The following is a 144179-nucleotide window of genomic DNA, read 5'->3' on the forward strand; positions in this document are numbered from 1 at the left end:
TTCGAGCGCGCACGGAGGCTTTCCGGCAGTCGTTCTTCCCGCGAACCATACGTGACTGGAACAGGAAAGGGAGGTAATGACAGTGGCACATAAAGTGTTCTCCGGCACACACCACTGGGTGGCTTGCGGAGTATAAATGTAGATGTAGACGTAGAATAAAAAATACTTGTATTACGATTTCGCTGGTGGTATCATAATACGCTGTGTGTGTGTGTGTGTGTGTGTGTGTGTGTGTGTGTGTGTGTGTGTGTGAGCGTGTGCTAGGGGGGGTGAGTGACAGAAAATCTTAAGTGCTCAACTCCGTCCTAAGCTTAAAAACATAGTTATATTGAGTGGAGTAACGAGTAAAATACTGGCGCAGCAAAAACTCGGGACTAGGTCGAGAGATTGCATCGTCATATGAGTGTAGTGTGGGTACAGTAATGCTGCAAAAGAAGACTGTATGCCAGTAACCGATGATACCATCCAATGGCCCAGTCTGTTATAAAAATAGTCGAAAATAGGTTGGCAGCAATTGCTGCCGGACAGGAGCAACAGCAGGATGGCAATGGGTAATGGCGGTATTGTTCAGTGTCTGTATAGTCCAACGCAATGTCCTCCAGACTTGCATCAGATATGCAAACACTGAATAATACCAACACTATCGTCCTGTATTTCAGGCCACAGTAAGGCAAAACAAAGAGAATAGAAATGTCTCTCCATGTGCGGAATCACGGGAATATGTACCAGCATGGAACGTGGACACTGTGACATATGGGACCTTGGGTAGGTCCTGGAGGCGTGTATGGACAGCCAAACTGAAGCACAGGCTCAGCATTGACAAACATCAGCCAGTGACGGCAGAGGCCGGCCGAAGTGACCGTGCGGTTAAAGGCGCTGCAGTCTGGAACCGCAAGGCCGCTACGGTCGCAGGTTCGAATCCTGTCACGGGCATGGATGTTTGTGATGTCCTTAGGTTAGTTAGGTTTAACTAGTTCTAAGTTCTAGGGGACTAATGACCTCAGCAGTTGAGTCCCATAGTGCTCAGAGCCATTTTTTTTGACGGCAGAGGATTAAGATATCTACCTACAACTAACATTTGCGGTGATGCAACCCATAAAGAGACTGTCTTCTCTTCCTAAGAACGTCTGGCACCGTTGCTGCTATGCTAATTAAGTTATTACACTGCAACGTACACGGATTGCTTTTTGAGAGGGGTGTGTATGCGAGATGACGGGGCATGCAAGTTATGCTGAACGTCCTTCAGAGGAGAATGTGCATGCAATAGCTCCATAAAATGTTCACTGGAATATTGATGAAATTACGGTCATTCTCTTCAAAGATGAGTATGGTTTCACGTACAGCGTAATAGCAGACGAGTTACGATATGTCGCAAAACGCTAACCCTTTATTAGCCATCAAACTACTGTGATAGGGTTACCTTCAAAAGAGTCAGTGCTTGTAAGAGAAATGATTTACCTTTAGATGTGTGCACAGATCCCAATGTCATATCATGTGAAACTAAACTGAGCCAGTCTACAACGAAGACATCCACGATTAACGTACGAGTGATATAGATGTCTATTTTATTCTACGAAAACAAACCATTCAGTCCTCAGAGAGGCCCATACGACTCTCCACCTTGTGTCCAACATAGCATGTCCAAGAATACTCTGCCAGTCTGTGTGGCCGAGCTTCAGTCCGGAACCGCGCGACCTTCTACGGTAGCAGGTTCGAATCCTGCCTCGGACATGGATGTGTGTGATGTCCTTAGGTTAGTTAGGGTTAAGTAGTTCTAGGGGATGGATGACCTCATATGTTAAGTCCCATAGTGCTCAGAGCCATTAGAACCAAGAATACTCTAGGGCGCTCTCGGATGTAGAGTACTATCTGCAAAGGAGGATAAAAGGTAATGCTTCATTCCCCATCGAAGACGAGATGATTAGAGACGGAATAAAAGCTCTGATTGTAGCAAGACGAAGACGGAAATCGTCTGTGCTCCTTTGAATGGATATTCCTGCACTCTCCTAAGGCGATTTAAGGAGATCTCAAACTGGAAGTATGAGAACAGGTTGTGGGTCATTTCTCATTAGCTCAGCCGATAGCGCATTTTCCCGCGAAAGGCGTAGATTCGGGGACATAAACCTGACCTAACATTGTGTCAATCTGTGATAAAGTTTCAAATAGCACACATCCAGCTACAGAGTAAAAATTCATTATGGAAGCATTCCCCGACTTTTGCTAACTAATTTTTCCCAATACCCTTGTTACTAAAGAGGTGGTCCCGCTACATGTGCACTACTTGTCTAAGGTATGGAGAGTAGTAAAGCAGCAGGTACTGTCTGTGGTGTATGTGACAGTGGTGGGTTGTGGGACGTTCGTGGACAGCTCAACCAATAAGAGCATTTCCCCATGAAAGTCAAAGGCTCCGAGCTGAAGTCGAAGTTCGGGGCAGTTTTAATCTAGCAATAAGTTTCAAACTGCGTTAAATTATAGTGACTGGAGGCGGATCTGAACGGTCGTCTTCCTGAACGCGAGACTAGTGCGCCAGCTCGTTCGGTTTGATGTTTGTAGTCATTCACTAAAAATCGTTGGGAAAAATTTAGGAAGAAGGGACGCATTCGTTGCTCATCAATAAGGTCAGTAGCAGTATCAAACATTCCTTTACACACTGCATTATTGCTCACAGTAATCGCACTCCTTATCAATACTGATATAAATGCCGTGTCGACAGCTTCCTTAACCGATGTATGGAATCAATGGAAAACTTAATTCTGAATGTGTGGATGAGGATTTTGACCTCGCTCCTCCACAGTGCAAATACTGCCTAGTAACAACTGCGCCACATCGCTCGGTTTATGCATTAAACTATGTTATTTTATCTATGTTGGATCTTGTGAACTCCGCTGCCGTTGATGACATTTGGTGAATGATGCAACCAACCTCAATTTCTTTTTAAATGTTTTACTTTTGTACCATAACTTCTTTCGGTTATCATGACCATCTTCAGGTGGCTAATATTTTTCGTTACATAAGTTTTTTGATCAACAGCATGTCATCTGCTCCACAGAGCACAAGAACGTTTGAGTATTTAATGCCACATTATCAGTTGTTTCATTAGTAAAAATACGCGAATATACACTCCTGGAAATGGAAAAAAGAACACATTGACACCGGTGTGTCAGACCCACCATACTTGCTCCGGACACTGCGAGAGGGCTGTACAAGCAATGATCACACGCACGGCACAGCTGACACACCAGGAACCGCGGTGTTGGCCGTCGAATGGCGCTAGCTGCGCAGCATTTGTGCACCGCCGCCGTCAGTGTCAGCCAGTTTGCCGTGGCATACGGAGCTCCATCGCAGTCTTTAACACTGGTAGCATGCCGCGACAGCGTGGACGTGAACCGTATGTGCAGTTGACGGACTTTGAGCGAGGGCGTATAGTGGGCATGCAGGAGGCCGGGTGGACGTACCGCCGAATTGCTCAACACGTGGGGCGTGAGGTCTCCACAGTACATCGATGTTGTCGCCAGTGGTCGTCGGAAGGTGCACGTGCCCGTCGACCTGGGACCGGACCGCAGCGACGCACGGATGCACGCCAAGACCGTAGGATCCTACGCAGTGCCGTAGGGGACCGCACCGCCACTTCCCAGCAAATTAGGGACACTGTTGCTCCTGGGGTATCGGCGAGGACCATTCGCAACCGTCTCCATGAAGCTGGGCTACGGTCCCGCACACCGTTAGGCCGTCTTCCGCTCACGCCCCAACATCGTGCAGCCCGCCTCCAGTGGTGTCGCGACAGGCGTGAATGGAGGGACGAATGGAGACGTGTCGTCTTCAGCAATGAGAGTCGCTTCTGCCTTGGTGCCAATGATGGTCGTATGCGTGTTTGGCGCCGTGCAGGTGAGCGCCACAATCAGGACTGCATACGACCGAGGCACACAGGGCCAACACCCGGCATCATGGTGTGGGGAGCGATCTCCTACACTGGCCGTACACCACTGGTGAGGGGACACTGAATAGTGCACGGTACATCCAAACCGTCATCGAATCCATCGTTCTACCATTCCTAGACCGGCAAGGGAACTTGCTGTTCCAACAGGACAATGCACGTCCGCATGTATCCCGTGCCACCCAACGTGCTCTAGAAGATGTAAGTCAACTACCCTGGCCAGCAAGATCTCCGGATCTGTCCCCCATTGAGCATGTTTGGGACTGGATGAAGCGTCGTCTCACGCGGTCTGCACGTCCAGCACGAACGCTGGTCCAACTGAGGCGCCAGGTGGAAATGGCATGGCAAGCCGTTCCACAGGACTACATCCAGCATCTCTACGATCGTCTCCATGGGAGAATAGCAGCCTGCATTGCTGCGAAAGGTGGATATACACTGTACTAGTGCCGACATTGTGCATGCTCTGTTGCCTGTGTCTATGTGCCTGTGGTTCTGTCAGTGTGATCATGTGATGTATCTGACCCCAGGAATGTGTCAATGAAGTTTCCCCTTCCTGGGACAATGAATTCACGGTGTTCTTATTTCAATTTCCAGGAGTGTATGATGCAATATGTTCCCTTAAATACGTTCCAGTACATTGCGATTTGTTTTGCTGTGGGCCATGTGGTTTTCTAGCTCTATGTATATGTTCTTGAATTCCACATAGCACACAAGTTGTAAATAAATTACTGTAGCAAACTTCATTATATTCTTAAAGTAAGTGTTTAGCATCGCATATCTGTTATACACTTGATGTTTTTGTTTACAATGCAAATTTTATCATTTACCAATGATACAAAGATACCATTCATTAAATATTTACAAAACATGTACACAAAATTAGGACTGTGTGTGGGAAGTGCAAAATGTAACATGTTAATAACAAAGAAATGTTTGCACTCTAAGTGTAAAGTTACTATTAAAAGACAGTACGGTACATTATTTTCAGTAAAATTCATTTTTATTGTGAGTGGAAATTATTGACGAAATACTTCAGAGCCAACCGACGGCATTTTATAGAGTAGAAATATGTGTACACTACTGTGTATATATATATATATATATATATATATATATATAACTGGAACTATTTTAATCAAATATATATATATATATATATATATATATATATATATATATATATATATATATATATATATATATATTTGATTAAAATAGTTCCAGTTGCTCATTTAGAACGCGCTGTGGTGTGCTGAGAGTGTGGATATATATTTCTAGTTGCTCTCAGAGATCCATTTTGTTGGCTTTGTTAAACATTTAAAGAGTATTTGTGGCTGGATGCGTCATTCACCAACTCTTAAGCTATGTAGTTCATTACAAATTTTCATCCTCACTGATGATGTTGATTTTTATATTTGTGCCTAGGTCGACTGAATGAGGTTCATCGTCATGAGTGATGGCATTTTATCTTGGTGATCTTCTTCTCCATTTTTGTACTAATCTCTTACACGTCATGTTTCTAACTACGTGCTAAGTTTTCCGTTGACCTCCACCAGCATGTGAGGCTTTTCAGGAGTGCATTCGGTCCAGAATTCATTTTTATGGGTGACAATGGGCGACCGTGTCGAACAGATCAGGTGAAGAGGTTCATGGAACGAGACAATATTCTGCGAATCAACTGCCTGTCTATTCCTCCGACTTAAATCCCGTCGAGCATGTCTGGGGTGCAATGGAGAAACACATTGCAGTCCGCCCACAAGCACCAACGTCCATACAGCAGTTGTTGGAGGAAATGAATGCCCTATCACAAGAACTCCTTACCAACCTTGCAGCCAGCGTGGGAGTTCGCGCGGAAAATTCACTGCTGTCCATGCTGATCACACAGCCTATTAAGGATTACGTCTGGCCTGTACTATTCAAAAGAACAATGTCGTATGTAATAAAAATAACAGAAGACAAAATGCAATTCATTACTCCAGATTAAGGCTGCCTTCAGCACAGAAAGGTGCACAATGCTGCCACCGGAATTTTGATCACTTACCCAATGATGATATAAAGTATCTGACACATGGAAATTCAAATTTGAAACAAACTGAAAAAGTCTCTCATTGACAGCTCTTTTTATTTCTTACAAGAATTAGTGCTTTTGTAATGTATAAAAGCTGATGGGTAGTTTTTACTAAGTCACAACTATATTAAAAACAAGGAAGAAAGAAAATTATTGTAAACGACGCACTGTTGCAATGTTTACACGTGTATGTGTACTTATAATTTAAAAAGACTCTTTCCACACCGTTGCGCTTAATCCTACAAATAATCCAAGAGACATTAAACTAACTAACAGACGAATGTACGGAAATGGTCGTCGCAAAGGAACTTAATGTTTGGCAGCAAATGAGAAGACGTCAACTTACGCAGATGAATGAACAGCAGGACTTGTGATGCAAGAGAATCGTCCTCATGTTTCTTGTAAGTCATCGTAGATAACAGCGTATGACATTCCTAGTGTATACGCCCATTTCCTTACGATTTCTTGTGTGATTTATTAACTGTGTAACTTCGGCGTTCAGTCGAACTGTAGTACATAAAACGGAAACAACACCTCGGCTGTACATCCAGAAGTATACTGTTATTATTACGCCTCTCCCATCGTATGAAGTAGTAATATGTAACCACTATACATCTTCCCTTGATTGACGTCTCACGATTTTATATTGTTGTTGTTGCTGAGGTCTTCAGTCCTGAGACTGATTTGATGCAGCTCTCCATGCTACTCTATCTTGTGCAAGCTTCTTCATCTCCCAGTACCTACTGCAGCCTACCTCCTTCTGAATCCACTTAGTGTATTCATCTCTTGGTCTCCCTCTTCGATTTTTACCCTCCACGCTGCCCTCCAATACTAAATTGGTGATCCCTCGATGACTCAGAACATGTCCTACCAATCGATCAATTCTTCTAGTCAAGTTGTGCCACTAGCTCCTCTTCTCCCCAATTCTACTCAATACCTCCTCATTAGTTACGTGATCTACCATGCTAATCTTCAGCATTCTTCTGTAGCTTCTGTAGCTTCGTCATCTGCAGAGCTAGTTGGCATATAAACTTGTGCTACTGTAGTAGGCGTGGGCTTCGTGTGTATCTTGGCCACAACAATGCGTTCACTATGCTGTTTGTAGTAGCTTACCCGTACTCCTAATTTATATTACAGGTCATGAACTATTACATAATAAAATTTTATCTGACCTGTAACATTATTTAAAGGACGAGATCAGCAATGTTTTTTACTCTGTCATTACGTTTTGCTGCATCTTTTTTACTAACACTACTCCTGCAGCTTCGAGCCTCAACTGTTTCTCTTATTTTATCATGCGGTCATTTTACCATAGATGTAATTATATTTCTTGTGTCTGAGTCAAACATTTTTATTCGTTTTTTATTATATTACAGTAGAATATTATTTTCATTCCAGCATTGTCGTTATTTGTTGTTTGTTTGTTAATTCATAACATGTTCCATTACACACTATTTTTAATACCACTTCTATGTATTTTGTGCATGTGTAGTGTAATGTTGTTGTTGTTGTATGACAGTGATGATGAGGAGAGAAGGGAGAGGGTAAAAGCCGGTGCCGGCATATAGCCCTCTTCTCGCGAAGCGTCAAGGGAGCCGCCAAGTTTCACGTCCAATCCAACGGAAGGACCACCATCAACAGTGTCACATACCCTCGCTTCATGAGGCTCTGCGATGAGATTTGGTATTTAAATCAGGACACTGGCGCAAAATTTGGAACTTTAAGCCACCACCTCTCCTCCCCTTGCGGGCAAATACAGTCAATGAAAATTCTTTTCATTACCAGGATTCAACCGACTCGCACCCAGGTCGAACGCCATCGCACAAGCGTGCGTTACCGGTCTCCTCGGCCACGCAGGTGGGTGGAATAGTCTCCTGTATTGCTCATTAGTATAATAATTTTTGTAAGCTTTGCTTTCGCATACTTTTTTTTAACTTTCCCTTATTATTTCCCACGTCCGCCGCGATCAGTGAGTGGTCAGCACGGCGGTCTGACACTCCAAGGGGCCCGGGTTCGATTCCCGGCTGGCTCGGAGATTTTCTCCGCCCAGGGACTGGTTGTTGTGTTGTCCTCAATAAAACAAAATAAAAGGGACAAAAACAAAACACGATCAACTGTGACCGGCCTCCACGTGGCGGGACACGGGCAACGGTGCGATCGGATGTGGGAACTAGTGTGGAGGTTCAGCCATATCAGCGCCCATATACAGATCGCAGCGGCTAAGTGGTCAATAAACACCCACCTTAAGCTATTAGGTGGTGGGTCGTAAAATCAGGGCGACAAGTGAAAAAAAAGTGTCTTCATTATCATCTCATCATCATCAGTGGAAGGATACGGGAAACCACCCCTGGAATCACTTTCCTAGACACTCATGCGGTGGACCTCTCTGACGAGGCTTCCCCCTTGACAAGTCCTGCCGTAAGGCAGAACACAAAGTTTTTTTTTATCATTTCCCATCTGGAAAAATAAAAAAAAAACAAATTAGCACACCAAACATTGGCTTCGAGTAATACAGGGTATTTTAAAATAAATATACAGCCTTTAAGGCTTTATAGCACATACTACATTTACCTTACAATTATAAAAAATACACCAAATGAAAGAGAAACACAAGTAGTTTTTCTTACAGTTATTCAGTGTGAACACGGATCAGACATCGAGTCAATAGGCGAGTTGTTCCGAAACCTTCATCAATGTGTCAGGAGTAACTGTCGCAATAACACTGTTTCTAAAGTCGGATAGAGCGGCTGGTACCAAAGGCACCATGACATGATCGCGTTAGATGTGTGTGAACGTGGAGGTCAAGCATAAAATGCTGTGTCAACCCGCCCCTTGCACCCGATCCACCGGTCGGATACAACGTCGTTTAACCAGTCGTGTACTGAGTTATGTCAGTGTTGTGGCGCACCATCTTGCTCCCAAATAAATATGTGTTGTTCAGCATCTTCCCATTGAGGCACTGGCCATAGCTGTAGCACATCAAGATAAGAAACATCAGTTACAATTGATTCACCGAGAAATAAACGTCCATAAACTTTCCGCGGCGGTATTTCTTGGGACTAATCGTGAAAAGCTTGCACTCGTTCAACACGTTTTTCAGTCACTCTTTGTCATTATATACTCTTCCCATTGCGCACAGGTAGACAAACTAAACTGTTTGAGTTGCTCTGTCATTTGATGTATTATTTACAACTCTAAGTTGAACATAATAAATGCCATAACGCCTTAAAACCAGTATGTTCATTTTGAAACACCCTGTACAACTGTTTACAAATATTACCTTCCTCATCGTTGCCTTTCAATTAGCTACACAAAAATTATTTTGCGTTTCAGGTAAATTTCACGTAAAATACAATGACACATTTTTCTGTCTTGTCTTTCTTGCATCTTCGGTTCTATCAAGTTTTGTAATGTTGTGTTTTGCTTTCTACATGTTGTAACATACATAGCCATGATTTTGTTAAGTTACTGTTTTTGTAAATGTTGTCTGAAGGTTTCTGTTCTTGATACATATTTTAGTCCTTGAACAAGATGTTTACTTACAAATGTTAGCTTTATATTTTGTCATTTCTTTGGTGGTTATAATAGTTAAAACTGCTATGTTTCGCAAACGACTGCAGTCCAATGAAAGACTATCTAAGTGTTCTAATGAAATTTTTGTTGTATTTTAAGCATTATTAACTGTATAATTGTGGCACGATATATCACGAAATTTCGGTTGCAGCTTAATCGACATACTTGGCCCTTTGCACTTTGTGGTCAATCTTTAACTGTTTTGTAATTTTGTAGTGATGATATAGATGCATTCATCATCTTAACATTGATTGAGATTTTGTGTCACTTATTTTGCCGTGCTGGTGTTTGGATCGCACAAAAGTCCGCGCACTAGTCGAAGATACCGTTTTTTTTTTTTTTTTTTTTTCCAGTGGCCACCTCCGTCCTCACACGATGGAAACATTTATTTAGTGTTCCCTGTAATGATACAGTAAAAGGCTTCTCTCATTAGATCGTTATGCTGTGTTTCATATTTTCTGTTTGCCACCCCCTGCATACTGATCTTCACATTACGTCCTAGGTGTTTAGTAGCGATTGTTTGTACCCAAGCAGATATCATTACAGGAATAATTCCAATGTGAAAGCTTACTCTGTGTTTAATTTTCCCCACAAAGGACAGCGTTTCCCCGGCTACAGCCAGTTCTCATCTGTTCTTGCAAGGGTGCAGTTGCCTTTCGGTTTTCACAGTTGTTTACACAGTTCCGAATCCTGTTCTACGGAGGCTGATTACTGAGATGTATGCAGTCAGAATTTTTGATTTCTTATTCCTCCTTTAGGTACGTTAATATCCTCTTGTAAGTGATTATCCAGTGTATATTAATCATTTGGTCATTCGATACACCGATACCTTTTTATTGTGTTTTAAAATTGGTGGACATTGTATCACCGGTTGCAGTGATATATATTTAATCCACTACAGATTTAGATGGGGACTTTCAAACATAAGGACATTTGTATAAGTACAGTAACGGGAATTTATTTTTGTACGCAGTATGGTAAGGTGAGTTTCTAATTTGATGATAACTTTATCGACAGCAGTTAAGTCCCATAGTGCTCAGAGCCATTTGAACCATTTGAACTATCACTTGATCAACAAGTAAGTAAGTTTCCTACATTTCGCCTTGCTAGTCTTGCTGACATATCATTTATACGTTTGCTAAGCAAATGCGTCATATACGAAGTGATATGATTCTAAATGCAAATGTGGCTGAACTAAGTTGTTTTAGGAGTTCCAAAATATGTCGGTTTCAAATTAAATTGACATCAATACGGACATTTCTGAATTTTGAGGTTTCCACCCTGTTTATTATTTGTTCACCATGTGCTACACTTATGACTAATGTAGTACCCCTAGATGTGCATAACCGAATATGTGTCGTTTTAAAATTGGGAGTGAGAGCTTTCACAGAAAACCAATGGTACACTCGAGAACATTGTTTACTATTTGTTACGTTTCTATATGTATGCTTTGACTGATTACAGTACTGGCTTAATCTGAAAAAAATAACCCATTTCGCTTGTTGTATATTACAGGGAAGATAGTTTACAAATATGAGGAATGATAGTGGACCTAAAACTGCGCCTTAGGGACTCCCATACGTGATTCATTTCCCAGTCAAAATTACGTCCCTGGACTACATGATTGAATTACTGAGTACAACTTCTTTCATTTTTGTTTCAAATAAAAAATTGATTTCCATCACATAAAAATAGTGCGCCTTAGAGAAATAACATCCGCTTTTCTGACTCTTTGATTGGAAGCAGATTGGAAGTTCTGGGATGTAGTCTTAGGGAAAGTAGTTTCAGTTAATCAATTTTAAACGTAAAAGAAAATAAACGATCTAGATTCTTTAGTAGGTGAAGGGTACAGCTTTCTAGTTTGTTTCTCTTATTGTTTAACTATATTATTTTTTCAATTGATTGCATGAACTGACTTTCAAAAGTCTGCAAGTAAACAACGTACTAAAAATAATGTCCGTGGCGAAATAATTGGACGCCGAAGATAACTGTTTCGGGCAGAAAGTATAAGCATCGAATTCGCGTTCGGGAGGAGTGGAGTTGGAATCTCGACACAACTGATATATTGAAGCTTTAATTCGATAAATCACTGAAAGGGAATTGCAGGATGATTTTTTTTCCGTCTGTAGCGGCGTCTTCCTCCAGGGGACGTTAACTCCAAATCATCGTTTCTTTCTCTTCCTCGTCTTATTTAAACAGTCAAAATATTCAGCAACAGCTTGTACTTTCCATAGCTTTTAGAGACAGAGATTTTTCTTTCGCGCAGTGCAGAAAACGACTGCGCAAACGCCCGCCCGAGGGCTGAACAGAAGGAGACAAAACGCAGCAATTCCGCGCGTAGCCGGGAAGCAATCTAAAGCCTTTCAGAGAAAGTCCAAGTGACAGAGGCATTTGTCGCAGCCGGCAGAGCGCAGCCGGCGAGAAGAAGACGTGGCCGGAGCGCCGCAATTAATAAATCTGCTCGCCGCTCTGCGCCGCTACGCGACGAGCGCGAGCTGCGGGTTGCAGGTCAGCCAGGGGAGGGCCCTGACAGCCGGCGCACCGTGCACTATTAATTACCGCCGCTGCCTGCCGGGGGCGGGCGGGCGGCTTGCGTAATGACGGCCCTAACTCATCCGCCGCGCGCTCTCACCGTCTCACTCGACGACGGCCGCATGCGTCCGCCTCAGGTCCGGCCACCTACAGCTGTTGCCGTATGTGGAGGGAAAAGAAAAGATTCAGATACTGACTGTATACGTGAATACAGCCTGTATCTCAGATACGGGGATATTCAGGGTGTCCTACAAACGAGTCTGAATTATAGAAACGAATAAAAATACCAAAAACTATTAGGGTCGTTCCGAAAGTAATGCCTCCTATTTTTATTCAAGGAAACTACAGGAGATACACTAATCACAAAAGCAAGCTAAATAGAGCAATATTTCAGCTACAGACTGTCATTTTTCCACATACTTACCACCATTCGTTATGAACTTTTCCCAACGGTGAACCAACGCCTGAATGCCGCGCTTGTAAAAATCGGAACTAGCTGAGGCTAACCACTTCCTTACAGCTTTGACAAAAGCATCCGAGTCTTGAAAATGTTCGCCACGTAGTCCATCTTTCAGAGGCCCCCAAAGAGTTGCAAGTCCGAAGGCGCTAAATCGAGTCTGTGCGGTGGATATGGTAAGACAATCCCGCCGAATTTTGTAATGAGTTGAGTGGTCGCAAAATCAATGTGAGGCCTGGCGTAATCATGTTGCAGGTGAAAGTTGGTTTTCCGCTCTGGCATTCTACTAGAAATTCGGACTTGCTGAGTTACTGACAGTTTCTCCAGACTCCAAAAGAAACACACTCAGGCTATCCCAAAAGACGGTGTACATCACTTTGCCTGCAGAAGCCTGCATCTTGAACTTCTTCTTTGGTGGATAATTTCCATGTTGCCATTCCGTGGACTGTCTTTTGCATTCGGGCTCGTAGTGATGATACCACGTCTCATCCCCGGGGACGAAGCTATTCAGAAAATTGGCACCTTCAGCTTCATATTACTCCAGCAAGCCCCGACAAATTTTCGTTCAATAAGTTTTTTGTTCTTCTGTAAGCATCTTCGGGACCCATATCGCACCGACTTTGCAATAATCAAGATGATCCAAACATTGTTCCCAAGAAATTACAGCCGACATTCAACTTTGCACACAGTTCTCTGGTTGTTATACGCTGATCAGTACAGATTGAAACGTCCCCTTTGACCAATTTATACACGACTGTGCTTAAACTGACATACAATATTATTTAGCGCAACGCAATCTGACTTTCAGAAATCCCTACAAAAGAATGGCCCTGACTAACATTAACCTATATCCACCACTGCTGGCGGCTCACCTCCAACTGCGCAACGCTACGCGCTGTTCACATCCAGCTGCCGCTGCCCAACACTACAATGGCAGACAACAATGCAAACTAGCCACAGACTGCACACAGCACAGCCAGTGATTTTCATACAGAGCGCTACGTAACGTTGCCAATAAGAAAACATAAACAGCCTACTTACATAAAGAAAACATAAACAGCCTACTTACAAGATGAGTTGATCAAGACGCTCTTTACTGCGAAGCATGAGAGCTGTGCCGTACCCATCGCCTCACATTCCTCACGTGTATTATATCGCCTCCTTACATCTTTATCAAGCGTCGATGGATTGTAATCGGCGCAATTTCTTCAGCCGTGAGGAACTCAGTCACAAATAGCTGTTTTGTATGAGCGTCCATATTAGACTCCATTTTGCAACACTCCTCTGCTGCCGTCAACTACCGCGAAACAACGGAACCACCTGCAAGTGAGAGAGGAAGGTTCAAGCATGAGCACTATATCAAAGACATCTAGTGCGGACATCCAAAGTTAGCACAAAAAAATAGGAGTCGTTGCTCTCGCCTCGTATGAGTTTTTACGCTTCATAAGTGGTCCCTGAGACGGGCCGCCAACAGTAGGTCGCATCACCCTATAGTATTCATCTTTGGTCATAGGGTGTCGCTGATGGCCCGACAGGCCACACTGGCAGCAGTTTCATTCTCCTGAAGTACAGCTGTGTACGGCGACATAATTTTGCCACCATACGTGAATAATTTGGGCAATGCATATTTCGTTTACCGAGTTTGGGATCCCATAATAAGATGAGGTTATCGAATTATGAACGATTTATTGGTTATAGTGGGTAGTTGCACAGTAACATTTCTGTAGAAGTGCATGTTGTGCGTTTAATTATGCGCTGGTCTCTAGAACAGTGTGTACGTGGGTCCTCTTAGTCTCCATGATTGACACGGGACAAGGGCTGCAGCGGGGGCAGTTTTATGACTCTGACAACCGCATGTTGGCCATATTTGGCCTAGGAGCAGTGTCCCATCATGAGGCCGGTGTAAAAGGGTTTTCTCGCGACGAAACTGCAGTCGCTGAGGAGGTGGGGGCGAGATTATGGTGAATGCATAAGATCGTTGAGGCAGTGTCTAATAAGCGTCGCCACCACTAGCACAGTGAAATACACGGGGAAATGCATGTCGCAGATAGGAGCTAACGGTCACAGCAGTTCTCCGACAGATACACTGGCGTATTCCCGCCAAATGTTACAGAAAGGTAAAAGGTTGGCTGAGTTTGCAGAGACAGGAAGGATCACCATTTGTTCTAGGAGTTTCTTCTGAACAGAGCAGAAGTTGAAAGCAGTTGACTTACAGCTTCATGACATCGGAGAGCGAGAGGTATTCTTCTCGAAATGAACACAGTGTTTGGCTGCAAGAAAAGTTTATGCTAAAGAGGTAATGTTTGCTCTAAATTGGGCGCTTGGAGTTAATGAGACTCTCTGGCAGGATGTCGAAAGGCACACACTGCCAGACTGCTGTTATAGGACTCTCTGGCGAAATATCGATAGGCACACTTGGCTATTTCAAACTGCTGGTTTCGTCACTGGACAGGCATCATTCATTTCACTGTGGGTCAAGCCTCTGTTAATGACTTAAGAGCAACCAGAATTCTTGATTCTCGTCCGACGTTCAACGGAAGTAGCTTCGACCCCAGGGAGTTTGCGGACGCTGTTTCATGTCCTCTGTGTAGTCAGAATTCTCAGCTACGCTACGTATGTCGTCTGCAGGACCGCAGGCAGCAGTGAGTGGATCACCGCTGCAGTACTACACTTCACAGCTTTCAGTTCGGTGATACATGCAACTGTTCGGCAGATAAGGAATTTTTAACAGTAAATGTGTGAAGTTCTACTTCTTTGCTCATACAGCCCTTTACTGTCAGTGCCAGTCAGGCTGGAGGCTTTATGAACTTCATTTCCAATCAGTGTCAATCACTTAGTGGTTCCGACAATTAAAGGGGACGCTATTCCGAATCGACCTTTTACCAATCTCAAATTTATCTTAATGAGTAGGAAATAAAGTCCTACGTCAGTAATTGTATAAGTTGCATTTTTTTCTTGAGAGTTGTTTTTATAATAAATATATTACTCAGTACATAGTTGTACATCTATCCTAGGGCTTGTCTCCAAGTACCGATCCTCATTAAGTTAGAGTGGTGTATTCTAACAGCTTCGGGAGTTAACGCACGCATTGCTTCCCGCTGCAAGCTGCCAGTGGTTAGGTTACATTGACAGATACATACTCAGATTGAGGGTCTAGCATCAGAGGAGGAATGTGCGGTTGGTCTATGAGAATAGCCAGGAGTGGGGTCGGAGTTTCACTCGGAGTTGACCCAAGTAATCTCATATTTTGGATCGGTGGTTCGTCGCTGCAATCCTTCCTGGAGTAGGCGAGGCGTGCTGTGCATGGCTACTTGGACGGATTACAGCTGCACGGACTAAGCCACCCGCTGTTCACCGCCGTAGCGGCGTTTTGTGGACGGTGGCTAGCAGAGCGGGAGTCCTACCAATGGATGAAGGCAACTCTCACACCGACAAAATCTGGCTTTTTCTAGCGAATTGACGAATTTTATTACGGGTGAGCAGTTTTGGAACTTTCCGAGAAGTTAACGTTATCGTGTGCCAGGTTGTGGTCTTGGTGCAAGAAAGTTTGCTGCGCGACAAATTCTTTCAGACTCCTGTGTAGTTTTCGCCGACATTGCCGTGTGTTCAGCTCCTCGTGTCACTGGTTGGTGTAGATCTTATTTTCTGTGGCCGTACAAGCATGTTTTACATAGTTAAATTGTGTACGGTGTAACTCAGCCTTCCATAGTGTTTCTGGTTTTTGTAATTATGTTTTTAAGGACTGTTCTCATTTGAATTATGTGGTTCATAAAACAGTTGCGATATATACCCCGCTTTGTTCCGTATGAATGGACTGTCTGGCGAGAGTAATTTATAAGAAAAATCTGTAAATTAATTCTGCTCCCTTTTGATCTGTTGATCAGAGCCGCATTTTGCTTGGCACATTAACTCGTGGTGCAGCAAGCCCTACAGTTTATACGGCGATGCGGCTTCGCGCGCAACGGATGTTGGCATTTACCTCACTTATTAAGGAACTTGATTTGTACTAAGCTATTAATTTTGATATTTCTTGAACAAATCAAGTTTAAGTACAATTTTTTCAATTGCTGTCGTGTTAAGCTTTCAGTTCTTGTATAAGAGCATGTGCGTTAGTAAAATCTTGGACGCATTGCTGTCAAAATTTGGAAAGTGTCCATTTGTACCACCTGATTTTGTTGGCAATTACTTTGACGTGCGCGTTTTGCACGTCATTTTGAACAACCCATGCGTCATTAGAAATTACTGCGAGTTGATTGCTTTCAATTTAAATTTAGCTGCTTTTAAGGAAAAGGTACCCTTGTCATTAATGATAGCATACAAAGCGTAAATCTGATCAGTTGTTATAACACACACTTCACTCCTTTTTACGCCTGTGGTTTAGTATGAGATGGTGTCTTAATTCTTTGACCAGTCTATCATGTGAAGCATCTGGACTACTCGTCATGCCGTCCCACCACACAGACACATGCTGAATTTAGGTCCATGGTTCACAGAGTACACTCCCTTGATTTAGAAGAAAACACCGTCAAGAATTAGATAGATACAATAAAGAGCATTTCCATAAGCAATGGCTACACAGCCAAAACAATTGACAGTGTAAGCAGACAAATACGCAAAAGTAAGACAACGAATGAACACACTGTGAAAGAAGAGAAAATATTCACCAGTATCCCATACCTGGGCCCGATATCATAAAAAATCGCTAACCTTTTCAGAAAAACAAATGTAACAGTTGCATTCTCAACTAATAATACGTTAGGAAATTTACTCATCCGTGACGTAAAATCAAATACACAAACATACAACAGCGGAGTGTACGAAGTATCATGAGGTATCATGCCCCAGTTGTCCTCCATACTTTGTAGGGAAAACAGGCAGAAACTTCAAGACCCGCTTTCGAGGACACTTAAATGCTTTCAGGCTCAACCATTTCGATAAATCAGTCTTTGCACAACACGTACTGGAAACGAAACATGTCATCAACTGTCTAGAAAACAATTTGGTAGCACTACATATCGAAGCCAATGGTAAGACCCTGAATCTGTTAGAACAACTGGAGGTATTCCTCAACAATATCAAAAAACCAGAATCAATGTTAAACGAACAAACATATTTCGCAAGCCATAGTGATTTCAGTAATTTTAAAGACTTATTCAAAATTATTTCCTACAAATGTCAATTGTTTAATAATTTTATCTTTAGCACTACAAAGAAATTTATCTTTGACAACACCATGTACAAAAACATCTGTGAAGTGTTTACAAACATGTGTGTGCAAATGTGCCTCTTGAATGATGTGACATGTACGAAAACAACGGAGAAAAGAATGTTTGCCAGTGCTAAAACGTTAAAACTGCTTTCTATAGATTATGTGGTTAGTTTACTCTGTTTATCTTTTCCACTATTTTGCACACATTTTCCTCATTCGACTTACGAAATTCATAACTTAACATGAAGCCTTTTCGTGACAGGAATATTCTTTTCACCTCATTCAAGAGAAGAAATGAAACATGTATTAAGACAAATTACACCTGATGATGGATCCACAGAGTCCGAAACGCATCGTGTATTTAATAAAACACGTAAAGTTGTGACTGAAGGAGTTTTTTGAATCCATCCCTCCGATGTATCAAATTTATTTGTTTCACAAATGGTGTCCCATCCCCAAGGCAGCCACGCGGCATCCCGAGCTTCAGTCACAACATTACTGATGATGTTTTGCTGCTGAGGATGCTCAAAATGTCCTCAATTGGCAGCGAAACAGCGCATACAACCCTGCAGAATGGATCGCCACACGTGTGTTATGCTCGCCACTGGGATGAATTCACAGGCAGCCATGCAGCGTACGTGACTTTGTGGTGTAGCTGGTGTCCTTGAGAGTTCCCCACAAAAACAAGTCTAACGCCGTTAGAGCGCGAGATCTCGGTGGAAACGCCAACCTCTCTCGTCGGCCTATCAACCTCCCAACAAATATTTTATCCAGGAATCGCTACAAGTCACGATGTTAACGTAACTATGCACCGTCTGGTTCAGAAAAACATGTTAATCTTGATACAGCTGACAAACAGCTGGTACAATTCGTTCCTGCAATATGAGTAAGATATGGTACACATGTATTGTGCCTTCAGAAAGGAACGTCCCTACAAGTCCTCTAACACATATACCACACCACTCTGATAACCAAGGAAGATAAACACCTCGTCCTTCAGCAACACCTGATCATTTATTGCCCAACACACACTTTTATGGCCATTAATGTTTCCATTTAACTGAAAACTCGCCTCATCAGACCAAACAGCTGCACCAGTAAACTTCGGAGTATCGCAAATCCATTTGTAAAATTCGAGGTGACTATGCGGAACATCTCCAATTGTCTCGTGAAACAACCTGTGAACGTAGGGTTTCCATTTATCTTGCATTTAAATGAGGTGAATTCTAAATTTTCTTACACCTGTTTTCACTCTTAGTTTGCCATGTGGACTTCTTTGGCGATCTTGTGAAAGCTTATACCGCTGCGTTCACGCCTCTTTCGTCCGCTACTGATTTTCACCTGCCACACCGCACTTCCCTCAGATCATACACACTTCCTTCCTTATTAAATTTGTCTCGTAATTTCGTTATTGTTACACATGACGGTGAGCAATATCAAACTTAGCCCGCCATCGTCTCCGCACTTCTTTCAAGTTTTCGCATGTAAAATAATCTCATAAAATCCACTCTTTGGTCCAAGGACGAGTTTCTAGCCTTCATGTTATTAACGTATGGTTACCGACAACTACGCACACTAATCACGAGAACACCATGTAATTACAATCGGATTAGGTTTCCTCCTCAGTTATTAAAGTGCACACCCCTTTGTAGAACACACTACATTTAAGGTCTTAATAACTCACCTAAAAGTGAGATGCTGAGTTCCAAAGCATTCTTGTTTCGATATTAAGACATAAAATTCGTTGGATGTAGATTTTAACGCTAGGCCATCCTCTTCAAGCCTTTTCATGTCTGAATAACTACATCCATTTGAATCTGCTTACTGGCTTCTCTCTTCAGTTTGTATCACCCAAACATCCCTCCATTACCAAAATAACGATGGCTTCGTGACCCAGGACTTGTCCGATTAGCTAATCCCTACTTCTTGTCAAACTGTACCAATAAATTTCTTTTTTCCTCAGTTGTACTCAATAGCTATTCAGTATTATTGGATCCATCCATCTTAAGCAGTTTTCTGTAACACCCGATTTTGCAAGCTCCTGTTTTCTTTTTGTCTGAACTGCTTATCGACCACGTTTCACTTCCGTGTAAGGCCACACTACATATACAGGGTGTTTCAAAAATGACTGGTATATTTGAAACGGTAACAAAAACTAAACGAGCAGCGATAGAAATACACCGTTTGTTGCAATATGCTTGGGACAACAGTACATTTTCAGGCAGACAAACTTTCGAAATTACAGTAGTTCCAATTGTTAACAACAGATGGTGCTGCGGTCTGGGAAACTCTATAGTACGATATTTTCCACATATCCACCATGCGTAGCAATAATATGGCGTAGTCTCTGAATGAAATTACCCGAAACCTTTGACAACGTGTCTGGCGGAATGGCTTCACATGCAGATGAGATGTACTGCTTCAGCTGTTCAATTGTTTCTGGTATCTGGCGGTACACCTGGTCTTTCAAGTGTCCCCACAGAAAGAAGTCACAGGGGTTCATGTCTGGCGACTAGGGAGGCCAATCCACGCCGCCTCCTGTATGTTTCGGATAGCCCAAAGCAATCACACGATCATCGAAATATTCATTCAGGAAATTAAAGACGTCGACCGTGCGATGTGACCGGACACCATCTTGCATAAACCACGAGGTGTTCGCAGTGTCGTCTAAGGCAGTTTGTACCGCCACAAATTCACGAAGAATGTCCAGATAGCGTGATGCAGTAATCGTTTCGGATCTGAAAAATGGGCCAATGATTCCTTTGGAAGAAATGGCGGCCCAGACCAGTACTTTTTGAGGATGCAGGGACGATGGGACTGCAACATGGGGCTTTTCGGTTCCCCATATGCGCCAGTTCTGTTTATTGACGAAGCCGTCCAGGTAAAAATAAGCTTCGTCAGTAAACCAAATGCTGCCCACATGCATATCGCCGTCATCAATCCTGTGCACTATATCGTTAGCGAATGTCTCTCGTACAGCAATGGTAGCGGCGCTGAGGGGTTGCCGCGTTTGAATTTTATATGGATAGAGGTGTAAACTCTGGCGCATGAGACGATACGTGGACGTTGGCGTCATTTGGACCGCAGCTGCAACACGGCGAACGGAAACCCAAGGCCGCTGTTGGATCACCTGCTGCACTAGCTGCGCATTGCCCTCTGTGGTTGCCATACGTGGTCGCCCTACCTTTCCAGCACGTTCATCCTTCACGTTCCCAGTCCGTTGAAATTTTTCAAACAGATCCTTTATTGTATCGCTTTTCGGTCCTTTGGTTACATTAAACCTCCGTTGAAAACTTCGTCTTGTTGCAACAACACTGTGTTCTAGGCGGTGGAATTCCAACACCAGAAAAATCCTCTGTTCTAAGGAATAAACCATGTGGTCCACAGCACACTTGCACGTTGTGAACAGCACACGCTTACAGCAGAAAGACGACGTACAGAATGGCGCACCCACAGACTGCGTTGTCTTCTATATCTTTCACATCACTTGCAGCGCCATCTGTTGTTGAAAATTGTAACTACTGTAATTTCGAAAGTTTGTTCGCCTGAAAATGTACTGTTGTCCCAAGCATATTGCAACAAACGGTGTATTTCTATCTCTGCTCGTTTAGTTTTTATTGCCGTTTCAAATATACTGGTCATTTTTGAAACACCCTGCAAATACCTTCAGAAAAGAGTTCTTAACATTTAAATTTATAACAATTGTTAACAGACTTCATTTTTTTAGAAATGCAAGTCTTGCTGTAGCCAGTCTGCATTTTATGTCATCTATGATTCAGTCATAATTTGTTACTCTGCGCCCCAAGTAGAAAAATTCATCTACTACTTAAAAGGTCTCATTTTCTAACCTGAATCGGTAGGCATCGTCTTATTTAATTCGACTGTTTTCCATCTGACCGCAACCACGGAAAAAGACTCTGATCAATAACGGAGAAGGTAGTTTTCCCCAGACAACTGATAAAAGTATGATAAAGTTTGTAGAAAAACACCAACAGAAGAATAAATACCAACAAAGGGGTGACAGTAGGAATGGAGATAAAGCGGGGAGTAAGGCAAGGCTTTAGTATGTCACCAACTATTCATCATCTACATCGACGACCTGATTAGCGAATGGATGATGGACAAAATCCCTCAAGGTATTTGAATTAGACCAGACAAATTTCAAAACACAATGCTTTTTACCGACTGCCAGGTGAGAACACAGGGCAGTGAAGACAATTTACAAATAACAGTATATATATTAAATAAAATGAGCCCAAATTACAACATAAAGAAATCAGCAACGAAAACAAAGACAATGGCGTTTGTAGGAAAGGAACCAATAAGGACTGAGATATACTGAAGCGCCAAAGAAACTGGTTTACGCAGGTTTATTCAAGTACAGAGATGTGTAAACAGGCAGGATACGGCAAAGTAGTAGACAATGCCTATATAAGAAAAAACATGCCTGGCGCAGTTCTTAAATCCGATACGGCTGTTACAATGGCAAGTTATCAAGATTTAAGTGAGTTTGAACGTGGTGTTATAGTCGGCGCACGAGCGATGGGTCACAGCATCTCCGAGGTAGCGATGCAGTGGGGAATTTCCCGTACGACCATTTCACGAGTATACCGTGACTATCAAGAATGCGGTAAAACATCATATCTCCGACATCGCTGCGGCCGGAGAAAGATCCTGCTTGAACTCGACCAACGATGGCTGAAGAGAATCTTTCAATGTTTTAAAAGCACGACACTACCGCAAATTGCTGCAGATTTCAATGCTAGGCCATCTACAAGTGTCATCATCGTACGATTCAATGAAACATCATCGATATGGGCTTCCGGAGCCGGAGGCCCGCTCGTTTACTGCACGGCATAAAGTTTTATGCCTCGTCTGGGCCAGTCAACGCCAACATCCGACGACTGGAAACATGTTGCCTGGTCGCACGCGTCTCGTATCAAATTGTATTGAGCTCATGGACGTGTACGGTTATGGAGACAATCTCATAAATCCATGTACCCTACATGCCAGAAGTGGACTGTTCAAGCTGCTGAAGGCTCTGTTATGGTGTGGGGCGTGTGCAGTTGTAGTGATATGGGACCCGTGACACGTCTAGATACGACTCTGACAGGTGCCACGTACCTCAGCATCTTGTCTAATCACTTGCATCCATTCATGTCCATTGTACAATCCGACGGACTCCGCACGTCCAAAATTGCTAGAGATTTGCTTCAGGAACACTCCTCTGAGTGAACAAACGTGCTGTAGCTGAGTTCCAGTTGATATGTCAAGAGAAGTTGAAAATACCAGGCAATATAGTACTTAATATTCGACTTCCATTGATTATAAATACAGTATATCACCAGTATAGGTAAATACTGGCTTCTACCCATTCGATAATATATGGAATTATTAGACTGGGAGCTACCATACCTTGATGTATACCGTAACGTAAACTTCTGCTAGTCTGTGACAAATACTGCATTATCCTATCAAAGAAAATTTAGTTCACGCTTTTTTCTGTTTTTACTTGTTCCACATTTGTGACGACCACTTCACAGACAGTACTCAGAACTACGATTAAATGCAAGAATATTGATTCTTTCATTCTACAATAGTCTGTTCTATTATTTTCCTGACATGTAAGTAACGTAATCCACATTTCTGATTCATCGAACAAACTACAAATCATATCAAACTTAAATGAATTTTGTTAGAACTATTTACAACTTACTTCTTCCTAGTATGACATTACATCTTTAATGCACTGAGTCAAGAGATAAAATGTATTTTCCTCACAAAGGATCATTCCGAAGTAGAAATAAAAGAGCTTGATAAAACTTGGCAGGCGGACCTCCTCACCCAGTAGGAAACTACTGCAATCAGCCACCTGAGTATTGCCACAGCACAACATTTATATGGTATGGAGGAAATGCCTGGGCCCCTATACAGTTCATAACCGTAGTTGTAACTCGGAGCTCGCTCCACACAAGGTTGAACACCTTTGACAGCCAACCATGGAAAGAAATATTTTAAGGAAAATTCCACCGCCTGGCAACATCCAGGAAAGACTGCATTCGGATACGGTGGGATGTCACTTAAAAGATAACTTTGATGAGTCGGAGCATCTGAAAATACCAAAGAATGACAGCAGACCAAAACTTAGACTCAAGAGAGGACAGATAAGTAACACAGCGACGCTCAATACAAATTCCCTTATTCATCCAGGTAAACTCAAAATTTTGGTCAGATGAAATGGTTCCACAGGAGATTCTGATAACCGGACGTCAAGAAATGAGAAACACTGATCAGGAACCCATGGAATCAAGAGGATATAGAATTTACAAGGGAATACCAGGGAAAATAGCAAAGAAGCAATGCCCACAATTCGGAACAGAATTCGTGGTTAACCTCAAAATGATAAAGTCCATAATAGAATTCAAATCACAATCTCCTAGACTGTCAACATTAACTATAAAAGCGGCAAATAGAACATACTCAATAATAAATGAACATGCCCCAACTAATGACATAAACAATAGAAAAGACCACGGAGAAAGAGAAAATGTAGATGGATTTTGGGAGCTTTTGGATCAGACAGCAACAAACATCAACAAATTCACACCAAAATTTTAATTGTAGACGATAATGCCCGATTAGGAAGAGAAAATAGATACAGAGATGTCATAGGGAAATGGTTAGCTCAAAGAAGAACAAACCAGAATGACATGAGATTGCTGGTATTCTGTAGAAACAATGACACAATCTCAAAATCAACATACTTCATGAGAAGACCAAATAAACGTAAAACCTTGAAACACCCAGACTGGACAAAAGGAGAATAGCAGTTGGATCATGACTGCATGGATAAGAACTACCACATGGAAATCTACAACGTGAAAGTCCTGAGAGGAACTGACATGGCATGAGATCATTACTTGATAAAAATAAAAATTATGTTCACCCCACTGAGACAGAAAAAATTGCATCTTGAGCGGAAGAGAACCTGTGACCCTCATAAATTGATAAATAACAAGAAATATGAAGAAAAAACTATAGAATGAGTATGGAAATAACAGATCAACTGAATGAAATAAATTCCCAATTGAAACAAATATATGAACAAGTAGCCCCAATAAATCCTGGGAAAAAACACCAGTGGTGGAATGACGAATGTGATATAACAGTGGAAGATGGACACCACGCTTTGTGAAGGTATGAGAGTCAAAGAAACAGAAGAACCTTACTTGGAACTCACAAAACAATTAAAGATGACTCAAAAAACAAGGAGGGTTAAACGTCAATATCAATAAGATATACTTTCTATGATAAAATAAATATTAAGAAAACAAACTCACGAATTACTACAAAACATTTAGCAGACAACTCCAAAGATATGATCCCCCAACACTAATGCTATAAGATAAAAACAATAAGATGGCCCATAGTGATTAAGAAATTCAGAAATTTTAGCAGAAATATTTAACAAATTACTAAGTTGCAAGGATCCTCTTAACATTCTTGAAATAAATACAGAAACTCCAATGAAAAGCCTCACCAGAAAATGTAAAACCCTCCGACAATTCACGAAGTCTCCTAAGCTTTGAGTGAGCTCAGGAATTGCAAAGCAAGTTGAGAATATCAAACATTTACAGAACTCTGGATAAACGCAGCAGAACCCGTGGAGATATCATTACATCATGCATAGTTAAAATCTAGATCGGAGAATAACTACCATAACAATGGACTACAACTACCATGCACCCAGTACACAAAATGGAGAAAAATCTAATCCAGAAAACTACAGAGCGATTTCCCTATTGGATTGCACTTATAAAATATTGTCAAGAGTTCTCTATAATAGCTGTAATGATCAGCTTGAAAAGGAGAATACCAAGGAGGATTTAGACCAAGGAGAAGCTGCCCAGAACAGATCATCATATGAAAATTAATAATGGATGCCTACAGAAAAAGACAGAAGTAACTAGTCATAACCTTTGTAGACTTAAAAAAGCTTATGATTGCATCAACAGATCTTCTATCTGGACATATTAAAAAATTTTGGACATCCCCCAAATTAATGAAAATGATAAAATTAACCCTTACAAACACCAAGTCCAAAGTAAGTTGGAGAGGAGAGCTATGTCAGCCATTTATGACTAAAACAGGGTTAAGACAAGTAGATGGTCTACCATCACTGCTCTTCAACTGTGCTCTTGAATACTTGATGAGAGAATGGTACAAAGAGAATCCTAAAAACATAACAATTGGAACCAAGAAAGATGATATGAGCTTAAATGATTTGGGTTTCGCAAATCACTTGGCATTACTAGCTAATAATGTACAAGAAACTAGAAATCAAATAATGCGCCAGCAAATATAGCGCAAAAGATAGGACAATAGATATCTTTTGAAAAGGCCGATATGATGGTAAAAGACCAGCTAGTAATAGACAACACATCAGTAGACATCAGAAAAATTAAAATAATGAAGCAATTTAAAGATCATGGAGAGACTATAACACATAACTTCGATGAAAAACCTGCCTGGCAAGAAAGAACCAATAAAATGATAAAAGCTCAAAAACTAACATGGTCTACATACTATAAGAAATGTCTATCAATTCAAACAAAATTGAGACACTGCAACACGGTGGTTCAACCAGAGGTAATATACGCAAGCAAGACTCTTTTTAAAGTCACTCAGAGAAACGGAGTCGACAAAATTTGAAAGGTAGAGGGAAGAATAGCTAGAACATGCATAAATAAAAAATACCAGAAGGAGGTCAATGGTGGATAGAGTTCAGGGAACTGGAGCTCAACACAGATACTATGTGTAAAAAGATAATTTCTTTCTTTGGCCACATAATGAGGACACCAGAAGCCACATTAGGTAGAAAAATTATGCAGAAACTGTGGAATCTGAATCAACACCTAGGATGGATCAAAGAAATTAAAGAGGATATGAGAGAACTAGATACAACCTTGGCTGATCTGCAAAATGAGACAGAAAATCTCAAGAACCTGAAAGGTAAGAAAATAAGATTTAATCCAAATGTAGACAAACGACACACAATGAAAAAGCTATTTACCGTTGAGGAAAGACAGGAAAGATCAGAACAAATGAAACGATACTGGGTAGTTAAGAAAGCATGAAACATGCGCTTACTGAAGAAGGTGACCAGGAAATTATTTACTAAAAAGGCCCAATGAGACCATAAAAGCAATTTTATATATATATATATATATATATATATATATACAGGGTGAGTCACCTAACGTTACCACTGGATATATTTCGTAAACCACATCAAATACTGACGAACCGATTCCACAGACCGAACGTGAGGAGAGGGGCTAGTGTAATTGTTTAATACAAACCATACAAAAACGCACGGAAGTATGTTTTTTAACACAAACGTTTGTTTTTTAAATGGAACCACGTTAGTTTTGTTAGCACATCTGAACATATAAACAAATACGTAATCAGTGCCGTTTGTTGCATTGTAAAATGTTAATTACATCCGGAGATATTGTAACCTAAAGTTGACGCTTGAAACCTCCGACGTTCATTTGCGTGTTGTAACAAACACGGGCCACGGTCGGCGAGCAGCATCTGCGGGGACATGTTTACGATGACGACCGTGTTTACGAGTGTGGCTGTAGTTCACTGTTGTGCTTTCGTCTAGCTGTTGCAGTGTCCGCATGTAGCGCTTGCTGTTATTGTTATTCTGCATTCGTGTCCGCACGCAGACCAACTGTAGTACACCGTGTTAACAGACGTCTGTGATAGTCTAGTGTTGTAGGAACTGTGACCATGGTGTATTCGAACTCTGAAAAGGCGGAGATGATACTCCATTACGGCAAGTGTCGCCGAAATGCAGCTGAAGCCTGCAGTGTGTATGCAGAACGGTACCCGGACAGAGAGCATCCAAAGTGTCGCACATCGCAAAAAATCTACCGCCAACTGCATGCAACAGGTATGGTCGTAGCACGCAAACGGGTCCGTAACAGGCCCGTCACAGGAGAAGGGGGTGCAGTTGGTGTGTTAGCTGCTGTTGCCATGAACCCACACATGAGTACACGGGACATTGCGAGAGCCGGTGGATTGAGTCAAAGTAGTGTCATGCGCACACTGCATCGTCACCGCTTTCACCCGTTTCATGTGTCGCTACATCAGCAATTATATGGTGATGACTTTAATCATCGAGTGCAATTCTGTCAATGGGCATTAACAGAGAATGCGTCGCAGTTCTACCTGTTTACCGATGAAGCGGGTTTCACAAACCACGGGGCAGTGAATCTACGGAACATGCATTACTGATCCGTGGACAATCCTCGCTGGCTCAGACAGATAGAGCAACAGCGACCGTGGACTGTAAATGTACGGTGTGGAATCATTGGCGACCACCTCACTGGTCGTCAGTTCATTGCAGGCGCCCAAACTGCTGCAACATACATCGCGTTTCTACAGAATGCTCTGCCAACGTTGCTCGAAAATGTCCCACTGGAAACGCGTCGACGTATGCGGTTTCAGCATGATGGTGCACCTGCACATTCCGCAATTAACACTAGGCTGACCCTTGACAGGATGTTCGACGGGCGTTTCATAGGACGTGGAGAACGCATAAATTGGCCAGCCCGTTCTCCTGATCTTACACCTCTGGACTTCTTTCTGTGTGGTACGTTAAAGGAGAATGTGTACCGTGATGTGGCTACAACCCCAGAGGATATGAAACAACGTATTGTGGCAGCCTGCGGCGACATTACACCAGATGTACTGCGGCGTGTACGACATTCATTACGCCAGAGATTGCAGTTGTGTGCAGCAAATGATGGCCACCACATTGAACATCTATTGGCCTGACATGTTGGGACACACTCTGTTCCACTCCGTAATTGAAAACGGAAACCACGTATGTACGTGTACCTCACCCCTCATGGTAATGTACATGTGCGTCAGTGAAAAAGACCAATAAAAAGGTGTTAGCATGTGGACGTAATGTGCTGTTCCAGTCTCTTCTGTACCTAAGGTCCATCACCGTTCCGTTTGGATCCGTACGTAATTCGGTGCCCTCCGATACACACGATCGAACAGCGGAGGAGTGGTACTCAAGCGTCAACTTTAGGTTACAATATCTCCGGATGTAATTAACATTTTACAATGCAACAAACGGCACCGATTACGTATTTGTTAATGTGTTCAGATGTGCTAACAAAACTAACGGGGTTCCATTTAAAAAACGTAGGTTTGTGTTAAAAAACATACTTCCGTGCATTTTTTTATGGTTTGTATTAACCAGTTACACTAGCCCCTCTCCTCACGTTTGGTCTGTAGAATCGATTCGTCAGTATTTGACGTGGTTTACGAAATATATCCAGCGGTAATGTTAAGTGACTCACCTTATATATATATATATATATATATATATGTGTGTGTGTGTGTGTGTGTGTGTGTGTGTGTGTGTGTATGTTTGTATGTACATTCTTTGTTTGCACTCCATTTCACCTTTAGAGGGCAAACCAAGCCCTAAAATATAATTTGGCATATTACATTTAGAGGTAATATCTTAGAAACTACGGCGTATAAAAAATGTTTCTCATATAGAAGTTAATATGTAAGTATCGTTCTTCAAAACTGTAGAATTGAATTTTGTAATAATTTGGAATTTTGCTTAATACTCCACCACCATTAATTAATTTCGAAAAATTAGAACTTTTGTTACAACATAAACTAAAGAACATTTCAAGCTACATACATCCATGTGTAATAAAGCTGTCTTCCGAAATATCATTTTTGGAAAATAAGTGGAGATTGGCGTCATAATTATTCAACAGAACTAGATCTGAAAGTATTGTCGCAGGATTCTTATAATATCGAAAGCAACTTGCTTACTAGGTGATCCCAAAGGGCTCGACAGTACAGGTATAGTCGTGAAATGTATGCAGCTTTCAATGCTGGAAGAAATTTATGGATAGATTTCCAGATCTACTTCAGTTGAATGGGTATGATGTCAATCTTCACTTGGCAAAGAATATAATCAAGTTGTAATCACTAGTACATAATCAGTTCTCTTCACGAAGACTTACCAATGTACTGAAATATGCCTGATGCAGATAACTTTATTTAGATAATCACCCACGACAGTTTGAGATCCTATTGAATTTTGTTTATGTTGTGTTCTCTGACGTGTATATTAGCTGAAGAAATGGAGTAAGAAAACGTTGTGTTTTAAGCATTTATTCAGAGATTATTGTTACCGTAATGAGTTTCAATAATTAACAAAATATAAGTAATTGAAAAGTTAAACGAAAACACAAAAGAATGGAAATGAACATAAAACGCAAAATAACAATTTAAAATGTAAAACGAATACAAGTAAAATCAGTAACTAGGCTAATAATGAATGTTTACTTATTTTAATTATGTATGTCGAAAGTACTGTGACAGCACATTATGCACAGTTTATTTTCCAAAAATGGTATTTCAGGAGCCAACTTTTTTACACAAGGATGTATGTAGCTTGAAAGCTTTTTTCATTTACGTTGTAACAAAAGTTTTCCAGTTTCAAAATTAGTTAATGATGATGTGGTATTTAGGAAAATTTCAAATTATTGCCAATTCCGATTATACAATTTCCAAGAACGTTAACTACTAATAAGTTTTATATAAGCAAAAATTTTAATGTATCATCATTTCGTAGGTATTTACTTCTAAACTAATATCCCACATTATCTTACTGCGTGCGTTTGACTCCTTAGAAGAGAAATCGGGCACAATAAAAAAAATATATATAGCTCCCTTTATACACCCGCCAAGTTTCATCAAAATCGTTCACTGACACTTGGGAATGTTCCCTTGTTAACGAGAGACGGCTCCGACGCAGTCAATGTGCGATGAGGTTCCTACATCTTTGTGTCAACTCAGCAGAGACGTCTCCACGCCGAGATACGTTAACATATTCCGCAGGGAGCTTCTCATTATAGAACAGACGCCTACAGCTCGCGTTTGCTTGGCGTGTTGAATGGCTGAAGTTACCTCGTAGTATGCTGAACGTCACGGAACAGCAACCTACCGCTATCAAAGGATCGTAGATAGAATTATTGCAATAACCAGTATAAGCCATGCGATCCATGACGCACCCATTAAAGCGTAATGATCCTTTACTGACGTCCTCGTAGAGAAACAGGTGTCGATAAGGTCGCTGCAGTATTCAGTAATTGATCTCACACTTTTAAATATCTTAATGGAGTCGCTGCAGAAAAGATCAAGGAAAGCAGCTGCTGTAAATGGCATCACGACTGTCTTAGACGACCAGTAATGATTCCATCAGAGTCTAGAATCAATTTGGAAGCAAACGGTAAAGCAGCTCTAGATGTAATACGTAGTGTTTCGAGAAAATCTCTAGAATCTCATATCAAAAGACTGCATAAATCTCTCTGAAAAGTAAACTGTCATACAGTGAACATCATGCAGAAAATAGTGGTGAATTCACAACTAGAAAAGGAGAGTGTAGATAGTTAGGCGTTGTGTTGGAACGAGAAACAGATTTCTTACAACCATGTAAATAAAAAGTGCTAGAAATTTACGAAATCATGAACAAAATGTAGGCTGTTGCCTACAGGACACATAAAGGGAAATTAATTACCGGTGCTGTGCGTCTTAAAGTCCGCACGTAGACACACAAGCTTAAGCTAATGAGATCTGGAATGACTCTTGGTCGTGTTTAAAGAAGGGAGAACTTCAGCTGACTACCAGTTTATTCCATGCTTCTCATACGTCTTGGGGTTCATATTAAATCAACGCTGTACTCGTTACAAAAACAGAATCAACGTTCGTGTAGGATATTACTAAAAACTCTGAATCATTAAAAGAGGAAAAGAAGAAACTGTGCTTGGAATCACTTAACGAAAGAATGGCGACATGCATATAAGGAGGATGTTCCTTAAGCTTCTGCAAAATGTCGAAGAAAGAGAAACCATGGCTTAAACAAATGGGCACAAGGTGTGATACACTGTCTGTGAGGAGAGCCGTAAAAAGAACAGAATTTACAGTGCGTGAATGCGAAGATATCTGAGCGGCAGAGAAATATGGTAATGCCGTCGGTGCACATCAGATAAGGCTGCGTTTTATAAGAAACCAAACTTTTTGGGAAATTTTAATGAAATACATGCTAAACATTTAAAAGTAGCAAGTAGGAGAACTTCACCGCCAGGAGACCTAAGAGCTTAGATGTCTAGTACAAATAATGACAAGACATCGAATAACACATATCGACAACAAGAAAAATACACGACACGATACCGCAGAACAAACGATATCAGCAGTAAGTTTCGGCATGTAGTCAACTCTATGTTGTAGTCTTGCGAGACGGAAGCCAACAACACTTGAAGACACAAACCACTTATACAAGAAATTACTTCATAAACCACACATCCTCCGCCTACAAACATGGGGTATGAGTGTATTTATATTTTTATTCCTAATTTTATTCACATATTTAATTTTTCGCTTTATTCTTCATTTACTCCCATTTTTATTGTTTTTTATGACAATGGAATCGTAACATTTTACAAGACGGAACATGAGGTGCTGGAGTCTAAATGTAGTAAGGAAGCAGGTGAATCAGGAAATGGAAATGCGAAGGCTAAATCTAGATTCAATAGGAAGCTGTGAAGTGAAGAAGAAAGAAGATGAGAATTTCTTATCTAAACGGGAATAAGATTCATCATCAATATGAAGCTAGAGCAAAAAGTGAGCTACAGTTGAATTACAGAATTATTTTCACCAAAATAAGCAGCAAATCGACAACAAAAAGCTCAGTTATACGCACCGACGTCACAAGAAGAAAATAATGAGCAACAGAAAGTCGATGAGGATACTGAACGTCTATGTCAGTTTGTAAAAGAGATGAAAATATAATAATCGTGGGTTAAGGTAACAAGTTCCTAGAGTCTGGAGACTTGGTAGTAGGAATGAGATAGGAGTAGGACTAAGTAAATTTTGGAATAAATTACTGCTAGTAAGAGCGAATGCAATGTTGAAAGATTTTAAAACACCTGGAGAGAGATGAAAAATACCAACAGGTTTACATTAAGATCAGATAGAGACTCCAAAACAGCTACTCGATTGCAATGCACACCACAGAGGCTGAGAGCACAATTTAGAAATCATGAAGAACAGGATAATGTGTAATGGAACTGTCAGGCAGAATCAATGTGTAAAGAAGTGAAATTTTGTAGTACTGTCGATTAATGAAGCCATATTTTTCGTGCCGATTCTCTTAAACAGAACTTCGCTCTCAGAAAATCTCATCATCGTATAGAAATTGGGCTACTGAAGTATTCAAGAAAGATGACGTGTGTTTAGATTTGTCTGAGGCTGTAGATACTGTGATACCAAATCAGGCAGTTCAGCTGAAGACACATGATCATTTCTAAACAGGACAAACACAGAATTTGGATGGGCAAATACAGGTACGTGCAGAAGGAGGACGAGGAGGAGGAGGAGATGAAAGAATAGAGAGGGGGTAGGAAATTGGCACAGAGGGAGGCGGGAGAAGGAGGAGTGTTATGATAGAGTTAAAGAACGAGAGGGGGGGGGGCGAATTGGCAGAGAGAGAGAAGTGGGGGTAGGGGAAGGAGTTACGATATCATTATATTCAAGTGCCACAAATAAACTGACGGAAAAAAATCGCACCAAATAATAATTAATGTAGGGTGATGAAATTTTGGGAATGTATTTTCGGATGTGATATACGTAAGTTATTAACATTTAAAGGTCACAGGTTAATTTAAGCGAAGACTAAGAATTGCAAATATGAAATGCTGGTGCATCAACAACCGGTGTAACTGCCAGAATGTTGAATGCAACCATGCAGACATGCATTTATTGTGATGTACAATTAAGGGGTATCGGTTTGTGGGATGAGGTTGCAAGCCTGTTGTACTTGGTCGATCTATACTGGGTAATGCTGTTTATGGATGACGCTGGAGTTGTCGGCCGATGGTTTCCCATATGTGTTATGTTGGAGAAAGATCTGGTGATGGAGCAGGCAAAGACAACATGTCGACATTGTAGAGCGTGTTGGATTACAACAGCAGAATAGGAGAGATCGTTATCCTGTTGGAAAACACGCTCTGGAATACTGTTCATGAATGGCAGATTTACCAGATTAACGTACAAATATTGCCTTTCAGGTTGTGTGAGAAAACTGTGATAGTGCTTCTGCTGTCATTCAAAATCGCACCCCAGAACATAACTTCTGCTGGTTCCAGGCCCTCAAACTTGCCTCCTCCTAACCAACAAACGACCATCATTGGCCGCGAGACAAAACCAGCTTCCATGACAAAACACAACAGACCTCCACCCTGACCTCCAAAGAGTCATTGCTTGACACCACTGAAGCAGCAAATGTCGCTGGTTTAGGTCAGTGGAATTCACGCTATAGGCATCTGGCTCGGAGCTGTCGTTGAGCTAACCTATTTGTAGCAGTGTGGTGCCAACTGCTGCTAAAATTTCTGCTGTACATGCAGTATGACGCGCCAGAGCCATACGCCGAAAGTAATAGCCTTCCATCTTTATAGCGCCACGTGGCCGTCTGGAGCCCGGTCTTCCCATGACCGTACGTTTTTGTGACCACCCCTATTTGAAGCAAACCTGACCTGCATCCTCACAGCGGCGCACCTAGCACCACTCTTATGCGACTAGCGTAAAAATGGCTCTGAGCACTATGCGACCTAACTTCTGAGATCATCAGTCGCCTAGAACTTAGAACTAATTAAACCTAACTAACCTAAGGACATCACACACATCCATGCCCGAGGCAGGATTCGAACCTGCGACCGTAGCGGTTGCCCGGCTCGAGATTGTTGCGCCTAGAACCGCACGGCCACTCCGGCCGGCGACTGGCGTAAAATCTGAATACACATCGCCTCTCAGATGTACAATTATGCCTGCCAACTTTCGTTTACATCATGCAACTCCTTCGTCTTTAGATTGTTTTCCGTTAGTGTATATAGCAATTGGAAGGACTGCTGTTAATATACCTTTATGTAGTCAAGCATTGTGAAATTAAATATATCTAAAACTTGTGCTTTATATTTTCTTTCTTTTCCTTTTAACCAGACTGAGACACAAGAACGCGTGGCCGGGTATAGATAGATGTTGCTGGGGTGTTCAGTCCAAAGACTGGTTTCATACAGGTCTCCATGCTACAGTCTATCCTGTACAAGCCTCTTCATCTGCGAGTAGCTATTGCCACGTACATCTTTCTGAATCTGCTTACTCTACTCATCTTTTGGTCACCGTCTACAATTTTTAATTTTCAACCCCCTCCCCCCCCCCCCCCCGCTCTTCTCCTGTATTAAATTGGTGAGTCCAACCAACCGATCTCGGATCACTTCTTCTAGTCAGTTTGTACCACAAATTTCTCTCCTCCCTAGTTCTATTCCGTGCCTCCTCATTAGTTACATGATCTACCCTCCAACCTTCAGCTGTCTTCTGTAGCGCCGCATTTGAAAAGCTTCTTATTCTCTTCTTGTCTGAACTGTTTACCGTCCATGTTTCACTTCCGTACATGGCTACACCCCATACCAATACTTTCAGAAAAGACTTCATTTAAATCTCTACTCGATGTTAGCAAATTTCTCTTCTTCAGGAAAGCTGTTCTTGTCATTGACATTGTACATTTTGTATCCTCCCTTCTTCGACCATGATCAGTTATTATTCTTCCCAAATTGCAAAATTCATCTACTATCTTAAGCGTCTCATTTCCTAATCTAATTCCCCCACCAACATCTGATTTTATTCGACTGCATTCCGCTATCCTCGTTTTGCTTCTGCTCATGTTCATCTTATATCCTCCTTTCAGGACCCTGTCCATGCCGTTCAACTGCTCTTCCAAGTCATTTTCTGTCCCTGACAGAATTACAGTGCCATCGGCAAACCTCTAGGTTTTTATTTCTTCTACTTGGCCTTTAATTCCTACTCCAAATTTTTCTTTTGTTTCCTTTACTGCTTGCTCAGTAACAGATTGAGTAACATCAGGGATAGGCTACAACCCTGCCTCACTCCCTTCTCAATCGCTGATTCCCTTTCGTACTCATCGACTTTCACAACTGCCATCTGGTTTCTGTACAAATTGTAAATAGCCTTTTGCTCCCTGTATTCGACCCCTGCCACCTTTAGAATTTGAAAGAGTGTATTCCAGTCAACATTGTCTAAAGCTTTGTTTGCCGTTCCATAACCTACCTTCCATGAGAATTCGTAGGGTCAGTACTGCCTCGCGTGTTCCTACATTTCTCCTGAGTCCAAACACATTCCCCGAGGTCGACTTCTACCAGTTTTTCCATTCTTCTTTAAAGGATTCGTGTTAGTATTTTGCAAACGTGACTTATTAAACTGACAGTTCGGTAATATTCATCCTGTTGGCACCTGCTTTCTTTGGAATTGGAGTTATTATATTCTTCTTGAAGTCTGAGGGTATTTCTTCTGCGCCATACAACTTGATCACAAAATAGAAGAGTTTTGTCATGGCTGGCTCTCCCAAGGCTATCAAAAATTCTAACGGAATGATGTCTACTCCCGGGGCCTTGTTTCGACTTAAGTCTTTCACTGCTGTGTCAAATCCTTCATGGAGTATCATGTCTCCTTTCTCATCTTCATCTACGTCCTCTTCCATGTCCATAATACGGCCCTCATTTACATCTCCCTTTTAGAGACCCTCTATATATTCCTTCCAACTTTCTACTTTCCCTTCTTTGCTTAAGACTGGTTTTGCATGTGACCTCTTGATATTCATACAGGTGGTTCTCTTTTCTCCAAAGGTGGTTATAAAATAAATAAAGACATACATTAACAAACAATAGGAGCGGTATTTATTATACATATAATTTGGTCCCCAACGTTTAAAGGCTACACAGGTTTCTTTGCTAAATGCACTGGGAATCTTTTATATTCGTTTTCCCCTCAAAATGAAAGGAATATAAGCTCCACACATCACTGAGTGTTGGCCGTGATGGGAGGAAATAAACTTCTCTAAAAGTACAGCAAGTGAGTGTAATTAACTAATGTTTATGTCCAAGTTTATGAAATCTACTTGTGGCAGTCAGCTGCAACGAGGCATCGCCGTGAGATGCAAACAATGCCGAACATGGAACATTTACGAACACGTACATAAGAAAACACATGCACGTACGCACACACACAGGCACGCTCGCGCAGACACCAGCACACGTACTATGACATAATCCCAGCTGACCACCGAGCGTTGGTGTTGTCCACCGCAGCCGGAAATCACGGACGTAAATAGACGAGGCGGATGCCAGGAGTCCGCCGGAGTGCTTAACCATAACGCAGCGGCCTCGCGTTGCCTCTGACCGCAGACGAGCTGCAGCGCACCGTTTCAGCCGTGCGCACGCTGCACGTCGTCAGGCAGATACCGACAATAGAGGGCGAGGATTACCACCAGCCGCAGGGGGCGAAATAACCACCTAACGTAGCGAGAGGACAGTGGGTCAGCAAACACTGCTGCTGCCTGTAGTCTTCATCCCGATATAGTGCAACACCGCATTGCTGCCGGTGCGTCTTTTTAGTTGGCGGGGTGGTCGCTGAGTTGAGGAGATGCACTATTAGAGTGGTCCGGGCCTTTCTATAGAACTTAGCAGGGATGTTCGTGGATAGTGAAAATCGGTAACAAAATCTTGTGACGGCCCACAGGTTGATTATCTGGGTGCATGAAGAACGCTTCATGTGAAGTGTTTCACTGTTTTCCTTCTGGCGTAAAGGGCTTTGTAGTATAACGTGAAGCAACGTTTCGGTGACTAATGCTAGCAACTTCCATATTTATTTACTTTATCTAGCTGTTGGTTTAGTCAACGTAGCAAGACTAAGTCCATCAGGTCGTTTCTTATATTCACTATCAAGAAATAATACTTTTTCTTGACTACCTAAACAGTCGGTAGTTTGATAGGTCGCTCTGTCAACCTATAACAGAGACTTTCCGTAGCTGTGAGTCTGTTATTGAAGAAAAACAGCTTACCTGTCCCTGAGTACCAAATTGTCTGAGATTCCATGAATACTGAGTGACTTCTAGCCCTAATTTATTCGTTTCTTTTCACTCTCTCCGTACTGTTTTGATGCAGCCCACCACGAATTTCTATATTCTGTTAGCCTTTTCATATCCGAGTACCACTTAAACCTACGTCCTCAATTATTTGCACGATATATTCCAATCTCTGCCTTCCTTTACAGTTTTTGCCCCTACAGCTCGCTCTAGTACCATGCAAGTCATCCCCTGATGTCTTAACAGATGTCCTATTATCCTGTCTCTTCTCCTTGCCAGTGTTTTCCACATATTCCTTTCATCGCCGATTCTGCGGAGAACAATCTCGTCTCTTACCTTACCAGTACATCTCATTTTCAATATTCTTCTGTACAGCACGTCTCAGATGCTTCGATCCTTTTCTGATACCTGATTTCCCACATTCCATGTTTCTAAATCTACATCTGCGTTTATACTCCGCAAGCCACACAACGGTGTGTGGCTGAGGGCACTTTATGTGCATCATTACCTACCTTTCCTGTTCCAATCGCGTATGGTTCGCGGGAAGGACGACTGCCGGAAAGCCTCCGCTCGCGCTCGAATCTCTCTTATTTTACATTCGTGATCTTCTCGAGAGGTATAAGTAGGGGGAAGCAATATATTCGATACCTCATCCAGAAACGCACCCTCTCGAAATCTGGACAGCAAGCTACACCGCGATGCAGAGCGCCTCTCTTACAGAGTCTGCCACCTGAGTTTTCTAAACATCTCCGTAACGCTATCACGCTTACCAAATAACCCTGTGACGAAACGCGCCGCTCTTCTTCGGATCTTCTCTATCTCCTCTGCCAACTCGATCCTGTACGGATCCCACACTGATGAGCAATACTCAGGTATAGGTCGAACGAGTGTTTGGTAAACCATCTCCTTTGTTGATGGACTACATTTTCTAAGGACTCTATAAATCTCAACCTGGCACCCGCCTTACCATCAATTAATTTTATATGATCATTCCACTTCAGCTCGTTCCGTACGCATACTCCCAGATGTTTTACAGAATTAACTGCCACCAGTGTTTGTTCCGCTATCATATAATCATACAATAAAGGATCCTTCTTTCTATGTATTCGCAATACATTGCATTTGTCTATATTAAGGGTCAGTTGCCACTCCCTGCACCAAGTGCCTATCCGCCGCAGATCTTCCTGCATTTCACTGCAATTTTCTAACGCTGCAACTTCTCTGTAAACTACAGCATCATCCGCGAAAAGCCGCATGGAACTTCCGACACTATCTACTAGGTCATTTATATGTATTGTGAAAAGCAATGGTCCCATAACACTCCACTGTGGCACGCCAGTGGTTACTCTAACTTCTGTTGACGTCGCTCCATTGAGTTTCATTAACCATCCAATGCTGTGGTAGAATCGTACATTCTGAGAAATTTTTTCGTCAGATTATGGCCTATGTTTGATATTAGTAGGCTTGTCTTTGGCAAGAATGCCCTTTCTTTCTTCCTCTGTTAACTACTGAACTTCAGGTCAACTGACCAGAGTTTTTCTCCTACAAGGTACGTGAGCTTACAGGTTACAGGAGAAGGTAAGGCGTAGTAGTATGTTCACTGTGGCGCAGTTTGACGAACTAAACAGCAGCACACGAACTTTTATTCGTGAAACAGCTATCTCCTGAATGCATTTAAGGGGAACACATACAAAACCCTAACAGTATGGTTCCTTACAAGCAAACTATAGTAATTTAACGATGCAGTACGTACAAAATATAAAAATACCCCCGATATACGTAGCAAACCATAATTCAAATTTGCGCTAAGTTGTTCAAAACATGACTCTGAGCACTATGGGACTTAACTGCTATGGTCATTAGTCCCCTAGAACTTAGAACTACTTAAACATAACTAACCTAAGGACATCACACACATCCATGCCCGAGGCAGGATTCGAACCTGCGACCCTAGCGGTCGCGCGGCTCCAGACTGTAGCACCTAGAACCGCTCGGCCACTCCGGCCGTCGCTAAATTGACTGCATAAAAATTTGAAATATTGTACCACACATTGTACTTTTGACAGATAACCTGAAGATGGAAATTACGCCGAAATTGGCACAGTGTAATAAATAGTGTAATCAAACATAGCAGCGTCTTTGGTTTCACAACATAACATGATAATGTCGTTGTATGATTCAAGAATAAGAACGGTACCATCTGAATCTAAGTAAAACTTGTGAAAATTCTGCACCAGTCCTCACTATAGAGATTAATTATTATAGAGAATCATAAGTCAAAACGGAAGTCGGCAACTCGTGGTACAGTGATTAGCGTTACTACCCTTGGAACTCAGGATCACGGTTTCGATTCCTGGCTTGATCGGGCGTTTTCTTCGCTCAGGAACTGAGTGTCTGTGTTGTACTCATCGCTTCATCATCATTCAGAATTAGCGAGATTGCAGAGTGCAAAGATTGGGAATTTGTACGGGCGCTGATCACCACGACGTTGAACGCCCCACAAACAAAAATCATCGTCATTAAAACTGGACTAACTCTAGTCCATTATCGCCATTCAAGTGTGCACAGCCGCAGTGCATCGTAATTACTTGACAAAGAAACAGCGACTAAGGCAAATCCATTCATCAGCGCCCCAATGACCTCTGTGTCTAAACACAATCTGCCTTGCCTCCAAGCAATGAGTTCGATTAAACTTGAAGGGTGTCCACTGACCAGTCACCAAGATGAATTCAGCAGCAAGCGTCTCCCCCAATCAAAGGACAAAGGAAACAGTGTCTTATTCCTTCGCCTCGAAATTTTCCATTCAGTTCAACGTCCAACATTTGAAATTCACAACGCTTGGGCAGACGACTGTCCTGACTGACCGGCGCCTCATGTCGGTTCGGAGATTACATCCAACCGCCTTTCTGAGGCTTCTGCTGCAAAGTTAAGCCAGGACTTCCACCTGCATTCACCCGCTCGCATGTGTTCTATTTACACCCACATTTATTCAGTCCAGCGATCATATGCGTTTAAGACAGGTGGCTAGTGTTACACAGTGTCCTGAATATCAAATTTCGTAAAAATGAGAATATAACACGCTTAGTCTCGGTTCTCAGTGTAATCTCCCACCTCGCACAAAAAATATAAGAAAACGCAGGCAGAGAACCATGAAATTATAAAACCAAAAATCGTATGACAGGTGAACTGATTTACACCTTTCAAACAGTTTATATTTGTTCATGAGAAAATTTACGGTGAGGTAAATTAAAACTATTAGTGCTAGCGGAAGCAGACATGAAAGACGGGGTCAAAGAAGGAAGAAGAAACGTATGTAACGAAGTACAATTACCTCCCCGCCCCCCCTCAATGCCAGAGGACGTGCTAATGTATTAGAGGTACCGGTGTGTACAGCACTCTCAGCACTCTGGACCACCACTTGTGAAGGTCTCACTGTATGGTGGTACGACATGCAATGTGTGGTTTTCATGAGCAATAAAAAGGGCGGAAATGATGTTTATTCTGATCTCTATTCCAATGTTCTGTACAGGCTCTGGAACTCTCGGAACCGACGTGATGCAAAACATTTTTGATATGTGTTTGTTAAGGATCTTACCGAGGGTGTGGAGGAAGTCTTCCTATGTATAGCGACAAAATTTCCTGGCCAGGTCAGGTCCTCAGGCGAAATTGTACTGAAGTAATTCACTGGTTTCTGACTACATGATGGAATGCGGTCGAGAAGTATAGCTGTTAGCGTAAATCGGAACTTATTGATTTCTGATAAGATAGTTGTGCTACTTGAGACGTCTTCCCATTTAGTTGCAGTCTCAGCTCTTGCATTCATCTTACTACTGAAGACAGATCATCATACATATGGACGATTACAGTAAAGACATTTTATGTCTTAGTAGCTAGGCATAGCTGGAGGTGGTCGGTATAAAGCGGTATTTGTAGGGAGACAGAACCCACAGATATTACTGTCATGTAAGAAAATTAATGGATCCATGACTGACGTGTTTGACATTTCCGAGAGGAAAACCTTGGTGAATGATTTTTCATTCACATGTTGCTCTGTTTCCGAAATACCTGTCGTTGCTTCAGTGTACTATCTGAAAATTTTCGCTGTGTACTATCTAAAAATTTTCGCTGTCGTGTATTTCTAAGAAAATAAAATTGGGGTTTAGTACCCAGTAGAGTGAGGTATTGAGGACGGGTTATATTAGGATGCTGAAGGAAATTGGCTGTGTGTTTTTGAGTCTAAGAACTCCATAATTTGCCTTAAGGTAAAACTGAAATGTCCGTGATATAACTTCAATATGGTACTTTTTTTTGTTGCAAGACGTTGAATATCTTATCACTTTAGTAAATCATTCAAAGCTTGGGCAGGATTTCTTTACAACCAGTCTCTTACCCATAACTCACCCACATGCATATAAGGCATATATATTTCACATATCTCCTCGTCCCTCTCTCTCCCCATCCATTTCTTCCACCTCCCTGCCCCCTTCCATATTTTCCTTCCTTAATTTCTGTATCTACTCCTTCACTCTATCTGTGTGCTTCTCACCAGCTTCCCCCTCTGCATCTGTCCATCCCCTACTGGCCCCCTCTGTGTCCATCCTTACCTCTCAACATACATTCAGCCGTGGCCATCTGTACATGTATCTCCTGCAAAACAGGTCGACAAGACAGACCAGTACTACTCCTACACAACACATGTGTCTTCCCCAACAGCCTATTTGCCAGGGCTTCAAAACTGTTTTTGCTCCTGACGTGCAGGCTGTAATGCAAAGCAGGTTGATAAGGTAGGCTGATACTATCTTCATACAACAGGTCTGTCATGAAGGGCTGATACTATTTCCACACAACATGCCTGACATGGAGGGCAGTCTATATAACAGATGTTAATAAAATAAAAAAACATGTTTCCCATTATCGTCCCTATAAGTTTATAAACGCCACAGTGCTGATACTTGTGAGCTCTGTTGTTTGTGTGCCGAATTTGATTGAAGCTGATCCATGTGTTTAGATGGAGACCCTGGACATTAATGCATAGCTAGATACATACATGCTGTTCTTACTTGGTTATACAGATATTGTCGGCGACATCAAACTTTTGTCATTACAATATGCGCCGAACAATGATGACAACTGGGGGTCCTGTCCTTCTCTAGCAGTTACACAGCAAGCTGTTGCCATGGATCAAGGAAGACTCAGCGATCGTTGCTTCACTTGAAAGCTTAGAATTAAAAATCAGTCTTATTTTTACATACAATGCGACAGTACATGAGGTAATTCTTTAAGCGTCTCAAAATTCTGAAATCAGAAATGTGACATTGATGAATGTTGCCTGATGACAAGGTAGACCATGGAGGATATGAAACTATGCCTATTGTAGATCATTACACTGGGAAATTGGGCCCTCGAGTAATATGGCATAAGAAATTACTCCTTGAAAAAATTCTGCTTCTCCTTAACTTAAATAGAATTGAAGATAAAAATTAGAGTCCTGAGAACCAAGCACTGGCCGAAGATAATATGATATAAATTCTGTGTTATAAAATGGTGTGTAATACATATTATAAAATAGTAAAGCACCTTCGTGAATCGAACACTTGTTGCCTCCAAAGCAGTTAGTCTCAGGAAATTGTAGAACGAAGACAGAAATTACTTAATTGGTCTATGAGAGAATTAAGCATCAGGGACGGTCGTTTGTTTTCCAGTCAACTTCTATTATTAAGCAGCTATTAGAAAAGTCATGTAGAAGCTTTTTTATCTATATCACAAAGCTTTGGCGATGTTTCTTCTGTCCATTCGTGTGTACATCAGAATGAAGTAACTGGAGTTCTTAGCGATATTAAATTTGTTTACAGTTCTCATAGTGTTGTGTCCGTGCTGATAAGGTGATCTGATATTAGCATAGCTGGATCATATAAGTTACATGAGCACATTGTGTGAATAATTACACAATGAAACGTTGTCATGAGACTGATTTAATAATCAGAAAAACCTTTTCCAGAGATTATGCGACCGCTACAATGGAAGCACCTGCTATAGATTTGTGGAACCCGGTGACTGGAAGGCAAGATGAGGCCATGCATACAATTTGCGTTACCCGAGAGGTGGTGCTACGCACTATCAGCCACGCAGTTCGCCACCACCTTAGTCGACAGAAGATACACAAAGGTTGTATCTCTTACCTCATGACGTGGCTCATTTCTGAACACTATACGAACTTATCTAGGACCATACGAAAACAGCCTAGAAGATGAATATTAACTACAATTTATATGCGTAAAGAGTAATAGATATCACGGTATCAAAAACAGTTGTGGATGCATACTGACAAAATGTCGAATGAACTAGCCATTTCTTGACTCCTTCCGTAACGTGGAGTTTACCTTACTACGTACGGGAGAAATGTTATTTTTGTTCATATGGGAAGCTGTCACATCGAAAGTCACTCATCTGCTACGTGTTACCCTTCACGCAGTATCGTGTCTCCCATTTCATCTTCATCTACATCCTCTTCCATTTCCAAAATATTGTCCTCAAGATCATCGCCCCTGTATAGACCCTCTATATACTCCTTCCACCTTTCTGCTTTCCCTTCCTTGCTTAGCACTGGGTTTCAATCTGAGCTCTTGATATTCATACAAGTGGTTGTCTTTTCTCCAAAGGTCTCTTTAATTTTCCTGTAGGCAGTATCTATGTTACGCCAAGTGAGATAAGCCTCTACATCCTTACATTTGTCCTCTATCCATCCCTGCTTAGCTATTTTGCACTGCCTGTCGATCTCATTTTTGAGACGTTTGTATTCCTTTTTGCCTGCTTCGTTAACTGAATTTTTATATTTTCTCCTTTCATCAATTAAATTCAGTATTTCTTCTGTTACATAAGGATTTCTACTAGCCCTCGTCTTTTTACGTACTTGATCCTCTGTTGCCTTCACTACTTCATCTCTCAAAGCTACCCATTCTTCTTTTACTGTATTTCTTTCCCCATTCCTGTCAATCGTTCCCTTACGCTCTCCCTGAACTCTGTACAACCTCTGGTTTAGTCAGTTTATCCAGGTCCCATCTCCTTGAATTCCCACCTTTTTGCAGTTTCTTCAGATTTAATCTACAGTTCATAACCAATAGATTGTGGTCAGAGTCCACATCTGCCCCGGGAAATGTCTTACAATTTAAAACCTGGTTCCTAAATCTCTGTCTTACCATTATATAATCTGATACTAAAATGTAAACTTTCACGGCCGGAAATATCATGTCAATTATAATTATCCGGGCTGTTATGCCGTGGTCGGTTGATGAATTCTGTGGTGATTCCCAACGTTTCGTCTCCGACTGCGGGAGACATCTTCAAGGGGGTCCGTAGCTTGATTGAAGGTCCAACACACACACTGGCTCGCTACTGTGTGTGTGTGTGTGTGTGTGTGTGTGTGTGTGTGTGTGTGTGTGTGTGTGTGTGAATTGTACATAAGAAGGTCAGTAGCGAGCCAGTGTGTGTGTTGGACCTTCCATCAAGCTACGGACCCCCTTGAAGATGTCTCCCGCAGTCGGAGACGAAACGTTGGGAATCACCACAGAATTCATCAACCGACCACGGCATAACAGCCCGGATAATTATAATGGACATGATTATATAATCTATCCGAAACCTGTCAGTATCTCCAGGCTTCTTCCATGTATACAACCTTCTTTTATCATTCTTGAACCAAGTGTTAGCTATGATTAAGTTGTGATCCATGCAAAATTCTACCAGGCTGCTTCCTCTTTCATTTTTTAGCCCCAATCCATATTCACCTACTACGTTTCCTTCTCTCCCTTTTCCTGCTACCGAATTCCAATCAACCATGACTATTAAATTATAATCTCCCTGCACTATCTGAATAATTGCTTTTATTTCATCATACATTTCTTCAATTTCTTCGTCATCTGCAGAGCTAGTTGGCGTATAAACTTGTACTACTGTAGTAGGCATGGTCTTCATGTCTATCTTGGCCTCAATAAGGCGTTCACTATGCTGTTTGTAGTAGCTTACCCGCATTTCTATTTTTTTATTCATTATTAAACCGACTCCTGCATTACCCCTTTGATTTTGTATTAATAATCCCGTATTCGCCTGACCAAAAGTCTTGTTCCTCCTCCCACCGAACTTCACTAATTCCTACTATATCTAACTTTAACCTATCCATTTCCATTTTTAAATTTTCTAACCTACCTGCTCGATTGAGGGATCTGAGATTCCACGCTCCGATCCGTAGAACGCCAGTTTTCTTTCTCCTTTTCTTTCTCCTGATAACGACGTCCTCCTTAGTAGTCCCCGCCCGGAGATCCGAATGGGGTACTATTTTAACTCCGGAATATTTTACCCAAGAGGACGCCATCATCCGTTAGCGAACTTAGTGTAAGCTCTTACTCATGTGTCATGGGATAAGAACTTGGCCATTCCTCCGCATACACTCATCGTGCTATTTGCTGTCAATGTTCATTCAGTGTACACTAGATAGTAAAGCGATTTGCTCATATATATATATATATATATATATATATATATATATATATATATATATATATGTGTGTGTGTGTGTGTGTGTGTGTGTGTGTGTGTGTGTGAATTGTACATAAGAATGTGCACAACACAGAAAGTTTCATCTTCAATAGGCTTGCAGCAGATTTGAAAAGCTGAGTGATAAACTCGAATTCGTGAAGTCTAAGGTCAAATATTCCCTTGTGGCACACTGTGAATTACGACAAAATGAATTTCATTTCTTTCTGCCAATGATCACAAAACTTTTGGTCCTTAGACAAACCGTTTCGGTCAGCAATGACGATCTACAGATCTCGGTGCTGAGTTGTTGCTTCACTCTACAGAGCCTCTTGACTCCGTCTTAAGCGATCCAGGGTCCTAGCAGCACAAGTTGCGGCATGATCGCAGACAGAAATGCCCCACAGTAGTTGACAACGATGACTTTTAATGTGTTATTTCTTCTATTACGCATCATATTTTTTCTTATTTACTAATGCTTTAAAAATGGTTCAAATGGCTGTGAGCACTATGCGACTTAACTTCTGAGGTCATCAGTCCCCTAGAACTTAGAACTACTTAAACCTAACTAACCAAAGGAAATCACACACAACCATGCCCAAGGCAGGATTCGAACCTGCGACTGTAGCGCCTAGAACCGCTCGGCCACACCATCTGGCTGCTGATGCTTTACGTTCTTTTGTTTGTAAATTTTATAATCTGTAGCTGTAAAGCCGTTCAATAACCAAGAAGTTCTGGCTCTCATGATCCTACGGAACCTGAAAAAGACACGAAAAATAAATACAAATAAATAAGAATGGATGCCATTATAAAATTTAACAAATCGGGAAGAAATTCGAAAGGATGTTGGACTTAACTAAAACCTTAATTGAATTGAAGTAAGAAGAGAAAGACTCAGCAACAAAACCGAATGTACTCATTGGTCATAGTACCAGAAGACTTGGGTTCACACTCCAGATCTGGTTCCTCAATTTTAATCAGTCAGGAAACTTCGTAACAGTAAGTATAGGTCATCGGAAATGTTACATTGTAAAACCTCTGCCACGTGGTTTGTCTTCTTCTGAAAGCTTTTTCTGGGGGGATGACGAGGTGAACATCTGAGGACGATAGGCTACTTCTGCTGGATGACAATAAGGTGATGCTTCTACAAGGATTTTGTTGTATGAGTAATGCAGAAGTAGTTTTGACAATGAAGACTTCGTCTCTATATAGAGGTTTAAGAAGGATGCGTAAAATTTGGATCTGATAAGGAATTCAAAATAAAACATCTTTCGTACAAGAAAGTATGATCTTGAAAGATGTACTGAACCAGAATGTCAGGAACGACAGGGTCAATCAATGTAGCTACAACTTAAGTTCAGTAAAATTATTGTACTGTATACTCAACAATAATAATCATCACAGAAGGTGTTCAAAATGACGATCATCACATTCAGTGCACATGTCTTGTCTTTTTCTTGTGACTTTGACCCGCTTCGACAGATGTTCGACATGGTTATTAACGGATGTGGCATGTTTACTTGAAGGGGTGGCCGGATACCCCATACCCTGCCTGTCGCAACCCCGTTATTCCCACCCCCCCTCCCCGAAGAGAATCTGTGCTATAGTGAAAAACGTTTCCTAGGAAATTCTACTTTCTGTCGACATTTTAATCTATTCTCTAAAAGGACGATCCTAAAACGTAACGCAGTACACAGTATTCTGATCCGTGGATTTCTTTCATGTGTCTAATTCTATCACAAAAATCAAAATCATATGGGCCTTACCGTTCCCCTAGGACTCCAAAAGAATATTCTGCACGGAAAAGCACGGAAAACTGTGTCTATTACTTAATAAAACTGTGGCTGGTGAAAAATTTGCTCGGACTTGTTTCTACAAAATGCAAACTCCGTAATGACATTCCTGTGTCGTGACGGTAAATGCGGAGTCAGCTTTCTGTTGCGATGGAAATAGTGTTTTCTTTAATGTCGCTGCTTTAAGTTGGAGAGTATTAAACCTGAATTATCACCACGATGCAAAGTATATGGTTTGGTGCGATGACCAAATATAGGGAACCACAATTTCTTAAGTGGACAGACCTAAAATAACAAGCTCTTTGATGTGTTATTTTAATATTGTGTGCTTCCAGACGTTGAGAGACAGTGAGTCACAGCCCAGACGGAAATGCTATGACGCAGATAGATCGAAAACATATTCGCAGCGCCAAGGATTGAACCGCAAGTCACCGATGTGGCGTCAACTAAAAAGGACATGCAATACGGCGGCCGAACTCCCCCGAATGGGGCCTCCCGGCCTACAATGCCATATGATCATTTAATTTTTTACTGGTCGCATAACCTATACCCTCCCCCTCCCTACCCGGATCTCTAAAACGTTCTGATCTCTTCTTTTTACATTTGTAAATTTAGATGTATAGTCAAGCACACTGTTTTATTCTAGAATAAATTGTAACTGTGTCAAAAAATATTGGGTCGTGTGCAAACTGGAATTTGAATAATAGTCCAGTCAAATAGTAGATATACCTTGCAAAAGGTGGGGTAGAAGAGTTTATTTTTTGACCTCGTTCATATGGTTGGAAAGATTAGAAAACTGAGTTTTGCCAACAAAATTTCGCTAGGGAAAACTTTCTGCAGTCAAAAAACTTCGAAAATTTCGGACTTTTTTCAGTTTTTTCAAAGTATCTCAGTTTCATTTGCTCCTATCGCTTTAACGTCTATTTTCTTTTTTAAAGAGAACAAAATTCTCTACAAATTTCATTCGTGCCATTTTTTTCTACTCCCAATATCTAAGGCGCTACAGCGCCTATAAAAATACCAGTTCTTCAAATTTTGAGGATAGTGGCAAGATACCTTATTTTTGAACACTATTTTTTCATTGTACATCATGATATAACCTGGAATTTACCACCTCACTTTCAGGTATTCAATTTCTCTGTACGCAACATGAGGATTGCTGGGCACCCAACTATTGTGATTCTTACATCACTACCTGAAGTTCACTATGGGCCGCCTCAGCCCTGGTATTTGTAAAACTATAAATATAAAAATACATCATTAAGAGACATAAACACACACACACACACACACACACACACACACACATACACACACACACATACATACACACGCACACAAAATAAATTGTCTCAAGAAACTGAACTATAGTTAGCAGCAATAGGCAACCTAATTAGGTAGGTAATTGTTCTTGTGTATAAAAGCCACACAGTTGGCATTAAAAATAAGTAGCTTTATTACAATTAAAATGCATTGTCAGTTACTAAAAAATGTTGACAGTTCTGGGTGTGTAATACTTGTAATATTGCACTTAAGCGCATTTGAGACAGATATGAGCGTCACTTCCAACGTTTTGATGGTCCAGTTTCCTCAGTGTCACCAGAAATACCTTGAGTTACGGATTCAGGGTCTGTACATAGAGTTGATCCGAGATTGACCTCTTCATTAAACAGCGAGTCAGCCTTAGCAAGTTCGTTGGTTTCGTCAGCGGTTTCCTCATCAACCTCCTTAACATCTTCTTCACTGTCTTCATATAAAAATTTTGGCACGTTTTCACAGTTGACCCCAATACATTTCTTGCAAATTGAAGAACATGTCAAACCCACTTTTCTGCAGGAGCACACTCCGCCACAGTTCAGCTTGCATGAGCATGAAACAATGTGAAGAAGTGCTTCAGGTGCTGGATCTTGGCTCATTATAACGGGTATTGGACCGTGGTCACTGTGATTCTAGCCCCATTTCTCAGGAGGTTCCCAGTTTCCCATCCAACTCTGGACTTGTTGGTAAGCCGCTAAAGGCGTGAGTGAACAGAATATATTCACCGTCAAACTTGTAAGATGCAGTGGAAAACCACTTGTCTTTTGCATTTTCTCTTCCTGGCTTGAAGAAAAATAAGTTTTCAATGCTTGCCCCAAACCAGTCATGAGCACAAGTATGTCAACATCTTCTCCTACAATGACAACACTTCCAAAATCTTTGGTTCTTGAAATGGCAGATGTTACAACTATAACGTCAGCATCTTCTTGTGCCATGGTGCACTTCAATGCTACACTCCAGAAATTCCATTTTAAGAAGTGTGATCAAACGCATCTTGTTTCGTTCGTTGTACAAGAACTTGTCCTGAGGGACTTGGTTCACCATCTCTGATTCAACCACAACGTCAACCGAAGAATGTTGTTTGGACCTACTAATCCTCTCAGCACTCTTTGTGCTACATTTGTCTCCCTCACATGGATACCCATCAAATACAATAGCAAACTGAGATCCAAAACGACGTTGCAGGTGAGAAACATAGCTTTGGGCTATTGACTTGAAGCAAACGTTTCATGACCAAGTCACTTTGTAGATAAGGTACCCTCCATCAATGACAAAAAATTTACTCGGTCCACCTGACTTTACATCTTCCACTGGAACGAAGATATTGTAAAATGAAGATTTTGTTCCTTTTCGCATGCCTTTTTCTGAGAATAGGGTCATTGGGTAAGGAGCAAGTTCATATTTCAGAAAGGCTTTTAACTCTTCTTCACTTTGTTTCATTAAAGAAATCCTTTGGAAAAGAGTTAAAGGATCAACAGGAGTAATTTTAGTGCTCCCAGCTTTTACAGAATTGAAGGCAGAAAGGGGAGTCACAACTTTATCTTTTCTACGGAACTTTACATCGTGGAAATTGTCACCATCTATTCTTTGCTCGAAATTTGAAAAAATTGGTATTTTTTGTCGCGCTGTAGCGCCTTAGATACTGGGAGTAGAAAAAATGGTAAGAATCAAATTTGTAGAGAATGTTGTGCTCTTTAAAAAAGAAAATAGACGTCAAAGCGATAGGAGCAAATAAAACTGAGATATTTTGAAAAAACTGAAAAAAGACCGAAATTTTCGAAGTTTTTTGACTGCAGAAAGTTTTCCGAAGAGAAATTTTGTTGGCAAAACTTGGTTTTCAAACCTTTCCAACAATATGAACGAGTTAAAAAAATAAAATCTTCTACCTCCCAGTTTCACTGGACTAAATATGCTTCTTACGTATCTGTAGCAAGAAAGACTTTATTTTGTAATGTGATATATTATGTACTGTCTGGAAAACTGATCACCTTGATCGTGGTCGCATAGGTGAAAAACGATCCAAGATCCGTTTCCTCATTCTAAAGAAAGTATACGAATAGCTAAACTTGAATACGTTTAGAAAAAGAATTAAGAACTACGCGATTCGTAGACCGACAATGTACCAGATATTCCACAACCAATAACAAAAACAATATAACGATAATGTGAAAAATTGTTGCCTTTCTGGAGAAGTGTTATTTTCCATCCTCTGATACACGTATAGGTATTCACAGTACACATCTTAGTCGAATAAACTTGCGTTTCTAAAACTTGCTGCATCGATCAATCGAAATGAATTCGGTAATTAAAAGTTGCAGCTGTTTCTTATCGAGCGTGCACAGTAGAGGCAGTCGTATGAGTCTTGTCACAAGGCATGAGTTTAGTACCAAACTGGTAGGAGAGTTGTTACATTATTCGCATACGGCCATCTGAAGATTCCCACAGGAAATACAGTCACGTGCGCTAGCCACATAGTGCGGTAACAAAAAGCGGACGGAATATATTCAGATCCGCAGAAGCGCTAATTCGGAAATTGGTGACTCCACATTTAAACACAGACAGCAGAGAACTCTGTATTTTTTGTGCGGACAATTTAGTAGTGCTCTGAAATGTACTGAGAGACTCGTTCCATATTTTTGCGCTCTCAGTGTAAAGTAAAAGCTCATTGCGAATAGCACAGTACAGGCTTTGGTATTCTAAATTTCCTATTTTTCTCTGGTTTTATGACGTGGGTTTTCACAAAAACAAGCCTCAAATTACGAGGGTTGGAACATTAATGGTGTCAACTATTTATTTACAGCTCGTACAAAATAAATAGGTGTCTCAAAGTTTTACTGACCTTCAAAGTAGACACCCGCATTGTGTGTAACAGGTTGCCAGAGATATGGAAGTCGTAGGATACTCTTAGTAGTGCCAGTTGTGTTGACAGTTCGAGCGCCGCGGTCTTATGTCCAACTCATTTGTAGCAGTTCCTTCAGTTTATAAATCGAGTTGAACTCACGAGGGATTAAGTCATGGGAGTTCAGTAGGTGGTATAGCACTTACCAGCCCCATCAGTCAAACAAATCAGTAACAGCTTGCACTGTACGTGCTTGAGCATTGTGCGGCAAAATGATAGTCAGTTCCTGCAGAAAGTGTCATCACTTCTGTCTCTAAGCTGGTAGTAGGTTGTGTTCCAAAAATGAACAGCTTAGAGACGGAAGTGATGACATTTTCTGCAGGACCTGACCATCATTTTGCAGGGCGATGCTCAAACACGTAAAGTGCAATTTGTTACTGATTTGTTTGCCTCATGGGGCTGGTAAGTGTTATATCACCTCCCCTGACTTAGCACTCCCCTGACTTAGCACTAGTAAGTTCAACTCGACTTCCAAACTGAAGGAAACACTTCACCGTATTCGTTTCATAACTGCTACAAATTCGTTGGGCAATAAACCGCGCCATTTGAACTGTCAACACAACTGGCACTGCTAAGAGTGTTCTACGACTTCCACATCGCTGGCAGCAAGTGTACACAATGCTCGCGTTTACTTTGAAGGCCAGTAAAACTTTGAAACACTTATCTATTTTGTACGAACTGTAAATAAGTAGTTGCCACTATTAATGTTCCAAACCTCGTAAGTTTACCACAAGTTTCCCAGAGGCTGCCATTATATTTTTCCCTATCTCGATTCTAAATATTCACAGCACCTTCAACCACAGAACTGGTACTTCGTCGAGATTGAAAGTGAGTTACCTGTACTGGGTAAGCAATGCATAGGTTCTACTAAGTATATTATTGATGCTTACACTACATTAATCGTTGCTCGAAATGGATGTTAGAGGAAACTTTATCTTAGCCTGTATTACCGCATTTTTCAATGTCCAATGTTTCGGGGTCTACTTCTTCACTGTCATCTTCCAATGCTTCACTTCAATTAAATTAAAACCAGTTGCATTTTCATGTCCGCTATCTTCTTCAAAGATCTGTGTATCGTGTTAGTTGTTGGTGTTATCGCTTATTACTCTTCCTTTCACTATTTTGTACACACGTCTCTGAAATTCGCTGATCTGTTTCAACCGTGGATTAGATTTGTCCATTAGCCCTTATCCTCGAAGATGCTGAAAATTTTCTTATAAAAGCCATGTACAAACTGTAAAAGTTCCGTTAATTGAGCCTAATTTGATATATTTCATATCCGTAGTTGAGGGAACCTGTGTTTGATTCTCGATATTGCCAGGGTTTTTCCTTTGTGGAAGGATTGGACATGGGTTCACTCGGACTCGTGATGGTAGTTGAAGAGCTTCTTGACCAAGTATTAGCTGCACCATGTTCAGTAACCCGACAACGGCCATCAGTGTGGTATGCTGACCCCACGCACTTCTGTAATGTATCTCGATGGCGCCATAGTCTGAGTATGGCACGGTGGTCGGTCGGACCCATTTGGCCTGTCCCGTGGCAGAACGACTGTGCTTCTCTTCCTTTCCTAACTTATTTCACCCACTGTCATTAATAAATGTCAGATAGCTTAATTTCATAGTAAAACTTCTTTTCCTCGTTTGGACTATGTGTTTTTATTTTTGTTTAATCTTTATTCCCTACTTTATAATGTGAGATATGGTCGATTATACAGTTTCAGTTCTTTTCAGTTGGAAGTTACATGAGCTGGTAGTAGTGGGGCCAAGTGTTCGTGTTGTCGATTGGGAATACATGGGAGGTGATTACCAGTTTCAGTTGTTGCCGTAATGGCAGAAGGATACTTCTCGAAAACCTACGTCGGAACTGACGGATTTGGGATATGACACAGTGTTTCCCCATCTCTTAAACAAAACCAAAGCAAAACTAAAAATCGGTTTGTTTGTGTGTGTGAGAGCGAGTGTGTGTGTGTGTGTGTGTGTGTGTGTGCGTGCGCGCTTGAGAGACGCTAATGGTTTTATGATTACAATAATTAAGAATAATGCCTGCTGAAGAGCTTTAGGCAACAGTGGGTTAACCACTAGGACAGCAATATTCAGTCATCAGATACAATAACCCAGAGCTAGCAACACAACAGATGGCTACAACTGAATCGCTATTAATAAGGAAGAGAATAACATATGCCTGGAAACTATCGATAAAAAAAACTCGAAACATGCAGCCCAGTGGAGGATTTCCTTCCTTGCCACCATCTGTAAGCAGTTTACTCACTGCTGTCAGGGCGAATGGAAATGATTTATCTGAACTGCAGAAAGATTGGTCAGCCTCTCCCAAATGGCAGCGTTGGTCATCTGTTCACCAGTCTCTGTTTTAGTGGTGTTTCAAGAGTGGACTAAATTCATCATTGTGATTAGGTGAATGAGAGGTTCCATTGATGTAGAAGTCATTAGAGTTGGCGTAAACCGCCTTCAAAGTCAGTAATTCTGTTGACACAGTAAATCTGTTGACACCAGATGTGTTCATGCATTATGACAGCGTGAAAGGAACTACTAACTTAAAACAAAGCTCGCCACAAGATAAAACAATGTCAGATGCATTAAAACACTTGAACTGCTGTTCAGACCTGAGTAATAATGGGTAGGGAATTCGAAATTTTTATTACAACTCATTAACGTTGCCACAGGCAAAATCAAGTCGTGCCAGAGACAGAGGTGGAAGCAGGAAAGAGCCAATATATTGCAAGTAGTTAAGGTCATCAACACATTACGACACCAAGTGAGAATACGCATTTAGCAGAGAGGAGACTGTAGCAGAAAACCAAAGGAAGCCAGACAAGCATACTCATTAGTTTGTGAGACATGATGCAAGAAACTATCTCTCTCACAAGATCCCATAGCAACGAACAGATACAGCAGTTAACAGCCTTTTATGTGAAAATGGCTGAATAAGGAGGGCACATATGATCATTATCAACTGTGACTCATGTCATAGCCTCAAGATAACTCTATATAAACAACCCCAGCACTCCAGCTCTCAGCATGAGTTTATCATTGTGACTGATGGCATTCATAGTGGCTGTGAATCTTTGTCCTAGGTTCTCCAGCATATTCTATGGGGTAGCAGATGATGTGCTTCAGATGATAATGAACTTTGTGCTGCTCACTGCCTACCGATAGAGATACTGTCTTCTGGCAACACCACATCACAGGGTGCTGCAGACACTGAACTTCAGTGCAGAAGCCGACAGTAGGGTGTCTTGGGCTCCACATTCCTTTACAATACTCAGACATCTCTTGTTGTGGACTGGCAAGACAGCCAATCCACTATGAAGGAAGCCGAAAGGCACGCGTTTAAGCTCAAGCAGTCTGGCGTGAGGTCTGGAACAGGACACGGAAATGAGACTAGTAAAAAACGTACGTATCTTCTGGAATACTTAACATTAATCCATAATTGGTGAACATCGCTCTTGACGGTACAATGTTTACAGCATTAATAGTGACTGGTAATGGCGCCTTGCTAGCTCGTAGCAAATGACGTAGCTGAAGGCTATGCTAACTATCGTCTCGGCAGATGAGAGCGTAATTTGCCAGTGAACCATCGCTAGCAAAGTCGACTGTACAACTAGGGCGGGTGCTAGGAAGACTCTAGACCTGCCGTGTGGCGGCGCTCTGTCGGTGAAGTCATACTCTGCTATAACTGCTTCGAATAATGCACACTGTTTTTGCGATACCCACATGATTACTCATGTATCCATAAACTACCTTGTCGCCCACTACTTCGCTCACGTAGATTATATGGTCTGAACGAATTTTTGTTTTCTTTGATCTAATTTTTATGTTGCTCACAAATTGCTACAGCTTCTAAAGTTTTCACGCTATTTAAGCCCATAGAAGCATGGTCTTTCCCGAATGTACCTCTGGCCAAAGAGCAATTTTGGTATCTGGAGTACAAGGTTTTGTTAATCATGCCTTTCACATTCCTGCGGTGATATTTCCAAAGACACTTTCATTCCTTAACACATTTTTGTTTATATCTCATTGGGAAGTGAAATATCTACTTTCCTAAACTTAGCTTCAAAAATTTTTAATGTAACGAAATATTTTCTTAAAAAGTTTCAACACCTGTTTCACCCCCTTAGAGATTGAAATTCCAAAAACACTGAAACACGTAATTTATTTATAACAGAAAAACCAAATACAAATTTTCAAAGATTTAGCTTTAAAATGCTTTAGTATTTCTTTAATAATGACTGATTTTCAAAAAACATTCACACCCAATTTTACCCCATTACTGGTTGAATTTCCAAAAGTGCTGCATCACAAATTTTTTTCACAAGCGACGGGGTTGACAATCGTACAGTGATCCGGAAAGTGTAGAACAAATTTCTTTATTTCCGTCTATCATCACAAAACACAAGGTTTATGGAGCATTCACAGCCGCGTAAAAGAACTGCTTTGGTACTGCATATTCAAGAAACTGATCATTCTATAGAAAACATAGAGAATGATATGCGTACTCTACACAGCTTGAAAGAAAGCTCTGCTCTCAACTTGTGAGAATAGCTTGAAATTTATAAAGCGAAAAAGCAATAGCCAGCAAAAGCGCTCAATCTGCATACTTATTTTGTAGCTAATGCCTACTTTCCTTTGTTTGACAGTGTTCTACTTTAATCAATCAATGCCTCCCTTAGGTACACGAGAAAACGTAAATCCCCTTTTATTTCGTTAACTGTTAAACATACCGAAACGTGGTTTTCGGAAAATTTAGAGCGTTGAACGGCAAGTATGTTTTTGTTTGGTTAATGGTTTTAGCGCTGATATCAACGGAGATACTGAAGCAAGTTAGGTTTTTTGAATGGAACGGTATACTGTTTACAACTGCATTTGATAGCTCTTGGGGAGACAGTTATAGTGATGTATGTTTGTTAATGCTGAAGTTGGAAACTGCTGTAAAATATTCTAAAATGTCCTAGAATCTGAGAGCACGATGACCGGGAACGGCATTTGCGGTGCAAACACTGCCAAGCAGGCGTCTTGGACCAGGCTGCGGAGCTGTAAAGGCCTACTGTAAGGTAGGTCTGCGCTAAAAAAATAAAGCTCTGTTTCCCTTGAATCAACTTACGACATAGACGCAGATTCACCTACGAATTCTGTATATAAAAATACGACATCGGCTAGAATCTAGCATACCACAAATAGCTTAGGAAAACTATTTCACATTTGGGCGTCTTCCCAGATGTACGTGAGCTGGGACAGAGAAACCAGCTGTTCATTGTTCAAAAATAAAAAGATCTTGTACTCTGCGAAATGCAACTCCTGTATTAAATATCTAAATTTTAGAAGATAGGTTTGAACTCCCTTTTCCTGCACCTGGCTGTGTGCTTCTTAGAGGTAAAATGCATGCTGTCGAACAGTTGTCTCTACGTACAAAATGGCTCTGAGCACTATGGGACTTAACATCTATGGTCATCAGTCCCCTAGAACTTAGAACTACTTAAACCTAACTAACCTAAGGTCATCAGTCCCCTAGAACTTAGAACTACTTAAACCTAACTAACCTAAGGACAGCACACAATACCCAGCCATCACGAGGCAGAGAAAATCCCTGACCCCGCCGGGAATCGAACCCGGGAACCCGGGCGTGAGAAGCGAGAACGCTACCGCACGACCACGAGATGCGGGCGTCTACGTACACTGCTCTAAATTATATCGTATGAGATACATTCATTGAAGTAAACATTTTATAAAAGTACTTTGGTGACCTCCTGTATGCTGTAAAATAAAAACTGTTCTTAACGAGAAGTCGTTCCTTGCTGAGCGTAAGAGTGCTATGAGAGGCAGGCCGCTGCGGTCGAGCGTTTCTAGGCGCTTCAATCCGGAACCGTGCTGATGCTACGGTCGCGGGTTCGAATCCTGCCTCGAGCATGGATGTGTGTGATGTCCTTAGGTAGTTAGGTTTACGTAGTTCTAAGTCTAGGGGACTGATGACCTCAGATGTTAAGTCCCATAGTGCTTAGAGCCATTTGAACCATTTTGCTATGAGCGTGTTACTGACTGCATGCAATACACGCTGTTGACTTATTTGACACTGCAGTGCAATTTGGTAGACAAGTAAATGAAATAAACAGTTTACTAACAACTAAATAAACTAGCACACATTTTGTCTTTCAAAAATATAACTTTGTCCTTTATTTAAGCTTGTGTTCAAACTGTTCCTATGGACTGAAAGACACATTTGCAGTCACCGTTCGAAAGAACGATGAACAGATGTAATTACAGTAAATGATAGGGTAGAATATACATTGGCGATTATACGACACATATCGTCTGGTGTAGTTGTGGCTTCGTCATAGATTGCGTTTTTGATTGCTCCCCAAGGAAAGAAATCAAGAGGAATCAAATCGGGGAACCTTTCATGCCACTTGAAAACTAAATTTCGTCCTCTCCAACGACCAGGGAAGTTCTCATTCAGTATTTGGTTTACAACACTGGACGATTGAGCTGGACAACCGTCATGTTGCAGCCACATAAAATGTCGAATACCAAGTGATACCTCTTCTACAAGAGCCGGGAGCGTCTTCCTCCGAAAGTGTGCGTACGAATGTCCATTTAGAACACCTGAGATGAAGTAAGCTCCAAAGTTTACGCTCCGCGGCCGTTGAAGTTGTACCTGACGAAGCCAGTGTGAGTATTCGGTTGCCCAGTAGCGTATGTTTATATTAGCGTGGTCGGTAAACGTTGCTTCATCGGTAAAGAGCACACTTTGGAAAAACGTAGGGTCGTCTATCAGTTTCTGAAGGCCAAACTGAAAAAATTCTGTAAGATGTTCAAAATCACGGTTATCGACTGCCTTATGTAGAGACAGATAAAAGGAATGCAAGTTCTGTCGATGCAGGATGCGAATGACACACGTCTGGCAGATTCCACATTCCCTGGAAATATATCTCGTACCGCTGTGCGCGTTCATTAGCGTCGTCGCCAGGACAGCTTCTTTGAGTTCACTGTTTGTTGCAGTCTTCTTTCTTGTCCTCTGTTTGGTGTTCAAGCAGCCCGTCCGCACTAGCGTCTTAATAATTCATGCAGCTGCCTCGTGCGTCGGACATTGGCGATCCGGAGATTGTTCTATCGTTTTTACGGCATGTCTTTTACATTGGCCATATAAATGTAGTACATCCAAATCCTCCCCAATGATGTACATGTCTGCATGCAACGAATTCTGAAGCAGAAATGAGTGGCCTACAGTGTAAACAACTATACAGACAAAGATGTTGACATCCCAACGCAGCGTATGATGAGGGCTCTGTTTAGCAGTGTTTGCACCACTAATACCGATTTCTGCCACTGTGATCTGAAATTCTAGGAAATTCCTCAAATTTTTTACGACAAGTTTCATGGTCAGCGTTAAGAAACACTATATCACTCTAATTGTCTTCTTAAGACCTATCGTTGCTTCAATATCCCAATTGATTCTAGCGCTAAAACCACAAACCACACAGACACGTCCATAAACGTTCTAAAATTTGCGGAAAACCATGTTTCGATATGTGCCACCATTCACAAAATAAAACTGGTATTGCGCCTTACGTGACACACCCTGTATATCTTGCTTTGGCTTCGTTTTTTCTTGTCTTTCCCTGTTCATACAATACACTTAATTAGTTAGATGATCTTGTTAATTGTCGGTCATGTGTTTTACCATTAGTTTCTTGGAACGTCGTGTCGCACGGTACGAGGGGCCCTCTGGCGGTTAAGTCCCTCCGACCACTTCTTGTCTATGCGGCTTTACGGCGGTTACGCCAACAGAGGGCTCGGTTTACTCACTACTTACTGCCTGTTGTCATTCATCTGACTTCTTTACGTATTTGTTTTATCATTTTTGTATTACCTGTGAACTCTGTAAGCTTGTCTGTGTGTATATCATTGTATATTTATCTAATTCGTCATAAGAGCGTCACTTAACTATCTCCTTTGTAAAAATCTATGCTTGGTTGCATTTTAATTCATCGCATTTTATTACCGTTATGACACCTATTACAGACTTTAATGATTGTATTTTCTTTTTATTCTTCATAGTACAACTATATGATCGAAAAATATGTGGACGCCCACAGTAGCAACACCCGGCAAGCTTGCTACACAAATATTTTGTGGCTATAGTACGACAGTTTGTTCTGAACAGTAGTTCCGGTAACAAAACGCCTCTAATATAGACGATATTTCACATAGGTCTAACGATGCTGAGCTGACTTTTTGTTTATCTTTTGACGATGCCATTACGGCTCCACTGTGTTAGGACATGTTATAAATCACGTATGCCTCGTTATAGTTAAATCACATAATTTTCACATGTATGTCAGCTATACTTTTCATTATAGCCATTTTATTGTTTTCAGCTGTAGACAATCCACTACTTGTATTAGTGTTTTTTCTCATGTTTTGCTGCAGATCTGAAGATGGTCATTGCTGACCGAAAGCGGTAACATGAGGACATAACATTTTGTGATCATAGACGGAAATACCGAAACTTATTCCACGACTTTTTAAAATTTTTTATTGGGGAACCAAATACCAATTTTCGTTGTTCCAACTTCAAAATGGTCTTAAAAGCGACAATTTTCAAAAACCCATTATCCACTATTTCAACCCTTAAGAGTGGAATTTAGAACAACCCCTTCTTAAATGATGTCCACAGTATAAGATCAACACCCTGTCCAAATTTCAAGTTTCTATCGGTGTTGGTTTGGAATGAGTGATGATGAGTCAGTCTTTCCCTCTTTCACCCCCTTAGAGGTTTACTTTCCAAAAACAGTGAAACACATATTTTTTCACTTCTAACCGGGAAGCCAAACACCAGTTTTAAAACATTTAACTTTAAAAATGCTATCACAGTCAATGTTTTCACACAACATGTAACCCCGTATTTTATCCCTTGTAGATGCTGAATTTCCAAAAAATCAGTAAATCATTTATTCTTCTATTTCTAAACCGAGAAGCCAAATTCAATTTTTTTAGGTATAACTTTAAAAATGCTTTTACAATGAAACAATTTCATAGAACTTTTAATCCCCTATTTCCCCCTTAGAAAATCTATTTCCGAGAACACTGGAACACATGCTTCTTTCTTTGTAATTGAGAAGTCAAATGCCAGTTTCCATAGATGTAACTTTAAAAATAGTTTAGTAGTTCTTTAATAATGATTTATTTCGAAAGAAACCCTTTACCACTGTTTCGCCTCAATACTGGTTAAATTTCCCAAAGTATTGTAACACATGTTTCTTTATTTTTAGATGAGGAACCTAACACCAATACTAGTAGGTCTAGCTCCAAAATTGCCTCAATAGCGAAATACTTTTTTAAGAATAGTGTCATTCCCGATTTCACCCACTTGTATGTGGAATTTCAGAAAATACCTTCTTAAATGACGCGTACAGTATATGATCAGCACCCTCTCCCAATTTCAAGTTCGTATCTTTAGTGGTTTGGGCAGGGCAATGATGAGTGAGCTGTCATCACTTGGGACATTGCCTTTTATATACACAGCTGATAACCCTCTTTTCATCACGATTCCTTTGTATACTTCTATTACACCCTGCCATGAATGTACAACATCATTGTTATTATTATTAATATTATTTGTTGCTATTGTTACTCTTGTTAATTTCCGAAAAAAATGATTCATTCCAGGGGTACATGTGTTCGTCGAATGGGTAGGAGGTTAGAGAAACGATGGAGACGTTCGAACGTAGTACGGATGAACTTCTGCCTGGTTGTGTCAACACCGCTGCACGACGCCTGATGCTCTCGCATGGAATTCAACAGGCTCTTACAACTCTGAATCTCAGTTTCTTGAACATCCTTAAAAAGAAAAACACTGGTTCAAATGGCTCTGAGCACTATGGGACTTAACTGCTGTGGTCATCAGTCCCCTAGAACTTAGAACTACTTAAACCTAACTAACCTAAGGAAGTCACAGTGCTTCTGTGGGAGTCATTAGTTTGTAATGGTCGACCTACTGCCGAAATGTCGGTACGTTCCACGTAACATTTTAGTGCGTAGCCGAGTATACAGACGTTGCCCAAGAGCGGAAATTTCCTGGTTTTAACATTATGGAAAATGTTACAGAGTGATGGGATATTTGTGGACAACGCTGTCGACCACGGCCAGTGGACTGAGTACCTGGCCACCAGCGGCGAATGACCGACGGCCGGTCGACGATGCCACTGAGGGTAACATTTCATAAGAATTACTGCAAACGTGACGTCATTTTGTTGTCACGTGCAATATCGACAACCGCAGGACCTACTATCGACTTTCGTTAGATTTCGATACGGGCCTCTCACAAGACATCATGCAGGCGTAACAGATTTATGAAAACACGTCGCTCTTGGTACGATTTATTAAAATTCTTGTTCAAATTAAACGTCAAATAATGATTTATTGGCGGTTTATGCGTTCATATAAGAATTCTCTCTCAGAAGTAAGTCGTTGCTGTGAACAAGTTACAGATTACGTATGAAACACTCTTATAACTTGTGACTTGCCTTTTCAGCGTAGCGGCGAATGGAAAATTATCACAAACATGTCACCATTATCATATAACTTCAGTTAATAATGCATAAAAGGTATAAGCCTTCAACAGACACCATGATAACCAAGAAAAAGGAAACTAAAATCACGCGACCAAGTGCTACTGTAAGGGATAATGTCGTGGTTCGTGGAGTAGGAGGGTGTAGTTTCGTGTCCCGCTATATGCAAGTTTTTATTTCACATTAGCGTTGTTAGCACATTCTGGGACTTTATTAGGAATGTAATGCAGATATGTTCTGTCACATTCGATATTATTTATATTTCCGTCTGATTAGGGAGCAAAGGATGAAATAACTATTCGGCGGTTTCAGAGTGTGTGGTTAGGCCAGCAAACTAAGAGGAAACTGTAATTGCTACGACTAAAATGAGCATCAATAAAATTCATATTCTTCGTTCTCATAAATATTTGGCTCTTTATTTCCGAATTTGTAGCAATTTCCAAGGGTATGTCTAGGCAGGAACCTAAGAGATCAGCTTAAATTCTTGATAATGAAAAGAGGAGCAGTAACATTCATTTTCTTCCTTGTCCCAAAGTCGATAGCACCTCCTGTGGTTGCCGATACTGCATGTGACTTCAAAATGACGTCACGTTTGCAGAAAGTCTTGTTTAATGTGTGTTACCCTGTCACTGACTCCAAAGAGAAATATGGTCGACGCCCGCAGCTAAAGTGATAATAAAACACCAAAAAGTGGATAGACCCGTTACGTCACATTAATGTAATGATCGAACAGTTTTCTTTAACTGAACTTTGATTGGTGTTAGTCAGTTTCAGAGTGAGCAGGGATATGACGGCGTGGCCTTCTTGGATGACATACATGAATATGTAACTACTGTATATTGTTATGAAGAGCCCTTGAACATGATTTAGTAGTTTAAACAGCACATCAGTACTGTTGACCAACAATGTGGGATGATGGATCCGCCTTGATTCAAACATTTTCGTCATTTATTTTATTCCCTACACCAGATTCAAAGAAAAATGTCGCGACCTCCAATGGGTTCTTTGTCGCTGAAACTAGATTGGGAAATAAAAAAATAAAAAAATAACAAAAGTGTTTTGGATCAAGGCAGACCCACAATCCCATACTGTTGTTTTTGGATGCAAACAGGGAGCAGTGGAAGAGTTTCAAGATAAAATTATTAATAGTACTGATGTGACTGGATGAGCTGCGTGATTTACTACGTTAGTGTTTTTCGGTGCGATTCTGATCTCACTCATGATAACCGAATTAGTGATTTGTTTACGAAATATATTTGACTTATTCTGCGAGGGTGAATTACTCCTTGAGTTTGTGAACTTTTCCTCACGAGTGGTTAAAAAAGTAAGATATTAAACTTGGCATCTTCTGATTAGTGAGTTGGTCAGGGCCTATTCACGACTAGCAAAAAATCCTTTATTTGCAGGGGATTCAATTTTACTAATTAATCCTTACCTTACGCGGAATACTCCTTGGACTGTAATCACGTCTAGAAGCCCGGAGGTTTCAAATAGTTCGGACGGTGGACGGTGGACAGAACAGATGATCGACAAGCAAATGTCAGACCGACTGATAAAACAACCGCCATATGTTCATGTAGGTCTTGCACCGTCTGATACTTGAATAGATGCATGACCGTGTATTTAGCTACTTGGATATGAATCGTGTACTGGTACTAAGTCGTCCTCAATTCGTTGTAACATAGCTTCCTTAAAAAGCACAGTTCGCGAACTGCGAGGTCTACCAGTTTCCCGTCAATCTGGCCTAAGGAATCCTGTTTCACGAAAATGGTCATCAAGTCTTTGAAATGTGACACAACTAGGTAACATTCTAGCTGGAAAATATTCGTCATACAGCTACATTGCTACCTGACTGTTGCATCGTGCATGATAGTTAACTCTGTTAGAGTGTAATCAGCCAGCATGTTTCCGTAAACATCACTAGCAACTTTCATATAAAAGCAACGTAACAATGAAAGTGTTTATGCACTGATGTGGATACGGCCAGAAGTAAAGAGACTTACTCTCCCCAGTAATAAGATGTAATTATGTTGGAAATTAGTTTCTAGCGCCAACGTGTTGCATACGAAGTAGTCACAACAACTGTGAACGTTGGCCTAAGGGATCTCTAGGGTCATACCATTAGAAACGAAAACGTAAACTTGTGAAAATTGAGTCACGTAACGAAAGTGTTTCTCTTTATCTCGAAAAATAAGATCAGAAATTTATTTCTTGTTGTTGCGGTCTCGAGTCCGAAGATTGGTTTGATGCAGCTCTGCACACTACTCTGAGCATCTTCATATTCGAATAAATACTGCAACCTACATCAATATGAACTTCCTCGCTGTATTCATTCCTAGGTCTCTCTCTCTACTTTTATCATCCACCCGCACCCTTACCCACGCACACATACTCACAGTTCCCTTCACAACCAAACTCGATTACCGGCGGGGTCAGGGATTTTCATCTGCCTCGAGATGACTGGGTGTTTGTCTTGTTCTCATCATTTCATCATCATTCCTGAAAGTGGCGAGGTTGAACTGAGCAAAGGTTGGGAATTTGTACGGGCGCTTTTAACCACGCAGTTGAGCACCCCACAAACCAAACATCATCATCATCATCATCATCATCGCAACAAAACTGACGATTTCTTGATGTCCCAGGATATGTCCTACCGACGAACTTGCGTAAGACGTTTATTTACACCCCACACATCAGCCTTTTGTACCTGTGCAGAGATGACTATTATGGTTATTTGTCTTTAACTATCGTACATTTCTGAGTTCTCTGTCTTTCTTCTCACGGTATTATAATGTGTGATCCAAAGGCCAGTTGTTAGTTGCATAGATTTTGGTTTCATTTCTAACGAGTTACACTTCGTTTAACACAACCGCCAGTTCTTTGTTGAAGACTGTGTTAATCACAGCTTGTATAGTAATACTTCATAACAGCATATAAAAGAACACGTACAATCACCTGGTAGTCTGATATGAAGTTATTGAGATCAGGACTTCGGAAGATGTAATAATACGAGCTCAGAATACATCATGCTTTCGCGTCGTCACTGCCGACTGCGAGAAAAATATTTACCTGGAATTCGGCTCTGCTCTCGTCTGAACATCTTGTTTACGATCTGCGACAGGAAGCGGTGAGCACTGCCTTCCGTTCACGGGAAGGCGACTTTTATAAGGCAGGGCAGCTCACTTGTGAACACAGTGGATGATAAATCAACGTTCGTCTCTCTTCGGCGGCTGTAATAAATGGCAAGAACCGGCATCACAGCAAACACGGAAAACTCGATTTATCTTTCGGATGCCGTCTTATCTGAAACGAAGGCACTCATATTTACTTTTGACAGGCCGATTCGACCTCCTAAAAACATCAAGACTAATTCTACTGTGTTTACGACCTAGCCTGCAGGCCCTAATAATGTATGCACATATTTAGTCATCTGCTCGTATAGTCTCCAATTGTAACAGTAACACTCTTTTCTAAAAATTTCTGAATAAAGGGTGATGCTGAGATCTTTTCGACAAGATAGTGACCAGGAAGTGACATAAAAATTTGTAAATTATTTTCACTGAATTATTATCGTCGTCGAATATTTTAGAAATTAATTCTTTGTCGATCATCTGTAGTCTCCGTTCTTTCAGACATGCATGTAATAATTATTTTAGTGACCTTCACGAAGTTACCTTAATCTTGTCTAATCCATGCCAAATAAATGTAAAATAATGTTGCAACTTGCGATGACCTTGCATCTCACTATGAGATTTAGTGGAAGGTAGAGTTAAGCATCATTTCGAAAACAGGAAAACTTAATCTGTTGCTTTATGTGCTTACGTTGATCTGTACATACTGTTGGGAAATTCGATATGAAGCCTACCGTCATACATAAACATTTAACACTGGAGTCTCTCTCTGACGCTATTTGCTCTACGGGGCATTGAAATTGCAGTAGCAGGAGGAACAGCAAATAATCAAAATTTCGTCACCGTCACTTGCTGAATGTATTTCAATTTCTGTCTACGCCTAGAGTTTTTACCTTGCAGCTCACTGCAGTACCACAGGAGCTACTACATGATACCTTTGTCAATGTTTTCACGTATCTCTTCAAAGAACCTTCTCATTTCTTTCTTAGTAGTCCATCTAATTTTCAACATCTTTTTATAGCGTCACATCTGCAGCGCTTCGATTCTCGTCTTTTCCCGTTTTCCTACTATCCATGAGTCACTACCATACAATTCTGTACTCCAAACGTATACTTTCAGGAATTTCTTCCTCAAATAAACGTCCGTAGTTGACGATAGTATACTTCCATCGCCAGGAATTCCTCCATGCCTGTGTTAGTCGGTTTTTATGTCCTCCTTGCTTTGTACACCACCGTTTACTTTGCTTCCAAGGTATCAGGCCTCCTTAACTCGATCAGCTCCAGGATCACGAGATTTGATTTTAATTTTATCGATAATCTCATTTCTGCGGGTTCTCATTCTTTTGAGTCATCAGTCTCCTGAATGGTTTGAAGCGGCCCGCCACGAATTACTCTCCTTTGACGACCTCTTCATCTCAGAGTAGCACTTGCAACCTACCTCCTTCATTACTTGCTGGATGTACTCCAGTGTCTGTTTTCCTTTACAGTTTTTACCCTCTACAGCTCCCTCATGTCTTAACACATGTCCTACCATCCTGTCCCTTCTTCTTGTCAGTGTTTTCTATATCATCTTTTCCTCGCCGATTCTCCGCAAAACCTCCTCATTCCTTAGCTTGTCATTCCACTTAATTTTCAATATTCTTCTGTAGCACCGCACCTAAAATGACTTGATTCTCTTCTACCCGGTTTTCCGTTGCACTACCATACAACGCTGCTCCTTCCCTCTGACATAAAGAAACTTTTTCTCATTTACTGATCTATTCTATTCTTAAATTTAACTGAGGCGTTAATACTACGAAAATCAAAGGCACCGTATATAAGCTAGTAAAGTGCTGAAACTTTCATTTCCCTCAGAAGACACAAAGTGTTCGCTGAAATCTCAAATCGTAATTCATATTACGTGAAACGTGCTTCACAGTGCAACGGAAAACTAAAAGGATGAGGAAGAGTGAAATGCAATGCTCTGTTTTAAAGAAGATATTGCAGAGAATAGTTACGAAAATACGTATACTTTATATTTTCACTACAAATATGATTCTATTTTCCTTTGATGTTAATGTGACTGTGTGTTTATTTTCTGATCGCCTCGATATATCTTTCTGCAATAAGACATGAGTAGATTATTATGTGAATGAGTGTAGCACTGACATATAATTGTATTCATGACTCAAGCTGTTTCTAAGTTTTACCGATGAAAGCAACATATATTTTTCCCTTCATAGCAACAATTGCAAGGTTCTCATCATTATTCAGCAACAAGTTTGGAAATGCTAATAATGTGATCTCGGGACACTGAAAGAAGAACATAAAAGACATGAGTGCTATGTGTCACTTTTGGTCAAAGTTTTATTGAGTCTTATTTCATTACGAGTTTCTAGCTCTTTCGATCTCTTCAGAAGTTAATGGAACGTGTGAGTCATACACACGGAATAACAAATCTCTTGTAGCGTCTGCCACAGCAGTTGGACGAGCCTCACCGTGATGCTTCTGAGCGTAACAGAGGCAGCTGCGACGAAACGCGTGGGTCTTCTGTAGGTCCGCTCCATTTCGTGTATAAATTCTATTTGATACATGCACCAGACTGACGAGTGATATTCAAGTAGTGATCGAACTAGCGTGTTGTAAGCCACCTCATCTGTGGGTGAACTACGCTTTCTGAAGACTATTCGCATCTCAGTCTGACATCTACGCTTCCTGCTATTAGGTTCATGTAAACATAAAATTTTAAATCACCCCTTTAGCATACTACTAGACATTTAATGTGTCACTACTTCCAGTGATTCTTCGACAACTATGTATAATAACAGGCTTTCGGCCGCCATCATCCGCACTCACACATGAGCGAAACATCCTATACAGTATGACAGCTGCGCGGGATTAGCCGAGCGGTATTAGGCACTGCAGTAATGGACTGTGCGGCTGGTTCCGGCGTAGGTTCAAGTCCTCCCTCGGGCATGGGTGTGTGTGTTTGTCCTTAGGATAATTTAGGTTAAGTTATGTGTAAGCTTAAGGACTGATGACCTTACCAGATAAGTACCGTAAGATTTTCACACACATTTAAACATTTTTGAACACTATGACGCAAAAAGTTCATGCAACCTCTTGGACTTCCATCGTACAGCCTCCATGAATTTTAATTGGCAGCATTAATTGTGCTTGTCGTTACTGGCATGATAGGTGTAGCACGTTTCTCAGCCAAAATTACGATGCTTAAAACACCACCATGTAGAATAAAGACGGTGAGGCTTCAGCGGTATGAATGTTTCCTACACTGTCCCCAACACAATGTTTTGCGTCACTGCATATACAGCCCTCTGTCTGTGCTTCATATATACACTTTTTGAAGTTCAAATGGCTCTGAGCACTATGGGACTTAACATCTATGGTCATCAGTCCCCTAGAACTTAGAACTACTTAAACCTAACTAACCTAAGGACAGCACACAACACCCAGCCCTCACGAGGCAGAGAAAATCACTGACCCCGCCGGGAATCGAACCCGGGAACCCGGGCGTGGGAAGCGGGGACGCTACCGCACGACCACGAGATGCGGGCTTTTTTCTATTTTTAAGTAATTTTGCACTTTAATTACAATTCCAGATTGGTTTTAATGCTCTAGTGGCCTGTCATTGATAGCACTAAGATGATGAAATGCTTTGTATCCCGTCGAGAGAGCGTCGTGTGTTCTTTCTGCTTGCGACATTCTCGGTTACTGGCCGTGTCAGAAACGGAGGCGCATCCAATCTCCCGCGAGATGCACATTTTATGGAGCTGCCGCCCCCCGCACATCGCACACAATGCGGAGAAGGAATAACTTCTGACGATAGTCTGACGTGTGCCAAGCGCACAGCGGTGGCAGTGAATAAAACTCAACAGGTGTCCCGTATAAAAGCGTCGCAGTGAAACGCGCGATGAACTCCGGATCTGCAGCAGTGTCATTTTATGCCAAAGTGTTCCAGCTGGTCGCCACAGCCGCATCACTAGCTGTACACTACAGTGCAAGAGCAAGATGCCCCACTTTGGATGTATAGCGGGGCGCAAGATTTCCGCTCTGCGGTAATGAACGTTGAGTGTTTCTTCCGAAAACGCCAGAGTGTATAGAATTTATTCCTACGGTTTGTAACCATTCTCGAAATATCATGAATTAGAGACTGATTCGGCACACAGACTAAGTCAACGTGCGTATGATACAAAATACTTGTCCTTTTTGCCGGCCGGGGTGGACGAGCGGTTCTAGGCGCTACAGTCTGGAACAGTCGAATCATGCCTTGGGCATGGATGTGTGTGAAGTCCTTAGGTTAGTTAGGTTTAAGTAGTTCTAAGTACTAGGGGAATGATGACCTTTCAAGTTAAGTCCCATAGTGCTCAGAGCCATTTGAACTTGTCCTTTTTATTAGTACGCAGTTACTAGTCCTTTACCTTAGTACGCAGCGGATTAACGTTCATTCAGACAAATAAATGTTTAATAGTTATAAATCAAATACTTAAATGAAGAAAACATAAATTCATTATGGAGCAAGTTCTTTCTTTCCAAACACTAAAATATTGTTGACAGGCTTACCTCAACTGTGCGTGACAACAAAAGAGTATGAGTCCTTGTTCAGCCATTCCTAATTTGGTTTTTTCGTGCATCCTTAACGTACCTCCTGCGAAGTGCGAGATCATAAAGGCCTTCGTTGCCACGCTTTGCCACTCTTAACAATCTGAATTATGGCTGCGTCCCCACTAACGTCGACGTATATGTGAAACTTGTAAACTCTTATAATGCTTCCTTCATTTCGTCATTATATCATAAAACCACTGATACATTACTTCGCAATTTATGAAAATGCTATCTTTATAAGTTAATGATAATATCAAAAGAGATAATAACAAATTTCAGTTTAAAATGAATACAAACTCCTCCGGCTCGTCTCTACCGTAGATGTATGCTCAGAATGGTTAATTAACTATCATAGCCCGAGCCCATAGCAATGGACCGTTATGATCTAACCTGTTTTTGGAAGGACTGGTATTGTATTCCAAAATAAAATAAAATTTACGATTTCAAAAGATTTCTTTGTGGTTAACTTTACTAATTTTTTTCACCGTCTTCGTAGTCGGTAACTGTTGTTCCTCATCCACCTTACAGTGAAGCTGCGTAGAGAAGAAATACTGAAGGGTTGAACTGGGTTCACTAAAAGCGATGGATTTTTGATAGTAAAAAGTAATGCAGAAATGTACGTTGTGCCACAAGTAATACCGAAAAGTAGCACAATTGAAAATGTGCTGTAATAGAAGTATAAACACTGAAGTTAATCTATTCCTGAAATTCAGTTTAACTTTAATGGATATAGATGTACTGCGTAAAACGACATATGAAAATTTGTGCCGAATCGGGATTCAAACCTGGATTTCCTACTAATCGTGAACGGTTGACGTACCACCAAGACTGTCCATGTAGGGTCCCTGGAGCGACCCATACTTCCTTATGTCACAGACCTATCTATTTCTTTCCATAGATTACTAATTCATTTATCCACACCCGCCAATCTCATGATTCCTATGCAGGTTTTTAGAAGCTACATCTACATACATTCTCCGCAAGCCATCGTACATTGCGTGATAGAGGATACCATGTACCACTTGTAACGGAACTGAAATGATGGTGGGCTGACAGTAATTTGGAGCCCGCGCGTCTGAAACGGGCGCGCTTGTGTGAGACTGCCAGGGAGTGCACCCTGATGCCATCTATTGGCGAAACTGGGAATTAGCGCTGTCAGACAATGCACTAAGCTCTCAGAGTCAAATGTATTCTTTTTCTTGGTAATTATAAGTTATTACTGTATAATTTAATGTTGTAAAACGCCAGTAGTAAATTATTATGACTGGTATGGACTCCAGGGTAGTATATATAAATATTCTTAAATACTAAATGATTTCGGTAAAAAGGTGGTAGGGGAACGCCCCCACTCTTGGTAATACGAGCGTAGCTAGGGGTAGCTAGAGAAACAGGGACTGAACAAGGAATGGCCTGGGAAGTGTTGACGTGATCGGACGTGCGTAACTGTGCTCACGCAAAAGTGATTGTGCAACAGCGAAGAGGCGAATATCGTCGCCGTTTGTGGAGTAGAACGCGACGAATGGTTGTCGAAGCCGCCTCTATGCCACTGGGGCTGATTGTAAGAGTTCCTGCGCCCAGAATTTATGGCGGACGTGCAGTAGCTTATACGAGTGCTACAGCTCGTAGTTCCAGCCGCTATTAAGGGCATGAGGCGTGAAGAGCTGCGTTAGTCACATGCATCTCACCACCAGCACCGACACGTCTACCCAAGGCAAGACTGCTTGCAATTGTTAAGTCGAACTTTGTATACATGTAAAAGGAGAATACCAGTTTTCTTTTATGCAAGTGCAGAGGACAGAATATAGTAATGAGTAAAATTACGATACATGTTGTTCATTGTAAAGTGTAGTAACCTCAAACATAGTATAGTGAAATCAGACTGAGGCCACCATCGCCTCTTTCATTTACAATTCTTTTGGTTGTAGAATACTTTAGCGTATAAGAATGTTGAAAAGAGCAATGGTCACACCAGAATGAGTCGCCTATTTACAGTTACTTAAATTTTTCTGAGCAACCTTTCAAGTAAAGTCACTTAACTAATTCTGTATCAATGGTCCAAAGAGTAATATCCAAAATCATTAAATAAGTTGAAGGATAGAATTTTGTTAACCGAAGTTGCATAACCTGTCTTGGTAGTAATTACCAAGCCAACTCACAGAAATTGAGAGAGTATTTGCTTTGTAGAATCATCTAGAATGATCAGAAATAGTAATATTCAGAATTAAGTTTAAATTCAACTCAAGTCGTTTCACTTTGAAACGAGCCAAAAATTGATTTATTCTTTTGCTCCTTCAGAGCTGGCGACCGTAGTTATAAGTATTTTCAGGAGGATTCGACGGTAAGTCTGCTGCTCTCGTCGTGCTGATAGGATTATCCACTGCTGCTAGCAGTGGTGATTGGATACACAAGCTCACTACCAAGTTAAGTGGGTCAGGTAGGCAGTGTTACCATGTGAACTGTAGGGCACTGTAGGCCGTGGATCGAACCCGTTCAATCATCACAGCTCTTAGGGAAATAGTCCGGTTAGGAGTGTACTAATCATTAGGTAAATACTGGCAAGTAACGGTCAAAAATGTATACGCAAGTGAATTTAGCAAGGTCCACGTAGCACCTAGTTAATGTGGTGCAATGGCGAGGGTAGGAGTGGAGTAAAAGTGAGCTGAGCTTGTGGTAGCTGTGCTGGATTCAAATATTAACTACGTGAATTCACTACTGCCTCTTACCATTGGGACTGAGCTATTTACAGTCAAAATACGTAGCAGTAAGCGCAAAGGCGTGACAGCTACAAGTCCGTATTGGTTTTATACATACGGAATTGGGAAGTGGGTCATTCCGTCAGTGGAGGGTGTTAAAACAACCGAGTCAGTGGAGAACATACCCCATTTACTGATGGAAAGATTCAGGTTCGGTCGCATGTGGCGACCGTGACAGGACTAACCAAGTTTGTAGAATAATGGCTGCAATAAAAGTGTTTTATATAAACTTGTAGTTTCAAGAAAATTTTAAATTTAAAATTCTGTTGTAGACAAATATACCACAATTGGTAAGTTCAAGACGACAACCTGCAAAGCAGCAAAAGAAAGTCCAATAGTAGGAGTTAAACAAGTAATACTTGGTTTAATAAACATTTCTATTAGGCACGAAATACAGCAGCATAAGATGGAGTCGAATAGTAACAAGCAAGACGAAAACATTACAAGGTCAGACCCAGAATTAGGGACCATAGATACGGTTGTAGGGTTGGAAAATCTTATGGATGAATCCACACCCATAAGACAGGAGGAACGGGAAGTGAAACCAAAGGTAGTGAAAAGTGAACCCAATGTATCTGTGGATGCAAGTCACAAGGGAGAGGATATGGAATTAACAAGTTTGTTAAGTAGGATGATGGCGCAAATTCAAGAAGGGAATGCTAGTTTGAAAGCAGAAATGGCTAGTCATATATCCCAATTGGATGAAAACCTATCTGGTAAAATAAAAGCCAATTTAGATATTTTGAATACGCAAAGCCAACGTATCACAGAGGTAAACAAATCAGTAAATAGCATTAGGGCTGAAATAACAAATGTTCAGAGAAAAGTCACAGAAATAGAGAAAAGATTTGATACCGAAATTCAGAGAATAGAGAAATCAGTGGAACCTTTGGTTAGTGAAAAATTAGAACCGATAATTGAAAGTAAATTACAGGTGATAGTACCAGTTCTAAAGAAAGAGATTGTTAAAGAAACGGCAGCTGATATTGAAACACTGCGCAATACCATGTTGAGTTTTGATGCATGTGTGCAGGAGCAGGAAAATACACTGCGTAATGAGATAAAATTATGAAGTCAGCAAGTTCAGAATCATACGTTTCTTAACTGTAGTGGTATCGCATTGGTAATGCAAAAATCGGAAATACTGAGTAGGGAGGAAAAATACGATCCTCAAAAGAAACAAGGTGGATGGCATCCAATGGATTTTATAAAAAATTGTGAACGTGTCTTACAAACAGACATGTCGGATAAAGAAAAAATTAATTTAGTAATAGACGCTTTAGCAGGTCATGCTAAACGTTGGGAATTGAATTTGGGTGTCGACAATTTGAAGTTTACAGACTTCAAAGAAAAGTTCCTTGAGGAATTCTGGAGCACACAACAGAGCGATAGGTTGTGGAGAGAATTCGTTGTCGCCAGAATGCCGGAACATGGGCGTGGGCTCATGAAAGAATACTGTGAAGGATGGTTCAAGCGTTTGGAGTATCTTAAAGATCGTAGATCAGAATCGGAGATAGTATGGGAGTTGTGGAAAAAGCTACCTGACGATTCAAAGCGTTATGTAGGAGGCACTCATCGAACATTCGATGAATTTTTAGAAAAAATCGAGAATGAAGATAGGTGGCGTGAAACTAAAGAGTTTCGAGGTTTCAGAAATCAGAATGGAATAGTAAAAGGTGGTAGGAATGAACCGCAAATTAACATGATGAGAGGAAGAGGTCAAGAAGGTAACTCTCAGCGAGGGAGAGGACACTATCAGGGAAACAGGATGCATTATCAAAATCAGGAAAACTAAATACCGCGCAGGTGAAGGGCCTAACGCGCGCGGAAAGAAAGAAATGGCCCAAATATAGCGAAGATCGGAGTAGGCAGTACTATAGTAGGATAGTGCGTCGTTCGCCTGAAGAGCAGTTACATAAACGAAACTTTGCGAAGTATAATGCAGGGATACAAACAGAGGAGAGAGAGCAGGGAGGAATTATTAAGGGAAATGAAGTAGGAAAAGAATATCGGTCGGATGTGAAGGCTCACGTGAATGAAATAAGTACAGTTCGAGGTCAGAGTGACGAATTGATGAAGGAAGAGTCAGAGAAGGCGTTGTTTGTCGGTAGGGATGGCAACTGTGCAGAGAGGCAGGGGCAAGGGAGGAGTGATGTGACTTATGGTAAAAGGTTCGTACGAATAGTCGACGAATCGCATCGAGAAGTAATTAAAGAGGAAAGGGTGGATAAGAAAAAGGGGCATAGTGCAGAGACTCATGCCGATTCAGAAATTACCTCGTATGCAGAATATATACATCAGCTCAAAAGCCAGCCAGCACGATTAGAAAGATCTTCCACTCAAGTGATTAATTTGGACCCGAATATGACAGTGTTAGAGAGCCATACCGATTATGATGTGTACCTAGTGACAGCAAGAGTACATGACTGTGATGAAGATTCTTTTAAAGAAATTAGAGAAAGTGTATCTAACCAAGAGAAAGAGTGTTGTGATCCCTGTTGTACTGAAGCAAATGAGTTGAGTGAGACTGGAATTCCATTAGTAGGGGAAAATAATGAAAGTAAGAGTGGCGAATGCACTATCCAACAAAGGGACAGTATTGAAATGGATTACAATCTGCGAGAATTATTTGAACCCGAAGAAGGTCATATTTCTAAGGAGGAGGAATTATCGTCAGAATCATCAGAAAGCATCCAGGGAGAAAAAGAAATAGAGGAAGTTTCCGATTCCGCAACAGAGAGTTCAGGCATGACAGATTCGAATGGGAACGTGATGGCATTAAAGAGCCTAGACGAAGGACTATTGGAAAAAGTGGTGAAAGAATTTAGGATGAAAAGGAGAAAGAAACCTCCAGATGGAATGGTCAGTATAAAAACCGGAAAAATTATATGGCAAGACTTGGCGGTGGAAAAGGATTTATTATGGGAAGATAAAGAAAGTATGAAAGAGGACAATAGGATGCAAACAATCCTACCCATTAATGTATGTGGGTACGATTTATATGTATTGTTGGATACGGGTGCTCAAATAAGTGCTATTTCGCACGCATTTTTTGAGATGATCAAAGAGCAACGAGGAGTAGTAATGATGCCAGTAACAGGTGTTAAAGTGATAGGGGCGACAGGGAAATGTAGTAAACCTGTTAAACATCAAGTGATGATGGAATTTAAGATAAAAAACAAGCTATTTTCTAATGCATTTTTAGTAGTTCCAGAGCTCAGTGCCGAGATCATTTTAGGCATTGACTGGTTAATAAAACAAAAAGTAATTATAGATTGTGACAAAGGGATAATAGTTTGTAAAGGTGATAGTGCGGTATTAGAAATACCATTTGAATCATCTAGAGTAATGGAAGAGAACCAGCTGAGATGGGTAGAATCTAGAGATGATCATGATTCAGGAATAGGTCAAAAATTCGATTGGTCTCTGGTGAGGCAGATAGTTGAAGAGGGAAATAAGGAGACACTCCTTCGAAATGTAGTGGATAAAACGGAAGGACTATCTGATGCCCAAAGGGAGGATCTATGGCAAATTCTGAAAGAAAATCAGGAGGTATTTTCGGACAAACCGGGACGAGTGATAAATTATGAGTACTGCATGGAGGTAGAGGAGCATGAACCTTTCTTTAAACCACCATATAATGTACCCTTGTCTAAGAAAGAAGCAGTTCAAAAAGAAATAGATAAAATGGTTTCATGTGGGGTCATTGAACGGAGTTCTAGCCCATATAACAACCCATTGGTGATAGTAGGTAAGAAGGATGGAAGTGTACGAATAGTGATAGATGCTCGTACTCTGAATAAAGTAGTGAAGAGGGAGTTGGATCGTCCAGAGAACATAGATAATTTATTGCAGAAGTTTAATGGTGTTAAGTACATGACTAGTTTAGACCTAACGGCAGGATACTGGCAAATCCCATTAAGTGAGGAGTCTAGGAAGTACACGGCATTTTTATTCAATGGCAAATGCTACCATTACACAGTGGTACCATTTGGCCTAAATACTTCCGTTTCAGTGTTCATTCGGGCTTTAGACAAAATTTTAGGGAGTGAACTTAGTTCGCTAATCACGGTTTATGTAGATGATTTGTTAATTGCTACAAGGACATGGGAAGAGCACATGGAGTTATGCGACAGGGTGTTCAAAGCTTTAATTAAAGGAGGAGTGACCCTGGACCTGAAAAAATGCGAGTTTGTGAAGAAAGAAATAAAGTTTTTAGGTCACATAGTAACACCAGAGGGAATTGAAAAGGATCCCAACAAAGTCAAAGCAATAAGAAATTGTCCGGCTCCCAAGAATAAAAAACAACTAAAGTCGTTTATAGGACTTTGTTCCTTTTATCGTAACTATGTGGATGATCAAGTGTTCAATAGCCCACATCTGAACAACCTACTTAAGAAGAACAGTGTGTATATATGGACTGAGGAATGTGAAACAGCATTCAACTGGCTAAAAGACAATTTGGCTAAAAACATAAAGTTATGGCACCCTGACCTGTGTGAACCATTCCACATGGCAACAGATAGTTCAGATTATGGATTGGGAGTATCCATATTTCAGGAGGTAATGATAGATGGGGAAAAAACTCATAGACAAATAGCATTTGCGAGTAGAACCATGTCTAAGTACGAAAGAAACTATACAGTTTCAGAGAAGGAGGTTTTAGCTATAGTATGGGGTTTTAGGAAATTTCAACTTTTCTTATGGGGACATAAGACTGTGGTCCATACAGACCACAAAGCTTTAATATTTTTGAAGGACTGCAGATTGTTACATAACAGGTTGACCAGGTGGGCGCTGTTTTTACAAAAATTTGATATAGAGATCAAGTATGTTAAAGGGAAAGAACATGCAGTACCGGATGCTTTGTCGAGATTACCGGAAGGAGGTGAGACACTAGAAAGTGTAAAGAATAGGGAAGATGTTTTTGAGGTGAATTACTTCAAAAAAGCGGAAGGAAGAGAAAAAATTAGGGAAATATGTCGGAATATGCGAAGATATCAAAGTGATGATGATGCACTCAAGTCGGTAAAGGTCAAGTGTGACAATCCGGACGCAACTAACATAAGGGTTTCATATAAAATACATAAAGGTGTACTGTATCTTCAAAGATTAAATAATCCAGGGAAGTGGAGAGTATGTTGGCCGGAACAACACACTGAAGTGCTGATAGATTATGTTCACTTGGCATATGGCCATTGTGGTGCACGGAAGTGTGCCGATAAGTTAGATGAATGCATTACCTTTAACAACATGGCACGAAGGGTAGCACAGAGGATAAGATCTTGTGATCTATGCCAAAAGGCGAAAGTAACAAATGCAACTAATCAAGGGCCCATGCAATCAATAAAACCTGATGAAGTATTAGAAATAGTAGCAGTAGATATCTTTGGACCATTACCGAAAACCATGGGGGGTTTTGTGTACATATTTGTAGCAGTTGAACTTTTCTCAAAGTATATAAAGCTTTATCCCTTGAGAAAAGCTACTGCCAGAGCTGTGTATGATAAAATGGTGTGTGATTATTTTGTGAAAGTAGGGAAGCCAAAGAGAATACTATCAGATAATGGTGTTCAGTTTTGCTCAAAAATGTGGAAGGATGGGATAACTGAGAAACAGGTAGAAGTGGTACATATCTCAGCTTATCACCCATCAAGCAATCCGGCAGAAAGATATATGCGTGAGATAGGTCGGTTATTTAGGACGTACTGCCATAGTAACCACAAGAAGTGGGGCATGTATGTGAGTGAATTCGAAGAAATCAAGAATTCATTAACAAACGAGAGCACTGGATTTACTCCAGAAGAAATCCTGAAAAAGACAAGAAGTAAAAGTCTAGTAGAAGACCTACTAGAATTTCCAAATAGAGTTGAATTAGATTATGATAGTAAAAAGAACTTAGTAAAAGACAAGATGAGAAAACAAGCAAATGCGAGAATTCGTCGTCACGACGAAAAAGTAAGGAATCCCAAATTCAAAATAGTTGATTTCGTTCTTGTAAAAACACATGAAAAGTCAAGTGAAATTAATAACGAGATCAGCAAATTTAAATATATATATAATGGACCATTTAAAATAGTGTCCATACCCAATGTGAATGCTTATTATTTAGAGTACCCATTAACAGGCAAACGCCTGGGAGTAAGAAACATAGTGGATCTCAAAAGGTATGAACCACGAATTCTACCAGATTGAAAATAAATATATAAATAAATATTAAAGTAAACCAATATGTAAATAGTTGTGTTTCTTTTGTTCTATGTGAAAGGTAAATGCTCACTAAAATATATTGCAGTATTCTAATGAAACTTCTAGTTTAAGTAGAGACTAAACGGACTGGGAAAGACTGAGCTTCTAAGAAAGCCTTAATAGATGTGTAAATAAGTCTTGTGGAAGAGGTAGAAAAGTGAGTAGGTAAAGTGAAAAGGACGGGCTACAAAGTAATAGGCGCATAACGTGTGTTTTACTTGCCTGAAAAAAAAAGATGTTTAAAGTGTACTGTGTTTAGAAGTAAGAAAATTGGAAAGAATATATGTCAATCATTTATGTAATGTTTAGCAGGAAAGAGAGAAAGAATTGGTGTTTAATTTTAAATATGTAATATAAGTATCGAGGTGTATCAGTAAGAAAGGGAAAACCCTTGGTAAAAAGCTTATCGAACATTTCAGATTCATTATAGGAGAGACTTCTTATTGAATTATCACTGTAAGATACTTCAATAAGAAGTGGGGCATGTGTAACGGAACTGAAATAATGGTGGGCTGACAGTAATTTGGAGCCCGCGCGTCTGAAACGGGCGCGCTTGTGTGAGACTGCCAGGGAGTGCACCCTGATGCCATCTATTGGCGAAACTGGGAATTAGCGCTGTCAGACAATGCACTAAGCTCTCAGAGTCAAATGTATTCTTTTTCTTGGTAATTATAAGTTATTACTGTATAATTTAATGTTGTAAAACGCTAGTAGTAAATTATTATGACTGGTATGGACTCCAGGGTAGTAAATATAAATATTCTTAAATACTAAATGATTTCGGTAAAAAGGTGGTAGGGGAACGCCCCCACTCTTGGTGATACGAGCGTAGCTAGGGGTAGCTAGAGACACAGGGACTGAACAAGGAATGGCCTGGGGAGTGTTCATGTGATCGGACGTGCGTAACTGTGCTCACGCAAAAGTGATTGTGCAACAGCGAAGAGGCGAATATCGTCGCCGTTTGTGGAGTAGAACGCGACGAATGGTTGTCGAAGCCGCCTCTATGCCACTGGGGCTGATTGTAAGAGTTCCTGCGCCCAGAATTTATGGCGGACGTGCAGTAGCTTATACGAGTGCTACAGCTCGTAGTTCCAGCCGCCATTAAGGGCATGAGGCGTGAAGAGCTGCGTTAGTCACATGCATCTCACCACCAGCACCGACACGTCTACCCAAGGCAAGACTGCTTGCAATTGTTAAGTCGAACTTTGTATACATGTAAAAGGAGAATACCAGTTTTCTTTTATGCAAGTGCAGAGGACAGAATATAGTAATGAGTAAAATTACGATACATGTTGTTCATTGTAAAGTGTAGTAACCTCAAACATAGTATAGTGAAATCAGACTGAGGCCACCATCGCCTCTTTCATTTACAATTCTTTTGGTTGTAGAATACTTTAGCGTATAAGAATGTTGAAAAGAGCAATGGTCACACCAGAATGAGTCGCCTATTTACAGTTACTTAAATTTTTCTGAGCAACCTTTCAAGTAAAGTCACTTAACTAATTCTGTATCAATGGTCCAAAGAGTAATATCCAAAATCATTAAATAAGTTGAAGGATAGAATTTTGTTAACCGAAGTTGCATAACCTGTCTTGGTAGTAATTACCAAGCCAACTCACAGAAATTGAGAGAGTATTTGCTTTGTAGAATCATCTAGAATGATCAGAAATAGTAATATTCAGAATTAAGTTTAAATTCAACTCAAGTCGTTTCACTTTGAAACGAGCCAAAAATTGATTTATTCTTTTGCTCCTTCAGAGCTGGCGACCGTAGTTATAAGTATTTTCAGGAGGATTCGACGGTAAGTCTGCTGCTCTCGTCGTGCTGATAGGATTATCCACTGCTGCTAGCAGTGGTGATTGGATACACAAGCTCACTACCAAGTTAAGTGGGTCAGGTAGGCAGTGTTACCGTGTGAACTGTAGGGCACTGTAGGCCGTGGATCGAACCCGTTCAATCATCACAGCTCTTAGGGAAATAGTCCGGTTAGGAGTGTACTAATCATTAGGTAAATACTGGCAAGTAACGGTCAAAAATGTATACGCAAGTGAATTTAGCAAGGTCCACGTAGCACCTAGTTAATGTGGTGCAATGGCGAGGGTAGGAGTGGAGTAAAAGTGAGCTGAGCTTGTGGTAGCTGTGCTGGATTCAAATATTAACTACGTGAATTCACTACTGCCTCTTACCATTGGGACTGAGCTATTTACAGTCAAAATACGTAGCAGTAAGCGCAAAGGCGTGACAGCTACAAGTCCGTATTGGTTTTATACATACGGAATTGGGAAGTGGGTCATTCCGTCAGTGGAGGGTGTTAAAACAACCGAGTCAGTGGAGAACATACCCCATTTACTGATGGAAAGATTCAGGTTCGGTCGCATGTGGCGACCGTGACAGGACTAACCAAGTTTGTAGAATAATGGCTGCAATAAAAGTGTTTTATATAAACTTGTAGTTTCAAGAAAATTTTAAATTTAAAATTCTGTTGTAGACAAATATACCACAATTGGTAAGTTCAAGACGACAACCTGCAAAGCAGCAAAAGAAAGTCCAATAGTAGGAGTTAAACAAGTAATACTTGGTTTAATAAACATTTCTATTAGGCACGAAATACAGCAGCATAAGATGGAGTCGAATAGTAACAAGCAAGACGAAAACATTACAAGGTCAGACCCAGAATTAGGGACCATAGATACGGTTGTAGGGTTGGAAAATCTTATGGATGAATCCACACCCATAAGACAGGAGGAACGGGAAGTGAAACCAAAGGTAGTGAAAAGTGAACCCAATGTATCTGTGGATGCAAGTCACAAGGGAGAGGATATGGAATTAACAAGTTTGTTAAGTAGGATGATGGCGCAAATTCAAGAAGGGAATGCTAGTTTGAAAGCAGAAATGGCTAGTCATATATCCCAATTGGATGAAAACCTATCTGGTAAAATAAAAGCCAATTTAGATATTTTGAATACGCAAAGCCAACGTATCACAGAGGTAAACAAATCAGTAAATAGCATTAGGGCTGAAATAACAAATGTTCAGAGAAAAGTCACAGAAATAGAGAAAAGATTTGATACCGAAATTCAGAGAATAGAGAAATCAGTGGAACCTTTGGTTAGTGAAAAATTAGAACCGATAATTGAAAGTAAATTACAGGTGATAGTACCAGTTCTAAAGAAAGAGATTGTTAAAGAAACGGCAGCTGATATTGAAACACTGCGCAATACCATGTTGAGTTTTGATGCATGTGTGCAGGAGCAGGAAAATACACTGCGTAATGAGATAAAATTATGAAGTCAGCAAGTTCAGAATCATACGTTTCTTAACTGTAGTGGTATCCCATTGGTAATGCAAAAATCGGAAATACTGAGTAGGGAGGAAAAATACGATCCTCAAAAGAAACAAGGTGGATGGCATCCAATGGATTTTATAAAAAATTGTGAACGTGTCTTACAAACAGACATGTCGGATAAAGAAAAAATTAATTTAGTAATAGACGCTTTAGCAGGTCATGCTAAACGTTGGGAATTGAATTTGGGTGTCGACAATTTGAAGTTTACAGACTTCAAAGAAAAGTTCCTTGAGGAATTCTGGAGCACACAACAGAGCGATAGGTTGTGGAGAGAATTCGTTGTCGCCAGAATGCCGGAACATGGGCGTGGGCTCATGAAAGAATACTGTGAAGGATGGTTCAAGCGTTTGGAGTATCTTAAAGATCGTAGATCAGAATCGGAGATAGTATGGGAGTTGTGGAAAAAGCTACCTGACGATTCAAAGCGTTATGTTGGAGGCACTCATCGAACATTCGATGAATTTTTAGAAAAAATCGAGAATGAAGATAGGTGGCGTGAAACTAAAGAGTTTCGAGGTTTCAGAAATCAGAATGGAATAGTAAAAGGTGGTAGGAATGAACCGCAAATTAACATGATGAGAGGAAGAGGTCAAGAAGGTAACTCTCAGCGAGGGAGAGGACACTATCAGGGAAACAGGATGCATTATCAAAATCAGGAAAACTAAATACCGCGCAGGTGAAGGGCCTAACGCGCGCGGAAAGAAAGAAATGGCCCAAATATAGCGAAGATCGGAGTAGGCAGTACTATAGTAGGATAGTGCGTCGTTCGCCTGAAGAGCAGTTACGTAAACGAAACTTTGCGAAGTATAATGCAGGGATACAAACAGAGGAGAGAGAGCAGGGAGGAATTATTAAGGGAAATGAAGTAGGAAAAGAATATCGGTCGGATGTGAAGGCTCACGTGAATGAAATAAGTACAGTTCGAGGTCAGAGTGACGAATTGATGAAGGAAGAGTCAGAGAAGGCGTTGTTTGTCGGTAGGGATGGCAACTGTGCAGAGAGGCAGGGGCAAGGGAGGAGTGATGTGACTTATGGTAAAAGGTTCGTACGAATAGTCGACGAATCGCATCGAGAAGTAATTAAAGAGGAAAGGGTGGATAAGAAAAAGGGGCATAGTGCAGAGACTCATGCCGATTCAGAAATTACCTCGTATGCAGAATATATACATCAGCTCAAAAGCCAGCCAGCACGATTAGAAAGATCTTCCACTCAAGTGATTAATTTGGACCCGAATATGACAGTGTTAGAGAGCCATACCGATTATGATGTGTACCTAGTGACAGCAAGAGTACATGACTGTGATGAAGATTCTTTTAAAGAAATTAGAGAAAGTGTATCTAACCAAGAGAAAGAGTGTTGTGATCCCTGTTGTACTGAAGCAAATGAGTTGAGTGAGACTGGAATTCCATTAGTAGGGGAAAATAATGAAAGTAAGAGTGGCGAATGCACTATCCAACAAAGGGACAGTATTGAAATGGATTACAATCTGCGAGAATTATTTGAACCCGAAGAAGGTCATATTTCTAAGGAGGAGGAATTATCGTCAGAATCATCAGAAAGCATCCAGGGAGAAAAAGAAATAGAGGAAGTTTCCGATTCCGCAACAGAGAGTTCAGGCATGACAGATTCGAATGGGAACGTGATGGCATTAAAGAGCCTAGACGAAGGACTATTGGAAAAAGTGGTGAAAGAATTTAGGATGAAAAGGAGAAAGAAACCTCCAGATGGAATGGTCAGTATAAAAACCGGAAAAATTATATGGCAAGACTTGGCGGTGGAAAAGGATTTATTATGGGAAGATAAAGAAAGTATGAAAGAGGACAATAGGATGCAAACAATCCTACCCATTAATGTATGTGGGTACGATTTATATGTATTGTTGGATACGGGTGCTCAAATAAGTGCTATTTCGCACGCATTTTTTGAGATGATCAAAGAGCAACGAGGAGTAGTAATGATGCCAGTAACAGGTGTTAAAGTGATAGGGGCGACAGGGAAATGTAGTAAACCTGTTAAACATCAAGTGATGATGGAATTTAAGATAAAAAACAAGCTATTTTCTAATGCATTTTTAGTAGTTCCAGAGCTCAGTGCCGAGATCATTTTAGGCATTGACTGGTTAATAAAACAAAAAGTAATTATAGATTGTGACAAAGGGATAATAGTTTGTAAAGGTGATAGTGCGGTATTAGAAATACCATTTGAATCATCTAGAGTAATGGAAGAGAACCAGCTGAGATGGGTAGAATCTAGAGATGATCATGATTCAGGAATAGGTCAAAAATTCGATTGGTCTCTGGTGAGGCAGATAGTTGAAGAGGGAAATAAGGAGACACTCCTTCGAAATGTAGTGGATAAAACGGAAGGACTATCTGATGCCCAAAGGGAGGATCTATGGCAAATTCTGAAAGAAAATCAGGAGGTATTTTCGGACAAACCGGGACGAGTGATAAATTATGAGTACTGCATGGAGGTAGAGGAGCATGAACCTTTCTTTAAACCACCATATAATGTACCCTTGTCTAAGAAAGAAGCAGTTCAAAAAGAAATAGATAAAATGGTTTCATGTGGGGTCATTGAACGGAGTTCTAGCCCATATAACAACCCATTGGTGATAGTAGGTAAGAAGGATGGAAGTGTACGAATAGTGATAGATGCTCGTACTCTGAATAAAGTAGTGAAGAGGGAGTTGGATCGTCCAGAGAACATAGATAATTTATTGCAGAAGTTTAATGGTGTTAAGTACATGACTAGTTTAGACCTAACGGCAGGATACTGGCAAATCCCATTAAGTGAGGAGTCTAGGAAGTACACGGCATTTTTATTCAATGGCAAATGCTACCATTACACAGTGGTACCATTTGGCCTAAATACTTCCGTTTCAGTGTTCATTCGGGCTTTAGACAAAATTTTAGGGAGTGAACTTAGTTCGCTAATCACGGTTTATGTAGATGATTTGTTAATTGCTACAAGGACATGGGAAGAGCACATGGAGTTATGCGACAGGGTGTTCAAAGCTTTAATTAAAGGAGGAGTGACCCTGGACCTGAAAAAATGCGAGTTTGTGAAGAAAGAAATAAAGTTTTTAGGTCACATAGTAACACCAGAGGGAATTGAAAAGGATCCCAACAAAGTCAAAGCAATAAGAAATTGTCCGGCTCCCAAGAATAAAAAACAACTAAAGTCGTTTATAGGACTTTGTTCCTTTTATCGTAACTATGTGGATGATCAAGTGTTCAATAGCCCACATCTGAACAACCTACTTAAGAAGAACAGTGTGTATATATGGACTGAGGAATGTGAAACAGCATTCAACTGGCTAAAAGACAATTTGGCTAAAAACATAAAGTTATGGCACCCTGACCTGTGTGAACCATTCCACATGGCAACAGATAGTTCAGATTATGGATTGGGAGTATCCATATTTCAGGAGGTAATGATAGATGGGGAAAAAACTCATAGACAAATAGCATTTGCGAGTAGAACCATGTCTAAGTACGAAAGAAACTATACAGTTTCAGAGAAGGAGGTTTTAGCTATAGTATGGGGTTTTAGGAAATTTCAACTTTTCTTATGGGGACATAAGACTGTGGTCCATACAGACCACAAAGCTTTAATATTTTTGAAGGACAGCAGATTGTTACATAACAGGTTGACCAGGTGGGCGCTGTTTTTACAAAAATTTGATATAGAGATCAAGTATGTTAAAGGGAAAGAACATGCAGTACCGGATGCTTTGTCGAGATTACCGGAAGGAGGTGAGACACTAGAAAGTGTAAAGAATAGGGAAGATGTTTTTGAGGTGAATTACTTCAAAAAAGCGGAAGGAAGAGAAAAAATTAGGGAAATATGTCGGAATATGCGAAGATATCAAAGTGATGATGATGCACTCAAGTCGGTAAAGGTCAAGTTTGACAATCCGGACGCAACTAACATAAGGGTTTCATATAAAATACATAAAGGTGTACTGTATCTTCAAAGATTAAATAATCCAGGGAAGTGGAGAGTATGTTGGCCGGAACAACACACTGAAGTGCTGATAGATTATGTTCACTTGGCATATGGCCATTGTGGTGCACGGAAGTGTGCCGATAAGTTAGATGAATGCATTACCTTTAACAACATGGCATGAAGGGTAGCACAGAGGATAAGATCTTGTGATCTATGCCAAAAGGCGAAAGTAACAAATGCAACTAATCAAGGGCCCATGCAATCAATAAAACCTGATGAAGTATTAGAAATAGTAGCAGTAGATATCTTTGGACCATTACCGAAAACCATGGGGGGTTTTGTGTACATATTTGTAGCAGTTGAACTTTTCTCAAAGTATATAAAGCTTTATCCCTTGAGAAAAGCTACTGCCAGAGCTGTGTATGATAAAATGGTGTGTGATTATTTTGTGAAAGTAGGGAAGCCAAAGAGAATACTATCAGATAATGGTGTTCAGTTTTGCTCAAAAATGTGGAAGGATGGGATAACTGAGAAACAGGTAGAAGTGGTACATATCTCAGCTTATCACCCATCAAGCAATCCGGCAGAAAGATATATGCGTGAGATAGGTCGGTTATTTAGGATGTACTGCCATAGTAACCACAAGAAGTGGGGCATGTATGTGAGTGAATTCGAAGAAATCATGAATTCATTAACAAACGAGAGCACTGGATTTACTCCAGAAGAAATCCTGAAAAAGACAAGAAGTAAAAGTCTAGTAGAAGACCTACTAGAATTTCCAAATAGAGTTGAATTAGATTATGATAGTAAAAAGAACTTAGTAAAAGACAAGATGAGAAAACAAGCAAATGCGAGAATTCGTCGTCACGACGAAAAAGTAAGGAATCCCAAATTCAAAATAGTTGATTTCGTTCTTGTAAAAACACATGAAAAGTCAATTGAAATTAATAACGAGATCAGCAAATTTAAATATATATATAATGGACCATTTAAAATAGTGTCCATACCCAATGTGAATGCTTATTATTTAGAGTACCCATTAACAGGCAAACGCCTGGGAGTAAGAAACATAGTGGATCTCAAAAGGTATGAACCACGAATTCTACCAGATTGAAAATAAATATATAAATAAATATTAAAGTAAACCAATATGTAAATAGTTGTGTTTCTTTTGTTCTATGTGAAAGGTAAATGCTCACTAAAATATATTGCAGTATTCTAATGAAACTTCTAGTTTAAGTAGAGACTAAACGGACTGGGAAAGACTGAGCTTCTAAGAAAGCCTTAATAGATGTGTAAATAAGTCTTGTGGAAGAGGTAGAAAAGTGAGTAGGTAAAGTGAAAAGGACGGGCTACAAAGTAATAGGCGCATAACGTGTGTTTTACTTGCCTGAAAAAAAAAAAGATGTTTAAAGTGTACTGTGTTTAGAAGTAAAAAATTGGAAAGAATATATGTCAATCATTTATGTAATGTTTAGCAGGAAAGAGAGAAAGAATTGGTGTTTAATTTTAAATATGTAATATAAGTATCGAGGTGTATCAGTAAGAAAGGGAAAACCCTTGGTAAAAAGCTTATCGAACATTTCAGATTCATTATAGGAGAGACTTCTTATTGAATTATCACTGTAAGATACTTCAATAAGAAGTGGGGCATGTGTAACGGAACTGAAATAATGGTGGGCTGACAGTAATTTGGAGCCCGCGCGTCTGAAACGGGCGCGCTTGTGTGAGACTGCCAGGGAGTGCACCCTGATGCCATCTATTGGCGAAACTGGGAATTAGCGCTGTCAGACAATGCACTAAGCTCTCAGAGTCAAATGTACTCTTTTTCTTGGTAATTATAAGTTATTACTGTATAATTTAATGTTGTAAAACGCTAGTAGTAAATTATTATGACTGGTATGGACTCCAGGGTAGTAAATATAAATATTCTTAAATACTAAATGATTTCGGTAAAAAGGTGGTAGGGGAACGCCCCCACTCTTGGTGATACGAGCGTAGCTAGGGGTAGCTAGAGACACAGGGACTGAACAAGGAATGGCCTGGGGAGTGTTCACGTGATCGGACGTGCGTAACTGTGCTCACGCAAAAGTGATTGTGCAACAGCGAAGAGGCGAATATCGTCGCCGTTTGTGGAGTAGAACGCGACGAATGGTTGTCGAAGCCGCCTCTATGCCACTGGGGCTGATTGTAAGAGTTCCTGCGCCCAGAATTTATGGCGGACGTGCAGTAGCTTATACGAGTGCTACAGCTCGTAGTTCCAGCCGCCATTAAGGGCATGAGGCGTGAAGAGCTGCGTTAGTCACATGCATCTCACCACCAGCACCGACACGTCTACCCAAGGCAAGACTGCTTGCAATTGTTAAGTCGAACTTTGTATACATGTAAAAGGAGAATACCAGTTTTCTTTTATGCAAGTGCAGAGGACAGAATATAGTAATGAGTAAAATTACGATACATGTTGTTCATTGTAAAGTGTAGTAACCTCAAACATAGTATAGTGAAATCAGACTGAGGCCACCATCGCCTCTTTCATTTACAATTCTTTTGGTTGTAGAATACTTTAGCGTATAAGAATGTTGAAAAGAGCAATGGTCACACCAGAATGAGTCGCCTATTTACAGTTACTTAAATTTTTCTGAGCAACCTTTCAAGTAAAGTCACTTAACTAATTCTGTATCAATGGTCCAAAGAGTAATATCCAAAATCATTAAATAAGTCGAAGGATAGAATTTTGTTAACCGAAGTTGCATAACCTGTCTTGGTAGTAATTACCAAGCCAACTCACAGAAATTGAGAGAGTATTTGCTTTGTAGAATCATCTAGAATGATCAGAAATAGTAATATTCAGAATTAAGTTTAAATTCAACTCAAGTCGTTTCACTTTGAAACGAGCCAAAAATTGATTTATTCTTTTGCTCCTTCAGAGCTGGCGACCGTAGTTATAAGTATTTTCAGGAGGATTCGACGGTAAGTCTGCTGCTCTCGTCGTGCTGATAGGATTATCCACTGCTGCTAGCAGTGGTGATTGGATACACAAGCTCACTACCAAGTTAAGTGGGTCAGGTAGGCAGTGTTACCGTGTGAACTGTAGGGCACTGTAGGCCGTGGATTGAACCCGTTCAATCATCACAGCTCTTAGGGAAATAGTCCGGTTAGGAGTGTACTAATCATTAGGTAAATACTGGCAAGTAACGGTCAAAAATGTATACGCAAGTGAATTTAGCAAGGTCCACGTAGCACCTAGTTAATGTGGTGCAATGGCGAGGGTAGGAGTGGAGTAAAAGTGAGCTGAGCTTGTGGTAGCTGTGCTGGATTCAAATATTAACTACGTGAATTCACTACTGCCTCTTACCATTGGGACTGAGCTATTTACAGTCAAAATACGTAGCAGTAAGCGCAAAGGCGTGACAGCTACAAGTCCGTATTGGTTTTATACATACGGAATTGGGAAGTGGGTCATTCCGTCAGTGGAGGGGGTTAAAACAACCGAGTCAGTGGAGAACATACCCCATTTACTGATGGAAAGATTCAGCGGTTCGGTCGCACACTACAAAACGTCGCTTTACGTAGTACGTCTTTAGCTACATCTACATCTACGTGATTACTCTGCTATTCACAATAAAGTGCCTGGCAGAGGGTTCAATGAACCACCTTCAAGCTGTCTGTCTACCGTTCCACCCTCGAAAGGCACGCGGGAAAAACGAGCACTTAAATTTTTTCTGTGCGAGCCCTGATTTCTCTTATTTTATCGTGATGGTCATTTGTCTCTAAGTAGGTGGGTGCCAACAGAATGTTTTCGAAATCGGAGGAGAAAACTGGTGATTGAAATTTCATGAGAAGATCCTGTCGTACCAAAAAACGCCTTGGTTTTAATGATTGCCACTCCAATTCACGTATAATGTATGTGACAGTATCTCCCCTATTTCGCGATAATACAAAACGAGCTGCCCTTCTCTGTACTTTTTCGATGTCATCCGTCAGTCCAAGCTGATGTGGATCCCACACCGCACAGCAATACTCCAGAATACGGCGGACAAGCATGGTGTAAGCAGTATCTTTAGTAGACCTGTTGCACCTTCTAATCGTTCTTCCAATGAATCGCAGTCTTTGGTTTGCTCTACCCACAATATTATCTATGTGACCGTTCCCATGTAGGTTATTTGTAATTGCAATCCCTAAGTATTTAGTTGAATTTACAGCCTTCATATTTGTGTGACATATCGCGCAATTTAGTTGATTTCCTTTAGTACTCATGTGAATAACTTCACACTTTTCCTTATTCAGGGTCAATTGCCACTTTTCGCACAACACAGATATCTTATCTAAATCATTTTGCAAGTCGTTTTTATCACCTGATGACTTTACAAGTCGATAAATGACAGCATCATCTGCAAACAATCTAACACGGCTACTCAGGTTGTCTCCTATGTCGTTAATATAGATCGGGAACAATGGAGCACCTATAGCACTTTTACTCGATGACTTTCCGTCCATTACCACGATCAGTGACCTTTCTGACAGGAAATCATTAATCCAGTCGCAAAACTGAGGCGATACTCCGTATGCACGCAGTGTGGTTAGAAGACGCTTGTGCGGAACGATGTCGAAAGCCTTCTGGAAATCTAAAAATATGGAATCAATTTGACATCCTCTGTCGATAGCACATATTACTTCATGAGTATAAAGTGCTAGTTGTGTTTCACAAGAAAGATATTTTCTGAAACCGTGCTGACTATGTGTCAATAAATCTTTTTCTTCGAGGTACTTCATAATGTTCGAATACAGTATATGTTCCAAAACCCTACTGCAAATCGACGTTAGTGATATAGGCCTGTAATTAAGCGGATTTCTCTTACTTACATTTTTGGGTATTGGTGTGACTTGAGCAATTTTCCAGTCTTTAGGTACGGATCTTTCTATGAGCGAGTGGTTGAGTATAATTGCTAAATATGGAGCTATTTTATCAGCATACTCTGAGAGGAACCTGACTCGTACACAATCTGAATCGGAGGCCTTGCCTTTATTAAGTGATTTAAGCTGCTTCGGTAGTCCGAGGATATCTACTTCTATGTTTCTAATATTGGCTGTGGTTCTTACTGGAATTCAGGAATATTTACTTCGTCTTCTTTGGTGGAGGAATTTCGGAAAATCGTGTTTAATAACTCTTCTTTAGTGGCACTGTCATCAGTGACTTCACCGTTGTTATCGCGCAGTCAAGGTATTGATTGTATCTTGCCACTGGTGTTCTTTATGTATGACCAGAATTTCTTTGAGTTTTCCGCCAGATTTCGACAAAGAATTTCGCTGTGGAAATTATTAAAAGCATCTCGCATTGAAGTACGCGCCATATTTCGAACTTCTGGAAAACTTCGCCAATTTTTGAGATTTTGCGTTCTTTTAAATTTAGCATGCTTTTTTCGTTGCTTCTGGAACAACGATCTGACCCGTTTTGTGTACCATGGGGGATCAGTATATCACTTATTAATTTATGTGGTACATATGTCTCAACCACTGTCGATACTATCTGTTTGTGAACATTCCACAAATTTTCTACACTTACATGGTAAGATCGGAAGGAGTGAAGACTGTCTCCTAAAAAGGCGTTAGCAGCATTTTTATCAGCTTTTTTAAATTTATGTACTTTGCGTATCTTTTTGATGGCTGTAGGGGATAAGGTATTCAGCCTAGCTGCAACTGCCTTGTGGTCGCTAATCCCTGTATTCGTTACAATACTCAGTATTTGCCCAGGATTATTTGTTGCTAAAAGGTCAAGTATGCTTTCGCAACCATTTAGGCGTCGAGTGGGCTCATGTACTAATTGTTCAAAATAATTTTGATGTTTTAGGCCTGCCACCGGTTTTAAACATATAATTTTTCCAGCATAACGCGGGTAGATTAAAGTCACCACCGACTAAACCTGTATGAGCGGGGGCCTTATTTGAAATGAGACTCATGTTTTATTTGAACTGTTCAGCAACTATATCGTCTGAGTCGGGGTGTCGGTAAAACGCCCAATTAATAGTTCGAAATTGGAATTAATTTTTAATACCTTCAGCTGCTGACGGGCGTTGATATTATCAATGGGGATAGATGAAAATGTGTGCCCCGACCGCGACTCGAGCGCGGGATCTACTGCTTACATCGCAGACACTCTACCCATCTGAGCCACCGAGGGCACAGAGGATGGTGCAACTGCACGGACTATCTCGCGCACGTCTCCCGCGAGACCCACATTCTCACCTTGTATGTCCACACACTACGTTCATAGTGTCCCACTCCAACACACTCATTACTCGTGGAAGACTTTATTACCAAGTCCCGTAAGAGTTCGGGGAATATGTGTGCATACACACACGTAGAAGAAGATAATGGCCGGTATTGCGAGAACTACACTCCTGGAAATTGAAATAAGAACACCGTGAATTCATTGTCCCAGGAAGGGGAAACTTTATTGACACATTCCTGGGGTCAGATACATCACATGATCACACTGACAGAACCACAGGCACATAGACACAGGCAACAGAGCATGCACAATGTCGGCACTAGTACAGTGTATATCCACCTTTCGCAGCAATGCAGGCTGCTATTCTCCCATGGAGACGATCGTAGAGATGCTGTATGTAGTCCTGTGGAACGGCTTGCCATGCCATTTCCACCTGGCGCCTCAGTTGGACCAGCGTTCGTGCTGGACGTGCAGACCGCGTGAGACGACGCTTCATCCAGTCCCAAACATGCTCAATGGGGGACAGATCCGGAGATCTTGCTGGCCAGGGTAGTTGACTTACACCTTCTAGAGCACGTTTGGTGGCACGGGATACATGCGGACGTGCATTGTCCTGTTGGAACAGCAAGTTCCCTTGCCGGTCTAGGAATGGTAGAACGATGGGTTCGATGACGGTTTGGATGTACCGTGCACTATTCAGTGTCCCCTCGACGATCACCAGTGGTGTACGGCCGGTGTAGGAGATCGCTCCCCACACCATGATGCCGGGTGTTGGCCCTGTGTGCCTCGGTCGTATGCAGTCCTGATTGTGGCGCTCACCTGCACGGCGCCAAACACGCATACGACCATCATTGGCACCAAGGCAGAAGCGACTCTCATCGCTGAAGACGACACGTCTCCATTCGTCCCTCCATTCACGCCTGTCGCGACACCACTGGAGGCGGGCTGCACGATGTTGGGGCGTGAGCGGAAGACGGCCTAACGGTGTGCGGGACCGTAGCCCAGCTTCATGGAGACGGTTGCGAATGGTCCTCGCCGATACCCCAGGAGCAACAGTGTCCCTAATTTGCTGGGAAGTGGCGGTGCGGTCCCCTACGGCACTGCGTAGGATCCTACGGTCTTGGCGTGCATCCGTGCGTCGCTGAGGTCCGGTCCCAGGTCGACGGGCACGTGCACCTTCCGCCGACCACTGGCGACAACATCGATGTACTGTGGAGACGTCACGCCCCACGTGTTGAGCAATTCGGCGGTACGTCCAGCCGGCCTCCCGCATGCCCACTATACGCCCTCGCTCGAAGTCCGTCAACTGCACATACGGTTCACGTCCACGCTGTCGCGGCATGCTACCAGTGTTAAAGACTGCGATGGAGCTCCGTATGCCACGGCAAACTGGCTGACACTGACGGCGGCGGTGCACAAATGCTGCGCAGCTAGCGCCATTAGACGGCCAACACCGCGGTTCCTGGTGTGTCCGCTGTGCCGTGCGTGTGATCGTTGCTTGTACAGACCTCTCGCAGTGTCCGGAGCAAGTATGGTGGGTCTGACACACCGGTGTCAATGTGTTCTTTTTTCCATTTCCAGGAGTGTATTTGGTGCCTGATTATTAAGTGCTCGTTTCGATTGGCCCATCGGCTTCCGCCAATAACGACTAAGTTAGAATGTTTTTCTCATTTAAGTTTATAATTTAGTTAACGACTTTACGACACTATTGTCGTTCTATCAGTGCAGCTCATGTTGACAGTATAGCTGGAGGAGCGTAGCAGTGTTCAAATAATAAATATTAACCAACAACACTGTACTGTTTCGCCCCACGCGCAGTGTCTGATTCGCAGATGTCTATACTGTGCTCCAGCATGATGCCATCATCTCTAGCAGGAGCGTTCCCACGCTCTGAAATCATCTGACACATAACTCAATGCGCGATACTCTCTCCCCACCCTGTTGCTACTGAATGTTCTTGTCCCACTGAAATAAAGTCAAAGGAAAATAACATTGTATTGTGGGCGATAAATGGTGGAGAAACGCCGCAGATAGCCATCTGGAATAGCGAAGTCAATGAACATTAAAGAAAGAGGGAAAGTTTTACAATAACAGTGCTACACATTGAATGATTCCAAGGCAAGAAGGTAACGAGATCATTTTCCAAGTGCACAGGAAATGAAAAAGAAGCACATAAAGGAGGGAAAAGACGAGAACAAAACGGAGTGTAAAAGACTAAACCTGGCACGTCGTCCTTCGAGGCCCTCATCTAAAGAAAAAGAGTAACGAAAATATTATTATTACTTCGCGCATTATTATTATTATTATTACTGCGCGCAACGTCATCTGCGACAATGCGCGTCTAGAACAAATAAGATCTCTGTGTCGGTCGCTCCGTACGTATTCTGGTCGCAGAACCGGTTACCCCGCATAGGGGAATCGTAAAGTGCGCCACACCCAAGAGAGTGAGTGGCACGACAAGAATGATGAAAATTTACCGTTATTGAGGAAATTAATGTTATAATATGGTATATTACATCTTTATTACGAGAGAGAAAGATTTTTTGATTGATTTGATGAAGACTTCATGACAAGGTATTAATTACTTTTCTTTGCTTTAATTGCGCGCGAACTACTGCCTGCACACCGTCATAACACTTTAGTATCGAACACAGAACTTTCCGTCTTTTCTTAATTGGGTAACATTAGGAACTATTCAGATAAACTCAATTAATGCAGCTTTTCGTTGTCTACAATGAACATAGATATATTGTAATAATTCTTCGATCATTTCACTGTTGAACAAACTACTTTAAAGTATTTTTAGAATTTTTCATTTCTTTGCAATTCTTGATTACAGTGAAGAATGCTTTTGTAAAGTGACTTTTCTAATTTTACCAATACGCCTTTTAAAGGGCTCAACAATAACGTAATTTACCACGTCATTATCCATTTCCCACTCTTTGCCATTCACTAGGTAAAGTTTCACAATTGCAACTTAAAACGCAGACAAATTACGTGGGTTCATTGCACACCGAGTTCACCTCTAGTAAATGAGATGCGCCTTTTTCACAGCTTTCAATAGAGCAGCAGCAGTAGTTTCCAGACATTGCCGCAGGTAAGCCAAAAGGGGAAAATAAAAAAAAAAATTCGTTTCGGATTTCAAGGGACTTTCTTTCATACGACACGAAATAAATTACGGTTTTATCAGATTTCATGTCACGGAAGTAGAGAAGTATGAAACAGATTGTTACAATTTTGGGGGGAAATTTTCGACACTTTACAGAGTAGTGAATGCACCATATTTCAGAAACTGAACAGTTCGTTCCCAGACAGTTCTCGCGATTCTATAGTGATAAACGAGGATTCCACTTCAACATATACCAAATCCAATCAAATGATGCTACATTTCGCCGTGATTAACTGCACTACGGAGAACACAGACAATAAAATCCTCCATCCACTAATGCCACATATTAAATAACAGTGACCTTATTCAAATGTTACAACAAATTTTAAGACAAAAAGCAGAATTAAAAACACATTTCACTAGTCAGTTTGAGGAATTTATGAAGAAACAGGAGGAAATTTCTGGCGCAATTCAGACAATGGCAGGAGAAATCACAGAACAAGAACGTAATGATATTAAGCCAGCGCTGACGAATTTAGCAACACGAATCGCGAAGATATCCAGTACCCAGGTACGTTTCGATGAACACATCACGCAGAGAGACAAATTAACAAACGACAGATTCAAGGTCCTAACCAACAAATTCATCGAGGAAAGAACAGATTATGCCAAAAATCACCACAGTAATAGCCAGTGCGCTAGTTAAAAAATTACAAGAACAGTCACGATCACAGGCACAACAGATACAACAATCAGGACAAAAGACAGAATCACTACACACACTGACGAAACATATGGACTTGAATACTAAGGAACTGTATCATCTTTTCATAGAATAGGCAGATCTTTCGTAGAGGATTTCACAAATTAATTTAAAATCCGACGTTCACACTAACGATGCACATCCGATTCATTTTACCGCGACGGAAGAATACTACTCACTTGAACAATTCAAAGAAAAACAGATAGCTATAAATGCTAAGCAAAAATGTGAAGTTCATAGAATGTTTCCTCAGCTCGCTGATATACACAAAAGTCTTAACAGCGGAAGATACCATACATGGCTTTGACAGAAAGTATCACAGTTGTGCATAAGAAAGATTGAACACAGATCATCCGCGCAGACTTGATAGAGAGGAGATTATGCAAGCAGAACTAAATTCTAAACCACTTTCTTCAACAGGCGTGACGATTCTTGGACACAAAAACACCAAAGTTTTGATTTCAAACACTTCCTCTCTATTCGAAAGTTGAAAGCTTTCAGTAATGGTACCAATGAATTAAATCCATTAGACTAGGTTCAGCAATTTAGTTTCTCTCTCCCACTACGTAGCTGGTCGGTGAGACACAAACTTGAATTCGTTTGCAATTTTTTTTGAAGGTGAACCTGCCTCACGAATACAACCGATCACTGGAGAGTGTCACGCTCTAGAAGAATTTCTAAACGCATTTCGCGCCACATATCAGTCATAAACGACACAACACGGAGTATGACACAATCTAAGCAGATTACTTTATTTTGAAAAACCTCACTTTTCGACAGTGACTCATTTTTTTCGAATACATGGTACAGCAAAACCACAGTGTGACAGAACCATACAGCCCTTCTGCTTTAATACAACATTGCATTGCGTAATTAGCAGGTCGCTGCGAATACTATAGCTAACAGGACTTCAGAAAGACAATACCAATGCTTTCCGTGGTGAATTACAATTACTGGAATTAAACAATGTGAACTATTCATACAGCGGCAGACACTAGTCAGGCAATGGACGTGTTTACCCCTAGGATGCATGGTGCCGAAAACACACACGAATGCATATGCAGGGCCTCCAAGGCCCTGCTCTAATTTAAAATTTTCCTCTTTTCATATAATCGTTCTTTGGAGTTAAATTTATTTCTGTCAAATTTATTGTCATATTGAAAGATTCCTAAGATATAGTAACAGGATCTGGTGGGCCTGATTAACATTTTATTTTTTTTATTAGTTACATCCATTTACTTACAACATATACAAATAATTTTATTAATTCACTTATAAGTTGCAGTTTACATTTTTAACATTTATTACAACCAATTTCTTCAATGAAGACATACTCATTATTCACAATATTATGTATACAGGCAATATTCTGACAAAAAATATTATTCATTGTTCACATTAAATTGCATTTTTCTTAGTTTTCAACATGTGACAAACAAGAAGCACAAAGAACGCCGCTATGTTCCTTACAAATGTTCGTTTTACACTTAATGCGTGTCATAGCACTTTTCCTGTGTTTATTATATGGACAATATTGCATCTTCTTCTTTTTCCTGAAAAAAGGTAATTGACATCTTTTTGAACACCACATCTTTGCATGGCATCAACGATTTTCTTTGGAACATTACTGATCTGAATACGAAGTTCCATTAGTGTTCTTATCAGTTCCTCTGCTAAATCTGTTAGGAACAAATGCCTTTTATCACTTCTTCCACTATGGTATGTCAGATGTTGGGCGGAAAATAAAATTTCACTGGTCATTCCTGCGATGTCCATCATATTCATCCATAACGCAAATGGCCATCTTCTTGTTTGTCTCTTGCAAGTGTAATAACGAATTTTCTGGTCTACTTGATCTACTTCACCCTTCGTAGAGTTATAGAACTTTATTATATCTGGTTTCTGTTTTGCATGCGTTTCATCAATGCTTCTGTCGTGATGCATTGTGCTAATGAGAACTACAGACTTTTTCTTTTTGGAAACATAACTCAGCATTGTAATGTCACCTCTAAATGCAAACAAAGAGGAATGAATCGCTCTTGAGGCAGATGGTTTCATCTCATTAGGAATTTCTGGTTTATTTTGTTTGATTGTGCCCACCACTGTAATTTGCTTCTGAAGCATCCGTTCTGCCAGCTGCACACTAGTAAAGAAGTTGTCAACGTAATATTTTTTTATGATCCTTCAATGCTTTTAGCAAGATCTTTCAACACATGTAATCGAAGATTTTTCTGAATAGGTTCATGGGGCTTCCTTCCCGTGTAAACTATTCCGTCTAAAGCACATGCAGATGTAGCATCACATAACCATAAAAATATTTATTTTTATGCCATACTTGGCTGGTTTAGAGGGCATATAGTGGGTGAAGATGCATCTTCCACGGAATGGGACTATCTGTTAGTCAACTGTGAGCGAATCATTGAGAATCATTCTATTTCTACACTTGTCAAGAAATAGTTCCTGTGGTGTCACCGCCAGACACCACACTTGCTAGGTGGTAGCTTAAATCGGCCGCGGTCCATTAGTACATGATGGACCCGCGTGTCGCCACTGTCAGTACTTGCAGACCTAGCGCCACCACATGGCAGGTCTAGAAAGACGGACTAGCACTCGCCCCAGTTGTACGACGACTTTGCTAGCGACTACACTGACGAAGCCTTACGCTCATTAGCCGAGCAGATAGTTAGAATAGCCTTCAGCTAAGTCCATGGCTACGACCTAGCAAGGCGTCATTAGCCTTACAGTGATTGTAATTAACCGTATCTGGAGATAGTCTCATTTGTATCGTCAATAGCGATGTACCACAAGGATGAATTAAAGTTAAGTGTTCAAGGAGCTGCATACTTTTCTTATAGCATTAATTAAGTATCCTGTTCCAGAACTCACGCCAGCCGGCGTGTGTGTACGCGTGCCTTTCGGCTACCTCCGAGTGGCGTGGCTGTCTTTCTACGCCACAACAGTTCCCATACATAGCGAACAGCTGCGAGTTTGTCATCTGCAGATCGAGCTTCACAGGTACACCTGTCATCGAATCTAATCATTCTTCTTATATCCTCGAATCTACTTACTGACATTGTGGCCTTATATGTAGGATTTGCCTTTCATCCAAGAATTATTCTCTAATAGGGACATCCCAACTCTTCTCAACACCAGAAAGCAGTAATAGACCAAGAAAACTCTCCATTTCAGCAAGCGACACGTTTTTCCACGTTTTACCACATAAAGCAGCCACTCTTCTGCCTTCAATATTTGTGCAGTTGATGATTTCCTCAAGTATTTCTTTGGAGATGAAATCGTCCCAGGCATCCTTAGGTATACAGGTTTTCTAACCAAGGGCTGGACCAGGTGCCTTCTTTATGATATTATGGACAGGCGTACAAAAAGTTGTAGGAGGATCTAATTTCCAAATAGTTCCATTCCGACTAATGTATGTGTGGTCTTCTATATCTTTTTGTGGTGGTTCTTCATTTTCAGACTCTGATGAAGTAATATTGTCGGAAGGACTGTCATCTGCCTCAATATTCACATCTGCAGGTTCATTGGCTGATTCTTCACTACTTGCATCATCAAAAATATTTCCTTCTTTGCAAGAATCATCTTCTTCAAACCACTAAGCCACAACACTTTCAAAATTAGCTGCATTTGCACGTACTGACTCTCTTGCTTTGCGTGTCGAAGCCATATCAAAAGGCGTGTCTCTCGAACAGCAGCTTGTGTAACACTAAACGAGTCATACTCGTAACAATATGGGCCTTGCAGCAACAAACAAACTACAGTAACAATGAGGCTGACAAGAGCAGCACAGGAAAACAATACTATGCAATAATAAAACACTTGATAGCAAAAAGATCAATAATACACCCACATCGCCAATATGTGAAGGTAGTGTGTATTGTTTTTTAGTTATAATAATACTACTGCAGCTACTGCTTCTGGTGTCACTCCTGTTGCTGGAAATACCACTAGAGTTATTGTTGAATTAATAACTGCTCCTAAACAAATGTTGAAGACAATATAGGCTAAAGAACATTTATAAATGCGTGAGTGCTTCTGAAGCCCTGCTTATGCGTTCACGGTGTATGGGTAAACGTATTGAATTATAGAAAAACTTAAAAAGGTATCTCGTTCAGACTTGATAGGAGGAATGTCACAGTGTTAGTGAAAGAGTATTGGAAAGCAGTTTGAAATCAAACAAAAAATTACAGGATTTTTTTAAAAATGAAGACATCCAAGGGCCTCGGAGGCCTTGTATATGCATCCTAGGGTTACGATGATAGACAATAAAGAGGACGGTAGAAACGACATTTCAGTCACGGAGACTATCGCTACGACAATCACAGAAAATCACACGATCATTTTAAAGCGAGTCAAACTGTCGATGACATAATTACTCACCATTTAACTTAGCTAGAAACATGAATACATCACTGGCCATTAAAATTGCTACACCAAGAAGAAATGCAGATGATAAACGGGTATTCATTGGACAAATATATTATACTAGAACTAACATGCGATTACATTTTCACGCAATTTGGGTGCATAGACCCTGAGAAATCAGTAACCAGAACAACCACCTCCGGCCGTAATAACGGTCTTGATACGCCTGGGCATTGAGTCAATCAGAGCTTGGATGGCGTGTACAAGTTCAGCTGCCGATGCAGCTTCAACACGATACCACAATTCAACAAGAGTAGTGACTGGTGTATTGTAACGAGTCAGTTGCTCGGCCACCATTGCCCAGATGTGCTGGTCAGGGCAGCAGTCGAACACTCTGTATCCAGAAATGCTCGTACAGGACCTCCAATATGCGGTCGTTTTTTTTCCACGAATTCCTTTCCTGTGCTAACCTCTTCATCTCAGACTAGAACTTGCAACCTACGTCCTCAATTATTTGCTTGACATATTCCAATCTCTGTCTTCCTCTACAGTTTTTGCCCTCTACAGCTCCCTCTAGTACCATGGAAGTCATTCCCTCATGTCTTAGCAGACGTCCTATCATCCTGTCCCTTCTCCTTATCTGTGTTTTCCACATATTCCTTTCCTCTCCGATTCTGCGTAGAACCTCCTCATTCCTTACCTTATCAGTCCACCTAATTTTCAACATTCGTCTATAGCACCACATATCAAATGCTTCGATTCTCTTCTGTTCCGGTTTTCCCACAGTCCATGTTTCACTACCACATAATGCTGTACTCCAGACGTACATCCTCAGAAATTTCTTCCTCAAATTAAGGCCGGTATTTGATATTAGTCGACTTCTCTTGGCCAGAAAGGCCTTTTTTGCCATAGCGAGTCTGCTTTTGATGTCTTCCTTGCTCCGTCCGTCATTGGTTATTTTGCTGCCTAGGTAGCAGAATTCCTTAACTTCATTGACTTCATGACCATCAATCCTTATGTTAAGTTTCTCGCTGTTCTCATTTCTACTTCTCATTACCTTCGTCTTTGTCCGATTTACTCTCAAACCATACTGTGTACTCATTAGACTGTTCATTCCGTTCAGCAGATCATTTAATTCTTCTTCACTTTCACTCATGATAGCAATGTCATCAGCGAATCGTTTCATTGATATCCTTTCACCTTGTATTTTAATTCCACTCCTGAACCTTTCTTTTATTTCCATCATTGCTTCCTCGAGGTACAGATTGAAGAGTAGGGGCGAAAGGCTACAGCCTTGTCTTACACCCTTCTTAATACGAGCACTTCGTTCTTGATCGTCCACTCTTATTATTCCCTCTTGGTTGTTGTACATATTGTATATGACCCGTCTCTCTCTATAGCTTACCCCTACTTTTATCAGAATCTCGAACAGCTTGCACCATTTTATATTGTCGAACGCTTTTTCCACGTCGACAAATCCTATGAAAGTGTCTTGATTTTTCTTTAGCCTTGCTTCCATTATTAGCCGTAACGTCAGAATTGCCTCTCTCGTCCCTTTACATTTCCTAAAGCCAAACTGATCGTCACCTAGCGCATTCTCAATGTTCTTTTCCATTCTTCTGTATATTATTCTTGTAAGCAGCTTCGATGCATAAGCTGTTAAGCTGATTGTGCGATAATTCTCGCACTTGTCAGCTCTTGCCGTCTTCAGAATTGTGTGGATGATGCTTTTCCGAAAGTCAGATTGTACATCGCCAGACTCATATTTTCTACACACCAACGTGAATAGTCGTTTTGTTGCCACTTCCCCCAATGATTTTAGAAATTCTGATGGAATGTTATCTATCCCTTCTGCCATATTTGACCGTAAGTCCTCCAAAGCTCTTTTAAATTCCGATTCTAATACTGGATCCCCTATCTCTTCTAAATCGACTCCTGTTTCTTCTTCTATCACATCAGACAAATCTTCACCCTCATAGAGGCTTTCAATGTATTCTTTCCACCTATCTGCTCTCTCCTCTGCATTTAACAGTGGAATTCCCGTTGCACTCTTAATGTTATCACATTTGCTTTTAATGTCACCAAAGGTTGTTTTGACTTTCCAGTATGCTGAGTCTGCCCTTCCGACAATCATATCTTTTTCGATGTCTTCACATTTTTCCTGCAGCCATTTCGTCTTAGCTTCCCTGCAGTCCCTATTTATTTCATTCCTAAGTGAGTTGTATTTCTGTATTCCTGATTTTCCCGGAACATGTTTGTACTTCCTCCTTTCATCAATCAACTGAAGTATTTCTTCTGTTACCCATGGTTTCTTCGCAGCTACCTTCTTTGTACCTATGTTTTCCTTCACAACTTCTGTGATGGCCCTTTTTAGAGATGTCCATTCCTCTTCAACTGTACTGCCCACTGCGCTATTCCTTATTGCTGTATCTATAGCGTTAGAGAACTTCAAACGTATCTCGTCATTCCTTAGTACTTCCGTATCCCACTTCTTTGCGTATTGATCCTTCCTGACTAATGTCTTGAACTTCAACCTACTCTTCATCACTACTATTTTGTGATCTGAGTATATTTCTGCTCCTGGGTACGCCTTACAATCCAGTATCTGATTTCGGAATCTCTGTCTGACCATGATGTAATCTAATTGAAAATCTTCCCGTATCTACCGGCCTTTTCCAAGTGTACCTCCTCCTCTTGTTATTCTAGAACAGGGTATTCGCTATTACTAGCTGAAACTTGTTTCAGAACTCAGTTAGACTTTCTCCTCTAACATTCCTTGTCCCAAGCCCATATTCTCCTGTAACCTTTTCTTCTATTCCTACCCCTACAACTGCATTCCAGTCGCCCATGACTATTAGATTTTCGTCCCCCTATACATGCTGCATTGCCCCTTTCAATATCCTCATACACTTTCTTCATCTGTTCATTTTCAGCTTGCGATGTCGGCATGTATACCTGAACTATCGTTGTCGGTGTTGGTCTGCTGTCGATTCTGATTAGAACAACCCAGTCACTTAACTGTTCACAGTAACACACCCTCTGCCCTACCTTCCTATTCATAACGAATCCTACACCTGTTATACCATTTTCTACTGCTGTTGATATTACCCGATACTCATCTGACCACAAATCCTTGTCTTCTTTCCACTTCACTTCACTGACCCCTACTACATCTAGATTGAGCTTTTGCATTTCCCTTTTCAGATTTCCTAGTTTCCCTACCACGTTCATGCTTCTGACATCCCACGCCCCGACTCGTACAACGTTATCCTTTCGTAGATTATTCAATCTTTTTCTCATGTTAACCTCCCCGTTGGGAGTCCCCACCCGGAGATCCGAATGGGGACTATTCCGGAATCTTTTGACAATGGAGTGATCATCATGACATTTCTTCAATTACAGGCCACATGTCATATGGATACACGTTACGTGTCTTTAATGCAGTGGTTTCCATTTCCTTCTGCATCCTCATGTCGTTGATCATTGCTGATTCTTCCGCCATTAGGGGCAATTTCCCACCCCTAGGACAAGAGAGTGCCCTGAACCTCTATCCGCTCCTCCGCCCTCTTTGACAAGGCCGTTAGCGGAATGAGGCTGACTTCTTATGCCGGAAGTCTTCGGCCGCCAATGCTGATTATTTATCAAAATTTAGGCAGTGGCGGGGATTGAACTCGGGACCGAAGACATTTTGATTATGAATCAAAGACGCTACCCTTTTTTTTTCATTTTGTTCGTTATTGATCGTTGTATTTGGTCATTGCGGACGTCGCAAGACATCCTGTTCATGTTCGGTGGTTGATCCTTCCACTCAGTTTTTTATTGCAGAGGCCAACCGGCTCTCTGAACGAACACGCTGAGCTACCGTGCCTGCACCCCTAGACTACGGGTCTTCTGAAATGTAGGGTTTCGCTGGGTAGAGCCACGGGTCGTAACACATCTGAAATGTAACGTCCACTGTTCAAAGTGCCGTCAATGCGAACAAGAGATGACCGAGACGTGTATCCAGTGGCACCCCATACCATCACGCCGGGTGATACGCCAGTACGGCGATGACGAATACACGCATCCAATGTGCGTTCACCGCGATGTCGCCAAACACGGATGCGACCATCATGATGCTGTAAACAGAACCTGGATTCATCCGAAAAAATGACGTTTTGCCACTCGTGCACCCAGGTTCGTCGTTGAGTACACCATCGCAGGCGCTCCTGTCTGTGATGCAGCGTCAAGGGTAACCACAGCCATGGTCTCCGAGCTGATACTCCATGCTGTTGCAAACGTCGTCGAACTGTTCGTGCAGATGGTTGTTGTCTTGGAAACGTCCCCATCTGTTGACCCAGGGATCGAGACGTGGCTGCACGATCCGTTACCTCCATGCCGATAAGATGCCTGTCATCTCGACTGCTAGTGATACGAGGCCGTTGGGATGCAGCACGACGTTCTGTTTTACCCTTCTGAACCCACCGATTCCATATTCTTCGCCGGCCGCGGTGATCTAGCGGTTCTGGCGCTGCAGTCCGTAACCGCGGAACTGCTACGGCCGCAGTTTAGAATCCTGCCTCGGGCGTGGGTGTGTGTGATGTCCTTAGGTTAGTTAGGTTTAAGTAGTTCTAAGTTCTAGGGGACTTATGACCTAAGATGTTGAGTCCCGTAGTGCTCAAAGCCATTTGAAGCCATATTCTGCTAACAGTCATTGGATTTCGACCAACGCGAGCAGCAATGTCGCGATACGAAAAACCGCAATCGCCATAGGCTACAATCCGACCTTTATCAAAGTCGGAAACGTGATGGTTTTCTCCTCCTTACATGAGGCATCATAACAACGTTTCACCAGGCAACTCCCGTCGACTGCTGTTTGTGTATGAGAAATCGGTTGGAAACTTTCCTGATGTCAGCACGTTATAGGTGTCGCCACCGGCACCAACCTTGTGTGAATGCTCTGAAAAGCTAATCATTTGCATATCACAGCATCTTCTTTCTGTCGGTTAAATTTCGGGTCTGTAGCATGTCATCTTCGTGGTGTAGCAATTTTAATGGCCAGTAGTGTACAACGTTGAGTAGATACCAGATCGCTACGAATACTACAGCTAACAGGACATGAGAAAGACAATACTAATGCATATTACTATTACTGGAATTAAACAATATGAACTATTCATACAGCGGCAGACACTAGCCAGGCAATGAACGTAATTACGATGTCAGACAAAACAGAGGACGGGAGAGACGACGCTTTAGTCATGGAGCCTATCGCCACAATCACAGACAATCACTCGATCATTTTAACCCGAGTCAAATTATCGATGACATGATCAGTCATCATATAACTTAGCTAGAAACATGAATAATAATGCAAATCAGCAAACACATCACCAAACATATAGTTACCACTCCGCACAGGGAAGAATTACATACAGAGGAATAACTATCTGCACGGATAGCGGCAGCAACCACATTCAGATCACTCCAATAACAGACCATACAATAACGAACACAGAACTCATGACACGAACAGAGGACAGGGCAACTGGAACATGTCCTATTAATGGGATAAATAGCATTTTTCTCTAACCAATTCTGACAGGAGATTTCATCCGAGACAAGATAACTTCGTTTACCGGCAACTCTCACAGACGCAACAGTGTGCAACGGAAATGACAAAGCACAGCCTCCGAAAGACGCGCTCGCACTCTGAACGTAAAATACTACTTATTCAAAGAACATCATTTCAAACATGATAATTCTGTAAGTTATCTGGGGTACGTTACTTCAAGAGAAAGAAAGACTAATGGAAGCTTTGCTCATCCACTTATTAACATAAGTGCAGCAAAACATACTTTAACTGCAGTTTTGGATTCAGGCTCTCCCAGATGTAACGTAAATGAACTTGCTCAACACTACTTTTACAGAGTAGGACAGTAAGGGGCGTTACTTTAGGAAGGGAAATAGTTGTCAGAAAGCTAACATATTTAGAATTCATTGCACAAGGTCACACACTTTTTGCAAATTTCTTAATCGTCCCGCTACTTACAAACCGAAGTTCTGGATTTCTTGAGTAGACACGAAGCTACACTTGATTTCAACAGTTCTTACATATCTCTACGAAATAACAACGCAATGGTTACTTTATATTCCGAACCTTGCATGACGAAAGAACGAGATATTAACAGACGTCAGTTTTTGACTTCGTACACAGTGGCGGATTTAAAAATTTTGAGCCCACAGGGACACCATGTTATATGCGCCCCCCAAGGAAACATGTTTTAAATAGTAACTATTACCCGATCCCTTCACAATTGCCGGTTTGGTTGGGAGCGCTCTAAGCTGTTTCCCTACTCTCCTATTCGTTATTCTGAAGAAAGCGTCAGCGGTCTAGTCGCGCTCAGTCGAAAGATAATATGGTTCCTGAACTGTACTTTGTGTACGGCATCAGATAAACCAAACTTAAAACTGCATTGTGTTAAGAAATTCTTCTGTCGAAAGACAACAGAAACGAGCACAAGCAAAACAAGTTTCCTTTATGGCCTAAATATTCAGCAGACCGTGTAGGAGACAACGGATTTTTGTTATAGATTCACTTTTAATATGTTCTTTTACACGAAGCCGTTGAAAATTAAAATAAAAGAGTTGTGCTACGATCTAAAAATTGAAGCGAACGTGTCATACATTAGAAATTAATTTTATAGAGATGGGTTCAAAATTAAAATTAAATTGTCGTTTTACGATCTAATAACTTTAATGTGTTGCAAATTAAAAAAATGCGTTCGGTATTAATATGTGAATCTCTAGGAAAGCCTAAGAAATGAAAATTAAACAGAGATTTCGATGCACGAACTAATAACTAAATACGTACGAACAAACACAGAATTGAAGTTGCTATTACATAATTTTAGAGACTAGTGTAGAAAAATCAAATTTGTTTTATAATGTAATACTTAACATGTAAAGCATTAGGGTCTATGTAGTCAGGTGCTGCATAATAAGTGTACACAATACCTTTAATCCATGTAAGGGCTGAACAGTTTTGTACTGCAGCTACTGCTCTCACCATAGTTCTTACTAACGGTGTTAGCAAAGCATTTACGTATTTATCGACAGAACTGAACTAAGTTATTTTTTAAAACTTTTTCAACTGAGCGTACTCTCCGCTAACGTATACTTCCGTGATAACTATACATTTCAGCAGGAGCCAAGAATACGCATGAGTTGTAATGTACTGTACTATCAGTACTTGACTGTACAGCGCCGAGCGGCCTGGATCATTCAGGTAATGTTTAGCATTGGTTGGGCGCCTCCGGTCACGTCTGCACGTAAACGAGGTTTAGTTCCGCGTTCTGCCATCGGCAATTGTAAAATAAACAGGTAATACGTGGTTCGTAAATCCAATGAATGTGTTCTAAGTTATAATAAAAATCACATTATAATCATAAATTTTTAAAACTAACATGAATATATAAAGAAAATGACCAGTCAGCAAAATTTACGTCTGGCTTTGACGGCAGAAAACTTGTTGATTACATCTTCATAGTTCAGACGGTTACCAGTTAGGAGGTCGGCCTTGATGTGAAGAATGGGCAAGGCGTTCAATCTCTCCTGCGACAACGTAGAACTTAGGTACGATTTCAGTCTTTTAAGAGCCGAAAACGAGCGTTCAGCTGAACAATTTGTAAATGCCATACTTAGAGATATTCTAAGAGCAATGTTAACATTCGGAAACACGGACTGTAACATCTCTTTTCGTAAAAATTTACTCATTTCGGCTGGTGTATCACTAATCTCAGAGGATTTCAAAAGTTCCACGAAATGTACGCATTCACTAGGGGAGGAAGGCTCTAAATCTGTGTCATATGACGCTTGGAGTTTTGCTGCACGTTCAGCAATATCGTCAGGTGAACTGTTCTTAAGATTACTGAAAACTGTGAAGGAGTCGAGCAGTGTTCCATAGCTTTCCTTCCTCCGTCATATGACGCTTAGACTTTTGCTGCACGTTCAGCAATATCATCAGGTGAACTGTTCTTAAGATTTCTGAAAACTGTGAAGGAGTCGAGCAGTGTTCCATAGCTTTCCTTCCTCCGTCATATGACACTTAGACTTTTGCTGCACGTTCAGCAATATCGTCAGATGAACTGTTCTTAAGATTACTGAAAACTGTGAAGGAGTCGAGCTGTGTTCCATAGCTTTCCTTCCTCCGTCATATGACGCTTAGACTTTTGCTGCACGTTCAGCAATATCGTCAGGTGAACTGTTCTTAAGATTACTGAAAACTGTGAAGGAGTCCAGCAGTGTTCCATAGCTTTCCTTCCTCCTCACTAATTCGCCGTACAAGTTTTCGATTACTGGGAGAAATGTTTCGAATTTAAATTCTTCGTTTCCAGTCAGAAAAACTTCTTCAGCGTTCGCTTCTTTGTGATCATGAAGTTTGCGTTTTCGTGATCTTTTATTGGCGCATTCATAGTCTATATCAGTCAAAATCTCCATGGATTTATTTTCATAATAGTCGGACATGTCACGAATAGATGCAGTAAATCCTGCAAGTTATTTACATAATTCACGCACTATTTTAGTATCAATAACTACACTTTGCAATTTTCAGATTTACACTATTAAATCTCTGGAGTATGTCCTTCCAAACTGTCATCATTAATACTGTTTCTAGTCTGCTCAGTTGATTCAGTAACGCTGAAGCCTCATTTCGCATAAGTGGTTTTTGAAACTTATTATTGGCAAAATGTGTGAGGGCATTGATAACGCCCTCCCAGTTTTCATAGAGAATTACACACACACTTCCCCTCTTGCTGACCAACGTGTTTTTGATAAACTTTTTTACCGTTTTACTTCCTGGTTTCATGAAAGAAAGAAGTTTATTCCAGCAATGTGAAGAAGCAGAGAAAAAATTATAAAGGTTTTGCACTACACTGAAAAATAAACGTGCTTAGGGGACAACAGCTTGCAACATCAGTGCCGATTAAATTCAAAGAATGTGCTGCACAAGGCCCACAATGCGCTTTCGGATTTCGTTCTTTAACGCGTGCCTGCGAATCAGTGTAGGTTCCTGGCATATTCACTGCGTTGTCATATGACTGGCCTCTACAGTCAGTAACACCGATGGAATTAGTAAACAGGACTTTTAGTACACCCTCAGCAAAGTTTTCGGACTTGTGTCCCGGGTGTGATAAAACATAAGGAAACGTTCAACAGGTTCACCATTCTCGTTCACATATCTTAATATGAAAGACAATTAATCAATATGTGAAAGGTTCGCAGAAGGATCTACTATTACAGAGAAATATTTGGCCTGTTTTGTTTCACTTATGATGATTATTTTTATTCGTTCAGAAAGAAGCTGTATTATTTCATCCAGATCGTTGAAGAAAGATAATTTGATATACCTGGCCTGGATTTCTATGTCGTTCAATGTGCTCTGCGAGAAAAGGGTCAAACTCAGCTATAATTCAAGAGACATCATAAATTGACCATTATGAAATGACTGGAATCTTTCAACGTATCCATTTAGGGGAAGTCCACTACTTGTTAGCATCTTCATTACTGCAAAGACTCTTTTCAACACACGGCGCCAGTACAATTTTTCCTGTCTCAACACATGACTCTAAATGGTTATCTGTTGTTCGAAGTGACTTTTTTCTTATTAAGACTGATAACTCAGAATTTTTGTTCTCATGATGAGATAAAATATTAGAAATATTTTTCCAATCTGCAATACCATTAGTAGGAATCGCGGCCTTACCTCCGAAAAATTTACATGGTGCTCAAAAAACAGCACCGGTGCTACAGAAGTATGCTAGAAAATCACGCAGAGTCGATTAACCATTTAAAAGTTTACAGTAAAATACATCTTTGTTCAAATTCCTGGTTTTATCAACTTTTGATCATCTTCAATTAGAAAAATCACTGTTAGAATTTTGATTAATGCTATGTACTAACAAGGTGATTTCTTTTTATGATGTCTGACTCGACACTGAGTTTGTCGTGAAACTCGAAATTAGGAACATTTTGCTTTTCTTCATTTTTAACTTTTGTTCCATCTGTATTTACTTCCTTTACAACTGCAGTGCCAGAAATATCATCCGTACTACTTGAACTCGGAATGGAACCATCAAATTCTTTTTGCAAAAAATTTATCTACTTTGCCAAGCGTTTTTAGAACATTGGCCTCTCGTTCTCGCCTTTCCTTCGACAATTTACGAAATGCCGCCCCACATAATTCTGCACCTTTGTTTTTTTCAATGTTAATCATGTTAAGGCACCTACAAAACTGTCAACCAGCAGTCGAAACAAAACAAAAAAGTTTGTAAAAGGAAAATAAAGAAAGACTGTGTCCAGTTCCAATCGTACTACACCATACATGAGGACAAAGCTTTTTACTTTTAACACGGCACATGAGCACGAAGATTTTTCATTTAAACACGGAGCGGTGAACTGAGCAACTCGGGTTACTCGACGTAACTGTGCTATGAAAGAACAACAATGCAGAATAATTTAAAACTTCCTGGCAGATTAAAACTGTGTTCCGGGCTGAGACTCGAACTCGGACCTATGCCTTTCGCGGACAAGTGCTCTACCAACTGAGCTACCCAAGCACGACTCACGCCCCGTTCGAGTCTCGGCCCGGCACACAGTTTTAATCTGCCAGGAAGTTTCATATCAGCGCACACTCCGCTGCAGAGTGAAAAATCTCATTCCAGAATAATTTTTAATTTCATTGCCGCCTATCTCTTTCTTGTCATTGAACAGTAGAAGTACATCTGCTGCTTGGAATTCGTCTCGTAAAGAAAACGGGACAGTCCCCTTTTTGGCTTCTGTTTCCTGCATCGCCGGAATTTTAGCTAGGACGCAAATATATTCTGAGTATTCTTGACACTGTCTTTCTAATTTAAAAGACCAATAATTTTTGCAGTTTATTGCATTGAGGTGTGCTGGGTCGACTCTTATCCCGTACTCTCATAACATTTTAGCTGTTTCTGTGGCCAGATAAGACAGAATACAAAGTTGATGTAGTCTTGTTGGCAGTTGATGTGGTGTCTTGTTATTCGTATGAACTCTGTTGTTATGTCTACACGCAAATGCACCTTTTATTTCCAACATACAATAAAAATAAACTCGAATAAAAAAAGCTTCGTTAAGAAGATTAATATAAAATTTGCAATGCCACTTACTATTCGATTGCACAGAGTGGGGACTTTGATATCGTGCAGGCTGCAACACAATAAATAGGACAAACGATAGTTGGTTTCTTCTCCATTTTTCGCCAAAGAAAGTAACTAATTGAACAAATAAACAAAATTTTTAAACTGTTGTGAAGTGTATTCACACCTTATTAGATATTCTGCTTATGTTCTTTTCGTATAAACATGTGTTTAAAAATTTAAAACATTCCCTGTATCAACATGTTTTGTTGAACAGGTGACATTAAATCAAAGCTCAGATACTGAAGACCACAGACCTTTCACATTAATTACAGTAATGGAAGATTGACGTGATAAATCCCCATAATTTATACAAGAAATTTAAGTAGAGGCTGGTTTTACAAACTGAGGCCCACACATGTTACAGTATTTAAGAAACTAATGATTAGTTTATCACAGCTTTTCGATGGTCCCGGTACTTTCACGGGAAAAATATGGTAGGGTTAAGTAGAAGCCGACAACATTCTCGGAATAATAACTTTTCAAATACTGTATTGTAGATTGCCGTCATAACAGATTACTTCAAAATATTTTTAACAATCATGAAGATGATATCAGACAGAAACCCAATGTTAAATTTCAATTGAGTCACCAAGTAAACTATGTATATTTCCAAGATTGTATTGTCGAATTTCGTTCATAAGGCTTATTTAAACTAGCAAGTTTTTTAACAGTATTAAATTTTTAGGGTGTTTGTAACCGCAGTTGATTTAAAACGTAAAAGCTTAAAATGAGTACCCAGCAAAAAATGCCCATGCCTAGTGGGCCCATATGTAAACCTGCCACTGTTCGCACAGAAATATTATCGGTACTCATCTCTTTATACAGGTGGAATGTTTGAAATGAGTAGTGGCAGTCATGGGCAGGTGGCAGCACTGCGGGTTCGTGACAGTTAGCGAGTAAACAGTCCGCCACTTCAGTAATCGTGTATCAGTGAAACGGACAACAGCGTGCGTTAGCCATAAAAATGTTTTATAAAAACAATGATAGTTTGGTAGCTGCGTAGAGGGAGTTTCGAAGCTTTTATAATTTAGGACGTCATGATGCCTTTCCTTCGAAACACGCGATAAAATGTTAGATTACTAACTTTGAAGAGACTGGATCTGCCTTCGAGAAGAAACCAACACGGCGACCAAGAAGTGTGCTTTCTGCAGCGAACATTGATGTTGTACGTGAGTCTGTGCTACGGACTGTTTACTCGCTAACTGTCACGAACCCGCAGTGCTGCCACCTGCCCATGGCTGCCACTACTCATTTCAAACATTCCACCTGTATAAAGAGATGAGTAGCAAGCAGCAGTGGTTGGAATGTCCTGGGAGACTGTTCGCAGAATTCTGCATTCTTATTTAAAATTTCGTCCTTGGAAACTACAGATGGTGCAGCATGATGTGTTGGCAGAAGAGCCAAATCCGTGTTGCTAAAGGAGGCCGAAATGCACGCGTTTAAGCTCACGCAGACTGGCGTGAGGTTTGGAACAAGGTAAAGTAGTTGAGTCTAGTAAGAAAAGAACGTAGTTGCTGGAATACATAATTTTAATCTATAATTGGAGAACATCGCTCTTGTTGATACATGAATTATAATCTCAATATAAACTGGTAATGGCGCCTTGCTAGGTCGTAGCAAATGACGTAGCTGAAGGCTATGCTAACTATCGTCTCGGCCAATGAGAGCGTAATTTGTCAGTGTACCATTCCTAGCAACGTCGGCTGTACAACTGGGGCGAGTGCTAGGACGTCTCTCTAGACCTGCCGTGTGGCGGTGCTCGGTCTGCAATCACTGACAGTGGCGACACGCGGGTCCGACGTATACTAATGGACCGCGGCCGATTTAAAGACTACCACCTAGCAAGTGTGGTGTCTGGCGGTGACACCACACAGCAATTAAAGGACAGCGATTACAGGTTACGACAGAATTCTGTCAACGAATGATAACAAAAATAAACAATGGCCATGAATTTCTACACAAATTGTTTATGTCAGATGAGGCACATTTTCATCCCACAGTATATGTGAATAAACAGGACTACCGTTACTGGGCAAACACAAATCCTAATGACGTTCATGAGGGCCCTTTACACGCTAGTAAAGTGACAGTATGGCGTGGTGCTTCATCACATGGGATTATCGGACCGTTTTTTCTCGCAATTGGACAGGGAAACACTATAACTGTAAATGCCGATCGTTACGTGGCGATGTTACGAACTTTCGTTACAACTGCAATAAACAACTTTCCAATCGATCAAGAAGCCTGGTTTCAACAGGACGGAGTGACATCCCACGCTGCACGGCAATCAAAGGTATATGTGCGAGAATTGTTTGGCAACCGCGTGGTCTCATGATTCGGTAACGATCCCTGGCCGCTAGATCGCCCATCAGCTCCTACTAAATGTAAAACCCAACAAGAAATGTCAGAAAACAAAAATCAGCAAAATTAAGCGTCAAGAGTCAACCATGTTCGAAATACCATATACCATGAAAGATCTTAATCATGGAATGAACTCAATGAAAAACGGGAAGGCAGCGGGAGTCGACGATATATGCGTGGAACAGATCAAACAGCTCGGACCTAGTGCCAAGCAATGGATCCTGCAGCTCTTTAATCACTGCTTAAAAACGTGTAAGATCCCAAATATGTGGAGGAGATCAAAGGTTGTGGTGCTACTAAAACCTGGGAAAGACGCAGGTCAACCGAAGAACTACCGCCCAATAGCACTCCTGTGCCATCTGTACAAACTGTACGAATGAATAATCCTAAACCGCATAGCAAATATCGCAGACCAAAAGCTCATTCCCCCAACAGGCAGGATTCAGAGCCGGGAAATCATGCACCAGTCAAATCCTAGCACTCACAAAACCCATAGAGGAAAGGTTTGAAAACAAACAAATAACAGGTGTAGCATTGCTGGACTTAAGTTCTGCATACGACACCGTCAACCACAGAAAGCTCATGGAAAAAACTGTACTGTACATTTAAGGATCATCAGTTCACAAAGATCATTGAATGTCTGCTGCAAAACAGACAGTTCTATTTAATGCTGGACGGAAAAAAAAGCCGATGGCGTCGACAAAAGAACGGTCTCGCCCAGGGCAGTGTGCTGCCCCCCCTACTATTTAACCTATACACCAATGATCAACCAACACCGGAACGTATGACCCATTTCTTGTATGCCGAAGATCTGGCCATTACAGCGGAAGGAAATAGCTTCGAGGAAGTAGAAGGGAAATTAGAAAGCTCGCTACACGTTATGTCTGATTACTATAAAGAGAACTCCCTCAAACCAAATCCATCTAAGACAGAAGTTAGCGCTTTCCACCTCCGCACAAAACAGGCAAACAGGAAGCTGAACGTCACCTGGAATGGCAACAAACTGGACCATACGGACATACCAACATACCTCGGTGTCGTGCTGGATAGATCACTGACGTGCAGATATCACTGTGAAAAAACCTGCCAAAAAGTTGCTGCCAGGAACAAAATTTGAAGAAAACTGACGAATAGTAAATGGGGAGCTATTCCGACTGTATTACGAACAACTGCTCAAGCACGTTGCTTCTCCACGGCAGAATATGCTTGCCCTGTATGGTCTCGATCCACACATGCCAAAAAAGTCACTACTGTCCTAAATGAAATATGCAGGCAGGTGCACGATCCACCGTACGCCAGTACGTCAGCAGACATTCGGATTCTGGGGAGTCTGCAACATTGCACAAAGACAAGTCGGAGTCTCTTGGAATCTCATCCAAATTTCAACATAGGTAATCAACGTACCTAGCAACTTTCAATGCAAACTCATTGTTGAAAACCGGAAAATTAAAACATCTAACAGATACGCTAAAGAACCACAACGTACTCATAACAGCCATTCAAGAATCACGATACATGGATACAGATACCTTCGATTACGAAGGTTTTAGGATATACCAAGGGAAAGTGGGACCGAGAGTAATGAAAAATGTACCACATCTTGGGACAGCCTTTATAATGAACAAACAAATCTTGAACTCAATAGTTGGCTTTGATTCCCAATCAGAAAGAATCTCAAGTCTTACATTCACAAGCAAAAACAAAATCTGCACAATTATCAATGCACATGCCCCTATAAACGAGGAAACAGGAAAAACAAAGAAAAAGTGGAGGCCTTTTGGAATAATCTAGATGACATTATTCAGAAAATTCCAGATAAAAACATCATCATTCTTCTTGGAGATTTTAATGCACAGATTGGTAAAGAAAAAAGATATAAGAAAATAGTTGGAAACTATCCTGCACACAAGAGAACAAACAGAAATGGTGTGAGACTAATAGAACTTTGCCAAGCACACACTTTAATTCTTAAATCCACAGCTTTAAAGAAACTACCACGAAGACAAAAGACGTGAGTATCCCCAAATCCTAGCCTTGGGGAATTTCAACTTGATCATGTGGCAATCAAGAAGATTTCTAACAAAGAAATCATGAATGTCAGGATACTCAGGGTACAAACTTGGATTCAGACCACTACCTTTCTAAAATTAAGCTCAAAGTCATCCCAAACAGGAAACGCAGCATGAAACAAATTAAGGGTCGGAAGTATAGCACAGAAAATATATTAAAATCAGACGAATTCACAAAAGCAACAGAAACCATTCAGACACATAGCTGGGGGGGATATCAAGGAAAACATCATTACTACATCTGAACGGATAGCACCTAACAAAAAAAGTAAAAAATATGCCTGGTGGTCGCTGGAATGTGATGCCCTCATTGAAACAAGAAAACAGGCATGGCTAAATTGGCAATCATAGAAAACAGAAGAAAGTTGACTGAATTTCATTACAGTTAGAAAACTGGTAGATAAAAATATAAAAAGGATTAAGAAGACACATGAAAACAAAACTCTCCTCCAAATTGATGAATAATTTGCTAAAAACAACACAAGAAGCTTTTACAGAACTTTCAAACAAAGGTTATCAAGATACAAAGCACCCACCCTCCAATTTCGAGATGTAAATGGGACCATCGCTCACAACAACACGGAAAACTGCAAAATACTACCAGGCTACTTTGAGAAACTCTTAAATTGTGAACCCATCCTTGAAAAATTTGAATCCATTCCAAACAACCGTGAGAAGCCGGATTCAGAACCACCGACGACTGAAGAACTACAAAAGGTCATTTCAGATCTTAAAAACAACAAGGCGTCTGGAGAAAATCAAATAGTGGCCAAACTATGGAAAAAGGCTGACAAAAATGCAGTTACATCCCTAAAGTGTGTTTTCGATCAAATCTGGAAAGAAGAAGAGATCCCCGCAGAATGGAGAACAGCTCTCATCCACCCTATCCACAAGAAAGGTTTGAAGACAGACCCCAACAATTACAGAGGAATATCACTGCTGGATATAACGTACAAGATTCTTTCTAAAGTCCTTTTGAACAGGGCAGAGCCGCAATTGGATCCGCAAATCGGGGAATACCAGGGAGGTTTTAGAGAGGGTAGATCATGTTCGGAACAAATTCTAAACCTCAAAAACATTATGGCATACCAAAAATCAAGGGCAAAGACATACGTAATCTCCTGCATTGATTTCAAGAAAGCATATTATTCGATTGATAAAGAATCTCTATTATCAGTCCTGGAAGAAATTGGTTTGGATAAGAAAACAACTATTATTATAAAAGCGACCCTTACAAATACATTTTCAAAAGTTAAATTTATGGGCGAACTATCGGAACCCTTTGAAATAAAAACGAGAGTGCGACAGGGCGATGGGCTCTCACCGTTGCTGTTCAATTGTGCGCTTGAGAAAGTAGTCAGAGAAGGGAACACAAATATTAAGAGTGGTATAAGACTGGGTTGCAAAAAGAAGAACCTTAAAGTAAATTGCGTTGCTTTCGCAGATGATATGGCCCTGTTTGCTGAAACAACGAAAGAAGCACGGGAGCAAATCCTTGAAGTAAATAAACAAGCAGCTAAAATTGGTCTTCACATCTCCTTTGAAAAAAACTAAGATATTGACAAACATCAAGCACTCATGTAAATACCTCAAAGTTCAAGAATTCAAATATCTATGAGAATGGATTAGTTGGAATGCTGGGGAAAGCAAAGCAATGGAATCCAGAAAAAAATAAACTTGAATGGGCCTTCCAACTAACAAAAAATACATACGACAAAAAAATCCCTTTGATGGGGGTCCAAAATTACACATTACAAGACAATGATTAAGCCAGAAGCACTGTATGCAGCAGAAACACTTAACATGAATTTCAAAGGCCAAATGGAGAAACTTGAGCTAAAGGAAAGAAAAATTTTAAGAAAAATCATTGGGCCAAAATTTCAAGACAATAAGATTATATACATCAAACTCTCTACAAGAAAATTGAGAAACTTTCAGATTCTATGCGAAAAAGGAGAATAAATATTTATGCTCATCTTCTCAGAATGAATTCCAACAGATTAACTAAACAAAGCTTTGACTTCTTCCGTAACCGAAAAACGAAGCCCAACTGGTTTAAACAAACTGAGAAAGACCTAGTGGAATTAAAGATTTCAGAAAATTCACTTATTGTTCGCACTGCTAAATTAATTACTAAAGATGAAAACATAAGATTCCAAGACAAATCCACACGAAAGTCCAAACCCTTCATCTCGGTGGAAGAGAGGAGAAGAAGATCAGAAAGAATGAAGAAATACTGGACCATAAGAAAAGAACGACGCACAAAGAAGTGATTGATCCAGGGTACCCCAAAGAGGGTGAAACGAAAGAAGAAGAAGAAGAAACATGCAGGCTAACAACAGGATGCATGAAACCAACGCCACTTGGGAAAATATAGAAAAGCAGCTGGATACTCATCTCCTGAATCCCGAAGAATTGATCACGAACATACAGAAAAATTTAAACAGATTTTCGACGAGCGCCACCCGCTGCATGGTTCTTCAATGTGGACGTAGCAGACTTAAACCCCGCAAGAGATTTCTCACTAGTGAATTTAACGAGCCTCCGAAGGACTGCCATGCCTCATGAGAAATACCCAGCGGCAGTACATCAAGCTGGAAGATTTGGAGAACACTGAACCGCATTAGAACAGGCGTAGCACCAGTTAAAGCAAACCTAGTCAAATGGGGCTTCAAGGACGAAGGGGACAACAAATGCGACTGTGGTGAAGTTCAGGATATGGAACACCTTCTACAGTGTTCCATCTGTCCCACAAGGTGTACCCTTGACGAACTATGGCTTGAGAAGAGAGAAACATTGGACTTGGCCCGACATTGGTCTGAAAGGCTTTGAAACAAATCTCCGGACACGTAAAAGTAAAGTAAAGTAAGTATCCATTTGTGATTTTTTCTTGTATGGCTACCTCAAGAGCAAAGTCTACACAACTCGACCAAGAACCCTGGATGAGTTAAAACAGAGAATTCGGGGTGCAATTCACAGTAGCCCAACTGAGATGTTGCAGCGGTCAATCTGAAAACTCAACAGCAAATTTCACGAATGTATTCATACAGAAGGACGGCATCCAAAGGATGATAGATGCCATCATTGTTTCGTAAATGGCAAAGTTGTTAGGTTTCATTTACTATGAATGCTATTTCTTTCATTCATCGCTTCTAGTTTTATTGGATTGTGGAAATGACCCCGTTTTCCAATGCCACCCTGTACTAATGCAGAAATTTCCCACATCAACGAATACGACTAATCTGACATAGATCTTTTCCACGTCGAGAAAGTTGAAGCCGCGACGCATAGTGAAAAGCAACAACTACACCACATATTACAGTCTCACTATCACGTTTCTGATAACATTCCAGGTACAATCATGCACCAGTCAAATCCTAGCACTCACAGAACACATAGAGGAAGGGTTTGAAAACAAACAAATAACAGGTGTAGCATTGCTGGACTTAAGTTCTGCATACGACACCGTCAACCACAGAAAGCTCATGGAAAAACTGTACTGTACATTTAAGGATCATCAGTTCACAAAGATCATTGAATGTCTGCTGCAAAACAGACAGTTCTATTTAATGCTGGACGGAAAAAAAAGCCGATGGCGTCGACAAAAGAACGGTCTCGCCCAGGGCAGTGTGCTGCCCCCCCTACTATTTAACCTATACACCAATGATCAACCAACACCGGAACGTATTGAATCTCTGCTGCAAATGAATTTCATGAATTTCAGGTAAAAACATATGGTGAATTTACGTTTTCACCATATAATATTCCACTCGTGTATAAAGAAAGAGCCCAAAAGGAGTCTGAGCTTACGCAACAACAAGGTATCATCGAACCTGCAGTCAGCTCTTATAACAACCTGCTTAATCTTGTTGAGAAAAATAAAGTTTCGGTCAGCCTAGCGTTGGATTCCAATGAAATGTAATTATTGTTACAGCAATTACAGACCTCAAACACTGGACATATTATTACAAAAATTTCATGGTACCACCAAATTATCCACACTTGATCCCAAACAGGGCTTTTGGCACATTAAGTTACACCAAACCTGTCTTATGTTCGCAGCATTCTTGTGTTTTGGAAATTGTTACCAATTTTGCAAACTATCTTTCGTTTTAAATACTTCTTCAGTTGAATTCCTTAGAGGTTTGAATACAGTTCTTCCAAACCATTTCAAAGAATCACACCCTACGTCGATGACACTCTCGTTGCAGAGAAAACCTGGTATGGCCATAATTCCGCTCTGAAATTATTATTAGAAACATTTTCAAATCATGGCATTACTGTTAGTCTTGTCAAATCTGAATTTGGAAAACCTCACATTAAATTTTTAGGAAACATAGGGCACAGGAATTATAGCACATCCAGAGTAATTCCAGGCAGTTCGTGACGTTCAAATTCCTTCGACAAAACGTTAAGTTAGAAGCTCTCTTGGTCTTATAAATTTTTTTTCGTAACTTCACTCACTGCAAATCTCTTAACAGTCCACGGTTATGCCAATTAACAGGTAAGAAGACAGTTCGGAATTTGGATAAACAAGCTCAAATACAATTTACTAGTTTAAAACGTGAATTAATTAATGCGCCGTTACTTCGCCATACTGACCTTTCTTGTGAATTCTGCATTGCCGGAGATTCTTCTAAGACTGCACTTGGTGTACAGTTATTTCTGGAAACTGAAGAGAACAATGTTGTAATTCAAAAGAGTATTGCGTTTGCTGACCATCTTTTATCAGCTTCAGAACGTAATTATTTAGGCACCGAGCTTGAAGCGTTTGCTGTTGTTTGGTCGTTTGCAAAATTTAGTTGCTTCTTATCCGGAAAACATGGTAATGTCTATACCGACCGCCATGAGCTGCAAATTTTAATGACCGCAAAACTTTCCCACAGACTTTTGGCTCCTTAGGTGCTATACCTGCAAGAATTTCTGTTTAGTGTTATACACATTCCTGACATACAGAACTTAGTTGCTGACGCTTTTTAACGATAGGTTGGTGTAACGCAACATGATAGAGCAGAAGAAGTTTGCCAAAACAACTTTAGCTCTCCGTACGTACAGAACAGAGTAATTTTGTCAGACTAAGTTTAGCTTTCCATACACACAACAGGTATCTTTTTAAAATTTCATTTCATGCGCTCTCAGCGACATTGAAAATGAAGAAGACAAACATTCGCTAGCTTGCTTGCTTCCTGACACACTTGCACTCCATGCACGGTCGATGCAGGTTAAGCAGAGCCTGCAGTTCCTGCTTCGGTGAATCGTAGTGTATTCGTTGTCTTCTCTGTTCGGTTCATCTTCCTGGTTGTCACTGGGTTGCATTCTTCGTCTCTTGCTGCCAGCTTATCATTCCAGGAACAGGTATGGCCATCTTGGGGCCGGGAGTCAGTGAAGTTGGTTGCGAAGTCCAGTGACCAAAGGTTTCCCGATATCCTGGCCGACGCGTAGAATCTCGTCGCCAGCGCACGGAAGCGGCCCTGCAGCGTCGGGGTTCCCGCGATGTCGTGAAGCTGCCTCGTGCCAAAGTCTCTTGGCGGATAAAGCTCCAGCCGGAGGGATTTATTCTGCACTCTTTGCAGTGTCTGCAAATGCGTGTCTGCCGCGTTTTCCCATACCACAACCGCGTACTCAAGCACCGGCCTGTTGAGTGCTAAGTAGAGCGAGATGCCGCAGTGTGCGGGCAGAGTAGTCGTGCAGATGAGTAGAGGATACAGCAAGCGCATGTTTCCGAGAGCTCGGCTTCTCAGCTCCGGGATGTGTGGTCCCCAGGTCAGGCGCCGGTCCGAGGTGATACCGAGATATTTTCCAATGTGAAACCACCTAATGGGGCCTCTCATGACCCGCACATGCGGCGGCGCATCGGAAATGCACCTTGGCTCTTCCCACCATTGAACTTGAGCAGCCATGTGGTTGCTCGAGCTCCGATCTCGTTGCAGGTGGTGGGCATCAGCTGTGCGCTCATACTGCGCGTACAGAGCGCGTAGTCATCGGCGTAGATCGCAAGATGTACTCTTGGCGTCGTCTTCGAGACGACGGAGGGGGGCAGCGGTCCAAGCACGGACCCCCCGCGGTACACCATCTCGGAGGTGGCGTGCTGTTATCTCACCACCATCAGATCGCATATGGAATGTACGCTCACTCAGATAGGACTGAAGAAAGCGCGCGGGCAACATGGGTAGCCCCAATACCAGAAACTTGTACAGGATACCAACGTGCCACGCGCTGTCAAAGGCCTTCGAAACGTCAAGGAGTACCGCACCAAGGTACTCACGACGTTCCAGGGCCCCCTTCGCCAGCTCCACAAATCTTTGAAGTAGATGTTTCGTCGAGTGACCGCGTCGAAAGCTTAACTGCTCGTCAGGAAGCAGGCCTTCTTCACTAACGTGACGCTGCAGCCGTTTGGTGTATATCCTCTGGAAGGTTTTCGAAAAGGAATGCAGGAGGCTTATGGGATGAAATCTTTAGTTAGAACTGCTTAAAGAAGAATGTTATTCATCCCAGTAATTCGATCTGTTCTAGTTGCCCTGCCCTCTGTTTCTGTGCCTGTCGTGACTTCTGTTTTCCTTATTGTATGGTCTGTAATTGGAGTGATTTGGATGGTGTGGTTGTTGCCGATATCCGTGCAGATAGTTATTCCTCTGTATGTAATTGTTCCCTGTATCGTATGGGTGACCCTATGGCAAAGGGAAAATTCGACTGTGAGAAACTACTATTTTGTTAGGAACAACTTGCTTTTCAAATGATAGAATTCAATCAGTTCTACTTGCTTGTATGCATTCCAGAAAAGATAATAAACAAATCAGTGTGGTATAATCATCTCGTTGTGGTGAAAGAAACTGTTTTCACGTACTAAATCAGACTTTTTATTTCTATATTATGAAAAAACGTATTCATCGTGTTCTTGCTAGTTGTAAACTTTGTTAGAAAGCTAAATCCCATCATTTCACTGAAATTACGTCATTTAGCAGTAGCTGATCTGCACGTACCGGTTTCAATGGGAAATCAAGGATTTTCTTACTTTTTTGTTGCAGTAGGGTTAACTTCTAGGTTTGTTTCTTTTGCACCTTTATGAAAAGCAACAGCCGACACCGTATCTGCAGCCTTTATTAAAAAAAAATTTACGAAAAATAGGTCATGTAGACATAGTAGTTCCTGACAGTGGACAACAGTTTCGATCTACGTTTTGTATTTGGACTTTGAAAAGTAGAAAAAAACCTTTTTATAGCCCGGTACCATACACAATCAAATTCCGCAGAAAGAATAATGGTGGAATTAAATAAATTGTGTAGAGTGTACTGTAACAGGAAACATACTGAACCGGGTAAATATATACACATGTTACAGGAAATCATAAATTCTTTACCAATCGACACGACACAGCTTTCTCCTCATTTAGTGTTGGAAAACAAGCTGCCATCAGGTACATTAGACAAATTAATAATTTTCCGCTACGGTCGCAGGTTCGAATCCTGCCTCGGGCATGGATGTGTGTAACGTCTTTGGGTTAGTTAAGTTTAAGTAGTTCTTTCTAGGGGACTGATGACCTCAGATGTTAAGTCCCATAGTGCTCAGAGCCATTTGGACAATTTGAACCGCAGCAACGATGTTTACGACATCATGAAATCATTGACAGTGTCGTCGAAAACAAAATAAGCATCAGAGAAGAGGAAACGAACTCAAAGGTGAAAAATGAATAATAAAGAATTTCAGATACATCAAAATGTTTTAGTTCATTACCATCATCCATCTCACAAGGTTAAGTGTCAATAATTCTTGCCGGCCGCGGTGTCCGTGTGGTTCTAGGCGCTCCAGTCCGGAGCCGCGCTGCTGCTACTGTCGCAGGTTCGAATCCTGCCTCGGGCATGGGTGTGTGTGTGATGTCCTTAGGTTAGTTAGGTTCAAGTAGTTCTAAGTTCTAGGAGACTGATGACCACAGGAGTTGAGTCCCATAGTGCTCAGAGCCATTTATATTATTTTGCCAATAATTCTTTCTCTTGCATGGCGGACCTTCTCGCATTTGACGGATCACCCATCCCATTGCTGTTCACGTAGAAATGTTGAAAACTAAGATAACTAGAGGCTAGCACCACATTTCCAAGGTTAAGGTCTTTATCGATTGAGACAGGATTTTACGGGCAAGTCAGAAAAAAAAATTGTGGTAAGATCTTATGGGACCAAACTGCTGAGGTCATCGATTCCTAAGCTTAAGCGCTACTTAATCTAACTTAAACTAACTTACACTAGGGGCAACAAACACACCCATGCCGGAGGGAGGACTCGAACCTCCGACGGGGGGAGCCACTCGGACCGTGACAAAGCGCCCAAGACCCAGCGGCTACCCCGCGCGGCTGGCATGTCAGACAAGGACAGTTTACTAAGGAAGACAGAAGCCTTTATACATGTTTTGCCATATTTACTACTTATGCCACTCATTTTTGTTATTATGGAGGAACTACAAGTTCACTGGCTTTGTTCTTTTGTCAATATTTTTACTTGGGTTTTTGCGAACCGTAGTTTCTGGGCATTTATTTGTTAGGCTTACGCAGAGCTTCATTAGAATTTTCCTTTTCTTACCCCTATGACTATGAGAGAATGTTAGGTTTTGTACTATTTTTTCACATTAGGTATTGATACTTAAATACATACTTCTACTGTTGCAGAGAATGGCCATACCTTCGTTAACCATTCACCTTCTAGAACCGTTTTGACTGTTTGTTGTGTTTAGAATTGCACATGGATCATTGAAGGAGGTAGTTTTCTATTCGATGAAGAATAGTAGGACGGGATCGACAATACTAGCTGAGAGCCATAAGGATTTATTTTACTAAATAGAAATGATGATGTTGAATTATGTATGCTATGGATAACGACAATGGTGATGATTACGATGTTTCCATGATTAAAGATTTTGCCACGAAAATGTTTGTATACGATTATGAACTTATACGTTGAAGTTGAACTATGTATTATAGCGATCTTATGGTTATTGATTTGTAGTAGTGAATTGCATTACAATAGAACAATAACCTCAATAATCTTTATAGGTATATGAGAGTTTTCTTTAGTTACACAATGACGCTTCTTTTCATAGCCTTCCTCTTTCCTCGACTGTAGTCTATGTGTGATTTGCAGTAAATGAATTAAGGAATAACGTACTTTGGTGTTGTACTTCAATAGTAAGTATTTTTTACATGGCAGAAAGCCTTCTAGCAGACACATACACATCGATTGTAGGAAAATAGTATGATTCGTCTGAGTGATAAGTTTCCTTGTGATTCTATTTGTGTTTGTTCTTACACCCTTTTTCTTCTTGGCATTTACAGTAACACGAAAGTAAGACGAATAATATGAGGTAATGCGACAGAAATTAAATTAATCTTTTTCGTATAGGAGGAAAATACAAAGGGAACTTTAACTTATAACGCCAGTTACCTGTAAGAAAAGAAAAAAATGGATGTATTATCCAAAAGTGTTTATATATTTTAGACTTTTCTCTCTTATTGTGTACTTACTGTTATATAGTGAATCAAGTATGTAGACATTGTGGTGCACCTATATTTTACTCTGGGTGTAACTTTAAGGAATGTTTGAACTTCAAAATTTCTTTTTTGTACTGGATAGAATAAAGACGTAAATTTTAGTCTAACGTTGCTAGTGGGCACATGCATAGGTTAAGCATTTAATTTTGACAACTAACTGACGTTAATAACTTCTGCATTCTTACATTGGGAATAATATGTCATTTGTGTACAAAGCCTTTCATTCTCAGAGCTGATCTTGTATAATTTAGTATTAACCTGAGCTCGAGAATTCTGTAGAAAGTAGTGTTTGGACTGCAGTAATTGCTGATGTAGTTAGCTTCTCACAGCACTCTTTTGGACACTCACGAATAAAATTGAACACTATTTTATGGACCAACATGTATGTAATCAACAGAGAAAATTTTGTATATGACTGAAAAAACGATATTTTACTATGTATTGTACCTACTTTTCTATACAAATGTTTGTCTGTAAGAAGTCCGCCTGCTTACCTGAGTGGTAACGTGTTTGCCACCTATGTAGCGGGCCCGGGTTCGATTCACTGCCGGTTTGGAGATTTTCTCCGCTCGTGGACTGGGTTTTGTGTTGTCCTCGTCATCACTTTACCCTCCTCAACGGTATGCGAGTTGCCCAATGTGGCGTCGAGTGAAATAAGACTTGCACTTTGCTCCCGAAATCCCCCAAATGTGGCCTCCCGGCCAACGATGCCATACCCTCATTTCAATTTCATTCTGTGTATAAGAAACAATTTCGTCATCAGTTATTGTCACGCAAAAGTTTTACATTAGTTTATGAATTTTATTTCCTACGTCATTTCTATTTCTGTATTTTGTCGCACTGTTGTGCATAATTTGCCCATATAATGTACACTTCGTATGTTAAGATTTTGTTTGGTTTCATGTGAACATCTTGCCGACGTATTGCAATATTATTTGTAGCCAACTTTCAATAACTTGGGATTTGACATTTGGACACTTGCACTTCGACATAGCTGTGAAGGACACTCTAAGCAAGTAACACATTTTAAAGAAAGAGGCTGTTATGTTTGTACCAAAAGTGCTAGGACAATTTTAACAGTTGCGCACAAACATTTAGTGCACTGGCAGAGCGCCTTTTTGTCATTGTTTGTATATGTCTTGCTGTGTAACTGATAAACATTTGAGCTTTGAGCAGTCAGCGGAAATATAAAAACTGCTATCTCAACCTCTGAGTCTGCTCTCAGCAAGGTTGAATAATATGTCTACCAATTATTACGAGGTGCTTAACAGACTGGATCTAACACATTTTACTCCACTTGGTACCACTGTATCCTGGATAAGTGACAGTCATTTGGAGCTCTGAGTTTTCTCATGGATATACACCAGGTCTGGTTTTTTTCTTTTACATCCTCTGAGCCTTCTCGTAGCCTCCTCATCTAATGGACCATGTTTAAACCAGCTTCTTTGTCGATGTCAGTGACGCACGTCTGGTACCCAATCTCGCACTGAATCTTCGGCGAAAGTTACTATGATGATAGTGTGCAACATCCTTTAGTGATGTGCTACGAACTTCCTTGTTGTGAGCAGAACATTCCAAGAAAATAAACGATGTTCTGATTGTGTCCTCTGTGCACTTCAAACAATGTCATCCCACTTAATTTAGTTGTACCATGTGTATTTGTATTTATACTTGCAATCATTGGTAATTCGTGTGGAAACAAAAAATAACGTACTACACCCTATCTACAATATGTTACAATTTTTGAAGAATGTGCTTCCATTGTTGCATCTTTATTCATTATTTATATTTCAAGATTATTTGTAACTTGACGTAATTTCTCATTCTGTGATATTATCCAAACAATTGTTTCATCTCTCATCTGCACGCAACAACGATATTTTTTCACAGCCTCGTTAGCGAGACTAAGCATTGTCATCTACAAACCTCACTCTGCAAAATCCTGGCCGGAGAAGCCAGGGGTGCTGATGTTTGTTCACTGTCAGGCACCGTTATACCTTGGGTACACAAGCGACAGTCCCGCTTACTTTGTTTCACAGACAACACCCAATGTCACCTGCTACACAACGCGTCTGCAGCAGCTGCTCTGCGTCGGTCGCTCCAAACGAAATCCTGGTCCCAGAGACAACTGATTTTATATTGTGGTTTTTAATATCTTTACTGCGAGAGATAGAATTTTTTTACTGATTTGATCAAGACTTCATTATGAGCTAATAATTATTTTTCTTTGCTTTAATTGCGTGCGAGCAACAGCGTGCACACCAATTTCGTATCCAAATCTGAACATTCCCTATCTTCTGAATTAGGTGATAGTAGCGACTATTCATGGAATTTTAGCTCAGTTAGTGCAACCTTTCATAATCTGAGGTAAACACATACAGAGAAGAGTCAAAGAAACTGGTACACCCACCTAACATCGAGTAGGGCCCTAGCGAGCACGCAGAATCGCTGCAACACGACCTACCATGAAGTCTACTAATGTGTGGAGTAGTTCTGGAGGGAACTTATACCATGAATCCTGCAGGGTTGTCCATAAATCTGTAAGAGTTAAGACCGGATGGAGATCACTTCTGAATAGCACGTTGCAAGGCATCCCAGATATGGTCAATAATGTACATGTCTGGGGAGTTTGGTGGTCAGCGGAAGCTTTTAAACTCAGAAGAATGTTAGTGTTCCTGGAGCCACACTGTAGAGACTCTTCACGTGTGGGGTATCGCATTGTCCAGCTGGAATGTGACAATTCCGTTGGAAAGCACAACGGACACGAATGGATGTAGATTAAGAGAGAATGCTTACGTATGTGCCACCTGTCAGAGTCGTATCTAGACGTATCCGGAGCCCCATATCACTCCAACTACTCACGCCCCACACTATTACAGATCCTCCATCGATTTGAATAGTCCCCTAATTACATGTAGGGTGTATGGATTCACGGGGTTGTCTCCATACCCGAACACGTCCACCCGCACGACAGACTTTGAAACGAGACTCATCCGACCAGGCAACATGTTTCCAGCCATCAACAGTCCAATGTCGGTGTTGACAGGCCCAGGCGAAGAGTAAATCTATACGTCGTGTGGTCATCAAGGGTACACGAGTGGGCCTTCGGTTCCGAAAGCCCATATTGAAATAGTTACGTTGAATGGTTCGCATGCTGACACTTGTTGATGGCCCAGCATTGAAATCTGCAGCAATTTGAGGAAGCGTTGCACTTCTGTCACGCCGAACGATTCTTTTTAGTCGGCGTTGGTCCCGTTCTTCCAGGACCTTTTTCCGGCCTCAGCGAAATCGGAGATTTGATGTTTTACCCGATTCTTGGTATTCACGATACATTCATGGATTGGTCGTAAGGGAAAATCACCACTTCATCGCTGCCTCGGAGATGTTGTGCTCCATCGCTCGTGCCCCGACTATAACACGAAGTTCTAAGTGACTTAAATGTTGATATCATGCCATTGTAGCTGCAGTAACCGATCTAGCAGCTGCGCCAGACACTCGTTGTCTATAGGCACTGCCTACCTTAGCGCTGTACTCTGCCCGTTTATTTACCTCTGTATTTGAATACCCATGCCTATACGAGTTTCTTTGGCGCTTCATGGTATATTTTGTAATAATTCTTTGGAGATGACATTGTTGAACATACAACTTTGAAGTATTTTTGGAGTTTCTCTTTTTTCGTAATTCGTGGTTATAACGAAGAATACTTTTGTAATGTCACTTCTCTAAATTCGTCAATAAACCTTTTTAAGGAACCTGCATTAAGGTAATTTATCATTTTATCTTTCCTATCCCACTCTTTGTCATTCACTACGTAAATTTTCAGAATTTCAGTTTAAAATGCAGAACATTATGTGTACTCATTGCACACGGAGTTCATCTGAAGTAAAGGAGACGCGCCTTTTTAGTAGCTTTCAATAGCTACAGCTGTTTCCAGCGTGCAGTTCCCGAGTTCATTGCCACAGGTAAGCCAAAAGAGATTAAGAAGAAAATTACATTTCAGATTTCAAGGGACTTCTTTCATACGACGCGTAATCGGTTAATGTTTTGTCAGATTTCACGTCTGAAAAGTAAAGACATATGTGTGTTACGATTTTTCGTGATAACTTAGGTAGAATCTGGTTTTCTTTACTAGGTGACTCAGTACACTTCCCTGGAAATCACGCAGTCAGATTAACGTCCGTTTCGGTTCATTGTTTGCAATACACATAGATTGCTAACAAACCTTTCAGATAATGCAAGTAAAGTAACTGCAAATGCACCATTAAATAGAAACGTACCTACACTAACAATTTTTAAGGAAAATTTCAACCGTAGTGCCACGTAGCACGGGATCTAGCCGTCACAATAGGCCCAGTTCTAGAGGACGACGGCCCATGTTCAATTGAAGCCCCTCAGTGATGACTGGATGAGTGGAACTACCCTATACTGAGGATGTTAGTATGTTAAAACCGTTGTTTCAAATAGTTATAGACAGTTCCAGGTTATTGAGGTCGGAAGATTCACTGTGTAAGATATGGTGTTTGAGTATTCTTCAAACCAGGGTAGTATGTGTACAAATCTAAGACCACCGATTTCGTCTCTTTGGAATACAAGGGTTTCCATAGCATACTCATAATGAAAATGCAGAAGAAAATGCACTACTTGTTCACCGTCAACACTGAAATAAACAACTTGGTTTCTTTCACGCTAATCTGATGAGAGTGCCCAAGCCTTGGTACCAAAAAACACTTCCAAGACATCACAAAACTTTCTCCACCAACAACGATACGCCTTGCATCTTTTGAAGAGGGAAAGTCGTGAGTCATTCGAGCTCACTACTCTCCACCAGTTAGCTGTTGATATGTATCTGTGTCTTTTGATCTATTGAAGACGTGCATCTTGATGAGTTATTGTAAGCTTTTTCGACGGTACCTGCCGGCAGAAATCTGTTGCATGCTGTTCCCTTTGCAGTGCTCTGCAGAAAATTTGTAGAATTCGTTTCTGCTATTTCGTTAAGACCTGACGCCGATCACTCTTGTTGCGCTGATTCAGTGTAGCAGAGTAGCACGTAGACTCCGCTTCAGTGCCGTCATCGGTGGTGCATAACATGAGCGCCTGTTCTGTCTATAACACTCCAAAATGACCGTGTACTGTTTTAGTGGAGACATTAATATTATCTCCAGTGAGTGTATGTGGTACATAGGAGGCAGAGCAACGCTCAAAAACAATAGATTCAAATCAGTAAGAAATTGCTGAATTAAGTTTTTTTTCGTTTCTGTAAATCACTGCAGGCGTAGAGAACAGTTGATTAATTTATGCTCGTCGTTCCATAATTGAGCAAGTGTTCAGTTTCTAATAAAAGGAGATTTGGAGTCCTAACGAAAACATAATAACTGTACATGGGGTTCAAATAGCCACTCTCTCCACACATGGGAAGGGCGTACAGAACAGTATGCATAACGAGACATACCTACAGGACAACGTTCACCCAGTAGTCGCACAACCCTCTCCCATCTCGTATCCACCACCGCATCCTTCTCCTCAAGAGAAAATGTACTGAATTCAATATAAATACCGACACTTCTCGTGTGCCTTAAAGGACGCAATTGCTTTCAGTGGCTGGCAGATAGCTTCTCGGCTTCGTGGAACGGGTGCCAGGACAGGGGTACAGACAATAGCAGCGATTCTTTGTCAAGTGAAATAGAGGCGGGAGCTCTCTCAGCTTCGGCCCTCGCACCAAGTGAAGCGGGGCAAACAGGGATGTCGCGCGGTAGCAACACCTTTTCAAAAAATGGGCAACTCTCAAACCCAACAACGAATTTTAAATAGAAAAGGCAAAACATCACTGAAGGTGCGCTAGGATAGTGCATGGTGTTACAGTAATCAAAGTTAAAATAAAACCCATCCCCGGCGAAAAGCATATATGCAATGGAATACTCAGCATGTGTATTAGACCAATGAGCAGTGTCAGTTAGTCCGGTCCATTAAATAGTTTCCACGAGTAACACTTGCTACAAACGATAGAATGAAGGCTTTCACGATCGGATGGCAGTGCTGCTGATAATTCTTTCGGGGTATAAAGTCGTGATCCATGAAATTCTTCTGTTTCAAACGTTTCGTCCAGAACTGTGCTGGACATCTTCATAGGTGTTACTCCTCCGTTGAGTTTTGCCGACTGGGACGTCTGAGAGGAGACATATACTGCAGAAAAGGTAGCTTGGCTGGAGTTAGACACGTGAAAAATAGAGATTATCTGTGCCAAAGATAAAACTCAACAATCGGTTGTCATCTTCTCAAAGATAAAAAGAGCTGTTCAGCGTGCGATGCTTCACACAGTTCTATCTATCCTATCCGCCTAAAAATGACAGTGATTGGCGATCGGATTCTTAATTATTATAGGCAGACATTCGCATGCAGTAAGACCTCAGTGCTGTTTTCTCTAATCGCTCTAAGCACTGCAGAGCTAAGCTCTTACCACACAATCATTAATTTTGATTAATTGAAATCGATATAGTAACTTGCCAAGCAAACAAGGGTGAGGAGAGAGCACAATATTATTCATAACCACTTTGAAATTGTGACATACCCTGCATACGGACAATATGGACCCTACACACGTATTACTTTCGTTACCTCAGCAAAAGACACTTTCATCTGTGCAACATAAATCGATTTTGAACGTAAGACACTTTTATGTAAAATAACACTGAAATGTTGAGTGAAATATCCTCCTAAGCACTGAAGATGCATAGCTCCTGTAATGGTGTTATTTGTATTTTTTGTAACTAATAAACCACTTTCCTTAAAATTATCTTTACACAAAATTGACCACTCACTGAAAATGAACTGGCGTTTGCTGGCAATTTTCAACGTGAAGAATTTTTGAACTGATAGTGCTTCAATGCAACTTAACAATAACACTTTCATGCAATTTTTTGAAACATAAATTTAGTTAGTCACACGCCATGAATCAGTAAAAACGTATTTTCTCAACACCACAGCAGTAATCTTTCTTGTGGTAATGAAATTGTGCACAATTTCTTTTGTTATCTTCTTCCGCAACTGCTTTCATTATGCTTGTCAATGTAATAAAATCGCTGGTACATTGTACACAATTTGATGCTTTGCTTAATATGCCAATAACAATTTTTAGCACTTTATATAAGTCTATGTATAAACAGCTTATGATCTGAAAATGCTGATTAAATATCACAGCAGGACATATAAAAATCCACTGGTCATCTAAACATCTACTGGAATAACAGTGTGATAAAGCTTGTTGCTTTTAAACACTTAACTTGTATAATTTAACTTTTACAAGAGGTCGACGAATCAGTATGTTCGTCACTATGAAAAAAAGAATATCCTGAACTTCACCAAAGAAATAAATACTTCAGTCCTTTTGTGGTGCTGAGCAACGTCCTGCAGCTTCTGACGAGATTTTTGCTGCCGATTGATGGTTTAGCAGCTTTAACACAGTGGCTTCCAAGAGTCGTAATTCCCATCGTAATATCTGGCCAGTACAGAGGGTATTGCTGCAACGTAGTATCTGCCTCCTTCACAGCAAACAGTGACGTAGCACTAGGCCTCGAAATAACATTGCCACTTCTGCTTGATTGACAAATAGCTGATTAATACTGTAGAATTATGGGTAGCATAGTTTCCTGTCCACCCCAGGACGTTTAACAATAATTCTGCTCTTTTTAATCACCACACAATACATACGTAGGCATCTCACCACACGCTACTTCACAACTCTTCCAAATAACAGAGAAATATTCTGGAACTTTCTGTCGAACCGTTTCTCATGTCTTACACTTCCGCGGAAAATTCCCTTTAGATTTTAACTTAATCCAAAAGCCAAGATTCACTACAGTTTTAATTACAAAGGTTCTTAACACTTTTACAACTAAGATGTACTTAACAATATATAGAGTAATACGAAAAAACATTATTTATTGTTATATATACATTTAAAACACAGTTACATATTATTGGCTGCGTACTTCGCAGGCTGGTGGCAACACTTTACAGTGGCGAGCTGCCTCACTTTACGCTGTTGGTGTTAGATGGCACATGCACCCTAAATGCTCTATCATCTCACTGCTTGCGTTATACAGGTTTTTACAAATGCACTCCTACTGATCATATTTTTTAAAGTTATGACAGAGAATAACGAAATAACTTCTACAGAATGATATGGAAAATTTCCTACACTGTGTGACGTATACTTGTGTCATTACACATGCCCCTTCATTTCATCACAGATTGTCCAACAACAGCACGACATGGAATGCTATGGATCAGTGTATAATTGTTACACCATGTGGTTGAGTAATTGTTTGTGCAGTGTTCTGATTTTAAACTCTTCATTATTAATCAAAAAAATATTTCATCTAACATTTGTATACACTAATTGCTACACAAATGTCACTTGCCAATTTAGATCAATAACCAATTTGACACAATATTACTTCACTACTAAAATTTTGTATCATTCTTACACTGAACAATAGTACCTAGCGCTTCTGGATAGCTAAGGCGTAAAGGAAGTGTTTACATTGAATTCCGCATCATCTACTCTCCGGACGATGGGAAGTTACGCTTTTCTTTTGCTAAGGATTAAAGAAAGTTACAAACTAAACAATTATTTGTTTAAATAGCAATCCGATGAACAACCAACCTCAAATAATACAAGCAGCACTCTTTTTCTCTTTTCTTATACAATTTAAGGTCCACAGTTTTCCTCACTCCATACTTCTTTCTTGATTTGGGAAATATCAGATAATATGTTCAATTAATATGCATTGCGGTCCTTTAAACATGTGGAAAAATTTGTAAATCTCAGAAGTATTTTCTTTAGATTGTTCATGTGATTTCACCAAAACCAGGTCGCTATTTGTATTTTGGTCAGTCTGCTCTATCCGTCAAGCCTGTTCATACGTTTAACCATTTGCTTTCCTAAATGGTCTCTGACCCAATTCTTCTTTTCATCAACAAAGATGTCCTTCCCAGTTGGAAATAAAATAGTCTCCTCAGTGACATTTGGCTCTCTCATTCCCTGCCGGCCGCGGTGGTCTCGCGGTTCTAGGCGCTGAGTCCGGAACCGCGCGACTGCTACGGTTGCGGGTTCGGATCCTGCCTCGGGCATGGATGTGTGTGATGTCCTTAGGTTAGTTAGGTTTAAGTAGTACTAAGTTCTAGATGACTGATGACCACAGATGTTAAGTCCCATAGTGCTCAGAGCCATTTGAACCATTTCTCTCATTCCCTTCATAATTTCGGTGGGAGTAAATCCAGTACTCTCATGATCTAAACTGTTGAACACATTCTTCATATCAGACAACATATTTTCCTCACGTACTGTGTTTATCATCACAGAATGTTCGGTAGAACCTGTCTACTTCTCTCATACAATGTCCAGCTGGATTACTTGGTAAGCTGCTATGTATTTCCACTCTACTCCCTGATATTGCATACAGCTTTTCATTTCTTGGAGATAAACTGAGATCCGTTATCCGTTAAAATGTCTTTACACTTGCCTACTTCTATAAAATAGGCCTTGATTATCTTATCAATTACTGCTTTTCCAGTGGCTATTCTCAAGAGATAAATCTGATAAGTTCAGAGAACACATCCACTGCTACTAAAATGTAACATTAATTTCTTGTTGTTCTTGGTAATGGACCAGATAAATCAAAAGCAACTAACTCTAACACATAATTGGGCAATATAGGTTGCATGGGACTCCTACTCTTTTGGTTGGCCGCTTTAGCTTTTGTCATTACTCGCAGAGCTTTATTCGCTCATGTATTCTCCTAGCCATATTACTAAACTATACTGATTAATAATTTTTTCTATACTCTTTTTACTTCCACGATGCTTATAACTCTCATCGATACAATCCATTAAAGTGATCTTAGGTTCGCCTGGTCAGCACACCAACCAAACCTCTGTTGTCTTATCTTTCTTTCTGAATAGTATGCCATTAAAAATACGTTTCCACAAAAAAATCAAACGGAGTGGCCCTTTGGTTAGCCCGCTGGACTCGCATTCGGGAGGACGACGGGTCAAACCCGTGTCCGGCCATCCTGATTTAAGTTTTCCGTGATTCCCCTAAAATCGCTTAAGCCAAATGCTGGGGTGGTTACTTTGAAAATGCATGGCCGGTTTCCTTCCCCATCCTTCCATAACCCGAGCTTGTGCTCCGTCTCCTAAGGCCTCATTGTCTAGGGACGTTAAATACTAATCTGCTCTTCCTCACTTGCGTATAACGCTAAAATCTTGACAAACGCTCACGGTAAATATTTGCTAATTTTAAACTTATTTTTGAGGACAGCCTTTTTTTCAGAAAAAATTAACTTACTTTAGTCATTTTGTATTTTAGATGGTCTTTGAGTCCTTTCTATGTCATGTAAAGTGTGAAGAAAAATTCGCGCTCTCTGAGTTTTCAGCGCGATTTCTCACGTGCTAGGAATACAAAAATGGCTGTCACAAAATTTTGTCCTGTATATTTTTGCGGGTAGTAAATGGTCGTTAAAGATTGGCAGTCTGGTGTCACTGTAATCACGTGTACGGCAACTGTGACAGTCAGGCTGTAACGATCGTGTTGTCCAGTTGGTGCAATAGATAGCGTTTTTGGTTAGCATGCAGAAGGCCAAAGGTCCGATTCTGAATGGCCGCGTATTTGTTTTTACTTGCAAAAAGTAGTCTGCTTGGTGCGCTATCTGTTTTCTTAATCGTCATACGGCGATTACTGTGGGTCTCCTACAAAACATTTGCATTTATGTACACCGAAACGGGAATACAATCGTTTTCATTGGTCAGCTTTTAAGGAAGCCTTTCGCACGTCGTGGACGCAAATTGTTATGCACCACTGCATCTACTAGATTCCAAACCTGTTATCTGTGTATACTCTCCCAGTGAACCCAGCGAAATTATTTGCAAAACATGTTGCTAGTCCTGCTGGTGACGTAAGGCCCTAATTAAATGTAATGGGCCTGAAAGTGGCAAGAATAATAGTTGGTATTAATCGATGGGACCATTGGGGGAGGGTACACACAAAACAAGTTGCAATCTAGTAGATGTAGTGGTGCGAAACAATTCTTATCCACGACGTGTAAAAGATTTCTTTAAAAGATGACCAATGAAAACGATTGTATTTCTATTTTTGTGTTCGTAGTACTTAACAGCAAATGTTTGTAGAAGACCCACTGTGATCGCTGTATAACAATTAAGACGCCACATAGCGTACCACGCACACTACTTTTCGCAAATAAATACAAACATGCCGCGATCCAGAATCGAACCCTCTAACTTGTGCATGTTACCCCAGGACGCTATTTACTGCTCTGCTGCTCTGGTCGCAATTTCGAATCCTGCCTCGGGCATGGGTGCGTGTGATGTTAGGTTTAAGTAGGTCTAAGTTCTAGGGGACTGACGACCTCAGATGTTAAGTCCCATTGTGCTAAGAGCCATTTGAACCATTCGCTATTTACTGTATGAACTTGACAGCGCTATCGTTATGGCCTGACAGAGATAGTTACCGCACACGTTCTTACATTGTTGACAATTTGGCAATATTTAACGCCCATTTACAGCCGGAAATAGGCGCAGGACGAAATGTTGCAAGAGAGACTTTGTATTGCTATTAGGTGAGGAATCGCGCTGCGAAGTACAAATGCGTGAATTTTTCTTCACCCTGTATACACATTGAATTCCCTCGGCATCTCTTGATTTAATTCCGCTACATTCGTTCCCTTTTTTGGTATTTATTTTATAACATATTTTCATGACACTACGAATACAGTAAGCAGATTTAGAAGGATGTAAGTTGCAGTAGTTACTCGAAGATGAAGAGGCTTCAACAGGATAGAGTAACATGGAGAACTGCACCAAACCGGTCTTAGGACTGAAGATCACAACAACAATGTTCAAAGTCCTTTGTCATCTCTGGAAAATTAAAAACAAAAGAAAAAAGTTGTCTGCGAACTTTACAGTTTTCGATTATTTTCTCTGGAATCTTAATTCCACTTCAGAATTTGTAATTGGTTTCTCTTACTGCTAGCTTAATTTACAGATTTCATAACGAGGCTGACAGGCTGAAACCTCGATTTATTGCTCTCCGAATTATTGGCATCTTTTGATGACCTGCCCATTTTGAACTGCAGTACTCATATGATGTATCTATCAACAAAAATTCATTGAGCCAGTCGCATATACTCGTATGCGAAGTTGGTGCTTATGATCGAGTGACTGTAATGTACGTTGTACCGAATACGTTAGTACGGTGTCCCGAGCCTTCCCTAGGAAACAGAGAGGCACCGTGTGCCTCTTGTGAGCTGTGACGCGACAAGTGGGACCTACCCTCCCCTCCCCGCCCGCCTGCTGCCTAGTTAGTGCACCGCAATTTGCGCCCACTTGGGCGCCACAGCGCAGCACTGTACGGCACGGCACGGCACACATCTCACGCGGCAGGCAGACCTGCCCACCACCACAGCCCGGGCACTGCAGCAGGCTGCTGGCTGCTGGATGGCCCAATTCTGTCGCTTCATCTGCTTTCTGTAAAATATCGTAGTGCGCCCTCAGCTAGCCGTCTGCCCCTGGAGAGTAACGGTGCGAACTTGGCACATGATTGGCCGCTGCACATTTTGTCCGCATTTGTTCTTCTTCTTCTCCTCTCTCTCTCTCTCTCTCTCTCTCTCTGTCTCTTCCTCTCGCTGTTTCTGACGTCTGACTGTTGTCTCTTTGGCGATGGTTCTCTTGAACAGTCGTTATACTTTCTGAGAAAGAGGTCATGACACACCACGAACAAATTATCCGAGTGGGGCGGAAATCAATAATGTGATGTTCATGCACAGAACAAATGATTACAATTTCAGACAAACTGGATCATTTATTGAAGAGAAAGAGCTTCACAGATTCAGCAAATCAGTAACGCTTAGCCCACATCCGGCTGTCGTGCAAGCATTTATTCTGACCGGCTTTACTGATAAGAGCTGCGGATATATTCTAGAGGATATGCCAATTCCTGTCCAGTTGGAAGATTACATTGCCAGTATCCGGAGCAGGGTCCTGCCGATAACACTCCGAAGTCTTTCTGTTGTGGAGAGATGCGGTGACCTTTCTGGCCAACGCAGGGTTTAGCAGGGACAAACTCTTGCCGTGTGCCACCGGTCGTTACGTTGCTGACATGTGAGCCCGGGGTGGCTTGCCAGAATATCGTCGACGTACGGCTGTGCTGCAGGGTTACCCTGGATGACAACCGAAAGGGTTCTGCTGAGAAAAGCAATAGCACTCCAGACCATCACTCTAGGCTGTCGGGCCATACGGCGGGCGACAGTCCGGTTGGTATACCACCGCTGTCCGGAGCGTCTCCAGACGTCTTTGCTAGTCATTGGGGCTCTGTTTGAAACGTGACTCATCACTGAAGACAATTCTGTTCCAGTGAAATGGGATTTCAGGCCCTGTATGTGGCTGGAGGAACCCATACCGTATACCAACCAGGCTGTCACCCTCCATATGGCCCGACAGCCAAGACTGATGGTCTGGGGTCCATTTCTTTTCATAGCAGGATCCCTTTGTCGTCATCCGCAGCACACTTACAGCAAAGCAGTACGTCTACGATATTCTACATCTCATTATGCTTCCCTTCGTGGGAAACCATCCTGAGCATACACACGAGCTAGGTAACGGCCACCCGTACACTGTGATAGTTTCTACTGCTTGTCTTCGTGCTTGCCAAATCTAACTTTCACCAGCAAAGTCGCCAGATCTCTCCGAAACTTCGTAGATGATAACTTAAATAGTGGCAACACTGCTGTGGAGACACTATGCAATGCAATCTACTATTGTCGCTGATAGCACACATTGTTGACATACTTACCTTACCTCCGAGCAAATGGACTCGCCCGTCCCACGTCACTGCCTTGCGCACTATCGAGGGAATCACAGTCACTTGCGAGCAAGCAGTCTAATGTAACGGTGTCATGAAGTTTTCGAAACAGGAACAACGGAGTTGGATCACGATTGGATGTGCCAGAGGTCCTACAGCACGAGAGTGTCATCAAGGTCTCAAGAGGCGAGCGGGGAATCGGCATTGCCGTACAGAACAGTGGCACATTGGGTAAAAGCCTCAACGAAGGTCGGCAAACTGTGGCAGACATGCATCGGGCAGGTCGTCCTAGTGTCTCTGAAGAAGAAGTGCATGCTGTTCCCGCGTTAGTGGAGAGTGAGCGACGCCGTACGATTCGTGAGCTCGCTCACGAAGCCGTATTAGCGCATAAGATTGTGTTTCGCATCCTGAAGGAACGCCTCGACATGCGAAAAATTGCGTCACGATGGGTTCCGTGTGACTTAAAGGAAATGCAGAAATGGATGCGTTACGACGCCGCTCAGACGCACTTGGAGCGCTATGAGCGAGAAGGAGAGGCTTTATAACACTGTATGAGACATGGGCCATATCGTACGAGCCAAAACTGAAACGCCAATTCAACGAATGGCGTCATTATGGGTCACCGCGAAAGTCGAAATAGCGTCAGAGCCTCATGATTGTGAAAGTTACGTCGTGTACGACTGTGATGGTGTTATCCTAATGCATTACGTTCCTCGACGGCTGACCGTCAATCACAATATTACCGTTCGTTTAGGAGCATAACCTGCGACCAGCTTTGCAAAAGAAGCGGCGACACTTTCTGCGCAACCTACCCATAATTTTGCACTACACTGCATACAGAGCAAGCTATTGCTGCTCTGTTCAGTAGATGGGACTGGTAAGTACTGTACCATCCACCATACTCCCCGGACTTACGTCCTTGTGACTTTGCTTTGATTCTGAAGATGAAGGAACCACTTCGTGGCGTTCGCTTTAGAACTGTTACACAGAGCAGTCTCTGCTAACGGTATACTACGCCTTCCACATCGCTGACAACGGATTCTACACAACGCTGGTGACTACTTTGAAGGACAGTAACAGGTGAAAACATGTAACTCTTTTGTATCGGTTTTTGCCACTGTTCAAGTTCCAACTCTCGTCTAAGCAAGGCCCTCCAACCAGCTCGGGTTGTGACGATGTAACTAACCCCAGAATGAGATTTTCACTCTGCAGCGGAGTGTGCGCTGATATGAAACTTCCTGGCAGATTAAAACTGTGTGCCCGACCGAGACTCGAACTCGGGACCTTTGCCTTTCGCGGGCAAGCGCTCTACCATCTGAGCTACCGAAGCACGACTCACGCCCGGTACTCACAGCTTTACTTCTTTATGTAACTAACCCATTCGACAGAATTTGCCATGATGTCCTTCATAAAGGCATCCAACAACTCTATCAGTCAATGCCAAGCCAAATAAGTGCGTAAGGACCAGAGGTAGACAAAAGCCTTAGTGACTTGCTCAGCATGTGAAGCTCTTACTTTGAGTAAATCACCCAATTTTTCAGAAATTACAATCATTGGTTTGTCTGTGCATGTACATCGCATCTGCTGATTTCCATCTCATTCGTTCAGATCCACAGGGTGCGTTGTTTTGTTTTTCTTAGATTGTATTAAGGTACTGGATCTTACTGACGCTGAACATCGAGGTCATCAGCGCTGTATTAATATATCTAGGAAGTCTAAGGGCATGCTAAAAAGTGACGTCTCCCAATTTTCTATTTGAAATTTCGTACAGCTTTTTAAATAAAGCAAATGTCGTTAACGTTCTATGTCTTTATTCTTGACGTCTACGTATTTATTTCTCGAGATAGTTACCCTGGCGACGAACACATTTCTCCGAACCAGCGCCCATTTTGTGGATAACGTCACTGTAGAAAGTTTGACTTTGTTGACGAAGCCGCAAGCGCACTTCTGCCTGCATCTCTTCATCGCTATCAAAGTGAAGTTGTCAGAGTTGTTTAAGTTTTGGAAACAGATGAAAATCTAACGGGGCGAAGTCGGAATGTTGGAGGACGATCGATGACAGCGAACCCGAGGCATCGGATTGTTGCAGATGTTGCACCATTCGTCTGTAGTCTGGCATTTTCATGGCGAAGGAGGGGATGTTCCGTGTGTGGCGAACTGTTTAAATTCGAAACTCAGTTACGGAGCACTATTGCTCTCGCACCGACGCAATTACGTTACACACCGCCATGTTACACGCTACAATTAGGAGCGTTCTAGCGGCAGAGGGCTGCAAATATGTAGACATGAAGAATGAAGATGTAGGATGTTAATGACGTTCGTTTTGTTTAAAGCATTTAAGAGTATTTACGTAAAAAATTCTGAGGTATTACTTTTTTAGCACGCCCTGGTTGAAAAGTTGAAGAAAGAAGATCGTAAAGACAGAGTAGCAATCATTTCACAAGGCCTATAGGTACTGCTTTTAACGGAAATCAAATTCTCTCATAAAAATATACGATAACGTATTCGTGTCTTGTTATCTTAATTATTTTAATTTCTCGCTAAAGCGAATTATGCTTTTACATCCTCATCAGATTTATGGTGCAAAGAATGGAAATAGACGTTTATAGTAGCCTATAATATTTAGATTAATTGACACATAAGATAAATTTCATACTTGATGCATAGGCAGAATCTAGTCAAAGTTGACCGCTGAGGCCAAACTGGGTCTCATCGCGCTACGCATTACACAGTAAACGTATAGGCACGAGGTGACTGTAGTGAAATATGATCTTCCATATAATTTTGATGTGAAACGTTTATTCGGGTTCATAAATGTTATAATTGCAGAGAAAGTTGTTGCACTATAAAACACATTATTACTTTACGATACATCTCATTGAGCGTCAAAACATGTCTAGCTTGAATCAGACGATGCCACATTTACAAACTTTAAAAAAAAATGAGGCATGTGCAGAAAAAACACATCACTACAAAGTTCACAATGCTATAAAAGTAGCACGTTATAACTGCTTCCTTGTGGTATTGGGCTCTTGCTATTGTACAACGGAGACACCTGACAATGAGCGACCATTAGTTTGGTAATTGACGAGGTGTTTGGTGATACTGCTGCCTCTATTGTCTTCTACAGCTACACTTTCTCCAGTATGTGTTTTAATATTGGATGTGTATGTCACTCAGGATTTGTTGTGGATTGCCATTCGTGTAATTACGCACATCTCATGGACATTGTACTGTATAACAGTAGACCTTTTTATCTCGTCGAATGCTACGGCGGATGTACAGATACTGCATGTATTTTTACGTCAAGCGTATACAGTTGTAAATTTCAGTTAAGATTGTTAGCCTGTAGTTACTAGAGATAAATTTCATACAAGAACATTTAACTGTGGAGTTTGATACTGCGTTTACTTACTGTCAATACTGTTTACTGTCATTACTGTTACAAACGTCGTTACAGTCACTACTGTTTTTATGTATTATTCGCTATCATATAATTAATATTAAATAACATATTTGTAGACATAAGTTTCTTCTGTACATGTGTCAACTGCAATCTGGACATTTTTTAAACCGTACTGTAAATATAACGTTATTTGACGCTACACATTACACATTTTTCTGATACACAGTAACGTTTACTGTAAAGCATTTGTGTGTTTCATCATGTAATGTGTTACGCAG

The sequence above is a fragment of the Schistocerca cancellata genome, chromosome 2 (genome assembly GCF_023864275.1).
Source record: "Schistocerca cancellata isolate TAMUIC-IGC-003103 chromosome 2, iqSchCanc2.1, whole genome shotgun sequence".
Taxonomy (NCBI): Eukaryota; Metazoa; Arthropoda; class Insecta; order Orthoptera; family Acrididae; genus Schistocerca; species Schistocerca cancellata.